This window comes from Muscardinus avellanarius (genome assembly GCF_963383645.1).
Source record: "Muscardinus avellanarius genome assembly, chromosome: 12".
In the NCBI taxonomy this organism is placed as follows: Eukaryota; Metazoa; Chordata; class Mammalia; order Rodentia; family Gliridae; genus Muscardinus; species Muscardinus avellanarius.
In genome coordinates, this window is record NC_137798.1 from 57357848 (window position 1) to 57502026 (window position 144179).

General features: G+C 43.4%; 2 protein-coding genes across 2 annotated transcripts; one reads left to right on the forward strand and one right to left on the reverse strand.

Annotated features, from left to right (window-relative positions):
* The first annotated feature begins 12072 nt into the window (after positions 1–12072).
* Positions 12073–29983, forward strand: RTRAF (RNA transcription, translation and transport factor). Its single transcript, XM_080706962.1, has 8 exons — positions 12073–12205; positions 13857–13981; positions 16385–16484; positions 22815–22901; positions 24257–24345; positions 26727–26795; positions 29513–29561; positions 29668–29983. Exons 1-8 carry the CDS (start codon positions 12145–12147, stop codon positions 29820–29822), a joined length of 735 nt encoding a protein of 244 aa, XP_080563088.1. The 5' UTR covers positions 12073–12144; the 3' UTR covers positions 29823–29983.
* Positions 29984–30741: 758 nt separating this feature from the next.
* Positions 30742–105148, reverse strand: NID2 (nidogen 2; the record flags this gene model as incomplete). The annotated part of the gene is given in 22 exon segments (XM_080707149.1): positions 30742–30765; positions 30922–30957; positions 30959–31073; positions 32150–32273; positions 33630–33787; positions 35639–35810; positions 37271–37400; positions 39958–40127; positions 40703–40924; positions 44579–44812; positions 45530–45649; positions 52859–53002; positions 54399–54527; positions 59109–59252; positions 69381–69611; positions 71422–71622; positions 73221–73466; positions 73854–74003; positions 86134–86846; positions 91586–91818; positions 103875–104183; positions 104709–105148. Coding segments are annotated over 22 exon segments (4242 nt in total). The 5' UTR covers positions 104946–105148.
* Positions 105149–144179: the final 39031 nt, after the last annotated feature.

A 144179-nucleotide genomic window follows, 5' to 3' on the forward strand; every position in this document is an offset into this window, starting at 1 on the left:
CACACCGCCCAGTTAGCCCCTACCCAATCCCCACCCCATTCCCTCCCCATCCCTCCTTCCCATGCTTGGCTTAGCTTTGTTCTTTTTTGAGATCGTTTTGGGTATCTAGAGTCCATATTACATATTAGGATAGATTTTTTCCTGAAAAATAAATATATAAATATACGATAGTTTCACCAAAAAAAAAAGAAGAAAAAAATATTCTCTGGTAAGAAAGAAAGCAAAAAGAAATATTAAAATGTTATCTTTAAGTTATCAAAAGCTTGGTATTAGACAAATGAAACTGTTATGTGAGATTATCATTTTTAATTTTGGATAAATTGCTATAATACTAGATGTCAACCACTAAGCCAAGCATGGGAAGGAGGGATGGGGAGGGAATGGGGTGGGGATTGGGTAGGGGCTAACTGGGCGGTGTGTGCATGTATGTCTACAAAAGTTTTTTGTATCCCACTATGATGTATGAATACAGTGCACCAATTATATATATATATATATATATATATATATAGAGAGAGAGAGAGAGAGAGGGGGGGGGGGGAATTTTATAGCATTATAGTTAAAGTGAGATGAAGTAGGAGGTATCTTAAAATTATTTGGGGTAATTTGTTCATGTGATACAATTCATTGCTTCATCCACCACTTCACTGACCCAGAGGAAACTCAGCACCTCATAGAACAACTCATTTTTCCTCCTCTTTTTTTTAAACTTCCTACGCTGACCTGTATCTGTAACTTAGTTTTTCACCTAGTTTAACTGCAGAGTCACTTTGCTAGTCTGGTTATTTCCTCACTTATATCCCTTCCATCTTTTATATATAACCTTCTAAAACCAGCTTTCTCTTAAGTCATTGGTTTCTTTCAATCTTTCAGCTATTTTCTTTTAATTGAGGAGGTTGCTATTCACTAGAATTTTGTTTCTAAAACATGTCATTACTCCAGTCGTGGTGGCGCACGCTTGTAATCCCCGCGCTTGGGAGGCGGAGACAGGAGGATCGCGAAGGTTCAGTCAGGCACTGGCTTAAGAGACCCTGTTTCTAAATAAAAGATATAAAAATAGGTCTGCAAGTATAGCCTGGAGGTAGAAGGGCTTCCAGGAACCCCAGTACCACCAAAATAAATAAATAAATAAATAATAAATAAATAAATAAATAAGAATTCCACTCCAGCTTTAAAGAAGGAATAGCAGCCAGGAAGCTGTGGCTTCCATGGTAGAGAAGAAGGGCTTTCACTAAGAAAGTGGCTTTGTAGCTGGGCACAGTTGTGCACACCTGTAGTCCCAGTATCTGGGAGGCTGAAACAAGAAGATCACAGATTTGAAGATAGTCCCAGAAATTTAGCAGTACCCTGTTAAAAATTAAATAAAAATAAGCCGGGCGTGGTGGCGCACGCTTGTAATCCCCGTGCTTGGGAGGCGGAGACAGGAGGATCGCGGAGGATCGCCAGCCTCGCTGGCTTAAGAGACCCTGTTTCCACATGAAAAAGTAAAAAAAAAAAAAAAAAAAAAATAGGTCTGGGAGTGTAGCCCGTGGGAATGTATCCCGGAGGTAGAAGGGCTTCCAGGAACCCCAGTACCACCAAACAATAAATAAATAAATAAATAAATAAATAAATAAATAAGCTGGAGGAGTGGCAGAATGCCTTGGGTTTAATCTCCAGTACCACAAAAAGAGAAAGGAAGAGAAAGAGAAGGAGGGGGAGGAGGAGGAGGAGGAGGAGGAGGAGGAGGAGGAGGAGGAGGAGGAGGAGAAGAAGGAGGAGGGAAAGAGGTTTTGTGGACAGAGAAGAGTAGTTGTGGATGGAGAAGGGTTACCCTGACTTGATGACCACTGATTGTGGAGAGGAGAAACAGAAAAGAATTACTAGTCCAGTGGTGACTTGATTGGGTTAAATCAGCTAGATGGGAAATGCAGGAGGACGGATGAGTGGGTTTCTCATGAGTGAATGGAAGGTGGACCTCAATGACAGGTAGAGGAAACAGCTTAAGCAAAGGCATGAGGGTGATTTGTTCCTTAGATGTCCATAGAGAGTGATATGTTTCTTTGATGTGCAAAACAGAGCTCCTCTGAGAGGTGGGGTTTGAACAACAGGTGGGTTTTGGCTTCACCAGAAAGTAGGAAACAGAGGTCATGGAACTGCTGAAATCACCCAACAAGAGAGTGGGAATCATGAGCAGAGCTACATACAGCCGGGAGGAAATCGTGAGAGCTGGTCAGCCATGCCAATGGTTAGGCAAAGCTGGCCAGCTTAACAGTGCCTACGTCTCTCCCTCCAGGGACAGAGGTTCCCATCAGAGAAGCCAGAACCATATCTTGGGATGTGTACCTGTATCGACACCCAGGGCTTGGTGCCACCCACCCAGTAGAAGGGGACATGGATGGTGTGAAGAAATGTGTTCTGCAAAAGAATTCCCCCACCTCGTAGGGCAGAACCAAGGAGGACGCGGGAGGTAATTAGTTTTTGTGGAACAGAGGATTTGGCCCATTTTTTACTCTGATTTAATCAACTCAATGCCTGAAAGGTTGGGAAACAATAGAAGTGGCAAAGAAGAAATTGTTATAAATGAAGTCTGGCTCTCTGGGGACCCAGCTGTGCAAGCTGCAGGAAAGCAGGTGTGCACCTGGACTTGGGCTCAGAGCTCAGCTGCTGAACAAGAATGAATGGCCCCGGAGGGTGGCCTAGACGCCAGAATGGTCCTGACTGGGAACTCCTGCGCAGGAGGTCAGCTCACAGAAGCCCAAACAGTTCTCTGTGAGCTGTTCTCAGTCACACTGAGAAATGTATGACTGTTTTACTTTTTTCTTTTTTAGTAAAGCAAAAAAAAAATTCAACTTAGCAACTGTCAGTTGAAAACTTAACAACAGACAAGACAGTGTATGGATGTCACATTAAGGTGCTCATATTCAAGAAGTAGAATATCAGGTGAGGGTGTGAGGGCGTGGTGATGAAAGGATGGAATGATCCTAACAGAAAGGCAGGAGGTGAGGCCAATCTGTGTCGCACAGGGACTGAGCAGGTAGCAAAGGTCAGGAGAGAAGCCTCCTCAGCAGCGGCATTTGAAAGGGCCTTGAAGGATCAGGAGGTCTTCCGTAAATGCACATGATACTGAGGGTGGGAGGGGAGGGAAGGTGGACCGCAATGACGGGTAGAGGAAGCAGCTTAAGGAAAGGCGTGAAATAGAGAAGCCTGGGAGGCACTTAGGAACATGCTTAGGACACTGATCCCCAATGAGATCAGTGCAGAAATTGAAGCCCTTAAAAAATAAAAAACCATACAGCTGTCTGGTGGAGTCATTTTATTTCTGTCAAGACTAATAATTAAAAAAAAATGTGAGCTTCTGTTTGGTCTATGTTTTATTTCATTTACTCAGTGTTACATTTTTATTGTACAGTCATAACCCTCTTCTCTGCAAACCTCATTCTGCAGTTTGAGCCACCCGGTTAACCATGGTCTGTAAATATTCAATGGAAAATTTCAGAAATAATTCATAAATTTTAAATTGGGTGCTGTTCTGAGTAGTGTGACGACATCTCATGCTGTCCGGCTCTGCCCCCCCACAGGATGTGATTCAGTCCTTTGTCCAGGGTATCCATACTGGTACCAGCCCATTAGTCACGTTATAGCTGTAACAGCCATTACATCAACTATTTGGTATCACGGGGCTTGTGTTCAAGCAACACTTACTTTATTTAATAATGGTCCCAATGTGCAAGAGGAGTGATGCAAAAGTGGCACGAGAACGGATTAACACTGGGACTGTGTGGCAGTACTGCAGGGCATGTAGAAATATAGGACTCAGTACGATCCTTGGTTTCAGCAATCCCTAGTGGATTATAAACAGCAAAGACACTTGTGGGGCCATTAAGGCGTTCCCCTAAATTAATGTTTCTGACTCAGCTGACTGTCCTTCACCCAGAGTCAACAAGGTTTGGGGTCATGGAAAGTTCAAAGTAAAAGGTCTGGGAGAAGATCAGATGGTGATGGCATGAGGGTACTGATTAGCCTGTCTGTAAAATATGTGCTTTGGATTGGTCTCTATTGTATTCTGGTGGTGGTAGCATGAGGATGTTGATTGACCTGTAACTGTATAAATACGTCTGGAAAAACAAACCCAGCATCGGCGCAATAGAGAATACTGACCCAGGAGTAGTCATCGACCAGTAGAAAATATTGACCCAGGAATAGGGGTTGGCCAGTAGAGATAGTGGGCTGGCGGTCCCGTCATATTAGAATAAATTGAATATTCTGAGAATCAAATTCTTAAATTCTTCATCCTCATGCCTCTTCTCAGAACCCGTACTTTTGCCGGCTGGCTCCGGCAGACACTCACACATGAAACATATCCTCCATGAATACAGGGGGATCATTTTACAAAAGATGCGAGAAACTGGAAATTTTTAAAGTGGTCTTTCATCACATATAACCCCAGGATTCAGGGGTTGTCAAGTGTCTTGCTCCATGCAGTGCAGACTGTGAAGCAGTCCTAGAACAAGGCAGCTGGGAGTGGTAGATTGAGACACACTGTGCGGGGAATGGTTTTTTAAGATTATGTAAGTGATATAATCCTATTATGGGCTCAGCGAAATCTCAGGAAAGGATGAGAAGAAGCCAGAATATGTAAAACCCTCTGCATTATAAACATGGATTATATTTTTCATACACTTTCATCAGTACTTGTTTGATCTGTACTTAGCTTAAGGGCAAAATGCGGGCCACCATTTGCAATCTTTGACCACTTGGCCACATTTTCACACTGTTTGCAATCTTGGTAAGTCGGCCTGAGCCTGTTCATTTCACAGACCACGCCATACCAGAGGACCCATGTCCCCTTGGGCCCCAGTGGCCACGGGAATAGAATCCCTGCCTCCGGGGTGGTGCAGGAGCTGTGGCATGTTCCTGGCTGACCAAGAGCAGTGTGAGGAAGGCACAGCAGCAACCTTTGCCCCGACACGCAAGGACCACATGGAGGTGAGCTCATCCCAGGGAAGGCCGGCGAGGGCTGGGGAGCACACCCAACTGGCCCACTCCATGCTCCGTGGCATTTCAGAAGTTCCCCCAAATGTAGATGCAACCCCTGAATAAAGAGATCATGACCGACTCATCGCAAAGTAATGGTGATTTAGTGCCTACCTTCACCCAGGTGTGGAAAGGAAGCTCAAAGCAGGAATTGGGTTCACACTGATAGACTGGTTTGTACCACATTCTCCAGCAATGTCTGGAATGGATGGGCTGGGGTCTTCTTAATTCTCCAGGGGCACTATTGAAAATGGCCTATTAACAGAAGTTCTATACTGTTTTGAAAAACAAGTTCCAAATGTCCCTCAGCTGTGAGGACAGCGTGTGAGAATGGCTACAGCTGAAGAAACATGCAAAAGCTGGGCGTGGTGGCGCAAGCTCATAATCCCAGCATTTTGGAGGCTGAGACCGGAGCATCGCGGTTCGCGGACAGCCTCAGCTACATAGTGAGGTGAGGCCCTCCGCAACTTAGTGAGACCCGGTTTCAAAATACAGAATAAAAAAATAGGGCAGGGGGTGTAGCTCAGAGGTCAAATGCCCCTGGGTTCTATCCCTAGACCCCCCCACACACACACAAAGAAACATGCTCCATTGAGATCTAAGGTCTAAGGTTGCTAGGAAATTGGGCTCACTAGGAAAATAACTCAAACCTTCATTAGCAACCTAAATTATTTATGCCTGCACAGTCATCAGTGGGACCAATGAGGTCAGATCTCAAGTTCTACCAATGCCATCAGGTAAAGGCTGGTATGATTACAGCAGAGAGGAAAAAGATAAGAGAGACTGCTTTTCTCTAGTGTTTGTTAGTACTCGTGAGTGGCATCCAATATTAGGTACCAAACACTGAACTCCCAGGAGGCTGCTACTCTTAATTGCTAAAGCTGACCTAGCAAACAAGAAGAGAAACAAGTGTTCAGGGGGTTGTGAGTATAAAGAGCAGAATTTGTCCCCTTTACTATGAAATCCCAATACAATACAATAGCTTTTTGAGAGTAAAAGAAGATGCAGAGGTAAACCATGCTTTTTTTTTTTTTAAATCCAAGGAGAGGAATTGGGGCCAACATCTTACTGGAAAATAGAAAACTCTGAATTAGGAGTCACTACAGCAGAGCTCAACTGAAAGCAGTGATACTTCTCCCTTTCCTCCTAATGTGCCCTTTCTGCATTAGAACTTCTTTTTGTATCATTAAAAAATTATCCAAATCGCTATGCAACTCTTCTAGCACCTGCTAAGTAGTCAATGAGAAGTATGAAGGGGAGCAGTTCACACAGATGACTCTTGATTGCCCACAATCACAGCTGAAAAGTACCAAAGAGCAGTCTGCAAAAGATAACTGCCCAAACATTATGTTATTCTAAACATTGCATGTAGCTTCCAACATTTCCTGCTGTTTCTCACCTAAACAGCCTCCCAAGCTGGCCATCCACTTTTTATACTCTACCAGCTATATCCTGTTCTCCACATAGTAACAACCAGAAGAATCTTACAACCAAAGTTAAAGTTTGTCACCCCATCTGAAGTGAAACCTTCAGTGGTTTTCTGTTGCACAAAGAATAAAGCTATTGGTGTCCAAAGCCCTGACCTGCCTTTTCACTACAGGTCAGGCATTCCCTCTACCCCCTGCCCCAGAAAAAACAGATGATGCCACCGGTGGAAAATCTACACCTGACCTCATTTGGCAGGTTGCAGAAAAACTGCAGGTGCACTACAATGTAAATACATTACAGAAAATTTCCCTCAGGGTATAAGGGTATATATGAGGCATAAATGAATTTCATGCTTGGGTTTGGTGTGTGTGTGTGTGTGTGTGTGTGTGTGTGTGTGTGTGTGTATTTCAAAATTCAAGGATATCTGACACTTGAAACACTTCTGTTCCCAAGCACTTCAAATAAAGATGCTCAGCCTGTGCCTCTCCCTCCTCACAGAACACCAACACATCCAGCACCTTGCTCACTCTCCTCCTCCCACCCAGGTCGTCCTTGAGTCGCACAGTCTCTCAACCCTTGCTAACAGAAGGCTTTTTTCCTCATCTTGCTTTCTCTGCTCTTTCCTAATTCAGAAACTCAGGAACAGCTCCTATTTTATGACTCAGATGTTGCCTCCTCCGTGGGGCCTTCTATGACCACACTCTCTAAAGGAGGTCCCTCCTTGTGAAGCTCTGTCTCCTTTGCTCATTATTTCCTTTCTCCCTGGTAAGCTGTAAACTCTGTGAAGGCGAGGCTCCTGGCGGTCTTTGTCATCAGATCTAGCCTGGTCCATAACAGATGCTCAATAAATCTCTGCGGAATGAATGGATGGGTGGATGGGTGGATGGTCTCCAACCTCGCTCTTTACCCAGGTCTGATGTGCTCTTTTGGCCTGACATGAGCTACCTGGGGCTTCATATGTCATGAGCTTAGAGTAGCTATGTGAGACTTTGATGCAAAGGTGGACTATCTTCTGTGCTCCATTGAAAAATAATTTTACTTAAAACATACACAGGTCTGAGAGCCAGGGTGAGCTCAGGGCAACTCTAGAGGAGTTCTCTATTCCCTTGCAGGCTTGCAAGGAAGCCTGGCCTGAAAGTGAAGCCTGCATCTGTGGCCTAGCTGTCAGGATAACACCTTTCACAAAATGGCCAAAGTTCCTTTAAGCACTAAAAGCATTCCCAGCAGTAGCAGCTCCTGCTGAATTCCTAGCATCATGAAGAAAGATCAGTTCTCAAGAACTGAAAACAAAGGGAAGCCAGGTGTGGTGCACATACCTGAAACCAGTACTTGGAGGCTGAGATAGGAGGATCACTGGTTTGAAGCCAGTCTCAACAACTTATGAAGGTTCTTGGCCACTCAGTGAAACTCTGCTCCCAAATAAAAAAATAAAAACAGCCTGGAGGTGTAACTAGGAGGTAGAATGTTCCTGGTTCGATTCCTAGCACCACAATAAAATAAAATGAAAAAACAAAGGGAAATAAATAGTCAAGCCTTTGTGGACATCTCAGAGTTAGCAAATCTGCCTGAGGGTTCACTAGAGAGATGGTGCAAGGGAAGAAAGAACAGGAATGTACACAGGAGATCAGCAAAGCAGAGATCTAAAGCCGTGTTTGGTCACTATCAGCCAATGTCCTAATCTCTGCCTTATTCATTACCTGTTTTCCAGTATTCAGAGGTGGCTTTTCTATGATATTCTGGAGAAATTTTCATGGAGATTTCTTGCTGAAAGGCTGATCTCCATGACTTTGCCCCTAATCCTTTCTCTCTCTGCCCACTCCTCACTGCTATTTAGGACACTATATATTTCTTGCTCTATTTGTACTTCAGTCACTTCTTCTGGACCTCATGGCTCTCCCTCCTTCTCCCACTGGAGTGTGAATACTGGTTTCTCCTAAGATTCAGCCTCAGCCCTCTTTTCTTCTGTTTTCTCAGGGAGCTCGTCTGCGTGGTTTGACCACAGCTTTATGTTGGTGGCTCAGGAGACTTCTCTAGTTAACTCACACTCATTCCTAAAAACTCAGGAGTGATGATCAGCTATGTATAGCATCACCTCAAACTCAACAGGTCCCAGACTTGACTCCAGCTCCCCCAGACTGGCTCCCTTCTACTAGTACTCCCATCTGTATGCAGAGACTCACTCTTGGTCATTCATGTCTCTGCTGCATGACCTTCTAGAGGTCAAGCACAGGCTATCTATTCCCCATCACAGTTGGAGTCCCACAATTCTGTGGGTCGCTTCTTAATCTCTCTGGAATCTGTCCTCACATTAGGACTATTTCAGTTGTAAGTGGCAAAATCTCAACCCAGCCTGGCTCACTCATAAAAGGAATTTATTAGCCCAGCGTGGTGGCGCACACTTGTAATCTCAGCATTCAGGAGGCTGAGAGCGGAGGATCATGGTTTGCGGGCAGCCTCAGCTACTTACTGAGGCCCTTTGCAACTCAGTAAGACCTGAGTTCAAAATAAAGAATAAAAAATGGGCTGGGGGTGTAGCTCGATCTATGGAGGATGATTTTTGTGTGTGATGGTACTGAGGAATGAACCCAGAAGCATTCTACTTACAAGTTATGCCCCTGACCGATTTTATTTCTTATTTGGAAACAGGGTCTTGCTAAATTGCTGAGGCTGGCTTAGAACCTGTGATCTTGTGATCCTCCTGTCTCAACCTCCCAAGTACTTGGGATTATGAGCCTGTGCCACCATGCCTGGATGAATGCTATATGCTCCTTATGCACAAAGGGACCGGTCTTCGGAATTGGTCTAAGGTTCACCTCTGTTAGATGCTTCATTCAGGTTAGGCCAAAGGACTCCTTCAAATATAGAAAGAAAAAAGAAGACAAAATGAGATTTTTAATTTAAAAAATCAGCTATTTTAATTTGCTCTACTTCTTTCCCATAAATAATCCTTTACTCAAATCTAGCACATCTCTTCAACATTAAATGTCTGGACATTCCAACTTCCCCACCTCTGGGGGTGATGAGGGCTGATGATCAAGAGAGCCGCAAGTCACTGACAACCTGGGACCTTGAAATGAAAGACTTTAAACCAGGAGCCAACAGTTTAGTTTTCTGCACTAAAGCGTCAATTTCAGAGAACAAATTGTAAGACCTGCCCCTCACCTTTTAAGAAATGCGTTATCTGCAACAGCATGCCAATATTCCTTCATTATTTTTCTTCCTTTATGAGTTCTTTATTTGTTTGTTATTTTGGCTGGTATGTCATTAATTATAAACTAGGTGCATTATAGTATGTAATTATAGCTGTATCTTTAGTCAAACTTTGGTGGAAGCAAAACACTTGTAAATTGGCTTTCTTGATTCACTCTTTAAGTAACTCAACTGAAAAATATACATTGCCTCACAGTGGCCCCTTTAAAGCTCTAGTCTGGCCTTAAGAGTACATTTTGTACGTCTCATAATTCATTTATTATTTTCTAACTCTAGGTTATTAGTATTTATTTACACATCAATATTTGTTATTATACTTAAACTTCCCCAAAACAGAGACTACATTATAAAGTGGCAACGCAGGGAATGAGACAAGCAGGCCAAGTAAAAGCAAGAGGTGCTTTATTCTGCATTCCCCAGGGAGGTTCACAGATCCAAAGATGGGGCCAGGGAAGCGTGCACCCAGGACCTGCAGGTTGAAACATTTTATGGGACTGTTTTTTGAGGGCAGGGAGAGCGGGGAGTTGGGGGCTTCTCAGACAGGTAGGTTGTTGTTTCTTAAGCAGTGGTACAGATGTTCTTGGGAGCTGGGTGACACCTGTATCGGGAACCAGGTAATGCGTGTTTGCGGTTGTACGCATCAGCCAGGACGGTTAGGCCATTGTTGTTTAACTGCAGTTACATGCACTAGGCAACTGGAACTTTCAGGGGTGGGGGGCTGCCAATGTCCCTGCTCCAACCTAACATACATCTTACTCATATGCCCCACAGATGCTAACAGTGTTTAATTACCCTCTGTTCAAATAAAATAAAATATATATAGTTGACTTGCCCCAGGAGCTTCATTGACCCTTTAGCTATCCACCAAAGGCCTTTCTTGATCAGGCCCCTGCCTTTCTCATCCTCTCCCATCTTTTATCCCCCCTAAGCTCTATCCTCTCTGGGACATGTCTTGCCTTTGTACATCCTCTTCATTCAAAATAAGTTACCATTTTCCCTGCACAGTGAAGTCTGCACCACCTTCAAGCCTTAGTTCAGTGCTTATCTTTTCTCATTTGTTTCCCTCTTTCACATTTTCAACTCCATGAAAATAAGCCCGTGGTCAGTCTTGGTCATTGTTGCTCTCCAGTGTCTGAAAGCAGGTGGGGATTGAATCAGGACGAGTCTTAAAAACAAAGACAAGTCTTGATGACCTCTAGAAGGCAACAGAGAGCTACTAAGAGATACCAAACAGAAAAGTTAGAGACAGGCATTTATTTTAGAAATGTCATCGCAGTGTAGGGGAATGGATTCCAGAAGACAAGACTGGCCCTAAGAAGTAATTTAGATAATTAGGAAACGTGATGAGGGCCTGATCTGAGGTAGTATTGGTGGGGTCAGAAAGGAAGTAAGGGATTTGAGAAATAGGAATGGCAGAAGGGTAGGAACTGGTAGCCTGCTCCATGCCTTGAGGGGTCGGGGAAGGAAAAGATGATTGCAGTTTCTAATTTCACTCGGTGGCTGGTGGTAGCTGGAACAACTATTAAATAGTTGTATGCTAGCCACGGATCACTCCCAACCAGTCTGAAGTATCTCACTGCAGGGATGTTGCATTTTCAGTCTTTGTACTAGCAGTGTTTACGTGGTGGTGCACGCCCGTATTACCAGTACTTGGGAGGCTGAGAGAGGAGGATCTCAGGTTCCAGGCCAGGCTCAGCAACTTAGCAAGACCCTGTTTAAAAATAGAAAATAAAGGCCTGGGATGTAGTTCGGCGGTAGAATGATCCAGGGTGCAATCCCCAATGCAAAAAAAAAAAAAAAAAAAAAAAAAAAAAAAAAAAAGGAAAGGAAAGGAAATTAAAAAGAAAAGAAGCCGGGTGTGGTGGCACACTTGTATCCCAGTACTTGGGAGGCTGAGACAGGAGGATGGCACACGTTAGAAGCCAGCCTCCGCTACTTGGTGAGTCTCTCAGCAGCTTAGTGAGACCCTGTTTCCAAATAAGATACCCGGAAGTAGAAAAGCCCCTGTGTTTCACAACCCCAGTACCACAAAAATAAATAAATTTTTAAAAAGGAAAGAAAGAAAACGCATCTATTTATGTAGAGGAGCAATAAATAAATGAGTACATCCGAAATACTAAGCAGTAGTTCTGTGACCCAATGAGATAGAACCCACAGCAGAAAGCCTACAGATGCTACTCTGCGTGCTGCGCTAATTCGCTTCCCACCAGCTTTCTGCTTATATTGTACAAGTAGGAAGCTGACAATAAAGTTTATTTGAGCGTCGACGTGCCCCGACGTAGCCCCGCCTCCCCAGCCCGAGCCGCGATTGGTGGACTTCTGCCGGTGGCCGGAGGCCTTCCGCTGCGATTGGCCGAGGCCGCTGTCGTTCTGCAGCGTCCCGGCGCCGGCCCGCTCTCTCGCCGCGTCGCCGGTGCCTGCGCCGCGCGCTCCACCTCGCTTCTCTGCTCCCGGCGGAGGCCCGGGGGACCGGAGCGAGAAGCCGGGACCATGTTCCGACGCAAGCTCACGGCTCTCGACTACCACAACCCTGCCGGCTTCAACTGCAAAGGTGAGGCGGCGGCCCGGCGCGGGCGGCTTCCCTCCCTGCGCGCCCCGCCGGCCTCCCGACCCGACCCGCGGCGGCCCGGTCTCCGCCCGGGACTTGGGGACCCTCCCCCGGGCCGCCGGCTCCTCTGCCCGCGGCCTCGGGGCGAGGCCGGAGCCCTCCCGCGCCCGCCGGCACCGCCACTCCTGTGCTTGCTAACTCCAGGCACCCCGCCGCGCCGCACACAAAAGGGAGCGCGCTCGCCTGCTCACCTTGCAGCCCCACGGGTCGCGGGGAAGTCGGGCGCTCCCTGGAGCACCTGCTGTGGGCCAGCAGTGCGGGGATCCGAGGAAGGTGCAGAGTAACTTGAGGACTAGTTCATCGCCCGCCAGAGCCAAGGGGTTGGGGCGGGAGACGTCGGAACTAAGGAAGCAGATCCAGAGAGCAAGTAGCGAAATCCAGCACCCCAGTGGAAGGAGAAGGCTGCCTAGGAAGGGATTCGTGAAGTTGGATAAGTCGAGCAAAAAAAGCTCTAAGTACAAAGGCATTGGTTTTTTTTTTTAAATAAGTTTATTAGAAAGATAGAAATACAGAAAATAGAGTGGCATGGAGGGGTGACTGAATGAATACACCTCGGCATTGGGGTTTTACAGCGTGAAAGTTTTTAAAAGTAATGACGCTGCTGCTTACCAATGCTCAGCTACGACCCATCTCTGCCCATTTCCTTCCATAGATCTTGGCCTGAGGTAGGCTAGGAAGTTGGAAAGGGATCATCAAGTTCAACTTGTGATGAGTACAAAAACACCGTTTTGTAAGACTCTCAAGTTGGAAATCGTTTCTAAGCAGGATAACAGTGGTTCTTTGATCGCCTATAGAAGCGTGTCAAATAATAACGTTTTCTTTTGTACTTTTTGACTAAGAGAAAAAGGAAAAAAATCGTTTCTAAGCAGGATAACTGGTTCTTTGATCACCTATAGAAGCGTGTCAAATAATAACGTTTTTCTTTTGTACTTTTTGACCAAGAGAAAAAGAAAAAAAATCAATGGCACTACATCTTCCATCTCTGGATTTGAATCTTTTGAGTCTCCGTTTTTCTATCTGCAAAGTGGTGATATTACATACCTCAAAAGGGTAGAGTGCAGTTAACACTGCGTGACACTAGTAGTGTCTCTGTCTTACTGATTTTTTATCCTTTAAACCTTGTGCTTTAGCTTTTTATTAATTACCAGTTTATTGTGTGTTTTTACTTTACATCTGCCCAGTTTCCTCCCAAAGGACTGGAACATTAATAGCTAAAACTTAAATAGAAAAACTGTGTGCTATGCAGTGTTTTATCCATATTCCCTTTAATCTTCAAAACTTGAAATTATTTCTTTTAATCCTATTAGGTAAATCCTGTTTTTATCCCCATTTTGAAACTAAAGAGTCTGAGGCACAGAAAATATAGGTGATCAGCTTATGTTCACACAGCCAGTAAGTGGCTGGACCCAGAATTTGAATTCAGGTCAGGATTTGAATAGATCATTGTTAAACTGCAGCTCCAGAGTCTGAACTTTCAACTCCTGATCTTGGTGGCTCAATGAATTTAGCATTGTGGGTTTAAGAAAATTCTACATCATTTGTGAAGAAGGAGGCATTATATCTAGTGCTACCAGTAACATAATTTTTATTGCAGATGAGACAGAATTTAGAAACTTTATTGTTTGGCTTGAAGACCAGAAAATCAGACACTACAAGATTGAAGATAGAGGTAATTTAAGAAACATACACAGCAGTGACTGGCCCAAGTTTTTTGAAAAGGTAAGGAATTAAGGTAAAAATAGTACCTTAATTTGAAGACAAGCTTAAAATTACTTTGTTTTCTTAAGATATAATAATAAGCAGTATTAGAAAAGCTGATTTCAAGGATTTTGTTGGTTTTTTTCTTAGGCTTTTGATTTTAGAGCAAATTATCTCTTCCTACCAAGAGTTCAGTGTGAGGTAGAAATTTTCTTAAGAAACATTGTAAAGTTTCTTAATTTTATATATGTTCTATAAATGGTAAGTACATTCATTTCGTAGCCAAAATCAGTATTTTTACATTAGATCAAAAATGCAATGATATACTTTGAGTACTATATTAAAAGACTTTATTGACAGTCTTGAAAAGTAAGACCATGTCATGTTTGTTTTTTTTTTCTTTTTCTTTTTCATTTGTGGTGCTAGGGATTGAACCCAGGAGCATTTTACCTCTGAGCTATACCACCAACCATATTTTATTTTTTCTTTGGATACAGAGTCTCCATAAGTTGCTGAAATTGGCTTCAAACTTGCATTCTTGTCTCAGCCTCAGAACTATGGCATAACAGGCATGTGCCACCATACCTGGCATGGTTTTTTTTTCTTTCTTTCTTTTTTTTTTTTTTTTTTTTTTTTGGTGGCACTAGGGATTTAACCCAGGGACATTCTACCTCTGAGCTACACTTCCAGCCCTATTTTATTTTTCATTTTGAAAAACAGTCCTGCTAAAGTTGCTGAGGGCCTCACTAACCTGTCATCCTCCTGTCTGAGCCTCCCAAGTATTGGGATTACAGGCATGCACCACTATGCCCAGTAGGCATGTTTATTCTTATAGTTAATGTGCACAGATATCCCTGTGCATGCTAGAAATAGTCTTAAAAATTTCTGTGTGTATATTATATTTTTGTCACTAGAACAAGTTTTTCATTAATTTTGTTCAATTTTAGTAATACTTTTATAGAAAATTATTTTCAACTTGGATAAAAATCACATTTTGCAATGTCATTACTTAAATTAGACATTTTCATTGGCTCTCTTACTTCAATGAATAGGAAAGAACAATATTACTTACCTAACGTTCTCTTTGGAATCGGGATTTTAACAAGTAGGGAATTCTATAAGTTATACACTAGTGCTATTACCTTGGGTGAGTTTCATAACCTTTCAGTCTTAATTTTCTTATCGCTAACAGGAACTAGAATAGGGCTTATCTCATAGGGATGGCTATGTTGTTAGTGAGGGATGTCCCTATATACCTGTTCACAGAAGTACCTGGCCCGTAGTAAGTGCTGTATGCTTATTGTTGTCACCGCCTCTTATGTATTTTTTTTTTTTGCCCTTAAAACATACTTTCAAAAAGTATGTTAAGACTTTGAAATTTATTGTTCAGATTTTGTATTTGTTTATTTTACCTATGGCTCATTCACATGTGTAAGACAATAAGTATGTAGAAGAGTATTTGAAGAATAAAATATTTTCTGCTATGAAACACCCAGAATTGACAATAAAGTATGAGAACTTAAATATGTCAAAACTTAACCAAAGAAATAATATCAAGTAGGTCTTTTGAAAAGGTGTGTCATTCCTTAAAGTAAATACCACTTTTATAATTAATTTTAGGCCATAGGTTACATCTTTCAAATATTTTTAGTATTGACAATCACTTTTGGGATCATGACCAAATCTTATGAATGAGGTGATTTAAAAAAAAATAAGGGAATAATATTTTTGGTTAGAAAATGAATTATGATTAAAAGTACCAACTCAATGATTCCTGAAAGGATTTCCAAAAGGGCAGATGTTTTAGCTAATTATCATTGTTGCTGGAACATCAGCCCTGTGTATCCACATGAGTGTCCTTTAAATCAGTCTCTTAGAATCACCTCCTAAGAGATTGATTTAAAGGAGACCGTGTGGATACAGAGGTTCAGATGTAACTGAAGTACTTGGTTACAGCCTGCATGCATGTTACCTGGGTTATTTAGTGGAATTGACATGGAGGTTAAGTTTTAGATAATAACTGATTTGTGTCTCATTTTGAATGTCCTTTTGATTTAATTGCCCTTTGTGTGTTGAGTCCTGGAATAGGAAAGTTTGAAATCTAGTCCCAGATCTAAGTTGTATAACCAGTTGGCAAGTCTCTTTAGGACTCTATTTTCTTTTGTGTAAAATGAGGTGATCCTAAGTGATCTATGAACTGTGAAGGAAAAAATTTTATAAAAGCATTTTAGAAATATTGCACTTTTTTCCTTAAAGTAGTATGCTTAAGCATTTCTCTTTTTGTGTTATATAATTGTATCAAATATAATAGAAATGTTATCAGAAACTAGATATCCAAATTAAGGTCCCTTTTGACTCTGTCATTCTCTTATTTTTGTAACCTCATGATAATATAATGAAATCAGATTTTTTTTTTCCTCACAGTATCTCAAAGATGTTAACTGTCCTTTCAAGATTCAGGATCGACAAGAAGCAATTGACTGGCTTCTTGGTTTAGCTGTTAGACTTGAATATGGAGATAATGGTATGTTTAATGGGGAATGTGTGTTTAGAAAGAGAAGAAAGATGGGAGAGGAGGAGTGAAAATGGGTGGAACTTATCAGTTTGTTTCTATTTTATATTGTTTTACCTTTAGTTTCTTGTTTTGTTTTGGGTTTTTGCAGTACTAGGGGTTGAAACTGGGTCATTCAGCTGCTATAATCCCAGCCCTTTAAAAAAATATTTCTTTTTCCAGGGTAAAGGGGGTCACCAAGTACTCTGTGCATGTATGTCACTGTCAACATGATTTACATTATGATGTAAGACTATAATGCACCAATAAAGGCATGTACAAATTTTATTTGGAGACAGTGTCTTGTCATGTTGCTGAGCCTAGGCTTAAACTTGTGGTCCTCCTGACTCAGCCACCCACATAGCTGGGATTGCAGATGTGTGCCACCAAGCCTCACATCTTTGGTTCATTTCTATCACAAGTTAAATGTACTTTCTTGAAAGCTGGGTGTGGTAACATACACTTGTAATCCCAGCATTTGGGAAGCTGAGACAGGAGGATTGCAGTTTTCGGACGGCCTCAGCTACTTAGTGAGGCCCTTTGCAACTCAGTGAGACCTGTTTCCAAATAAAAAATAGGGCAGGGGGATGTAGCTCAGAGGAAGAATGCCCCTGGGTTCCATCCCCAGTACCACAAAAAGCCCATATTTTTATTATTGGAAGCTTTTGACTACTAGTACCTAGAGTAAGAACAATTCTTTTATGAACTTGTTTCCTCAGTAAACTTGGATTTTTGAAAGGCCTGCCAAAATCTTAAATGTGAGATCTGATCATCTTACCTACCACATACCACCATCTTTTGTTTTTTGGTTTTGGGGTTTTTTGTTTTTGTTTTTGGTTTTTTTTTTACTATTGTGATGCTGTTGGTCACAGTCTCCTAGTCATTTGCTTTTAATGCCTCTTTGGTATCTTTGGATTCTTCCTTTTCCTCCTGGTCCTGCTGCTATTGATCTTTTTTTTTTTTTTTTTGTCTGCTATATCTTTTCCATTCCCACCACTGTCATCCTATTTCAGCCTCTGCTGAGAATATTATAATATCTTTAAACTTGTCTCCTGTGACTGTCATGCCCCATTCTCAGCTAAATGGGCTGGCACCAAATTTTCTGAAGTGAATCTGTTTTAGAATACTACTTGTTTCTAAACAGCTCCAGTTATATATTTAAAAACATCATTGGTATCTCATTTCTACCGAAGGAACTTCAGGCTCCTTAGCCTGGTATTTCAGTCTTTCTCAATACATATAAATTCTACCCAACCTTTTAAAATCCAGCTCAAATGCCACCTTAGGAGTAATATTACCCTCAACACTTTTATAGCTTTTAACTTTATACTTTTTAAGTCATTTGCCGCTTTCCATTTTGCTTCTTTGTCTTTTTTGCCCCAGTAAATTGTGAGCTTTGGGCTGCCCCTGGTGGCGCAAGCCTGCAATCAGTACTTGGGAGGCTGAAACAGGAGGATTGCAGGTTTGCAGCCAGCCTCAGCAACTTATGGTGAGGCCCTCTGCAACTTAGTGAGACCCTGTTTCCAAATAAAAAATAAAATAGGGATGGGGGCGTAGCTCAGAGGTTGAATGTCCCAGGGTTCAATCCCAGTATAACACACACACACACACACACACACACACACACACACACACACACTCTCTCTCTCTCTCTCTCTCTCTCTCTCTCTCTCTCTCTAAGCTTCCTTTCCTACCTGGTACCTCTCTCAAGTTAGGTGTTGCTACTGTAATAAATTACCACAAACTTAGCAACTTAAAACACAATTTATAATCTCATTGTGAATGAAGTCTAACATCAGTCCTATCAGCCTAAAATCAAGTTGTCAGCGGAGCTGGTTCCTTTTTCTAAAGGATGCCTGTCTTCCTTGGCTGGATCCTTCCTCCATCTTCAAATCCAGCAGCATAGTATCTTCCAGTCTCTTTCTGCCTCTCTTCCTGCCTGCCTCTCATCTTTTTCTAATTGGCCCTTCAGCCTCCATCTGTAAGGACATTGGTTACATGTGCCCACTTGGGTAGTAGTCCAGGATTCTTGGCCCCATGCCACTGTCCTTAATTTAAATTTAATCACAAGCTACACAAGTCTCTTGCCATATAAGGTAACATAAACAGAAGTTCCACGCATTGGGGCGTGGGTATCTGGGAGCTGGATATCTTGCTGTTACTGTCTGCCACAGTACTTGACCGTTTCTTGCATATAACAGGTTAACAGGTCCTTATCAACTTCACTAATTGTTTGATGAATAAAGAATCTGTAAAATTTGAGAGAATCAGCCAGTTGGTTTTTGCTGGTGCCTCAGATGTAAATTTCAGGAGCCTGATGGCAAAACTGTTAGAGAAAGCTCTAATTTGAGATTTTTTTTAACTTTAAAATATTAATGTTGTTTTTCTTTAGAAAGTAAATATATACCTTGTGGCCTTGGTGTATTTATTGATTTTTAGTAACTTTAAAGAGGTCTTCTTAACTGTCCTTTAACTATGGGTTGGTAGGACTATATGTGAGCTAATCTGCAATAAAATATTCTTAACATTATCAAAAATATTTTTCAGCTATTTTCAGATATCTTAAGTTTATAGTCACATATTTGTGTTTTGTTTACCTTTGTTTTTTCTATTTATTTTGTTTTTATAATCCCTCATCCTTCAGTGGTAGGTATTGTGTGATTGTATATCATAACTCTAACTAGATAAATTTATTTTTCATTTGTAGTGTGATCTTTGTTTAATGAATAAAAGAAACATTTAAAACAGCACTTTCTGACATTAAAAAACAGTTGAAAGGCAAAGGGTATCAAAAGTGTATTTAACATCTAAACTAGGAAACCCAGGCATGGGGGTGCACTCTTACAATCCCAGTACTTAAGAGGCTGAGACAGGAGGATCGCAAGTTTGAGGACAGCCTCAGCTCCTTAAGCCCTGTGCAACCTAGTGAGACTCTGTTTCAAAATAAAGAATAAAAATTGGGCTGAGCTTGTAGCTCAGAGGTAGAATGCCCCTGGATTCAATCCCTAGTGCTGCAAAATAAAATCTTAAAATTAAGAATTGCAACTAACAGACTGCTTTGGAACGTGCTTAAATGCTGTCCCTTATCAGCAGGAGGTGCTGATGTTCTTTTGAGGTTTTACAGTGATACGTTGCCACCTTCTTTTAGTTTACTTTTAATTTGCTGAAACCATTGTGACATTTTTATTATATGTGCCTTACCAGTATTTAAAGCCTTTTGTTAGCTTGTTGATTAAAGTAAATGAAATCTGACTTAATTTTCTTTAATTTTTAAAATAATAATAATAATACATAAGATTTGTATATCCCCAATTCTGCAAACTTAACGTTTTATTTCATTTGCTTTTTCCTCCTCTGTACATGCTCACTTATTTTTTTCTATTTTTTGTAGAACTGGGGATTGAACCTAGGAGCATTCTACCTCCAAGCTACACCCCCGGCCCTATTTTTTATTCTTTATTTTGAAACGGTCTAAGTTGTAATGACTCCACTAATTACTGAGGCTGCCCACAAGCCTTCGATCCTCCTGTCTCAGCCTCCCAAGTACTGGGATTACAGGCATGCACCACCATACCCAGCTTTGCTTAATTTTTTTCTTAACTGTTTGATAATAAATTACAGATAATTCCTTTTTACCTTTAAATACTTTAATGTGCATTTTCTAAAAGTCACCGTATCTTACATTAACACAGTATAATAATTAAAATCAGGAAGTTAACTTTGATACTACCATTATATATAATGATACTCATATTTACAAGCTATCTCAATAATGTTCTTTGTTGATAAATCTTCAAAAAATAATAAAACCCGCCAGGTACCATGACGCATGCTTATAATCCCAGCATTCTGGAGGCTGACTGGAGGATCGCAGTTCATGGATAGCCTCAGCTACTTAGGCCCTCCACAACTTAGTGAGACCCTGTTTCATAATAAAGAATTAAAAAAAAATAGGGCAGGGGGAGTAGCTCGGAGGTTGAATACCCCTGGGTTCCATCCCCAGACCCACACACACAAAAAAAAATGATGATATAACCCAAAGCAATCCTAGAGTGTGCATTGCTTTAAGTGTTTTTTTATTTTTTTATTTTTTTTATTTTTGTGGTGCTGGGGATGGAACCCAGGGGCATTCTACCTCCAAGCTATACCCCCAGCCCTATTTTTTAGTCTTTATTTTAAAACAAGGTCTCACTGAGTTGAAAAGGGTCTCACTAAGTAGCTGAGGCTGGCTGCGAACCGTGATCCTCCTTTCTCAGCCTCCCAAATGCTGGGATTACAAGCATGCGCCACCATGCCCAGCTTGCATTAAGTGTTTTTGTTTTTGTTTTTTGTGGTACTGGGAATGGAACCCAGGGCCATTCTACCACTGAGCTACACTTTCAGACCTATATATATGTTCTTTTTTATGTGTCAGGGGGTACTGGGGATGGAACCTAGGGGCTTTTTACCTCCAGGCTACACCCCCAGACCTATTTTATATTTTATTTGGAAACAGGGTCTCACTCAGATGCTGAGAGCCTCACTAAGTAGCTGAGGCTGGCTTCGAACTTAACGTGATCCTCCTGTCTCAGCCTCCCAAGCACTGAGGTTACAACTGTGTGCCACCACACCTGGCTCTGCATTAAGTTTTAGATCTCTTGTATTCTGTAATCTGGAACAATTCTTCAGTCTATACTTGTGCTTTAACTTTCCCCCAAAAAAGCCAGGCGTGGTGGCGCACACTTGTAATCCCCGCACTTGGGAGACAGAGACAGGAAGATCACGCAGGTTCGGAGCCAGCCTTGCTGACTTAAGAGACTCTGTTTCCAAATAAAATATAAAAAAATAGGTCTGGGAGTGTAAACCAGAGGTAGAAGGGTTCCATCCCCAGTACCACCAAAATCAATCAATCAATCAATATTTTCCTCAAGAGACATTTTGTTGAATGTTGCTTTTTTATGTGATGTTTTTTCAAGATTACATTCAGAGTGCTATATTAGTTAGAAATAACACAAGTGATATATTTTTTAAAGTGCATCACATCTGGAGATCTATGACAGTGCTGTGTCCTATTACATGTTCCAAGTCATGTTAACTTTGATCACTTGGTTAAGGTTTGTCCACCATTAAGACAGTGTTTTTCTCTTTGTACTAAATAACTATTTCAGTATGCTTTTGCACCTTACATTTCCTTAGTTCTTTTTGTAATTGGTGCATTGTAGTCATACATACACTTCCACAGTTTTAGCATCCGTTGGATAATTCTTGACTGAATCAGTAATTATGTTGGTTGTTACCAAAAGATGTTTTCCCAATTTCATCTTTCCTTTGGCCCTTATTTGTTGCCTTTCTACTATAAGGAGGAGCTTTCCTTTCTCTTCAGTTTTTTTACTTTAAGTCGGTATAGATAAATGAATTCTAATTTACTCAAAGGATAATCCTGTTTATGTTTGTACTATTCCAGATTGGTTAGTTGGAATCATGTTAGGCTAACTCCTTTTTGACTTAAATTTTAAAGCTGTTATTTTTTCCTCTTGTTTCATGAACAATTCATGTAAGCACTTTAACCTAAGATTTCATTTGGGGCATTAAGTTCATTCATGAATTCTTTTAAAAATTCATTATTTTAAAAACGAAAGTAAGTCTGCCTTTGGAATTCTGAATTTCACATTAGCATGAAATAAGTATTAGATTTGAATATGATATATTTGATGTGAAGATATTTCAGCAAAGTTTTCAGATTCCATATGCCACATTCAGAGCAAGATTTAGGAAAAACAACTTACTTTTTAGTGAGTTTACTCTTAATCTCATGTAACCTATACTTAGCTCCTTCCCAGTCTTTCCCAACTTTTACAGGGAGCAATAATATAAAAGCAGACTTTTTCTCTTCTAAAATTTGAAATAATTGCCATTAATGAAAATATATTTGTGTCAAGTAGTCCAATAAGCATGTGTGTTGGGGGGGGTACTGGGACTTGAAACCAGGGGTATTCTACCTCTGAGCCACACCCCTAGTCCTATTTTTTAATTTTTTGTTTTGAAACAGGGTCTTACTAAGTTTTGGCAGGCCTCACTAAGTAGGTGAGGCTGGCTGCAAACCTGAGATCCTCCTGTCTCAGCCTCCTGAATATTGGTATTACAAGTATGCACTACCACACCCGGCAAACATTTTAGCTTAATCAGAAAACTACAAATTGTCTTCTGTTAGATTTTTTTATGGCAAATATTGGATGAAAATATCATATGGTAGTAATCAATAAATAAGCTGTATTTTATCTTAAGTTGGAATTCTACAAATTATATTTTTGCATATTTTTATAGCTGAAAAATACAAGGACTTAGTACCTGATAATGCAAAAAACACTGACAATACAACTAAAAATGCAGAGCCATTGATCAATTTGGATGGTGAGTATATAATACATAGATTGATAAACTTTTTGGTTCTTAAATGTTTTTTCTTAGAAGTCCAAGTTTAACTTGGTTTTTAGTAAATTAAGACTGAGTAATGTCGATAGCATTTATGTTTGTATTTTATTCTCTATGTTTTTTGTTGTTAGTATTCTTTCTTTCTCCCCTTACTGTTGAATATTTAAATGTCAAAATGCTGTTTAAATTGCTGCAAGTAATTTGGGGTTTTGATTTTTTTTTTTTTTTTTTTTTTTTTTTTTTTTTTTTGGTGGTACTGGGGTACCTGGAAGCCCTTCTACCTCCGGGCTGCACTCCCAGACCTATTTTTACATTTTTTAAATTTGGAAACGGTCTCCTAAGCCAGCGCGCGCGGCTGGCTTCGACCCTGTGCGATCCTCCTGTCTCTGCCTCCCAAGCACGGGGATTACAAGCGTGCGCCACCACGCCCAGCCGGGGGGTTTTGATTTATATTTAATCCGTGCAAATCATTGTTTACCTACCTAGATGTATAATTATTTTTAATCCAGTGACTGAGGCAAGTGGTAAATTTTTTCATTAGTTAAGTCCCACATGTCTTTTAGTAGTTCTTTACTCTTTTTAAACGTATAAGGATTCTAATTATCTAGATTATGCTACATTGAATATGCCTTTGCTGGCTGATTCAGTGCAGTGTGACCTATAATTTATGAATTTATCCTTATGAATGAATAAGCTTCTTGGACATCCCAGTACTGCTGCTTAGAGAAAAGGTTTGGGTAAAACTGTCCATTGGTAGGATCTGTGTATTAAAATTAATAGCTTTGGGAAGAAATATAAATTAAAAGTGCCACATAAATGGGCCTTGTAGATAATTACAGGACAAATCTAATGTGAGTTAAATTAATCTTGTATCAGGTTATTCAGTGTAGCTAGTGAAATACATTAATAGGAAAACCATTTGTCTCACCCATTTACCAAATTGTGGCTTTTTTTTTTTTTTTTTATCTTGGTGGCACTAGGGATTGAACCCAGGGTTGTTCTACCTCCTAGCTACACCCCTAGCCCTTTTTTATTTTTTTGTTTTGAAATAGAGTCTCACTAGATTGTTGAATCTTGCTATCTATACATAACTGAGGCTCTCCATGAACCTGCAATCCTCCTGTTTTAGCTTCCCATGTACTGGGCTTGTGCCACTACCCCTGGTCTAGGTAATGGTTGGTACTCTACACTCTTTTTTTTTTTCATTAGTAGCAAAAATATTGAAAGTTCTTAATAAATAATTAAAAATGTGTTTTGTAAGGTTGTACATTCACAAATATGTCTAATTATATGTCTGCAGAACTATAATTTTGTTTGCTTTTAATCTTTCATAGTAAATAATCCTGATTTTAAGGCTGGTGTAATGGCTTTGGCTAACCTTCTTCAGATTCAACGTCATGATGATTACCTTGTAATGCTAAAGGTGAGCTTATTTTTGATTCTTGGCAAAAACTGTATTGTATATGGGAAAATTTCACTTTTCTAATTACTGTTTACTGATGTTTAAATTTGATTGAATGGTTAAAATACAGTAGAGGACTGGGACACATAAAGCAGAGTTTATGTTTTAGATTTTGTTAGTAACTAATATGAAAGAGTTTTAACTATGTGCCTATTACTACTTTGCTAAATCTTTGCAAAGCTAATCTTATTCAGTCTTCCCAATAATTAGAGATAAATATCTTCTTTTAAAAATGTATATGAAAAACTAATAAGGATAAGTAATATCCAAGAAGACACAGAAAGTTCATCCTTTTTTCTATAGTACTTTGTAAGTATTCATGACCTGTATTCATTATGATAACAGAAAATGCCACGTTAGTAATGGTGACTATGCCCCAAAATATATACACCACGGTCTCTTTGAAAAGTAAATATTATGTTTTCTCTGTCCACCCTCTGAGAAAAACCATTGAGTTCAAACCTCTGCATCAGGGAGCACAGTAATCTGAAAGCACTCTCTCATTTCCGAGAGAAAAAAAAATACTCCAGAAAATTTATTTCTAGTAACTGAATGTACAGTGGGGTGGAACAGGGGAATGGTACTTAAGGTACCGGACTTGGAATTACTAATTTTACAAGAGATTAAAGAGTGCTTTACCAGACATTGTATGTGAATATTAAACTATATTATAATAAGTTGGGTAATTAAATTTCATCCTACCCAGAAGAGATTAAATCATAATTTAATGATTTTAGAATTGTATGTATTAGAGGGCGGTTTTAACAAGGGAAATACTCTTCTATTCTTAGCTTAGTTCTCTACACTAAATCTGAATGTTAACTTGGATTTTTCTCAGCCCAGACTGGATGCCAAAAGATAAAAAGCTTTTAGTGAAATTTAGCTGCTTCAAAAGCCTGTTCTTAAATAAGACAATTATATAAGTTTCCTTGAAGTAGTTCTACAGGACTTATATCAGCTTTAGTCATAAACTCAGTGAGGAGAAAGAGATAGTACATAGCATATTTGGGGTGCTTTTGTTAGGCTTCCAAAACCCAGTAAATCAGAAAAAGTATAAATCAGCTATAACAAAAAGCTTTATAAAGTTCTGGTCGTAGTCAGGCGTGATGGCACATGCTTGTAATCCCAGTCCTTGGGATGCTGCTACGGGAGGATTGCAGGTTCACAGCCAGCCTCAGCAACTTGTGAGGCCCTCCACAACTTAGTGAGATTTTGTTTCAAAATAAAGAATAAAAATTAGGACCTGGGGGTATAGGTCAGAGGTAGAATCCCCTGGGTTCAATCCCCAGTACCACAATCAATCAATCAATTCAAAATATAGCCAGGTGTGGTAGTACATGCCTGAAATCCTAGTACTGGGGAGGCTGAGACAGGAAGATTACAAGTTCAAGGACAGCTTCAGCAATGTGGCCAGACTCAGCAACCTAACAAGACCCTGTTTCAAAACAAAAAATAACAAGAATTGGGTGGGTGTGACTCGGAGGTAGAATATTCCTGGGCTCAATCCCTGTACTACACACATACAAACAAAAAAAGTCAAAATATTAACCATTTGGCTACCAATCACTGTTAAAGGTATTTTAATCTTTTTCAAGTATAGCATTTGATTTTCATTAAAAACAAGTTTTCTAGTTTTTACTTATTTTTGAAATTGTAATTGTTTTCTTTTTGAGTGACTGTACATGTATGCATATATTCTCCAATAATTAAGTTTTTGTTGATTAAAAATAAAACTTTTAACCCAGGCTTTGTGGTGCACGCTTGTGATCCCAGCGCTTGGGAGGCTGAGATAGGAGAATCGCACAGGTTCAAAGCCAGCCTCAGCTCCTTAGTGAGGCTCTCAGCAACTTAGTGAGACCCTGTTTCCAAATAAAGTATAAAATAGGTCTGAGAGTTTAGCCCAGAGATATAAATGCCCCTGGGTTCCACCCCCAGTATCACACACACACACACACACACACACACACACACAAAGAACTTTTGAAATGTCTGAAAATTTTATTGAAATGAAAAAAGTAAGTAAGGCATAAGATAGTATGTATGATATGCTATCCTTTTGGGCAAAGATTCTGTGTTCATGGATGCATAAGCTTATTTGTAATTGAAGAGTCTTTGTAAGGATACATGAAATCTGGTAACAGTACTGACTTCTGGAGGGATTGCTAGGCCGAGGGGTAGAAATGGATATCTAATTTTTACCATATGTATTAAGAATTTTTTTTACCATGTATACATATAACTACTATTCAAAAGTGCATTAAATAATTGTGAGCATCCTTATTCTCTATGCTTAGAGAAAGAAGGGCAAGTTATAAACAGTATATATTTTTGGGTTTCTTAAGGCAATTCGCATTTTGGTTCAGGAGCGTCTGACACAGGATGCAGTTGCTAAAGCAAACCAAACAAAAGAGGTGCGTATGCTTCATAACTCTTAAGTCGGTTATTAGTAAATGTTTCTGGTATTACCTTGAGTTAAAGCTTTGTGTCTGCTTAAGATACCTATTCTGAAGCCAGGCGTGGTGGTGCGCACTTGTGATCCCCTGTGATCTCACCTTGGGAGGCTGAGATAGGAGGATCACAGGTTCGCGGCCTCAGCTACTTAGACTCACCACAACTTAGTGAGACTATTTCAAAATAAAGAATAAGATTTCCCTTCCATTATCTGGAGTCCCTCTGGTATCCCCAATGCTCCCTAGTTTGGGCATATTAGAGAAAACATATGTCCCTTCTCTTTCTATGCTTGACTGATCTCACTTTACGGAGGAAACGGGATGGGGGGAGAGGACACCAAGCACAATTTAAATGTATACCATTTTCAATAAAAAAATAAAATGAAATGAAAAAAAAAAAAGAATAAGAAATCGGTTGGGTGTGTGGCTCAGGAATGCCCCTGGATTAAGTCCCCAGTACCACCAAAAAAAGAAAGATACCTATTCTGTGTTAGAACAGACCAGAAAAGGGATAGCTTACTTCATGTGATTGAATTTGGTTTGGTTCTTAAGCATCTTAAATGTATTTAGTTGCTGGGGATCAGTTGAGTGAGAAATAAACTTTTTGTTTATCTTATTTTCATACCACAGTTTATAATGTGCTGCATAGGCTATGAGTTACTGCGTGTGCTCAGTGGAGGTTTATTTAAAAGGATTTTCCCCTGTTAAATTTATTGGGTCATTTTGATTCATAGTGGAAACAAGAAAAACAGGTCTTTGTTACAACAGTTTTCTCTTCTGACCTAAATCCTGTCCTTGCATCTCATTTGGTTCAATATACCATAACTACCTTCACCTTAAATAATACATTTGGGATATTTTTAGGTTAACTATAGCAGAAATCCCTGAAGCCTCAGTAATCATGAGACACTGCAGAGCATGTCCTCTGAGTAGCAGGAGGAGCTGTCGGGGTCTGTGATAGTTTCCTCTTGCTGTATAGGTGTTGGCGGTGAATGCCTTGGGCGCCACCACCGTTCTGAACTCAGGTCTCTGTCTCCCAAGTCCTCCAGTGTCTTTTCCTTTGACCCCTTCTGTTTTCCTCAGCCAGGCCTTTAAGGGTTGCATGGCCAAGGCAGTGTCCCCTCTGAAAGATACTTGGTTTTCTTCTCTAGGTTCTTATTCACTTTTTAATTATGTTATGAACTGGGCCACAAAAAAATTGGGTTGAAGATCAGCTTATTTCATTCACTATAGAACAGAAAGTAAATTGTTCTGGCATAATATAATCATTCAAAAAATTATCTCTTTAGTTTCAAAGGCAGCACAAATAAGGACTTAGCCAGATCTCTTTGCTCTTGTTTGCAAGTAAAATTTATTTTTAATTTCAGTGCTCCAAATCTTGAGTGACATCATAAAAGATAATCAGCTTATAATAATGTGTAGAGGTCTTACACTTTAGTGTTGTTTATAACTATTTGTAATTAATATTTGAGGCATGTAGTAATTTTTCGGGATAGCTATTCCTTGGTGGTTTATTGTCAGACAAGGGCAAAACTCAGCCTCTGGGACCAGCCTGCTGTATAGAGCCCCTCGGCATAAGTATACTTTTTGTTTTGCTTACTGTACTTTCATACCATCTGTTTGATCACGTACTATGACTTACTAGCTATTTTAAAGCAGATCAGGCCTAGATACATTAATTGGTTCGGCAAGAATTGAGCAGTGCTAAAGCATATGCATATTTAATAATAGCTTATAACATTAAAAATAGGTAGTGTTCTTGTTACTGCTAATGATTGTACAATAATTTGTATACTAACCCCATTTTAATATGATACTTATTGAGAAGTCTGTACATTTAGCTAGAAAAAAATAGATGTGTGTACTTAGGTATACTTTGTAAAGACAAATTAAACTGGGTGTGATGGTATAATCCCAGGACTTGGGAATCTTGAGTTCAGGAACTTAAGACCAGCTCGCTATTCTTTTTGGGGGGCGGAATGAGGATTTGTGTGTGTGTGGCACCTGGGGATTGAACTCAGAGGCATTCTACTTCCAAGTTATATCACCAGCCCTATTTCTTATTTGAAAACAAGATCTTGCTAAATTACCTAGGCTACTTTTGAACCTAGGATCATCCTGTCTCAGCCTCCAAGTACTGGGATTATAAGCATGCATCACCATGCCTGGTTTACAGTGAGGATTTACTTTCATTCATTCACTCATTCATTCATTTTGTGGTGCTGGGAGTGGAATCCAGGGTCTTGTGCATGCTTGGTAAGCACTCTACTACTGGGCTATATCCTAGCCTAGGATTTATTTGTAGGCCTGATCTAAAATACCAGATGGGCTGTTGAGTTTCTAGTACATTTAAAAGCCAGGCATGGTGGTGCACCCCTATAATCCCTCTACTTGGGAGGCTGAGATGGGAGGATCTCGGGTTCCAGCACAGTCTCAGCAACTTAGCAAGATTCTCAGCAAACTAACAAGGGCTGGGTTGTAGCTGAGGTAGAATGACCCTAGGTTCAATCTCCAGTACCATACACACACACAAAGCCACTTTGCTAGCCTCTTGTAATAGGAAGTAACTTGCTCATCACATGGCAGATTTAAACAAAAAATTCTTAGGTCTCTGACGCCTGGAGTTAAGAGTTATTCTTAACTATAAATAGTTTTATTTTGTCTTTTTTTTTTTTAAGGGCCTGCCTGTTGCTTTAGACAAACATATTCTTGGTTTTGATACGGGAGGTAAGTGATTTTGTTTAATTCAAAGTATTTTGAGCTATTTGGGAAAGGAGTGAATGGTATTAAATCCAACAATTATGTATTAATGTATTCTTTTCTTACAACACAGATGCAGTTCTTAATGAAGCTGCTCAAATTCTTCGATTGTTGCATATAGAAGAGCTCAGAGAGCTGCAGACAAAAATTAATGAAGCCATAGTAGCTGTTCAGGCAATTATTGCTGATCCAAAGACAGACCACAGACTGGGCAAAGTTGGGAGATGAACACTTTAGGATCTTAGCTTCTTCCTACTTAGCACACTTGGGAACCATGTATACTTCCGGCATGTTTGGAAATCAAATGTCACATTTTCAAGGGAGGAATCCCAAATTGACTGTTCTAGAGATTTACCACCATTGCTTTTTTCTTTAATAAAGCTTGGGAAAGTGGAGTGTTTTGCTATTTTTTAAACTATTTGTATATTAATGTGCTTCCTCCTTTGAGGTTAAGATGTGTCAATCCCCACCTTTGTCTTAGAGACAGTATAGATTCTTAAGTCATAGGAAAACATATTTTATTGGAGTATGCTAGAAAATTATAGAACTGCTACATCTTTGGTATTTACAAATGTACTTTCAGTGGGCACATCTATAGAGGCACTTAAGGGATCAGAAAATACAAACTCAATCATACTATAGCACCTTTTAATATAAATAGAAATGCACTGATGCAGAGGTAAAATAAAGTCTTAGAACTTTTGTTGGGGACTATGAATACGTTGGTTTTTTTCCCATCAATTCTGCATAATCTATAACTATGTCCATGTTGATGCTCTGTAGAATTGTATTTTTATACTGATCACTTGTGCTTTAATTTCTTGGCCAGAAAGATTCCATAGCAAAAAATCAGATTTAGAGTCTTAAACTCTAATAGTTCTTAATTGAATGAATTTGACCTTTTAAATACGATATGAATGTTTGTAAAAAGTTGCTTTAATAAGCAACAGTTGCAATAACTTTTGTTTTAAAAAATACAGTAGTAAAAATTGAGGTATAAACATTTCACAAAATATACTTAGTCTTTTGTAATAAAAATGTTCAGCTTGTATGTCCTGGAACTTCTAATGGCCAATTCCTTTTTCGGTTGTTTTTTCAGTAAATGTTCCTTAGGGTCAAGGTTCTGATTGTAAACTTCAATCCTGCTTTACATTTCATTTTCATTTTCTTCCTGTGAGGGAAGAGGGCAGTGGTGAGTCTTTTGTAGCCAAGTGATGACAGTAAATCTTTTTCACCCTATGCATAGTTTAGCTAGGTAGACTTAGGATGGTAAAGATGGCAGTGGTGGCAGCAGATGTAATCAGGTACTGTAGGTTTCCCTGCATACCCTGCTACTCAAAGGAGCATTCGAAGCATGTTCATTTACCTGCTGGGCAGTAGGGGTAGACCACAGTTATCCCGTAGAGGTGAGATCGCTGCTCTGGGATATACTCATCAGTAAACTGGCCACTATTTTTATTTAGTGATATAACACCATCCCTGGTAACAGAAAGGAAGAGTGAATTCATGGAGATTTTGTCAGATTTTAAAAGAAGTTTGATTTTTTTTTAAGTTTTAGTAGAAATCTCTGCTAGCCTTCTAGAAGTGTGTGTGTGTGTGTGTGTGTGTGTGTGTGTGTGTGTGTGTGTGTGTGTGTGTGTTCACTGGGGATTAAAACCAAAGGCATTCTACCTCCAAGCTTTACCCCTAGCCCTTTCTTATATTTTTCTTATATTTTTGTTTTGAAACAGTATCACAAAGTTGCCAAGGCTGACTGGGAACCTGTGATCCTCCTGTCTCAGCCTCCCAAGTACTGGAATGACAAGTGTGTACTGCCATGCTCACCTAGAATACATTTTTTTAAAAATCAGTTGAACCAAATGAGTTTTGACTCATGGAAGGTTTGTTTAATACCAATGGTTCTCAAAGTCCCCCAACCAACGTCACCTGGGAACTTACAGAAAATGCAAATCCCTGGGCCTCCCTAGTGAGTCAGTGTGTCTTAACAAGCCTTGGGGTAGTGATGATGCCATGCTGAAGTCTGCAAGCCCCTGGTCTAAATTGGTTGTTCTCAGTCCTCCCGCATTTAGGATCACATACAGATCTATTAGTATATTCAAGTCTGGGCCTCATGCCAGACCAGTTAAATCAGAATTGTAGGGGATGAGGGGAAGGACTTAGACTTACTTTGTTTTATTTTAAAAATGTTCCCCAAATTCTTACTTGAGAACTAAAGAGTATTTTTCAGTCTCCCAGCTAGATAGTACATCCACAATATTATTATTTTTTTAAATCAACTTGAACTTTATACCTAATAATCTACCGTATGGTACAAATAGATTTATATAAACATGTTTTCTTTTGAGAGAGAGTATTGCTAAATAAGCCTTGCCACTTTTAACAGACCCATGAACAACAGCATTAAATTTCTGGGTTAAGTAAAAGCATGATTTCAAAAGCAGTAACCTTTGGAGAGTATTTACTAATAAGATAATGAGATGAAAACCTCAGTAGAGGCCTTTATTTACCTTCCTGACTTCATACACAGTGGCTTGTAAAGAACGAGCTAGGCTCACCTCCTCCAGTCCGTGTAGTAGAAGTGATCCGCGTAGCCCACGAGGCTGAAGGGGTAGTTGAGGTTGTTCTTAATGACACGCCGTCCAGAACCATCGGGTAGTGTGCACTCCACTTTTTTGGTTCCTTTTAAAACAGAGAAAATGTGATCCTTACCTTGGAGGAGGACAAAAAACTGTTTTGCCAAAAATGATGGTGGCAGACAGACTCCTCAGGGGAAACAAAGGATGGGAAATGAGACATTTTCATTGCCGTCATGCAAATTAGCAGCTATGTAATATGACATTCTGTTGCTAATCGCCAGTTTGTTCAGTAGCATTGTAGCTTTTAATGGAAATTCAAACCTAAATTTTTTTGGAAGAGAGGATAGTATCTGCTGAAATTTGGCTATTCCAAAAACGCAGATAAGCACTTTTTAATTTTAACCTTTAGCTTACAATTATTATTGTAAACATAACATCTAATATAATAGCCAAGGCAATCTGAATGAAAATCTATAAATATTTTTAAAGAATATTTTTCCTAGGTACAAGAAAGAAAAGCAACAAAAATGGTAAAGGAAGCAAATCTTTACCATTTTTACAAGTTTTTGAAATAGCTAAGTAATTCAAGAATTTCCAAATTTCACATTTCTCATGGAGAAATTTAAATTTCAAGTGCTTTAAAAAAAAAAAACATATTGGACAACTTGTAAAAGTGACCCATCTGCATTAGAGTTCCTTTTATTAGATTATAAATTCAAGGACAATATTTTTCATAATTCTTTGTAGAACTATAGATGCATAGCATTTTTCAGTTACTCTAATGATGAGAAACACAATAGAAACAAACCTCAGTAGTAAATATCATCCTGCCACATCACTTTTCAAAGAACATCCTCAGCATATTAGTGAAGTTACAACCCAGGCCGTGCGTGGTGGCGCGCGCTTGTAATCCCCACACACTTGGGAGGTGGAGACAGGAAGATCGCACAAGTTCAAAGCCAGCCTCAGCTACTTAGTGAGGCTCTCAGAAAAGAAACGTAGTGAGACCTTGTTTCCCAATAAAACATAAAATTGGTCTGAAAGTATAGCCCACAGGTAGAAAAGCCCCTGGGTTCCACTCTCAGTACCAAGAAAAAAAAAGAAGTTACAATACTGGCCACAAAGACAGAATAATATCATTTATCTAAGCTTGCTAATTTCAACATTGATAGTATTTCTTTTAACTTAAAAAGTGCCAAGTGCTCATATTGGGGTCAGATGAGCACTACAAACTTAGTGCCCAATTCAGCCTACTGTTATCCAGACCCCAGAAGGCTCATTACAAGAGCCATTAAGATGCTGTAAAAGTTGACAGACCAAGCAAATCGATCGTGTGTTGTACTGTTACAAATTTCAACCAAAAGATCTGAGTGATGGGATTTAGGTTTTGTAGTAAAGTCTGTCATAGTGTTCATATCCACTGTGATAAAGGGTTGTAAATTTACATTCTGAATATTACCTGCATCTGCCCAGCAGAGCAGTTTAGAGACGGTGTCAAAGGTTAAACCATTGGGTAATCCAATTTCTTTATGGACCAGAATTCTTCTGCCTTCTCCATCTAAAGAAGATGTTTCAATTTTAGGAGCTTCTCTATTCCAGTCTGTCCAGTACAAGTTGCTGTAGGTAAATTTAAAAGATCAAAATTGTAAAAGAACATTCGTGCAGGGGCTAGTGAGCAATGGTACTTCCCTAACATGCATAGTCCCAGCACTGCAAAAAGGGGGCGGGGGGCACTGTGCCGCTCATCCTTGGCAGCATCCAACATAGCCACCAATGGTCTCTTCCCCTATGATGCACAGCCTTAAGCACTCCCTTAGATTTGGGGCTAGGTGTAACATCTTGCTTCTAACAGTATGGCAGATGTGATAGGACGAAACTTCCAATATTGGGTTTCAAATAAACTGGCTTCTATCTTGGATGCCTCTTGCTCCCTCTAAGGAAAGCTAGGTGTTGTGCTCCAAGCTACCCTATAAAGAGAGCTTACCTATCTGCCACGGAACTTACGTCTCTGCCCACAGCCAGCAAGGACAGCTGGCTTGCCCACAGCCCACGTGGGTGTGCTTAGCAATGAACCTCCTCACTGCTGAGCCTCTGGGTCCCAGCAGCTAGGTCAGCCCCTTGACTATAGCCTGGAAGACTGCCAGAGACACTCAGTTAAGCTGCACCAGATTCCTGACTCAGAAACTGAAGTCATAAATGTCTGCCTTAAGCTGCCAAGGACTGGGGCAATTTGTTAACACAGCAATAGGTAATTAATGCCATATTGTACTTTCACCTGCATTACAAGGTTTTCTGACAGCTGCAACTGCGTAGAAGAGGTAATTATTGTCATAAGTCCCTACGAGAGTCCTTACTTCTTAGACCTCCCCTTGACTCAACTACTTGGAAACTCCTAATCTGTTGGAATCATGAATTGGATCTAGAATCCAAAAAAATATAATTGTTGGGAAGGGTTTATCTATAGGAACTATGGAACTTGTATACTAGAGGGGATTTGAAAAGGAAATCTTTCAGGGAAAGTACTCTGTGGCCCTCGCTGAAGGGAATCTCAGTTGTCCCATGGCCCTCAGGGATGGAAACACTTTAAGTGAAGCACTTTACCTTTTAAATTCCATGTTTAATATCTAAAATATTCATTAAACATATCTAGAAAGTATCTTGTTCATTGGAAATAGATGTAAAGCAACAGGGTAATAGAAGTAAGGATGAAAGCACCTATGAATTACTGTGTTGTAGATGCTTTGAGTCAGTTGAACTACAGAGAATCCCAGTGAGAGGAAAGAGGAAGGAAGAGGGAACATTTTTTTTATTGATGTTCAAATGTCCAGTGTCTGAGCTTTGGTTATGGAGGAAAAACCTGCTGTGCTTTTAACACTATAGTTCCTAAATGTGCTGCTGAAGGGACCCACTTTTAGTATCATCCTGAAGTCATCTGATCATCTGATCCAGCTGCCCCCGGTCCCTCTCACAATTCCAAATTCTCCACACTTCACATCGTAGCCTGGTACTTACTGCTCACTGGCCAATCTCCTCCTAATAGAATGTAAGCTCTGATACAGAAGACACCTTATCTTTGCCTCAAACAGTGCCTAGTACAGAGTAATTGGTCCTCAGTAAACACATATTTGAGCTTGTACTCTCTTGTTCTGACCCTCCCTGCACTATTTAAAACCCAGGGGCTAAGCCAGGTGTTGTGTTACACACATGTAATCCCAGTACTTGGTAGGCTAAGACAAGAGGATCCCAGGTTCAAGGCCAGCCTCAGCTACTTAGTGAAGCCCTCGTGAGAACCCGTTTCAAAATAAAGAAAAAAAAAAAAATAGGCCTGGGGGTGTATATAGCTCGGAGGTAGATTGCCCCTGGGTTCCATCCCCACGAGCACCAAAAATAAAATAAAATAAATAAATAAACCCAGGGGCTTCAAGTCAGTATCTACAGGTAAAAGGAGAATTGGGGAAGCCCGCTGACCCTCGGATTGGATCCACCACGATGGCGCGGGGATTCACCAGGTCGGTGTAGAAGAGGACCTTGCGCTCGGAGCCATCCAGCTTGGCTTTCTCTATCCTGTCAAGGCCACTGTCCGTCCAGTACATTGTTCTACGGAAGTGGTCGATGGTAAGTCCTTCAGGGCCTATCAGACCTGGAAATAAAGCAGAGGCAGGGCTAGAACACATGCGGGTATGAAGGGTGAAGCGAAGCACAGAGATCTGCAGTATTTGAACAGCTTACCAAAAACAAGACAGAGACAAAAAAGACCTGAGAGTACGGCAGCAGAACCAGGTTAATATGAGAACCAACCCTTTGGGTTCCTTTTTGACCTCTAGCTTCTTCCATACGAACACAGACCAACCACCCTGATGGCACCAGGCATCTGCGGGGTGCTGCAGGGCGGGCAGTATAAACTCGTCAGGCCTGAATTTGTACCAGGAGCCCTTTATTTTGAGAAGAACTCATCCTAAGGGTCACCTTTCCATGTCTTACATGTGAACCTGTTTCTTTACAGAGGGGCCCATCTTTTTTTTTTTTTAATTAATTTATTTTTTAAATTGGTGCATTGTAGTCATATATCAATCACATTGGAGTACAAGACTTGAGAGGATATACAAGCACACATCATCCAATTAGCCCTCCTCCAGCCCCCCCCCCGTCCCATTCCCTCCCCCTCCCTCCATCCCACACTTCTTTGGTGATTTACTTTGATACATTTGTTTATGTACCTCCTGCATTTTAAAGAGGCTCCGTCCTCCAGTATTACATACCCTCTGATTGGTCACATTAGTTGCTTCACTATAGGGCCCTTTCTATAGCTCAACCTCTTCCTGTTGCCCTTTTCCTCCTAGTTATTGCTGATTAAGAGAAGCGTCTGATTTATATTTTCTGCGATATTTCTCTGTGCATGCTGCGTTGCAAGTACCAATCCCACTCTTGATGGTCCCAGTAGTGGCCTGGCTACTCAGTGGACTGATCCAGACCTCGCTGGCTCACGCAGCGGCCTTGCCTCATGGGAGGACCCAGTTCTGGTCTCGCTGGCCCCTGAACCGGTCAAACCCCTAAGCTGGCTTTGGTCCCGACCTTGGAGGCCGCAGGAGTGAACTTGCCTCACGCCAGGCTCCGATGCTGGCCATTGGCCCCTGCACCGGTCTAACCCCTTGGCAGGATTCCAATCCCGGCCTCGGAGGCCCCAACACTGGTAATGCCTCACGGCAGGCTCCGATGCCAGCCTCACTGGCCCCAGCACCGGCCTAACCCCTTGACAGGCTCTTATCCTGGCCTCAGAGGCCCCAGTACCGGCCTTGCCTCACGGCAGGCTCCGATGCCGGCCTCGCTGGCCCCAGCACCGGCCTAACCCCTCGGCAGGCTCTTATCCTGGCCTCGGAGGCCCCAGTACCGGCCTTGCCTCACGGCAGGCTCCGATGCCGGCCTCGCTGGCCCCAGCACCGGCCTAACCCAGAGGGGCCCATCTTGTACAGCTTGGTAAGGGACTTGCACAGAAGAACTTAACCTCCCTGTTAGATGAAAACAGAGGGAGATTTTGGCATAAAACAGGCAGGTGACTTAGTTAAATGAGATGCCACGTGTCCGCTAAGTGAAGCTGCTGACCTGAGTTAATGATGGTCTCCGGCTCTGCTCCTGGTTCTAGGCTGACACGGCTGATTGTCCGTCCAGCAACATCTGTCCAGTAGACCATCCTTTCCCGGCAGTCATAGTCAATCCCCACGATGATGGAGCCCTGCGTGAGCCAAATCAAAAGCAGAAGAATGAGGATTCTCTGAGCACCGTCTCTCCGCCCAGGCGCGTGCTCCCGCGTGGTGCAGTAAGCAGCCCTGCCCTGTGGTCTGGCAGTGCAGCAGGCCTCCCTGGGGCCAAAGCCAAGCCTCAGCCCCTCTAGCTGTGTGACTCTGGGTGCTTAACCTCTCTAAGCCTCCATTTCCTCCTTACTTCACATGGCTGCTATAAATATTAATGCTATAAGTTCTTACAAAGTGTCATAAGCAGTAAACAGTATACAGTAAGCCTCTTAAGAAGTGCTGTCACCATTGGTGGTAAAAATAAAAGTAAGGAAAATCAGCCCTTTTAGTGATTAGAGACATCTCAGTATGGTAAGTTTTTAATATTTAATGGGACAAATCTGAATACTTTCAAATGGTATCAGTACTTTTCTTCTTTATACTGGGGATTTAACCCAGGGACATTCTACCTACAAGCTACACCCCAACACTATCTTATTTTTATTTATTCATTTATATTTTACTTTATTTTTATTTCTATTTATTATTTATTGTAGTGTTAGGGTTAGATCCCAGAGGCATTCTACCTTTGAGCTATAACCCCAGCCCTATTTTTTTATTCTTTAATTTGAAACAAGGTCTCACTGAGTTGCAAGGGGCCTAAGTAGTAGCTAAGGCTGTCCACAAACTGTGATCCTCCTGTCTCAGCCTCCCAAATGCTGAGATTACAAGCATGTGCCACCACACCTGGCTTATTTTTTTGTTTTATTTATTTTATTTTTTTTGCAGTACTGGAGATTGAACACAGGAGCATTCTACCTCAAGCCACATTTCCAGCCCTATTTTTTTATTCTTTACTTTGAAAATAGGGTCTTATTAAGTTGCAGAGAGCCTAAGTAGCTGAGGCTGGCCACCAACCTGTGAGCTTCCTGTCTCAGCCTCCCAAGTGCTGGGATTACAAGTGTGTGCCACCACGCCTGGCTCTCCCCTTCCCTTTCAATAGGCTGAGATCTTTCCCCTCTCTGGGTTGCAATCACCCTAATTAAGCCCTTAAACCCTAGATTAAGGAACTGGGAAATTGATGGTCACTCAGCCTTCGGCCAGCGAGGTCTCCTCTCAGCCCTTATTGCTAAATAATGACAGTCTCTTTTCAAACTGTCAAGTCTATGACATCCCTTCTCACAACTCCACATAGGACTTGACTTTAGTTTCCAACCCAGACTCCTACTCCAGGAAGCCCAGCAGATGTGCAGAGCAATGTCCGGAGGCCACGTGGCCGTCCCCGAGGTCACACCAGTTCCCGCCTTGCCCGAGGAAGCCTCCCGGGGCTTGGCTCAGCCTGTGCCTCTGAGACAGTAGTCGCCGTAAGGGAGCTCCTGTGCAGAAGTAGGCAGTTTATATGGGGGACTTACGGTCAGTGATACTTCTCCTTGAAAATTAAAATAAAAAAGCCGTCTGCAACGGGCAAGTGTGCACATGCCTACAGACGTCCACCAGCCCAGAGGACCACGGGATTCATGAACCAAAGGTTCAAGAAAAAGTCTCAGTTTTTCTCTAAGTTGTATGTATAGCCACGTCCCATTTCAATTTCGGTTCCACAGCCCCTCTGCCAAGGTGGGGCACGTTCAGAAATGCAGTCAAGCCATCGGATGTGGTGTGGGTAGACTAAAAACCAGTTAGCTTGAGACAAGGGAAACGTCTTAGTTTGTATCTCTTCTAAGGAGATTTACAAAATAGTTTGTTGAGGGGGAAAGCCCTCAAATCTTAAAAAAAAAAAAGAAAAAAAAACTTTTCTAAACACTGACTTTTTTTTAGCTTCTTTGGAACCAGATAAGTAGTTCATTAATAGAACATAACCGTGAACACTATACTGTTGTTTCTCATGGGTGAGCAAGTGCCCTCCATGTGAAGTGGAGAAACAGGCAAGTTTCCACTGTACGTGTGGATGACTTTTGGGTAGATCCTTTCCCTTTCCCATTTAAAAAAAGAATCCTTCCAAATCGAGGTGTCTTGACAATAGGGAAACTGCTGGTCTGAGAAGTGGCAGGCATTCCCTGGGGGAGCTCAGTGCTCCTTTCCCAGCATCAGATGCTCCCCAAATCTTCACTCTGAAGGTGTCAGAGAGGCTAGGGAAGGGGTGAGTCAAAGTAACACAATCAGCCTCAGCGGATTGCCACTTGGGGCTCTCAAATGACCAGACGCTGCCCCGTAGCTACCACCTCCTGTCCCGGTGACTCCCAAGATCTCTGTGGAGAGATCTGTGACCTGCAGAGAACCCTGGGGACTTAAGTTATGATCCTGTCCACCTTCCCTGTGGTCCCCAGACAGCCCGTACCTCCTGGCAGCTCTGAAATTCATTACCATCTACTTAAAACCCACGAACCCACAGGAGAGCAAAGCTGGGGTCAGCCGCGACTCCCAGCAACACTGAGAGCCACTTCTGTGGTAGTGTTGCCAGACCCATAAAACCCCCCAGGATTCCCTGCCCCGAGGCTTGATCCATGCAGCCCCCCCCCCCAAAAGCCACAGAGCCCACCCCGCCAGAGATCTCCACTTTACATGCAGTGACAGCAGGGTCTTGGCCTGGTCCTTCCGAAGCCTAGTGCCATTGAGGGGCAAGGAGGTGATCTGCTGGCCCTGCGTATACAGCAGGAAGGTGCCCACAGATGGCGGGGTCACATCAGGCCGGGGCAGGGGCTGGACTGTGGGTGGAGCGACCGTGGGGATACCTGCTCACAGGAGAGAGAAGAGGGAAGAGGGTGGGGAAGGGAGAGGAGTGGAAACAGGCGGGTGGGGAAAGGAGAAGAAAAGTTACATTTCACATACAGGGCCTCCAAAAATATCAAAACTTCTTCACCCTAGACAGATGTGCTCCAGATGTTCTTCAAAAGAAATTCTAATTCCTAGGGTTTCTTTTCAAGGATCAATTATGTAAATCACTGCCAATTACTAGGGAGTAAGACAACAAAATACTTCCCTCAGAACAAAGCAGAGGGGGTTTTGTTGTTTTTGAAAGGGTCAAACCTCTTTGGATCCCCAGGGTGACACTGCCCTTTCACCCTGGGCTGAGGAGGGGGAGTCCTCGCTTGCTGAACTGAGTTCCAGCTGTTATAACTATAGGAACTGCTGGTAACAAAACCAGCATTAAATCCAAATTAGGGTGTTCAGGATCCAGATTATAAACCAGCACAGCATACTGAGGAAGTGGCTTCTTCCATCAGCCCTGGTGACCCCTGCCCCCCACCACCCCCACAGTGGGCAGCATCCTCCCGGCCTGGGTGAGTTGGGCGGTCCCGGTGCTTACACGCAGGAGTGATGCCCGGCTGTGAGCGCGAGCCCTGCACCTCTCGGCCGTCCTTGTCCACACACCAGCAGAAGTCGCTCTTCCCGTGGCACTGCAGGGGGATGAAGTGGCCGAGGTCATCACACTGGGGCACATACTGGTCATCCCTGGGCGTGCCACCATAGTGCTCCAGCAGGTTTTCCTTCCAGCGCTCACAGACAGTCCGAGGCCGCTGGGTGGGCTCTGAGCAGATATGAGAACAAAGAAACCTTTGATTGCCAGCCAAGGACAGAGTGTGGCAGGTACCTTGAGATCCCCACACATGGGCTCCAGTACCGAGGACTCAGCCAAGCACCTGGACAGTGGGCCAGGGAAGCCAATGTGTTCTAAGAAATTCTCTGTGGGGATCAGAAGTCAGGAGAACCTGCCATCAAAACCAGACCACATCAGGAAAGAACAAGAGGAGGGAAGATCCTCAGGACAGAGCGCACTCGGCTCCGGGCGGGGAACAAGCTCCCTCAGGCCCACGGAGGCCACACGGATGGATGCCTGCCTGGACTCGACGCGCCTCCATTGAGCACATGTGCAAACTCTGTGTGGGGGTTGACTGGCCTCTTCAAGCTAATTGTTATTCTTTGCACCTTGCTTCAAACTCCAAGTCCTGATGCCGAGAGAGCCATACTGAGCCTCGCCAGTGTCCTAGAAAGTATTGCTAATGGCTAGACTATGTCAGTGACCCTCACTAGCTAGTCACTGAAAAACTACATTGCGTAAAAGTAAAACTATGCAATTAGTGTGCAGGGTGTGCCAGAGGGGACAAGCAACTTAAAAGGTGACTTTTTTTCCTTTTTTTTAGGTACTGGGGATGGAACCCAGGGGCATTCTACCTTGGAGCTACATCCCCAGCCTTATTTTTTAGTCTTTTTATTTTTGAAACAGGGTCTCCCTGAGTTGTGAAAGGCCTCGCTGAGTAACTGAGGCTGTCTGCACACCATGCTCCTCTGGTCTCAGCCTCCCGAATGCTGGGATTCCAAGCGTGCACCCCAGCCTCCAAAGTTCTTTAGCCCCCTACTCCAGGGATCCTCAGAGCTGAGGCATTTCCTGCAGGCTCTGGCTTTGTCACATTCTTGTCCTGCTCTTTTCTCCGTATCTTGCCCTGCAGTCACCTTCCTCACAGATTACACCCTGCTCAGAGTCCTGCGGGCTCCTGTCGCAGAGCAGTCAGTCCCCTCCCAGGCTCCTGCCACAGGGCTATGGAGGCTCTGACCCAAACATGGGTGGTTTTGTCTGAAAAGATTCTGCCAATTGTTGAAGCAATGTTTTCATTTATCAGATTACCTAAAGCAACTTAAGAGGGAGTATGTCTCCTTCCTTAATTCCTGCAACTTGAAGCCCATGGTCTGCAAAATCATACAGCCAAGCACCTGCTTGCCAAAAATCACTGGAATGTGTGAGAGAATTTTGGGTGGAAATTTAACAAAAGCTGGGCTCCAGCTTTCCCATCAAATCTGCTCCTCTCTAGTTTTTTCAAAATCAGTAAAGAGCATCTTGGTTCTATCATTTCTCAGACAAAAACATCCTTGTCAGTTCTACCATCCTCTTGTCAGTTGCTCTTGTCAGTTTTACCATCAAAACACATTCAAAATATCCTTACTTGTCACCACTCCTGCCCCGTCAAAGCCCCCTCATCTGCCAGTCATGCAGCCAAGGCCCCATCATCTCACAGGGGGACCACTGCCACAACTTCACTGGCTTTCCTGTTCCATGCTCCTGTGCCCACCAAACCAGCATAAACACCACCAGCAGCCAGAATGACCCATTTAAAACACAAAGGCATTTCAAGCTACTCCCTTGCTCAAAGCCCTTCAGTGACTTCTTTGAAAAACAAAGAACCATTAAAATAGTGCTGCTGGACCTCAGACAAAGTTCCTCTGAGGAGGCAAGAAGGCAGTGAATCAAACCCAAGGAGCTCAGACTCTACTAGGTGGCTACAAGCCTTGCCGGGTTTGGGGGAAGAGGGGCCACAGGTTTGGGCGAAGAGGGGCCACTGCAGCTCTAGGCACAAGGGAAACAAAGGTGTCTGAGACCTCGTGGAGAAAGCAGGAGTCTGACTTCCTCACCCAAGTGAGGCTCAAGGAGCCAGCAAAGGGGAATCTGCTTCCTCAAACACCTGCCATCAGCTTCAAGGTGGGACGCCCTAGGGAATTCCCAACACCGCCCCATTCCACATTCTAACTCGAGGACCTGTTCTTGCTTTAAGGAACCACCCAACAAGGCTCATCTCGTGGTCTGGAATGCAGACACACAGCACAGTTGATTTCTGGGAAATTGATGGGTCTCAAATCACTCATCCACAAGCTTCCCTCTCATTCCTGTTTGAAGCTATTTCTCAACTCAGCCATGGATTCTGACTTTTCTCCTGGTTGGCAGGGGTGTAAATATTCTGAAATCATGGGCACAGAGCAGCCTCACTTCCCTGGAGCTGACCCCATTATGCAGATAAAACCAGTCAGAAATGGCAGCCACGGCCAAATCAGTGCCAGGAGAGAAGTTGTAAGCCATGAGAAAGTCTGCTCAGAAGAATGTATTCCTATTTTAGTCACTAAACTTCTCAGCCTGAACCACTGTCCTCAACACATGCTTGTCTTAATAAATTTCACAGAATTCTGTATCATTCCCCTAGGCACCTCCCAACCATCTGACTTTTTTCAAATTCTAGCTGGAATAGAACCCAGACTTTTTATAAAGGGAAGCCATAAGTGAACTGAACTTCTCTGTACTCTTTTTGGACCTGTAGAATCTTTTCTTTAAAAATAGGGACAGAAAGGGACTAGGCATTTCACTGTGATCAAACCAGTGTAAGTTTTTACCTGTAAAAATCTCAGAACCATTGAACTCTTTGCCATAATAATTGAGAATGTTATAAAACCAAAATTGTTGGTAATTCTCCAGTTCTGTGTACTCTTAACGTGTTAAAAGCCATGACTAGTACTTTTGGGACCCTCCTCAATAACAAAAGTAGATCTTTGAATAGCAAGCACATGGATACAGGAATCATTTTAGCAAAAGAAGAAAGAAAGGAAGGAAGGAAGGAAGGAAGAAAGAAAAACAAGAAGGAGGAGAAGGAGCAGGAGGCCAAAAAATGTATCAAACCAATCCTATGATCTTCACAACAGAGCTCTTCCATTGAAAATAAACACATACATACATATACATTAATACAAGTTCTACCTATCTCTGACAGTTCACAAGGAGCAGAGAGCAGCTTTGGCTGCCTGCTGTCAGCAAGTGCGAGCCCTCACAAACCACCCCCGTCCCAATGGGGAGAGCTCGGATGCTGAGGGGCTCGATCAGCAGCAGCCTCTCAGGTCATGTGAACACAAAACAGACTCACGTGGCTCTTCAATGAAGGTGCTGAGGTTAGAGGGATTCCCCCTCCACATGTGGAGTAGACTGCAGACGGGATTATATTTTAGAGAAAACCGGCTACTCCCCACCCACAAGTTTCAGACTTAAGTTTTCCTAACCATATCCACATACACTGCAAATGGGAGGGGACAGGAAGGCAGTTTTCTTTCCGGACAAAATGCTGGTCTGGCAAGGTCCTCTCACTCTGTAAGATCTCTCCCTGCCTGACCTAGATAACCTTAACTACTGACCTGGCACTTACGCAGCAGGAGTCCAGTGTGTAACACACGTATATCATATGCATAAATCCACATGCCCCCATAACATCAACATGCACATGGGGTGCAATGTCATCGAAGCGGAGGAAAAAGGCTTTCCAAGGATGAACAGGGCTTTCCCTGCATGAACAGGGCTCAAAATCTACTGGGCCATCTGCACCACTTCGTCCTGAGCCCCGGGCCCTGCTGGCACTCGACCTGGTGAGCTCACCTGATGGTGGTCCACAAGGAGGTGGGTTGGAGCCCGGCGGGGTCTGGGTGCCCGGGATTTCTTGGCCATGAGGGTCCACACACCAGCAGAAGCCAGTGCTGCCATGACACTGCAGCGGCAGGAAGTTGCCCTGCTGGTCACACTGGGGGATGTGGATCCGGGACCCGGGGGAGGCATGCTGTGCCTGGGCGTAGCGCTGCTGGTATTCACAGGGTTTCAGTCCTGAGGCGGGATCTTCCAGAACCAGGGCAGAGGGAGACACAAAGGAGAAACAAATGGTATAGTTGCCCATCTACTTTAACCAGCCAACATCAAAATCTCCTGTGCATTTTTTTTTCTCTACAAATGGAAGACACAACATGAGAACAGCAGCAAGACACTGGGACTCTGGAGTCCCAGCTGCTTAGTTTAGCTGTGTTACTGTCTACCCAGCTCATCTCCAGATTTCTCGGTTCACCTGGTCAGTCCCTAGATGACAAAGCGTAAAGCCCTGGTAGCTGTCCAGACATCCCCAGAGATCACACTCCGCCCATCCCTGGACCCCGAGTTGGAGTGTAAGGAGCCCCAGGCCAGTGACAGTCCCCCTGCATGTGTTCCCTGAACACAGCTGCCATGGGTGTCACTCCTGGCTCTCTAGTGAACCTGGCTTCTCCTTGGTAGTCAGCCAAATACACTCAAGAAGGGAAAGTAGACCACTGGGCAGCTCACCAGAGCTGCTGCTAGAAGGTCTTGGGGATGGGACAAACTCCAGGCCTCCACGTGTGGCAATCACCAGTGAACTATATCGGTAAAGCCGGAGCAGGAAGCAACTGAGGGAAACATCTGAGCCTGAAAACCCCACCCACCGAGGCCCCAGACCAGGCTAAATGAACAATGAGCTGAGTGTCCAAGAAAAACATCCTTGAAAAGGCTGGGAGGTTCCCGTGACTAATCTGGCCCTCCAAACCTTACCAGGTGTGCACTGAAATCCATCCCCATGATAGCCGGGTTGGCAACGGCAGGAGAAGGAGCCAGGGGTATTGTAGCAGGTAGCTGCGGAGTGACACCTGTTTTCTGTACATTCATCGACATCTGCAGAGGTCAGGAACGGACAGACAGAGAGGGAGGAAGGGACGAACATGAGTTTTCTGCACACAACCCGTGTGACTACATGGTCTTGGTGCATGTAGATCAACAAACTGTCAGCTTCAGAAGATCTTTGGACATGAATGGAAAAATGCTAACACCTAGAGGTTAAGCTTAATTGAAAAAAAAATTAGAGAAGCGTGTGTTAACATGTGAAGCTAAATGTTCAGTGTAGAAATCAAATGTTTTGTCACTCAGATAAAAACATCCTGTAGCATATTTCTAGAGCATCTTTCATCTACAGTGAATTCCAGGAAGTTTTACCTTTGAACTAACCTTTACACTATAAATCATTAATTTCCTCTCAGTAACACTACAATAAAGATAAATATAGGTAACAATAGTTTTTTTCCTTCCATTGTTGGCATCGGCTACCCCATAATATTCATGTACAGATGCAAAGGAGCCAGATGAAGCTCCAAATACTTTTTCTTTTTTTTTTTTTTTTTTTTTTTTTTGGTGGTACTGGGGTTCCTGGAAGCCCTTCTACCTCCGGGCTACACTCCCAGACCTATTTTATATTTTTGAAACAGGGTCTCTTACGCCAGCGGCTGGCCTCGAACCTGCGCGATCCTCCTGTCTCCGCCTCCCAAGCGCGGGGATTACAAGCGTGCGCCACCACGCCCGGCTCCAAATACTTTTTCAACTATGTTAGAGGCACAGGGAGTCTGTCTTATCAGAGGCCACTATTTAGAACCTTCAATGAACCAGAAATCTCTTTTATTCACTTTCACAGGTGAGGAAAAAGAAAAAACCAACAAATAGTTTTAAAACTATATATATATATATATATATATATATATATATATATACATGCACACACATATATACATATACACATATATATACATATGTATACATATACATATATGTGTGTGTATATATGTATATGGAGAGAGCGACTTATCAGGCATATCAGTATAAATACTTCAGGCCCCTATTCTCTCCACATGGTAGAGGAATTTCATAATCATATTTTTCAGAACTGCAAAATCCTGACACTTTGAATAAAAGCCACTTTATACTTCCATTTTTTTTAATTTACTAAAATTCGAACATGATGACAATAACAAGTTGCCCATCTGACCTCCTCCCCAAGTTAAACACTGAAGGTGGAATTGGGTTTGTTGTTTGTTTGTGGGGATGTTCATTTTTTTAATTCAAGGGCATTTTACCTCTAAGCTATAACCCCAAGCTCAGCCTACTTTTTAAATTTCTTTTTTGAAATAGGGTCTTGCTAAATTGCTGAGAGTCTTGCTAAGTTACTGAGGATGGTTTTGAGCTTACAATCTTCCAAATCTAGGATTACAGGCATGTCCCACCATCCCTGGTTCTGAGGACAGAATTGCTCAACCTAATGTCCATTGGATGAGATAAGCTCTCTTAATCGGGCAAGAAGTAGCCAGGCGTGGTGGTGCACGCTTCTAATCCCAGTTTTTGGGAGGCTGAGACAGGAAAATCCAGTTCACAGCCAGCCTCAGCTACGTAGTGAGGCCCTCTGCAACTTAGTGAGACCCTGTTTCAAAATAAAAAATAAAAAATAGGACTGGGGATGTAACTCAGAGCTAGAAAACCCCTGGGTTCAATCCTTAGTACTGAAAAAAAAAAAAAGGCAGGAAGTCTTCCAGAGTAAGAGGATAAATAAAGGGTTCAGTCCTATCCAGGTTTGACTGAAAATAAAACATGCGTCACATCCACAATACCACTAGAAAACTTTTATATGCATCAACGGGGGTGGGGGGGTGGGGGAAGCATGATTGGGATATCAGCGTGAGCCTAGACGCTGTGAATAAATACATCCACTTTGTACAGCCCAGGGCCAACACACATCAGCCTGGGAACCAGAGATTTACAACCCGGTGTCTACATGAGTGGGCTGGGAACAGAAGCATCTCTATACTAAGCCACTCGAGATCCAGAGGAACTCTCTTCCAGGATCATCCTGCCACCTTGCTCTGACCGCGCTCTCAGTCACCTTCCCTAGCTAAGTGGACACACTAGATATCAAACACAGACATTCTGTTTGCTGGAGAGGAATCTCTTAGTAACGAGAATATCGGCATTCTGCTTATCCTCATCTCTGGAGAGTCTAGTCAACATCTATCATTTCTAAGTCCAAAAGCACCTCTCTGAACACTCAACACAAGACCAGCCAGAGAGGCTGTCCTCAAGCAAGCAGTCAGCTTCCCCATTAACTTTCATTTCACGTACAGGAAAGTAGCTCATCTACAAGTTAGAAGTAAATAAGGTATCCAGGTGTGGTGTGCACACCTGTAATCCCACTACTTGGGACTTTGAGACAGGAGGATCACGGGTTCAATGTCAGCCTCAGCAACATAGTGAGACTATCAGGAACCTAGTGAGACCCTGTTTCCAAATAAAAAAATAAAGAGGGCAATGTAGCTTGGAGGTGAAATGCCCCTGAATTTAATCCCCAGGACCACAAAAAATAATAATTTAAAAATAAAGAAAGAAAGAGGAAGGAAGGAAGGAAAAAAATAAAGGTACTCTGGTTAGCTCTCCTTGTCGCTCAAGAATAAGTTAATATTGCCATATTTAACTATCCTGGGGTTGGCTCTCTTGTTTCTTCCAAAGGACAGCTCAAGTGCCCAACTGGGTCCAGTCCCTTGGCCTGGAAGTGGCTGTGAAACTGGAGGCACAACCAAATCTGTAAAAATTAATGCCCAGCCAGAGCAGGAAATTGAAGCTGTTGACAATCCACATGCTAAAAGTACTTCTAAGGGTAACAGGAACCCCAAGCAATGACAGGAAGCAGGAATTCCTGAGACACAGGACCTATTTCTGGAGCCCAAGGTGCAGTTTCTTACAGTTTATTTTTCAACTAAACGAGAGGGGATTCCCCAGAGCCACCAAGCCACCAGCATGATGAAAGGCCAAGGCCCAGAGGCTCTGACCTCATCAGAAAGACCAGCCTTCCTTTACAGGCACCATGGCTGTTATGACAGATACCGCAGTCACAGGTAGACAGAAATCATTGCAAATGACCAATGAGAGTGATAAAGTCCCTGAAGGGTCTGAAGGCATCACACAAGAGCAACCCCTGACCCCAACGGAAATGGAGGCAGCTAAGGCTCCCCGAGTCACTGTCCCTGACCCCACTATGGAGGCCTCACATCAGAAAACTTGGAGCCATCACTCAGAGCTGGCTGTGTCCTCTCCTCAGGAGGGCAAGCATGAAAGGGGTTTTCCAGAGCTTCTATAGAAAGGAGATCTCTTCCCCATGTCATAGGATGACATCAAGTGTCAAGAGGGAAAGCAAGGAAGACCTCTGATCCCTGGTGAGGCAGGAGCATCCCTCATCGTATCTCACGGAAGGATAGATGCCAATTATACTTCATCAGTGGCAAGATCTCCAGCGAATGATGGAGACAAGACTGGTCCCCTCAAGGGTATTCTCCAAACAGAACTCCTTCACCACACAGAGGATGGAAGCCCGCTCAGCTCCAGCCCGGTCCACTTCTCTGCCATCTATAAAGCTCCCAAAGAACCTGATGGGAACTGTGTGAAACACCCTCCATTCTGAACTCACACTTCGGTGCTCCAACATCCTTCCTGGCCCCAATTCTAGACAAAGCCAGTTGGAACCCCTTGATAACAACATAAGCACTAAACCCTACTTCCCACGCGCTCACTTTCCAACCCAAGGTAACTCCCTAGCACCAGTGAACCTGATCCCACCCAGGAACACAGTTCACACTTTGGCCCATGGGTTCCCCCCCCTCTCTCCCTCCCTCTCCCTCCCTCTCTCTCTCGCTCTCGCTCTCCTCCCATCTGGCGTGTCAAGTGGGTTGTAGCTGTGTGGCACATGGTGACACCCTTGGGGATCTGTGAGTTAAATAAACAACTCTTCAAGCCTTGTCCTCGCCTCCTCCCTTGGACCACACTGACTGTAGCCATGACTTGCCCAACATCAACATTAGGGCACAGAAAAGCTGAGAGAGTAATGTCAGCCACCCCCAGACCCCTCCTGAGCGATGAGGGTTCAAGGCAACAGGCCGGCCGACTGTGACCCGGCTTCCTGGATTCACACTGGCTCCTCCCTGAGAAAGTTCCAGCTCCAGACAATCTGCTGGTGTGTGCACTGGCAAAGGCACCCAGATCCGTATGCTCAAACACTCCTGAGAAATATCCAGCTCACACCAATGCAGGGGGGAATAACACCAGATGGAAGGAAACTGGAGAAGACTCAACTCTGGATAAAAACCTCCAGCTAGTGACAGCCCAGACCCAGAACCCAAATCCAAGTGCAGCCTCTCCAGGGAGCCTGGTTTTTTAACAAACTGTTGAGAAAAACGAACACACCCACACCCCTGTTACTTTGATGCAGTAAAAATGTGTGCACTCCAAGAACACACACCTCCTGCAAAAGAGAGCCTCCATCAGAGATCCTCTGGTCCTGAGACACAAGCAGGCTGTGGAAATCTTTACATACAAACACGCAGCCCGGTGCCGTGGTGCATGCCTGTAATCCCAATACTTGAGTAACTGAAACAGGACAATCACAGGTTCCAGAATAGTCTCCACAACTTAGGGAGACTATGTTTCAAAATAAAAAATAAAAAAGGCTGGGGTGGAGCTTGGAGGTAAAATGCCTCTGGGTTCAAGCCCAGTACCAAAGAAGTATGAACACACATACACTTTACACTAACCTATACCAATAAATTTATTCTGCAAGTTACTATCATGCTTAGCCCAGCCTAATTTATGCAGGACCCTTAGGAAAATAACTATTCATTCTGTACTACCCAACAGTCTGAAAGCTTAAAGGGCTACCATCCAGTACTGGCTCTAGAAGGGAACCTTAAAGATGGCCCCAATGATCCTTGCCAACTGGTAGGCAGGATCTCCTATAATCCCCTCCCCTTGCTTGTAACCACAACAATAATGCACCACTGAGGGGATGCTATCTTTAAAACGATGACTGCCATTCTGCTAGCGCGCTTTGCCTCAGTGCCTTCAACAAAATGAGCTGTCACACTGGATGGACGTGCATGGCAAGAAACTGAAGGTCTGCAATAGCCGGCAAGGAGCGGAGGCTCTCAGCCCACCAGGACCCCTCCAGCAAAGCCTGCATGTGAGAAATCCTTATGCAGGGCGGCGGCTGAACCTGCCTGCTCCCTGAGCCACGGGTGACAAAGTGTGTCTCGGGCTGCTTCACTTTGGAGTTATCTATTCTACAGTAATTGAAATATACTGGAGAACCATTGAGGGGGTTGGCACACTTTTGTGTTTGTGGTTTCAAAAAAAAAAAAAAAAAGGTCCAGAGGTAAAATAAGAACTACTACAAATGACAGAAAAAAGAAAGAAGGCAATAATAACCCCAAGCAGCAATACTTTAAAACTCCAAACACAGAAAAGAAAACTAATATGATCCTGGAAGGTAACTTGCAGAACAGGTGGAAGCCAAAGAAGGGAGAGAAAATAATTCTAGAAGAGATTAAAGCAAGAAGCATCAAACCTAAATTAACATTCTGGCTGGGCGTGGTGGCGCACGCTTGTAATCCCCGCGCTTGGGAGGCGGAGACAGGAGGATCACGCAGGTTTGAAGCTAGCCGTGCTGGTTTAAGAGACCCTGTTCCCAAATAAAAAAGTATAAAAATAGGTCTGGGAGTGTAGCCTGGAGGTAGAAGGGTTTCCAGGAACCCCAGTACTACCAAAAAAATATAAAATAAATAAATAAATTAATTAATTAATTAACATTCTGATGATTGATGCTCATTGCAGGTAGGCTGCAATGATTTTCAATTCCTTTGCTTTAATCTGAAGAGCTAAGGTATTCTTAAAAGCACCAGCTTCCAGGCTGAGCAGACATGTTTAAATATGAATTTCTACAAACAAGATCCTTATTCTCTATGCATTCTTATTGCTTATAGCTGGTAGTGGGTTAAGTGAAACTGAGTAAAGTTACATGGTGGGGGGGAGCATTAGTCCCACTGTCAGGTTTGTGTACCTCCCTCTGACCCCCACACCCATGAAAAGTCCCCTCCATATATAAAGAGTATAGCTACTACAGGTGCGGGGGGGGGGAGATAGAGAAAAGAAACTCCACAGATATAAAAGGATATTAATACAAATCTTATTCCTCAAAATTTTTCTCTTAGAAATCTTATCTTTTAAGACTTTACAGTATTTCAAAAAACCACTAAATTAGAAAACAGGGTTAATCATTAAATTTTCAAATTTTTTGAAAATAACAAGCAGTTGCTATTTAAAGACTAGGTATAGCTCTTTCAGTGTAAATGTTCATAAAGCAGATCAGGAGCATTTAAATACAGAGGTTATTCACTAAAATGGCATCGATTTTAGAGGTTCTGTAAATCTCCCCAGTGATATATGTGATTATTCTGAAACTCAGCTTCATGTCAGTAACTTGCACAGTTACAGTACAATGAGACAGTGGGAAGGCAAGTGTAGTGGCCAAATTTGGGTGGGTAATGGGCCTGTTTTGAGAATGGAATCCTAAAAGGCAGGTCCCACCCACCCACCCCACCCACCCCCGCCTTTGAATTGCCTGTGTATCTGCTGCCACACACCTGGGCTGCTGAGCTAAGAACAGCCCTGCACCCGCTGGGAGCTTGACAGTGGATCTAAACAGCAGGGGCTTCTTCTTCTTCCCCAGATGTTTGTTGAGGGTGGGAGGGGAGAGGGAAAAATTAGAGAGAAGGGATGTATATGTGAGTCCCTGTGGCCTACACTAGCTCTGAGGAGCAAAAGTCACAAGCTGGCAGTGGCTCAACATCCCTCTAGGGATGTTTCCTCCAAAGACAGCCATGAGTCTCATCCCAGGGACACCACCCTGGCCTCCCTTTCTGATTACAGCTGCCTTTTCTCTTGGCAATTCCAAGGCTATTTGATCAAAACAGGAGAGAGGTCTGTTTTTCCTCCCCAGTACAAGGAATCGAACCCAGATGTATACAATCTCTGAGCTACATTCCCAGCCCTTTTTATTTTGAAACATAGTCTCGCTAAGTTGCTGAGGCTGACCTTGAACCTATCATCTCCTGTCTCCACCACCCCAAGGACTGAGATTACAGGTGGGAACCACCACCGTGCCCAGAATAGGGAGAGGTCTCTGTGGGGCTGTGCATCTGAGGTGACCATCCAGAGTCCCCAGGCTGACCTGTAGGTACTCACCGAAACACTGGTGCCCATCGCCGGTGTACCCTGCTAGGCAGGCGCAGGTGAATGTGCTGCCTCCGTGGTGAATACACCGGGCCTGCCCAGCAGGAGCACAGGTGTGACTGCCATCCTCACAGGGGTTGGCAGGTGGAGCGATCACTGGAAAGAGAAGACAAAGATGCTCAGAGCTCAGGCTGTGCATGGAGGCCTGACACCTCCACAGAGAAACAGCAATGGCACCGCTGCGGCTTGTAAAGGATGCAGGTTCTCAGGCCGGCCCCAGACCCAGAATCTCCATACTGGCATCATCCCTAGATGACTAATATACACATCAAAATTTGAGAAGTTCTGGCATGGCTTTGTGGTTTAAATGACAGTTCTTGAAAGAAGAGTCATCCAAAGAGACCTGGATTCAAGTTTATGACTCTCCAGAGCAATTGCTACACACACACACACACACACACACACACACAGAGTTTATACTATCAGTGCTACTCTGTCATCCCATTGGATTAAAGTGTGTGTTTTCTGTAATTTGAAATTCTAGCTCTTTTGGATCCATTTTTAGGTCCAAAGTATCCTTCCTTACTCCTTCCATCCATCTTTCTTTCTTTCTTTCTTTCTTTCTTTCTTTCTTTCTTTCTTTCCTTCCTTCCTTCCTTCCTTCACTTTCTTTTTCTCTTTCTATCTTTATTCCTGTCCTTCCTTTTTATATTTTTGTACTAGCGATTGAACCCAAGGGTATTCTATCTCTGAGTACACCCAACCCTTTTTATTTTTTATTTTGAAACAGGCCCTTGCTGAATTCCTGAGGTTTCCACTAAGTTGAAGAAGCTGGCCTTGAACCTGCAGTCCTCCTGTCTCAGCCTCCCAAGTACTGGGAACATAAGGTGTGTGCCACCATTCCTGGCCAGAGAAGAATTTCAAGCCCTAGAAAGGATGTATTTACTATAGATGGGGCTCTTGGACACCTCATGTGGGCCAAGTGCCTTTGAATTACAAATGTACCTTGTTCTAAGTTGAAGACTACATAAGCTCTATCTAGAACTAAGAGATTTAAGGTCTTATTACAGGCTGGGCCAGGAATTCCAACTGAAGAGGACATCCTCCAGTAACTCAATGCCAGAAATAGCTAGTTAAGGGGAAACCATTACAACAAACAAACAGCTGAACTGAACTGTAGCCTTGGGTTTCTTCAATGTGCATGTGTTTTCAAGAAAACCACATGGCAAGCCAGGCATGGCGCTGCACCTTGTAATCCCAGTACTTGGGAGGCTGAGACAGAAGGATTGCAGGTTCAAGGGCAGCCTCGGCTACTTAGTAAGGCTCTCCACAACTTAGTGAGACCCTGTTTCCAAATAAAGAATAAAAAAATTAGAGCTGGGGGTGTAGCTCAGAGGTAAAATGCCCCTGGGTTCAATCCCCAGGACTGCAAAACAAAACAAACAAACACATGGCAAGAGCTCCTAGACTGAAAAAGTGGAATCACTTAGAGAACTAAAAAGCCAGGTTCAGAACCATTTTGGCTCCAACGAGAAATAATTGTGGTACTCACAGATACACGTGTGATGGTCATCCGCAAATTGATAGCCACTGCGGCATTCACACCTGTAGTTTCCCAGCAAGTTGATACACATAGAATTGGGACCGCAGCGATGGAAACCAGTGGCACACTCATTTATATCTAAGAAAAAAATGAGAACAGAAAAGTGCTGCTGAAATCCAGTCCCAGAGGTGGGAGGGCTGAAGATAGTTTTCTGATCCATAGTCCCACTGATGATGTTTCAATGGGACTAATGGTTGGTAGACTAAATAAGTCAAAACAGGATTTCTAAGTATCATGTATAAATGCAAGTTGCAGAGTATGAGTAATAATAAAAATTTATTTTAAGTCCTTCCAGGATAAGCCACAAGGATTTTTTTTGTTGTTGTTATTGTTGTTTGTTTTTATGGTACTGGGGACTGAACTCAAGGGAATTCTACCTCTGAGCTACACCCCAGCCCTTTTTTGGTTTTCATTTTGAAAGAGGGTCTTACTAGGTTGCTGAGGGCCTTGCTAAGTTGCTGAAGCTGGCTATGAACTTGTGATCCTCCTGTCTCAGCCTCTCAAGTACTGGGATTACAGGTATGAGCCACCACGCTCAGCCACAAGGAGGTAAGTTTTGAATGACTATTGTAAGAATTCTTTAAGTTTTGAACTATAACAAATATTTAGAAGAAAAAAATATTGTAGCATTTTTTTAAATATGAAGAAATTTCTATAGCTGCTTTTGGTGATATAATAGGTGAAGGAACACATTTTCTAAAATTTAATGAGAAGATGGCGACTGAGAAAAGCGGGGCTTAAGAGCCCCGCTAACAACCAATCTCCATTACCACAAAATCAGCGCCTTTCATAGCCAGAAAACACCATCACCAGTGAAACAAAAAAATCACCAGGCTCCAGAGAGAAAGCGGACTGAGAACAGAGCTCAGAGCCACAGAGGAGATAGACCAGCCTCACGCCCAAGGACACGGCAGCAGCGCCATACTGCCGGCGGCAGCGGCGAGTTCATCGGACGGCTACAGCAAGCCTAGGTGAGCCGCTGCGGAACAGCCAGGCGGGATCTTTCGGCGCAGGGAGCATCTAAAGCTCCCAGTGGCTGAGCTCAGCACACGCTGCAGGGACTCAAAGTGGAAATCAAAACCAGAGAAGAAAAAATATGCCAGCCTCACGGCCGAGGGCGTAGCAGCGGCACCATATTGCCACCGGCGGCAGCAGCAGTGAATTCACCGAGTCCCATACAGCTACATCTGTGAACTCAAAAACAGTGAGTCAAATTGCGGGCCACAGAGGAGAAATCCCAGTACTGTACTCACTGGGACTTGACCCAGTGGAGGAGGGGCGGTGGCAGAGATATCACACCATAGGAGAACTCCCAACCTGGCACCCCCCATAGTCTAAAGCAGCCTCTATTGACTCCCTGGGTCGGAGACTCTGTGATACAACCCAGTAAAGGAGTAGTGGGGTCAGAGATACTACAGACTCGAGATCCAGAGCACCTTAAGCGAAGTCATAGTGACCCAAGGGAAGAACCCAGAGAAGGCACAAACTTCTGAAATCATGGGAAAGAGGAATAACACCAGAGCAATGAATGCCCACAATGCCACAACATCAGAACCTGATAAAAAAGAAAATCAGAGATTTCTAGAAGATCAAATCAGGAAAATAACTTTAGAAATAATAGAGGTGTTTCGAAAAGAATTCAGAGAGAGCCAAAAAGAGATAAAGGATGCAATTAATGAAGTAAAGGCCTCAATTCAAAGTACAAACAACCGATTAGACCACATGGAGAATAGAATCTCGCTCTTAGAAGATGAGCAATCCAAAAATGAACGCATAGTTTCTAATCTAGAAAAAAATATTCGACAGCAGGAATCTGACATTGAAGAAATATGGGCCCATTTTAAGAGATCTAACCTAAGAATAATTGGAATAGAGGAGGGAAAAGAAGGTGAAACCAAAGGGATTAACAATCTCTTCAAGGAAGTAATAGCAGAAAAATTTCCAAACATAGAGCAAGAGGTTGATACACAGATCCAGGAAACTTATAGAACTCCCTTTAGACAGGATCGGAGAAGAGGATCCCCACGCCACATAATTGTCAAAATGACCAATGTGGAAGCCAAGCAGAGAATCTTAAAGGCAACAAAAACAAAGGGCCAAGTGACATTCAGAGGCAAACCAATTAGAATCACTCCAGACTTCCCAAACCAAGTCATGAGAGCCAGAAGGGCTTGGAGTAACATATTCCAAACTCTGAAAGAAAACAACTTCCAGCCAAAAATTTCCTACCCAGCAAAACTTTCTATCAAATTAGATGGAGAAATAAGAAGCTTCCATGACAAACAGAAACTGGAGGAATTTATGTCTTCAAAACCAGCGCTAGAGAAAATACTCAAAGAGATTAACTACAAAGAAGAAATAGGTAACACACACCAGAACCAGAGAAACAAGATTTTCCATCCAACAAACAACTAAGATTGGTTATCTGTGGAGATTCATTATTTATGTTAGTCTTTTACCTATCTCTAAATTGTATTGTTTGCCTTTATTGTTGTTAATTTTTAGGATTTCTAGTTGGAATATTAATATACCTTCAGATATAGCATTTGGAAATATTTTATCCAATTCTATTAGTAACTTTTAACTCTGTTTACATTGTCTTTGGATATACAATATTATTTTATTTTTAGGGAGTTTATATACTCTTCTGTTGCCTGTGCCATTGAAATCATATCCAAGAAATCACTGCCAATTTCAATGTTGTGAGGTTTTATGACCCAGATTTTCTTCTAAAAGTTTATAGTCTTAAGATTTATATTTAGGTCTTTTATCTATTTTGAGTTAATACTTGTATATGGGATTAGGTAAGGGTCCAATTTTATTCTTTTCCATGTAATTATTATTTTTCAACAATATTTAGTTAAAAGATTATTATTTCCTCCACCAAATGTTCGTGGAAACCTTGTCAAAAATAACTTGACAATATAGGGAAGAATTTAGCTCTAGGCTTGTATTTAACTCCAATGGTTTATATATCTGCCTTTAGAACAGTACTACACTGTTTCAATTATTGTAGCTTTATATGGTTTGAAATCAGAAAATATATGTCTTCTAGCTTTGTTCTTTTTCAAGATCGTTTTGGGTATCTAGAATCCATATTCCATATTAGGATAGATTTTTTTCTGAAAAATAAATATATAAATATATGATAGTTTCACCAAAAAAAAATAGAAAAAAAATATTCTCTGGTAAGAAAGAAAGCAAAAAGAAATATTGAAATGTTATCTTTAAGTCATCAAAAGCTTGGTATCAAACAAATGAAACTGTTCTGTGAGATTATCATTGTTAATTTTGGATAAATTGCTATAATACTAGATGTCAACCACTAAGCCAAGCATGGGAAGGAAGGATGGGGAGAGAATGGGGTGGGGATCGGGTGGGGGCTGACTGGGTGATGTGTGCATGTATGTCTACAAAAGTTTGTATCCCACTATGATTTATGAATACAGTGCACCAATAAAAAATAAAAAATAAAAAAATTTATAAAAAAAATAAATAAAATAAAATAAAATTTAATGAAAGCCAGCTAGGTATGATGTAGCATGCCTGTAATCTCAGTGTTTGGGAGACTAAGACAGGAGGATCACAGTTCAAGATCAGCACATAGTAACATAGTGAGATCCTGTATCAAAATAGGAAGGGCTGAAGGTGTGGATCGGTGGTAGACTCCCCCCAACCCCAGGTTTAATTCCTTGTAACAAATATAAGAAAAAGAAAAATGTAAAAAAAAAAAAAAAAAAAAAAAAGGGCAGAAGCCGGGCCTGGTGTCGCACGCTTGTAATCCCTGCGCTTGGGAGGTGGAGACAGGAGGATCCCGCAAGTTTGAAGCCAGCCTCGCTAGTTTAAGAGACCAAATAAAATATAAAATAGGTCTGGGAGTGTAGCCCGGAGGTAGAAGAGTTCCATCCCCAATACCACCAAAAAAAAAAAAAAAGGCAGAAAATTGTTTTTTGTGTGTGTGTGTGAGTCTAATAGGTACTTTCTATCTTTCTATTGAATTCAAAATTACAAATTTTAAAATATTCAAAAATTTAGCTGGGCATGGTGGCGCATGCTTGTAATCCCCGTGCTTGGGAGGTGAAGACAGGAGGATCGCGCTGGTTTGAAGCCAGCCATGCTGGCTTAAGAGACCCTGTTTCCTAATTTAAAAAATATAAAAATAGGTCTGGGATTGTAGCCCGGAGGTAGAAGGGCTTCCAGGAACCCCAGTACCACCAAAAAATAAAAAATAAAAAAAGATTTAAAAAAATTAAATGTTCAAGAATTGCAAAAGATACTTTCTTTTTATAGCCTCAGCCCCAAATGCCCACCTTTCAATTGTCTTTTCAAACCTAACCAGACTATGCTTTAGGTTTTTGTTTTTGTTTTTTTGGTGGTACTGGGGTTCCTGGAAACCCTTCTACCTCCGGGCTACACTCCCAGACCTATTTTATATTTTTATTTTGAGACAGGGTCTCCTAAGCCAGAGCAGCTGGCTAAAACCTGTGCGACCCAGCCTATGCTTCAATTTTTTATACCTACATCTATACTCACAGCTGCTAAATGCATTGATCAGTGGAGATGACAAAGACCACAGACACCTGTCTTCCATAGACATGATGCTAGAGAGGCCAAAGAAAAGACAAGAACTGTGCGGCAGAAAGAGAACATGGCTCTTACCTGTGCAACTCCGTCCATCTCCCTGGTACCCAGGCGCACACTCGCAGGTGTAGTCCACACCTGTCCCCGGGTGGCACCGTGCTGTTCTGTCGCATGTGTGACTCCCATCATAGCAAGGGTTCACTGGAGCAGGGTCTGAAGCTGCTGGGGGGAGGAGGGGAGGAAACAACTGTGATCGGCCATGGTAGAAAACAGCAGGGAAGGAAGAGAAGAGGCCTTGGAATTTCCTGCGCACATCTACATCTCATGGCGCGCGTAGAGAATTTAGGAAATTATTAATTTCCAAAGCAAGAGTAAACTATCTTTACCTCCATTTTAAATTCCAGAATGCCTTTCTTTTGCCTGCCCTGTAACAGGTTTTCCTGTTTTCAATGGGTTTCTGTTTAGGGAATAAAAATAGCCAACATATCCATTCATCCATTCTTCCATCCACTGTCTGTCTGTCTGTCTGTCTGTCTGTCTGTCTGTCTGTCTATTTAGAAGGTTGAAACCATGGGCCTTCTACCTCTGAGCTACACCCCCAGCCCTGGTTAGTTTTTATTTTGGAACAGGATCTAAGTTGCTGAGGCTGGCCGGGAACCTGCCATCTTCCAGTCTCAGCCTTCCAAGTATTGGTATTACAGGCGTGTACATGGCACGTGGCAGCATCCTTTTGTTTAACAGTGCTTTTGCTGTATCGTATCCTGTGATTCTTTGTTCTGGGCTGCTATCTCCAACATGGTTAGTCTCACAAATAATAAAAGTGAGCGAAAGACACAGGAACGGTGACCCGAACCCATGGTCAGGAAGTAGTTTTGTGAGGACTCAATTTCCAAATTTTGGTAATCTCACTAAAATCCAGTTTGTATAAATAAGATCCAATAAATTAAAAAATCATGCTTTTAAAGATTCCTAAAACCATATAAATAGAAATAACTTTCCCAGCTTTACTCTTCGGGATTAACCTTGCCATGGATCTATCCATCCATGTTAACATCTGAAGTCTCCCCTACAGAACTTGATTTCTAGATATCATGTAGTACTTAGTGCTCACTGAACATTGTGCCAGGCACTGTCCTACATCCCGTGTAGTACCATCCCATTAAACCTTCATATTTACGAAGAGAGAAAGGCATTATCATTGCTTCATTTTTCTTCCCTTCTGCGGTGCTGGGGATTTATTCCAGAGGTGCTCTAATACTGAAGTACATTTCCCAGACCTTTTTATTTTGTTTTATGACACAGGGTCTTGCCAAGTCCCCTGGGGGTGTCCTCAAATTGTGATCCTCCTGCTTCAGCTCCCAAGTTGCTGGGATTACAGGCATCACCATCACATCTGGATCATCTCATTTTTACTTTAACAGCGAGAGGCCAAGTAACCTTAGTGAGAGCCTCACTAAGTAGGCTTACAGGGTGAGAAGAAGTGAGGGTGGGGTAGAGTAAGAAGCACAGGCGGACTCCTCCAGGGCACATTCTTTCTGCCCCTTTGCTCTGACCATCACCATCAACAAAGGACTTTTGTAAAGTTGTCCGGCCTAAGCCAGCAGCACAAGGGCAGTGTTAGAGGAAGCCCTGGATGCCCAGACTAGGAACCCATTATATTGGGTATGTAGAACACAGATAATAATATTTCCATCTGCCAGACTTGTTTTATTTTACTTTTATTTTCTGGTACTGAGGATTGAAGCCAGGGGAATTCTACCTCCAAACTACGCCCCCCACCCTATTTTTTATTCTTTATTTTGAAAGAGAATTTCACTAAGTTGTGGAGGGCCTAAGCAGCAAAGTCTGGCCACAAACCTAGAATCCTCCTGTCAGCCTTCCAAGTACTGGAATTAGAATTGTGTGCTACCACGGCCAGCTACAGAATTGCTTAAAAACAACACAGTGTATTTAAAAGACAATCCCCAGCTGGGCGTGGTGGCACACACTTGTAATCCCAGTAATTGGGAGGCTGAGACAGGAGGATTGCAGGTTTGCAGCCAGCCTCAGCTACTTATTGAGGCCTCCGCAACTTAGTGAGACCCTGTTTCAAAATTAAGAATAAAAGATAGGGATGGGGTGTAGCTCAGAGGTAGAATGTCCCTGGGTTCAACCCCCATTTTTGTAAAATAAATAAATAAATAAGTAAATAAACAAGCTGGGCATGGTGGCACATGCTTGTAATCCCAGCATTTGGGAGGCTGAGACAGGAGGATTGCAGTTCGCAGACAGCCTCAGCTAATACTTAGCGAGGCCTTTTGCAACTCAGTGAGACCCTATTTCAAAATAAATAATAAAAAATAGGGCTGGGGCTATAGCTCAAAGGTAGAATGCCTGGGTTCCATCCCCAGTACCACAACAAACAAACAAACAAACAAACAAACAAACAAATAAATGGTGATCCCCTCACTGTCAGGTAGGGCCCCTGTTTATTCTCATTTAAGGTTTTATCTTTATCTCAGTCCCTAGAACTAATTCTAAGATTCAGAAGACTTCAACAGCTCCATGCCTGTCAGGATCTACACTAAGCCACCTCTGCTACTAAGAGTGCTTCATCTAAGTCGTAACTTCTCCCTCTGCGCCTGAGTTCCTGGCTTGATGGGCAGCTTGGCAAGCTCTAAGTCTATCTTGTTTGTGACAGTTTTCACTACCCTGAAACCATCATGGTGGCAGCTATAGACACATTTTGGCAGAACCACCTGCCTTAACACCTAAGACAATCTCCTAGCTTCTTTATTGTTTCTACCTCACCCACCTACCTCTTGTAGGTAAAACTTGCCCAAAGTAGCTCCTGCTCTATTCCCCAGGTACCTGCTGCCAAAGACTGGTCTTCAGGACATCTGGCCATCTCCCCAGGACCAGCTTCTCCCTACTGCCCACATAACAACCCTTCCAGCTTTCCGTATTCATCTGCCATAAACTGAGGAGACTTGGCTGGAACACTCTCACTTTCTGGTAAATGCCTATCATCTGCTTCATAAGAAATACCACAGTGTTCCCATAGCAGAATACCTCCATATTGTCAGTTCCCACATTACTGCCTGCAAACAGAGGGCTGTGGGTTTATCCTCAGTTCACCTCAATGATGTTGGCTGGAGTAACAGAAACTTTGCCAAAACAAAAGGCCAGAAGATGGCTCCAACACTTTTTAAACCTCATGAACTTATGTTAGCATAAGCTGAGCTCCCAAGGCAGCCTTGGAAGACCTTCTCTCTGAACCTCTCAGTGGACAGGAATATGGCACAGCACTGGGGCTGTGGTCCTGAGTGCGTCCCCAGCTCATGTAGTCACTGAGAGCAACAGGGTCATGTCCTCACCACCAGCCCAACGTGCGACGAGACCCTTCTCTCGTTCACGATCACGTCTCTATTTTAGGAAAAGACTCTGAGCAACATGCCTGTCATACTTAACCTAAGGGGAAAGTAATCTTTAAAATGTTTTAATTTATAAATATTAATGCTGAGCCTTCTTATTCCATACTTTCCGGCATCAAATTTTCACCATGGTACATTCCAACAGAGATTAGTGAGTTCACATGACGTCAAGAGCTTACCTACTCTGAAAGGCATTAAGAGAGAAAAAAAAATTTTTAAAGGCAGATCAAACATGCTTGCAAACGTGGACAGGATACACTATTTTACTTGAAAATGAGAAGAATATATTCGTAATTCTATGATACCGATTTAAAACGAACCTCGTGATCAGGACCAGTTATGTAATTTACAGGGTCCAGTGCAAAATGCAAACACAGAGCCCCCCTGTTAAAAATAATAATCTCAGTGAAAGCAAAGCAGTACACCAAGCATGCAGCCTATAATGTGTCCCCCACACCTTCCTTTCTTTCTCTCTTCCTTCCTTTCTTTCTCTCTCTTTCTTTCTTTCTTTCTCTCTTTCTTTCTTTCTCTCTTTCCTTTTTTCAGTGCTGGTGATCAAACTTAGGGCCTCTGACATTACAGCAAGTATTCTATTCCTAAGCTATTCACCCTGTCCCCCACATACCTCAAGAATAAATTTTAAAAACATTTCACTATTAATTTGGGGGGGGGATATTAGGTATTTAACTTAGGGGCATTCTACCTCTGAGCTCCATCCCCAGACCTAAGTTGCTGAGGGCCTCACTAAGTTGCTGAGGCTGGCTGTACACCTGTGATCCTCCTGTCTCACCCTCCTGAGAACTGAGATTATAGGTATGCACCACCACATCCAGCTACTATTCATTTTTTATGGCTAGCTTATTCCCTCTCATAGTAAGTAGAGAACAGCAGCATCCTTTCTAAACCTTTTCATATTTCACCTTCACCCTTTAAACTGCTGGACTCTGGCAGAGGATCTGGAACTAATTGACTCACTTAATCAAGAGGGGAATAGTGGTTTCCTTAAAGAACCCTTCATTCAGCTTCACTGTCTGACCTCTGCCCAAGGTGTCTTCGATTCACTAGAGAGACCCTGGAGAGGAAGGACAGGCAGCATTCCTGGGTCCTGTGCTATAATACCACAAACAACAGTCAACCCCACTTGAAACTCATATAACTGCAGGAAACCAACTGGTGGTGGGGAAGACAGCAAGGGCTGCAGGCTCCAATTCCTCACTGGGAAAGATGTGATAATTCTGCATCTGAGCCCTAGGAAGCCTCTCAACTGAACCCACATCAGGTTCAAGCAGCGGTGTCGCCCTATGTGCATTCCAGCCAGGTGATAGCTTTCTTGGGGAAAAGGGAAGGACTTACAAAGATACTACTCTGTGCTGAGAAGGGAAAGAGAAAAGGTTTATTTATATTGTTTTTCTTAGCATTTATTACATTTTCGTACCTATTCATGAAGAATGAATGTCACTGCTGTGGGTGGATGAAGTACGGCTCAAACACAAGAATTTAAGAGCACACGTTGCATCTTTTAAACTCAGTCTAAGCTATGAAGCAAAGTCAACAGGGCCCATGTGGGGCAAGGGGCCCTGGGAGGTAGGAGGGGACCCTGCGCCCACGTGAATCCCAGATCACCGCCTACCAGGCGGTTAACCACTCCACCTCTGCATCTCAGTTTCTTCATCTATAAAATGGGATAGTAACAATAACAACCACCTATTGGGTAAAGGTTATTGTGGATATCCAATTTTTCAATTCATGCAAGGCACTTACAACAGTGCCTGACACTGTCTTCTTTTTCTTTGTTTTTTCTTTTCTTCTTTTTCTTTCTTTCCTCCTCCTCCTCCTCCTCCTCCTCTTCCTCCTCCTCCTCCTCTTCTTTTTTTTTAACCAGGGATTGAACTGAGGGGTATTCTATCTCTAAGCTATACCCCCAGACCTTAATTTATTTACTTATTTATTATTCATGGTAGTAGGGTTTGAACTCAGGGGCATGGGTTTGAACTCGGGGGCATTCTACCTCTGAACTATTTTGAAACAGAGTCTTGCTAAGTTTCAGAAGCTGGCCTCCAACCTGAGACCCTCCTCTCGGCCTCCCAAGCACTAGGATTACAGGTGTGCACCACATCACCATGCCCTGCCTTTGCAATTAGTTACTGTTATTCTGACTTGGGTGGAAGGGAAAAATCATAAAACTCTAATCACAAATTAGCAACTTAGTACCTGTCAGCTTGCTGGCTTTCTCAGACCTTTTAATATTCCCATATGATATATCTCTAGGAAAAAATAGACATGTGTCTTTTCCCTAAAATACTTCAGAAACTGGACAGTCCCATGGCCTTGGGAGGGTCTTTCACTAATGGCTGTTTTTATAGATCTGATACCTGTACTAGTGAAAGTCAGAACTGGGCATCTAAGGTAGAGGATGTTTCCCCCACAAGTTTCTCTCTCTCTCTCTCCTTGAGAAATCTGCAATAACAACCTTTTCCTTTTTGATTTTTCCTGTTCCTCTGAAATCAACTGATGGCTTCACATATTAGCCAACTACCTTAGAATCCCATCTTTGGAGACCCAACAGCTTCCAATGCAGTTTCCCACAAACAAGGCCAACAACCTCAGGATTCACATTCCAGGTCCCTTCTTCCTCCAAGAGCCCAGTCCTCTTGCCTTTGTCATTTGAAAGCACATTGCTGAAGTGACGCTGCATTTGGAGCCCGCAGGGACATAGAGTAAGAAGGCACAGAATCACTTCATTAAGTCACCTCCTGGAGGCTCTGATTCCCGACGCACAGGATCAACAGAGAGAACGAACAAAGGCATAATTCTCCTTCTCTTCTCATTCCTCCTGGGTTCCAGGGAAACATAACCTATTGGTTTCAGAATTGCAGTGTCCCTTTGATTTCCTGTCTATAGGGTTCCCCACACTTCACAGATTCATCCTGTAGTTTGCCTAACACATTTTCTTAAAATAGACATTTTGAAAGAACAGTTTTAGGCATATAGAAAATGTGACCAGGAAGTACAATTTTCATATTTTCCCACCCCTCCCCACCAGTCACACAGCTCCCTCTTAATAACATCGTTCATTGGTGTGGCACACTTGACACACACACACACACACACACACACACACACACACACACGACACCTTCATTGTATGTTGCGTTTTAGACTACCAGGTACCTTTCTATGCCCTTCACTAGAGGTATTGGGGGGGGGGCATGGGAGATTAAACCCAAGGGCATTCTCCAGCCCGATTTTATATTTTGAAACAGGGTCTCACTGAGTTGCAGAGGCACCTCACCAAATAGCTGAGGCTGGCCATGAACCACGATCCTCCTGTCTCAGCCTCCCAAATGCTGGGACCACAAGCACGTGCCACTGTGCCCGGCCACAACTTTCAAGTTTTGTTTCCACAACTGTTCAACAGAGATATAACTCACTGCCATATAATTCATCCGCTCAAAGTGGACAACTAAATGTCTTAGTATATTCACAGTTGTACAACCATCACTGCTATCAACTATTAGAACATTTTTATCGCCCCTAAAACAAACTTTGTACCTTTTAGCTGTTAACTTCCTTTCTGTTATCCACAAACCATCCCTGGGCAACCCTTCATCTACTTTCTGCCTGTGAATTTGGCTGTTCTGGACATTCTGTGTAAATGGAATGAGGCAATCTGCTGTGCTTTGTGACTGACTTCCTTTTCTTAGCATGATGTGCTCATGGTCCATCCATGTTATAACTTGAATTGGCTCTTGATTTCTTTTTGTGGCTGAATAATATTCCAATATGTGGATATAAGGTTGTATTTTGTATGTGTTCATCAGTTGATGGGCATTAAGACTGTATCTTCTTTGGGGCTATTATGAATAATGATATAATGAATATTTCTGGACAAGTTTTCATGAGGACATAGTTCTCACTTCTCTTGGGCATATAACTAGGAGGATTGCTCTGTCAAAAGGTAACTGTGTTCAACTACTTGAGAATCGGCTCTTCTGTTTTTCACAGAAGCCACACCATTTCACACGCACATCAGCAGTGAATGAGGGTTTCGATTTCTCCACAGCCTCACCAGCACTTCCTTTTTGAAGCCATCCATGTGATGTAAAGTAACACCTCACTGGGGTGTTCAATCGCAGTTCCTTGATGGCTGATGTCATCCAATATCTTTTCATGTGTTCACTGGATATTTGTATGCCCAAGACAAATATCTAGAAAATGACTTTCCAGATCCTTTGCCCACCTTTTTTTTTTTGTACACCTTTTAATTAGATGATTTTTAGTAGTGAGTTGCAACGGTATTTCATATATTCTAGAATAAGCTTTTTTTTAATTAAATATGATTTGAAGAAGATTTTTTTTATGGTACTAGGGGTTGAACCCAGAGTTTAAAATATTTTATCCCATACTATGGGTTGTACTTTCACTTTGTTGGTAATAGCCTTTGAAGCACAAAATTTGTAAATTTTTATAACAACCAGTTGGGGTTTTTTGTTGTTGTTGTTGTTACTTATGCTATTAGTTTCATATCTCAGAAACCATTGCCAAATTTAACATCATCAAAATCTGCCCCTATATTTTCTCCTTAAAGTTCCTTTTAGCTCTTACATTTAGGTCTTTGACCCATTTTGCACTGAGTCTTATACATGCTCTGAGGTAGGGCCCCAACTTAATTCTTTTGCATGTGAATAATCAGTTGTTCAACCACCATCTGTTAGACTTATTTCTCTATTGTTTTGACACCCTTGTCAAGAAAAGTAATTGACTAAAAATGTGAGCATTTATATTTGTATTCTCACTTCTGTTTCATTGAGCTAGATGTCTATCCATATGCTAGGACCGCACTGTTCCTGATTAAGTTTTGAAACTGAGAAGTATGAATCCTCCAACTTTTGTGTGTGTGTGTGGTACTGGAGATTGAAGTCAAGCCAGGAGCATTCTACCTCCAAGTTATATCCCCAGCCTGATTTTTTATTCTTTATTTTGAAACAGGGTCTCACTAAATTGCAGAGGGCCCTCACTAAGTAGCTGAGGCTGGCTGTGAACCTGCGATCCTCCTGTCTCTGCCTCCCAAGTACTGGGATTACAAGTATGCACCACCACACCAGGCAACCCTCAACTTTTTGCTTCATGATTATTTTGGCTACTCTGGGTTCCTTGAATATATATGAATTTTGGAATTGGGCTTGTCAATTTCTGCAAAGAAGCCAGTGGAAACAGGGACTGGGTTTAATCAACAGAACAATTTGGGAAGTAATGCCATATTTATAATAGTAAGTTTTCCAATTAATGAACATAGAACACATTCTTGCTTATCTGTGTCTTCCATTTATTCCTTTTTTTTTCCAGAAAAGCTATATTTCAATGAACAAGTATTACATTCCTTTTTAAAAAGTTATTCCTAACCAGATGTGGTGGTGCACGCTTGTAATCCCAGTACTTAAGAGGCTGAGAAAGGAGGACTGCAGGTTTGCAGCCAGCCTCAGCAATTTAGTGAGGGCCCTCTGCAACTTAGTGAGACCCTGCTTCAAAACAAAAAATAAAATAGGTCTGGGGATGTAGCTCAGAGATAGAATGCCCCTGGGTTCAAAATTTATTCCTAAGTACTTTATTATTTTTGAAATGAAAAATTTTGTATTTTCAATGTGCTCATTGTTATTCTAGAGATATGCACATTTTGTATATTGATCTTATACATTGCAACATTGCTGAATTTGCTTTTTAGTTGTACTAGTTTAATGAACTTAGGTTTTCTACGTAAGATATCCCATTGTCAGGTGGCTAGTTAGAGTTTAGCAGACAGGGTAGGCCAGGGTGGGGCGTCCTGAAGCAGAGATGGCAGAGGCTAAACCTCCTGCTGAGCCGCACTTAGACCCCCTGAGAGTGGCAGGAGCAGAGACAACGCAGTCTGCACCTAAGGTGCCAGTGGAGAAGACAACTGATTACCCCAAATAAAATACGCACAAGGAAGGAGGCGTCCAGAGGGAATATAAGACTGGCCAAGAAACTCCTCACCATTTTCAACCCCAGAAAGCGCACGCCCATCCCAGACACTTTCTTCTGGAGGGCGAGTTCTCCTTCCTTTTCCTTTTTATCACAACCTTACAAGGTGCCATCAAATCCACTTTTTATATTCCCCCGTCACTGATTTTTTTTTTTTTTTTGCATGAACTCTTTCTAAGCAACAGAACAAGGACTAAGGTACTGCCGCATTCTACTTATACTGAGGAGAAATCATCACCTGGTTAACACTAACATGTGAGAATAGAGATGATTTTATTTCTACCTTTCCAATTTAGTCCTGGCTAGAACTTGCAGTTCTGAAGGGAAGAAACAAGAGCCGACTTCCTGGCTTTGTCTTTGATCTTACAGGAAAAATGTCCAGTCTTTCACAATGAAATAGAATGTTGCTATGTGGGCGTAGAATTTCCTGCATGAAATTCTGTCATTTTCCTAGGCACTGACTCCTTGTCTCACTTGGCTTTGGCAAAGTCCTTCTCTTCCTTTAAGCTTTCTCTAGAAGGCCACGTCCTAGGGGCCGTCTTCCCTGCACCCCCTGATCAGGCTCATAGCCCTCCACTAGCACCGTCCTGACAGTAATCACCAGCATCACTTCCTCCTCCCGCCCCCGCCCCAGCCACGGCTCTGCCGTGTTCACAGGTGTGTCCCTGATAGGCACATATGATGGGGTGTTGCTAAAAAACCAGGCTCAGGCACTGTGCCCTATTTCCTGACCTTGGCAGGGGCATTGTTCTAGAAGCTCCATTTCTGCCTGTCTGCACCTCAAGGACAGGGACCCTGATTTATTCGTCCTGGCACCCAGCACCTAACAGAGCCTGGCACTCACCAACCCTTACTACCCCAGAATGGCTGACGCTTCTCAAAAAAGAATATAATTTATGTAATAAGTCCCAATGGCAACAATAAAAAAAACCCTTACCTTCTACAGGGCCGATCTGATTGCTCACGGCAAATCTAAGCACATCTTCGTCTTCACTGTACAGGGCAAAAGCTCGGTCCACAGTCAGCTGCTGGGTGGTGGGGATGGCCCGGTGTCTGGGGGCATGCCTGCACGCCTCGTAGGTGAAGTTCTGCTGGACACGGTAAGACCACGTCTGGTTGACAGCACCGAAAGTGAGAGAGTACTCCTTGGAACTTGTGGAGGTCATGGCTGCAACAGATAGTTAATAGCCAAATGGATAAGTTACTTTTGTTTGTTTTCTTTTCTTTTTTTGTGTGGTACTTGGGATTGAACCCAGGGGTGTTTTACCTCTGACCTATACCCCCAGCCCTTTTTTTTTTTTTTTTTTTTTGGTACTGGGGTTCCTGGAAGCCCTTCTACCTCCAGGCTACACTCCCAGACACTCTCTCTCTATATATACATATATATGTTTTTTATTTGGAAACAGGGTCTCTTAAGCCAGCACAGCTGGCTTTGAACCTGCGTGATCCTCCTGTCTCCGCCTCCCAAGCGTGGGGATTACAAGCATGTGCCACCACACCCGGCCCTCGGCCCTTCTTCTAATTTTTTTTTTTTTGAAACAAGGTCTAAGTTGCTGAGGCTGTGAACCTTTCATCCTTCTGTCTCAGCCTCCCAAGTTTTTTTTTTTAAATATTAACTACAAAGATTTTTGAGGGTGGGTAGATTTTTCTACACAGTTCATCTAATACCTGGAACATATTCCCTTGGGAACCCCTGAGTGTATATGGGAAACTTGAGAGGAAAGGAGGAAAGCCCAAGAACCTGGGTGGGTACAAAGTCACGATGCTGAGAGCAGGGAGCTATCACAATCATTACTGTCACTAGAGCAAGGAACAGGCATCACCGTGTACCAGCCATGCCTAGTTCATTCCTCATACAGCCCAGAAAAGTGGGAACTGTAGCTATGCAAGTAGAGACTTGCAGAGGTTAAGGAAACAGCCCAAGATGCGGGGCAGCAGCTGGAATGGATCTCAAGCCCATCACTCTCTGCACCCTGCCTTCTGAGCCAGCCCATCATGTACACTGCGCAGAGATGAGGGTGTCCAAAGCCTTGTGCCTCAGTAAGTCTGCAGGACTCCAGGGCAGAGCCTGGGAGTCAAGCTCAGGCCAGTTATCTGGCCCTTGACTGTTCTGAACACAGCCCAGGTCTCTGCTTCCCATTCTCTTCCCTACCTCTCCTGACTGACTTCCAACTCTCGTAGCCCAGGAGAAGCCAGGGTCAGGAGCAGCTCACGCCACACTGCCCTCCTGCAGAGGCAGCCAAGGCTGTAGCTGTTTCTTGCATGCAGGTAGCAATTTATAGTACACATGGCACCCAAACATTTTAACAATGGTGTCAGCTAGAGAGAAAAGATATTTTTACTCTGATGCTAAAGATGAGAAGATAGGGCTGGGCACGTGGTTTAATGGTAGAACACTTGCCTAGCATGGGTAAGGCCTCGGGTTCAATCTCCCACACAGCAAAATAAAATAAAACCTAACACAAAACTATATTTGAGCCTGTATTTTCTTGCTTAAGTGATCTTTCCCATGGATTTTAAATGGCAAGTCGAGGATGTGACATCATATCTTATTGCTCCAAATCTCATGTTCATTCTATATAACGCTGCAGAGCATCTTTCTGTGACGTTTAAAGCAGGCTAAGATCAGCTAGAACAAGGTGTTGGGACAAATTCTAATTAAAATATTATCCCATGTCCCAAAGAATATAAACTGCATATAATTATGCCACCCCTACCTACCCCCAGGGACACAGCTGCCATTGATTAAATCATTACTATCTGAAAGTCTGATACCGTGTATAGTGGCCAGCACTCCGCTCACTTACACTACTTCCTAATAAGGATAACAGAGATAAAAATGATACTGAGCTCATCCGACGTGCCACGCACTGTTCCAAGTCATCCCATGCAGTTATTCATTCAGTTCTCGTAACCATCTTGTGAGATGAGCGCCACGCCCATTTTGTATATGAGCTGTGAGCGCTGGCTGCACGCACCTGAGTCTGAGTAATGGTAAAGCTCTTTGTAGGGAGTGATGTGGACCGCGGAGTGTGCTGGGACGTAGGGCACCTGGCCCTGGATGTCGGTCTTGATGCTCATATAGTTCTCTGGGTCGAGTCCCTCGGCAGTTTGAGTGATCCGAACTTTCTCTCCTCTTGGGTAGAATGTGACTTCCATGTCATGGATAAAGGTAGCACCTGACGAGGGGGAAAAAAAAATCAGTACAGGATTAAAAGAGGCCTTGCTTAAATAATTATCCATACTGGCCAGGGCTGGGCTCAGTGCAACAGCTCTGTCTTAGCATGCACGAGGTCCTGGGTTTTATCCTTAGCACCATAATAAGTAGATAGTGACAAATTAGCTAAAATAAACAACTAGGTTATGTAATACATTTCCTTACAAATACATTTTGTAAAAGTAAATTGCCAGTATGTACTTCCTCCTCCCACTTTCTACGACTGTTGAAGATGAGGCCTAAAAAAATCATACTTTATGTGATAGCCAGACTAAGCCCTACCAGCTGCTGATGCCCTAAGGTTGCATCATGCCATGCCTTACTTCATCCTGTTTCTCTGATAGCAGCTTATATTTTGTGAGAAATAAACTCTTGGGAACATCCTTGACTTTTCTCTAATATTGCCAAAATTAGCAAAAACAAGTAAAACACACACACACACACACACACACACACACACACACACACCAGATACAGTTAAATTTGAATTTCAGATAAACAATGGATATAATTTTTCATATATCCCCATGTAATATTAGGAACATACTCAAGATTTCAAAAAAAATCATTACTTACCTGAAATTCAAACTTAATTTGGTGTTCTATATTTTATCTAGCTACATTTGACCCAAAGTCACTCAAATCTTGATTAAAAGCAGTATCTTATTAACTATGGAGCTCTGCAGCTAGAAATAGAAGAAAAGCTTTTCTCACAGCACTTTATAAGGAAACCAGCTTTTTCAGGTGAGAAGCCAAAGGGTGTTTCCCCATACTCTTGCTGTCAAAAGGAGGCCCTTAGACCAGCAGCACTGGCATCGCCCACAGAAGCCGGAGGCGCAGGCGCCTCCCCAGGCCTTCTGATCAGAATCGGTGTCCCACAAACCAGCCAGGTGATTGACCTGCAGGTCAGAGCTGGAAAGCACTGGCCGGTAGCGCTACACCTCACGCACATGGGGGTGCGAGAAAAGCAAAGGCTCCCGCTCCAAAGGAAAAACATCTGCATGTGCCCTGTAGGTACACTGGGCACCCCCAACTTGACAAATCTACACTTGGTAATTCCAACAGAATCGGCAAATATGCTCCATAAAATTGGGGTAGGAGGATACTGCTCCAAATAGAATCTTCCTGTTTTTCTGAACAGCTGCCAAGAGCATTTAAATGCACTGTCTTTTGAAAAATCAGTGGCTAGGCCCAGTTGTGAATGTCTATAATCCCAGCTCCTCAAGAGGCTCAGACAGGAAAGTTGCCTGGACTACTTAGCAAGACCCTGCCTCAAAACAAAAAATAAAAAGGTCTGGGAGTATAGCTCAGTGGTAGAGAGTCTCTTGGTTCAATCTCCAGGACCAACACTGAAAAATATATATATATATATATATATATATATATATATATATATATCCATTGTGTAAAGGCAAATCAGACCCAACTCACTCTGGAGAGAAGACTTAACAGATGTGAACTCATGAATGAGCTAGTCCTCTTTCCCTGCACAAAAGCTCAAGGCAGCCCCAGGAGTCACAACGCCAAGCCACGCTCTCAGCCCTCCCAGGCTCTACTCACCTGCGACGCTGAAGCCATTCTCAGAGCCTGGTTTTTCCAAAGCAAAGAGCCAGCCAAACAGGCCTCCGATGGATATGAGTGGGAGAAGGGCCTGCGCCGCAGGCTGTGGGATGTGGCTGATGGCCGTGTAGGCTCTGCCGTCATTGACCACGACGTAAGCATGCAGGTCCACGTCGGCGAAGTGCACAGGCGTGGAGCCCACCTGGAGGTTGCCACTCACCTTCCCATTGACTCGGTAAGGTGCCCCTAGGAGACAGCAAATCCATCACCCAGGCTGGGCATGGCTGTACAACAATAACTCCACCCACAAATTCCACCAACAATTCCAAACTCACTCTTAAGCAGGTCATTTTAATGATTCCCTAACCCACCAATAATCCATCTATGAACCTCTTCTACCATCCTCCCTCACTCGGTCCCCTCCCTTTTGGCTCTAAAAGTCTGGATAATCTTCAAGTCAGAAAATCAGCCCAAACATGTTTACTCCTCAAACATTTATCAAGCATCTGCAAGTTGTGAGCACTTTGATTTTGAGTAGAGAAGGGAAGGTCCACACGGAAGAGCTCACAGGGGGAGTGGGAAACAAGGGGGCAGTAGGAATTCCCAAAGAACAGCCCCCGCCCCACCAGTCACCTTCTGGCAGACAGTGCTTTCCATTTCCGTAAAACCTGGACTGGCAGTGGCAGCAAAAGCCGGCAGCGTAGTCCGTGCAGAAGGCGTGCTGCGAGCACTGTCCGTGGTTGCGTTCACAGGTCTCCTTGTCGGCAGCACCGTCTGTGGAGACTGCAAAGCAAAACAGACGCGCGTTAGGACGGCAAAGTGATTCCAGCATCGCTGCTGCCAAGCTTCGTCACGGCCACAGCATCTGCTCCATAAATCACTTTGGATTATAATAAATAGGTTTTTGATGTTGAAGAGACAGGAATAACATTTGACCCAGGGGAACTCGCTTGCTTTTTCTTCTGGTGAGAAGTACAGCATACTGCTCCCATTTGGGTCTTGGTGAGCGAAGACGAGGCTGTGCCGTGGTCTGAGCGTGGTAAGATGAAGGCTAACTGGTAAGTGCACGTTAGGATGCACTCTATGAAACCACCATGTTTTGTGGTTCAAAAATGGCCAAATGTCAAAGATTGTGTGTGGTTCAACTGAACAGTGACAGCCTGCTGAGAGGAAGAGAAAGAAGGGAGGCTAGCAATTGTGGTCTACATCTATCCAACCATTCTTTTTTTTCCCCCTTTGGTACTGGAGATGAATCTTGGAATAGTCTACCCCCAAGCTACACCCCCAGCCCTTCTTATTTTTTGTTTTGAAATGGTCTTGCTAGGTTCCCGAGAGTCTTGCTACATCGCTGAAGCTGGCCTTGAACCTGAGGTCCTCCTGTCTCAGCCTCCCAAATAGTGGGATTAAAGGCATGTACCACCACACCCGGTGGTTTGTCTCTTCTTTTTGTCTCTTCTTTTAGGTAACCCTGGACTGGAAAGTAACCTCTAGCTGGTCTCACCGCCAAGAAATTTATTTTCTGAGAAGGAAGGGCCTTTAAAAATGTATACACAGCTACCTTAAAGATAAGTGTAGGGAGAAGGGGGTGAAGAAGAGAGAAAGAAACCGAAAATAAAGCTGTTAGAATGTCTCATATCCCTGCCGGGCGTGGTGGCGCATGCTTGTAATCTCCGCGCTTGGGAGGCGGAGACAGGAGGATCGCGCAGGTTCGAAGCCAGATACTGGCTTAAGAGACCCTGTTTTCAAATAAAAAGTATAAAATAGGTCTGGGAGTGTAGCCCGGAAGTAGAAGGGTTTCCAGAAACCCCAGTACCACCAAAAAGAAAAGAAAAGAAAAGAAAAAAAAAAAGAATGTCTCACATCCCTGCAGGACCTGTTGAGAAGGGTACAGCGCACAAATGATTTCCATGCAACAGTAGAGAACATGAGCTATGGTCACAGACCTTCTAGAAAGCCACAATGACCAGAGTAAGCTGATGCTCCATTGCCCCCATCTTCCACTTATTCTACCCATTATAAAAGGAAAACGAGGTCTATTTGTGCTACAGTGAGATGGAGAATTGGAGCCAATGCCATTGTATATAGAAAATGGTTAAGGTAATGGGGTGTGGCTGGAGGGGACCTGGGGGGTTGCAGGTAAACACAAGGCGCCTTCTCACAGGGCACTGGGGAGTAGGCCAATCCCAAATATGGCCACCAGGAGGCAGAGCGGCTGTGTGTGCTGCTTCTGCCTGGTCCCCAGGATAGTGGGAGTGGGCTAGAGACCCAGCACACAGATAAGGCAGGATGGCACAGAGGTATGGCGGGAGACACAGGTGCTGGCGTGCAGTGCACGTGGGGCCGTGACCTACTAGGTCATGACTGTGTTCCGGGCCTAGGTCTGAAAAGGAGGAAACAGGAGAGGAAGGAAGACATCCAAAGATCAATATTCACCTCGTCAGACAAGAAAAGAAAACAGACTGATGGAAGCAGATACTGCATCTTATACATAACAATCCCGCCAGTAAAAGACTTGTATTAGCAAATAAAAATACAGCAATTAAAGTTAACATTTAAATAGTGCTTAAAAGATGCCAGACACATTTCCACAAGCTTTAACTTAAAATTAATTTTCACGAGAGCTGCAGGTACTGTTTTTGTTTTTTGTTTTTGTTTTTGTTTTTGTTTTTGTTTTGTGGTACTGAGGGTGGAACCCAGGGGCTTTCTACCTCCGGGCTATACTCCCAGACCTATTTTATATTTTACTTGGAAACAGGGTTTAACTAAGTTGCTGAAAGCCTCACTAAGTAGCTGAGGCTGACTTCAAACCTGTGTGATCCTCCTGTCTCAGCCTCCCAAGCGCGGGGATTACAAGTGTGTGCCACCACGCCCAGCACAGGCACTGTTTTTAATCCCTGGATTTCAAATAATGAGGCAAAGAGGATTAATATAACTCACCTAAAGTCACACAGGCAGTGCACAGTAAAGGTGGATCCGAACCTAGTATTCTTTGTTTTCATACTGGGTATTGAACCCAGCAGCATTCTGCCTCTGAGCTATACCCTCAGTCCCTTCAGGGTCTTGCTAAGTTGCTCAGGTTGGCCTGGAACCTGAAGTTCTCCTATCTCAGCCTCCTAAACACTGGGATTAACAGCGTGTATCACCACACCCAGCTTTGAAACCAGAATCATAACCACTTTACTACCCTCCAGTGGGACTGCAGTACATACATCGTATGTACATCGTATGGGCACTGTGATCAGGGGTTTGTGGCTGAGTCCCCAGCAGGTAAGTTTTGAGACAGGAGAATTGCAGGTTCGTGGCCAGCCTCAAGACCTTTTTTTTTTTTTTTTTTTTTTTTTTTTTTTGCAGGTCTGGGGATGGAACTCAGGGGCATTCTATCTCCGAACTACACCCCCTGCCCTATTTTTTATTCTTTATTTTGGAACAGGGTCTCACTAAGTTGCAGAGGGCCTAAGTAGCTGAGGCTGTCCGCAAACTGCGATCCTCCAGTCTCAGCCTCCCAAATGCTGGGATTACAAGTGTGCGCCACCACGCCCGGCTGTGAGTCAGACTTTTTAAACCACGCTTAATGACAAGAGAAGGCAGAGAAGATCATTCAGGTGACTATCACAGCATGCTGAGAAAAAGTACAGGTAAGTACAGTCAGAGGAGCAGTAGCACTGATTTTGAGACAGTATGCGAGAGCTATTTATGTAAATTTTTACAAAGCAGCCATCTAAGCCAGGCGAGGTGATGCACAGTTGTATTCCCAGGCCTTGGGAGGCTGAGACAGGAGGATGGCAGGTTTGTGGCCAGCCTCACCTACTCAGTGAGGCCTGCTGCAACTTAGTCAGACCCTGTTTCAAAATAAAAAATAAAAATAGGACTGGGGTGCAGCTTGGTGGCAGAATGCCTCTGGGTTCAACTCCCAGTACCACAATAAATAAATAAATAAATAAATAAATAAATAAATAAATAAATAAAGGCTGGGGGTATAACTCACAAATAGGATGCCCCTGGGTTCAAACTAAGAACACACACACACACACACACACACACACACACACACACAGCATTAAACTGAGGGGCTGAAGGTCAAACAGATAATCTTGATTCAAGTGGATTATCTGATTAACAATATACAGAATAAAGATTTGATGCAGGCTTGGATGAGAAACTGAAGTTTGATAAAAATAGAAAATTAGGCATAATTCCACTTTTTAATAGGAGAAAGACAGGATTAACTTTTTTAAAAAAAAAAAGCAAGAAAGTGACAGAATTCAGGGCAGGAAAAAATAGAATGGATTATGATAAAAATATTATTGAGGTTGCCATAGAGAAAATTATCACTGTCTATCGCTGGTTTAAGAAAAGTGTGTATGTGGGTGGGGGGAATACCACTCTGAGTAAAAAGAAATGAATGTAACTGAAGTGTGTCGAAATCTCAGGTTTCTCCATCTGGAAAAGTCACAACTAAGTGTGAAATAGCATTAGTGTACTCCTGGCAAAAGTCCAAGAGGGAGGAGGAGCTGCAGGAGGTCTCGGGTCTCAGAGGGAGCTTGGGTGTCTTCAGGTGGCTCTGCAGAGAGGAGACTGTGGATATGCACCATCTCCACCCCCTTGTCTTTAAAATCATCCCTATCTCACACCTGCATCGCCAGGAATCAGAGTGTTTTACTCACCCTACCTCTAAGCACCAAGGCCTAAAGGTGATCGGCTGCAAGTCTACAGGACAGTCATGTTCAGAAGATTCAGTACAAATCAAACCAACTTGTACACACTGTTCTGCTTGGAAATGAAGAAAGTGGTAGAACTCTACTGCATTCCCTTTTATTCCATTGTTTTGTGAAGATTCATTCTTTGGCCCTGTTCCTTCTCTAAGACTGGACTAGGAAACAGGGAGAGGTAGATGGAGGAGAGACGAGACGTTCTGAGTCGGGCTAACTGAACTAAATCACGAGGCGAGGTCATAGCTTTTATACAGGTGAAAAGAGACACAGCCACACGGCTAGGAACATACACAGGCAATGATGACTTTTCAGTTTTAAGAACTTGGCCTCACAGGTTTTATGTGCATTGGAAACCAGACAATCTGTTTCTACAACAGCACACTGAGTGTTCTACAAAAGCCTACTATCAGGTGCGTACTATACTTATGATGATTAACTAGTTATTGATAAACTCACCTGAGTCTTCTCAGATGGCTTTTCAGTGGAAAACTGTATTTTTAGAATGGAACTCACTTAGCTGAGCACACACTTGCCTTGCAGCCCGTAGCAGCCACAAAAGAGAAAGGAGTGAGTTTGCTCCTTTATAATACCTCCTCCCCACCTGACCTCGCGCCCAGGGGTGTACCGGTATTGGAAACGGCCTAGGAAGATTTGGGAAAGCTCTGATTATTAATATATTTCAAAAGAAAATAATTGATATATTTCAAAATAGTTGTGTCAAAATGGCGGCAGACATGGGTAAAGAAAGGACTTGATTTCTGCCCTTAAACAGACAGCTATTCCAATGTAAATTAACCTAGCTCAAAGCAATTAACCAGTCAATAGGAGAGGAGAACTAGGCCTATCTCTATCTAAAGACAGATCTACATGATTGGATAAGCCAGCTAAGATGGTAGGAGGGGTCGACTTCATGATAGAAGACACCTTGCTGGGGGAGGTACCTTACAGGGGCGTTCACTACATTAGAGTCACGCAAACAAGATTGAGGTTATGGGTATAAAAGGCCGAGTCCACGTGTAAGCCCGTTGGAGTATTCATTTCGAGTCACCCCCCCATGCCATTTTGGCATGGGGCTATATTTCTATTTTCTGTATTTCTATCTTTCTAATAAACTTCTTTAAATCTTCAGCAACTGTCCAAGCTATGCATATTTATTCTTAGCTTAGGACAAGAATCCATGGTTTTTCTTCTGTTTGGAGTCGTTTTGGATTTTGTTATGGGTTGGGGGAAAGTGTGTCCGGGACCCTCGCAGGGGTTCCCAGGAAACAGTTTCCACAAACCATATTCTCCCAATCCGTAACAAGGGGCACACACAGATTTACACACTTAACACTTAAAATGGCAGCTTGTTAGGTGAAAGGCAAAGGCCTCTTGCAGTTTTCCTTCATTTATTCAATAACTGGATGAATGTTAACTTAGCACGTCTTCTAGCCTTGGCGCTGGCTCAGAGATCAGGGATAGAGCTGGGACCAAAAAGAGACAAAAATTCCTGTTCTGAAGCCTACATTCTCGTGGGCAGCGGTCCTTGAACAAGTAAAGTATTCAGTACTCATGGATGTGTGAAGAGAAATTCAGCAGGGCTAGAGGGGGCAGGTGCCGGCCCTTCCTTCCTTCCATTCTATGTGGTACTAGGAATTCAACCCAGGGGCATTCTACCACTGAGGGACATCCTCAGTCCTATTTCATTTTTTTATTTTGAAACAGGGTCTCCCTAAGTTATGGCACACTAGCCCGGAATCTGCCATCCTCCTATCTCAGCCTCCCAAGTTCTGGGATTAGAGGTGTGGGCCACCGCAATGGTTCCTCTTGTTCTTTTAAACTGCATGGACCTTGAGAGAATATGAGTTTGGGGCAGAAATGTGAGACAAGGGAATAAGCCTCATGGGCAGGTGGGAGCAGGCACTCGCTCTGAAACAGGAAGGTGCAGAAGTTGGCCTGGGCCATTCACACGGGGTCTCGGGAAGGATTTGGGCTTTAGTCTGAGTGAGATGGGAAGATGCTGAAGAGTTCTAAGTAGAAAAGTGGCCAGAATGGACTTAAGCCAGGAAGGAAGCAGGGCGTGTGGCGCAGTTATAATCCCAGTACTTGGGAGGCTGAGATAGGAGGAGCACAGGTTCAAAGCCAGCCTCAACAATTTAGGGAGGCCCTGTTTCAAAAAATAAAAGAATAAAATAGGGGTGAGGGTATATCTCAGAGGTAGAATGCCCCTGGCTTCCATCCCCAGTACCACAAAGAGAAAAGTCAGGAAGAAGTGATGCCTTGGTAGTAAAAAGTGCTAGCAGTAACACACACGAGAGGGCAACAGATCTGGGGTACTTTGAGCAGGTCCAAAATGGTTGGCTGATGGATCAGAAGTGGGGTGTGAGACAAAAAGAGAGGGAAGTCCAGGGTGGCACTGGAGTCTTGGCCCGGGGCACTGGAAGGTAGCATTGCGCTTCCAATGGAGGGCAGGTTCGGGGATGGAGCTCTGGCCACTGGTGAGGACGTCGGAAAATCCTCCCAGCCTTACCTGCAACTGACCCTCAGCGCAGTGCCCCTCAAGGCCCCACAGGAAAGCTGCGTCCCTCTCCTCTCCTGCGGAGTCGCGGCCACTACATCAGGGTCACCTGAGATGCTTGTTCCAGATGCAAATAGTGAGGCCTGCCTTGAGCCTGCCAATTCCAGCCCTCTGGGTGGGGGTGGGGACTCCTGCACCTCAGCCCTTCCAAAGGAGTCTATTGGCAACTGATGGCAACCCCCAAGGATGTTCACAAGCCTCCTGTTTCTCAGCCAGAGCTTCCTCGTTAACTCGGCTAATGAGTTTAATCTGACCCTTAGCAGCGGCCGGGGCAGGTGGGACATCAGGGGTGCTCTTGTATTCATTCCTGGCCATCTCTCTGAAAAGGAGAGCACGGTGCTCGTGACCCCGTTGGACATCAAGCCACGAGGATGTAACGTGAAGATTCTTTGTGGTGGGAAGAGAAGCACAGGGCCAGGCCCTTCCCTGATAAAGTGGGAGAAACGGAACTAGAGATGCGATACCACGCATGCCTAGCTAGCCAGCACAGGAAAATCCAGACTTCCTGCCAACATGGTGTCTCAAGTTTCTGCGAGAATTTTTATTAGAGTCGAAGATGCTGCACGGTTTGAGGTCTGGGAATCAAGGCCTGGGTACCAGGGGATGAGATGTTCAGTAAGCATTTCCAAACAGCAAGGGGCCATTTGTATCCTCTTTACATCACTGTTTGGATGTATTACCACCACACCTTTTTCCTATTCTGGTAAGAGACATTAGCTCCATTTTACAGATGAGAAAACAGAGGCCAACCTTCTGGCTCTAAATCCCACACTCTTTCCAGGACACAGTGAGCATCAGAATCGCCTACGCAATGTTGATTCTGGTTTAGAAGGTAGAAGAAAGAGAGGAAATCAGTGTTCTTAACCAGGGCCCGGGTGCCTTTGGACAGTGGACTAGAGCCCATACTTTTGAGAAATGTCACTTGTTTTATTTTGGGAGATGGGAAGAAGAATTTGTACTGGGATTGAACTCAGGAGCGTTCTACTTCTGAGCTACACCTCCAGCACTTTTTTCTTTTGAACAGGCTCTCACTAAGTTGCTGAGTCTGGCCAGAAGCCTGCAATCCTCTGCCTCAGCCTCCCAAGTACTAGGATTATAGGCACGTACCATCAGGCCAGGCAATAAATACGTCTTCCTTCCATAGCTTCCTCTTCTGACCTGAGCCCCATGGGAAGGCTGTTGCCAGACCCTCTGGGCTCCACACTGCGAGGGAGCTCCAGTCCCGGAGCCAAAATGGTACAGAGTGGAATCTGCCTGCATTTCTGCACACAGCCACAGGCTGAGGCTGCCAGGCAGGAATGAGCTCAATTGGTCACAGATTTAACAGAGGTTTGATAATTGCTAAAGAAATCTTAACATGAAAAAATATTTAAATCTCACTTCTATTTTTCATTTAATGCTTTTTTTTTAATCTTCTCACTTCCTTTAAAAGAAAGAAAAATGGGGTGAGGCAAAGGCGTGGCCAAAGTACTTGAGGCTTGTCCTAATTGGGAGTTTAAATGGAAATGGAAAATTCTCCTCCGCTGCACTGTTCTGACCCATCCTTCAATCTTCATTTTCCCAGAAACACATAAGCCCTCATCTTCAGCCCTTGGCCGGCCTGCCCTTCTCCATGAGGGCTCTGGTCCAGCCTGTTCCAGGGTATGGAACAAGTTCATCATCATGGGGTCATGGAGGGCATCCTGCACGGACTGCCCCGTGGTGGCGAGGTCCTGCTTTTTAGCAACTTTGATTGCTACTTCAGGAAAAAGAGCCAACCCTTTACTGGAGGACTGTTTTTTGCCTATGGCCTATGGTTCCCCACCTCCTAGATTGACAGACTGGAGAGAAAACTATACCCCCTTTGTAATAAAAAGCAGCGGTGTGCTCTCCCTCACCCCTGTTTGCATGGCTGTTCATGTTTGATGTGTGTATGGTGTGCAGTGATGAGGACCTTCGGGGTGACGATTTACATAATTTGTCCAGACGCCAGCAGGCTCTCTCCACTTCTGGAGAAGGAACAGAGCCCTACCAAGGTATCTCCCATGCAGGCGTCATCCCAGATCTGGGGCTTCCATTTTCTCGCAGGCCTCAGCAACCCAGTGATGCGTGGAGAGCATGGGGCCCGAGGGCTGGACCGGCACGGCACCTGCAGGAGCTCATCCCAGGGTGGACTCCCAGTGAACAGCCGCTCCTGCAGCCCCCCACGAGGCCTGAGCGAGCGTGGAGCCATGGGAACCCCGCTCAAGCCGGGCCCTCCCAGCACCCTGCCACCCAAGTGGAGAGAAGAGGATCCCAAGGGCTGTCACTCTCACATTCTAGTTCATCAAATGGACCAAGATTAAATTCATCTTTGTATAGTAGCTCCTCAGCAGGCTTGAGATCATCTGACTCCGTACTTAAGTCAACCCGCTTCCTGGCTGCTCACACCCAGGTGCCAAAGCCCCCTCTGGCAACCCCTCTCATTCCTCCCTTCTCTTCCCTCCTTTCTTTTCTCTGCTCTCTCTCTTACTTCAGACCCCCAAGGCCCAGCCAAGCCTTTCCTCCTTCCTCCGAGGTTTCCCTGGCTGCAGGACAGGCAGCTGCTGCCTTCGCCGGGACCTCACCGCTTCCTCTCGTTCTTGCATGTCTTTGGCAGTCTTGGGCTACCTCTCAGATGTAGAGCAAGTTACCCTATCTCTCCCGCCTTTAGCTTCTGCCTCTACTACACGGGAAGGACAACAGGCTCTACCTTGGCGGCAATTCTGAGTAATACGACCATCTAGTCCAAAGCAAAGTCCCTGCTTGGAGGATCAGTGGGCCCTTCATAAGTACTCGTGAAAACTGCCAGTAGTGCCTAGTTCAGAGAAAAGTGCACTGTAGTGGGTACCAGGGTAGCTTTTGGGGTTCACAAAAAGCTGCTGGAGCTCTGTGCAGAAACAAGACACCTCAGAGAAAGGAGGCTCACACGTCTACCAAGTTGCTGGTTCTGTGGTCTATGAGAACCAAACAAAGCAAATAAGCATGCTGGGGGCCAGACCGGAGTGCATCTGGGGCAGTATTGCCTGGTGTAGGCATAATCTGAAAAAAAAATCTAGCTTTCTGAAATTTAAAAGTCTATAAAAAAAATCCCTTTGATGAAAAATATTAAAAAGATAATTTTTTTTTCTGGGCCTTTAAACCTTAATTTCTTGGTTTGGCAAGATAAGTACTATAAGCTAAAAGGGGAAGCTAAAATGTAGTGGATGTGGTGCTTCGCATGCCCAGTTTTAATTTTCATAACTATGTAATGAGATCTGTGATATCTCCAGCTTATAGTAGAGGAAAACAGGGGTCAGCAGAGTACATGTCTTGCCTAAAACCACAAAGCAGGGTGTGGGATCAAGGCCAAGTCCACCAAGCACCAAAACCCAGGCTCTTGGAAAAGGCCGAGTTGATGTTGGTCCATAGAAGTGATGTTCTCTGTGGGTCTTTGCTACTTCAAGCCATCAGCATCCCAGAGTGAGCCCACCACCCCCTGTGCACCTCTGGGGTACCAAAGTTTTATTTGAGGGAAAAAAAATCCACTGCTGGCCAAAAACAATAACAAAAAAGGTATTTAACAACTGCATATTTCTATACTTCACACATCTTCCTAACATTCCTTTTATTTAAAAAAGGCTATTTCTTTTCTCCTCCAAGACTTAAAAACTTCTAATTAATTTTTCCCCTCAAATGTCTCCATGTATTCCTCAGATTTTTCATATATATTTTGCCATTTCCAGCTGTCAGTCATGGGCTACATTCAGCTGTTGATAACTATCACAACTCGTGCCTGCAAGGGATGAGGCCGCTGCCTTCAGTTCTCCACGGCAAACGCCCCACGCTGTCACGCAGTGAGCTCAGCCCCTCACAGCTCAAAGCAGGGCGTGCAGCTTCTCTTTAGGTCTTCACTAAGATGACGTGATAGAGCTGCTTTTTAATATTCCCAAGCTCTTCCCAGGCCAGGAAATCACCAACCATACATGAAAGACCATCAAGGAATGTATCTTTATCTCAAAATCCCTTTGTGAAAAGCTTTGATACTTGGCTTTAAAAATCTCTTTAGATACAGAGAACTCATACTGAACATTCTGGAGATTGTTAAAAGGACATGAAGGTTCAGCAGCCTTCCAATAAAACCCTCATCGTCAGCCATAAAACCCTGGCCCCTTAGACACAAATTAAGGCAAAACTATTAAATAAGCACTTTCTTCATTCTCTACCCATCCTCTACCCCATTCCCATTGTTTTAAATCTTCTAAAACTAGTAACAGTAGCTCTTATTTATTTACTTATTTATTTGGTGGTACTGGAGGTGGAACCCAGGGGCTTTCTATCTCTGGGCTATACTCCCTGACCTATTTTATACTTTATTTGGAAACAGGGTCTCACTGAGTTGCTGAGAGCCTCACTAAGTAGCTGAGGCTGGCTTTGAACCTGTGCGATCCTTCTGTCTCAGCCTCCCAAGTGCTGGGATTACAAGCGTGAGCCACCATGTCCAGCTCCTATTTATTTTTTAGAGCCTATCAGTGTGGCCACTAAGTATTCCTCATTTAATACACCTAATAAACTCATGAGAAAACAGAGGCTTGGGGGTTATACAAGCCGCCTTGAGGCAGCCAGGATTCAAATTCAAATCTGACACCAACGCTTTTCCTCTAATTATTACACAATGCCACATTAGTCACAAAATATTTTCTTCCCTCTTGAAATAAGTCCTTTCCCAAGAGAAATCCTACAGATCAATGCCACAGCAGAATAGAAGGCCTTCTTTGCTAAGTCAGCAGGTTTTCTGACCCAAAAGGGACAGAAAAACAGAAAAGATTAAAAAAAAGAAAAAGAAAAGAAAATTCAGAAGAAAACTTCTGCCTCTGAGCTCTTCCCTCCTGGTAGAGGTCAGATGTGCAGTCCCTGGAACAAGCGCAATACATCTGTAGTCAGTTTCCCATCTGAGTCTCTACATCCCTGGTGGGGGACAAGAAGCCGCCAGGACAAGTCTCCAGTAGGAAGAGAAGGCCACAGGGGCTCCTTCCTCTCCTCACATTTCCCCTCTTGCCTCCTGCTCCGCTCAGTGAGTCATGAAATAAGGACAAGTCTCCAAGGAGACCCAGCTGCATAGCCATGAACCAGAAATGACAGCAGACACAGGTGGGCCTCCATCTCCTTTCCCCAGAGCCTCTTTCGCCCACACACCACACATGTGTCCAACCCAGGGCAGCGGAAGGGCTGTCCCACAGGCTGCTGTGACTCTGGCCTGCTCTGGGGAGCCAACCCCATTCATGACTCCAAGCCCAAGCACCCGCCGGGCCCTCCGCCCACCGAACTGTGCACGAGGCTACAGAATGTTTCACCTTTGCTGAACTCTCAAGCTGAAATATTTCATTACACTTGAGAGCGTAGCTGGCACCGGCAGCCCAGCTCTTCCCCTCTCATTGCATGAGGCCTCTTTTTTTTAAAACACATTATTAATGGTCAAGAGACTCCAACCAGAACCTCCTGCCAAGATTTATTTGGCAAAGAGAATTTATCTCCTGCAGCACAGGGAGTAAAAATCAGTTTCCAATCTTCTAGCTAAACTTTTCGCCTACTCGCTTGAGAGAAAAAGTATGACTCTACCAGTGTTTTTCAGATGCAATCTTAGCGCCTGTTTTTCTGATGCACTCACCTGGGATGTTGGAACCGGTGCCGTCCTCCACTCCTACCCGGTACCTCCCTGGACTCAGGTCTGGAGTATGACCTTGCACAACTTCCCCTTCAGGATGGGTTACAGAGGCATCTGGTTTTGAAGGCGTGGTCCCTCCATCTGGGTAGGGCTGGATGCTTCTGTTTCCAGGGTAGGGCGGTGGGCCTTCCTGGGAAGGAACTAGGGGGGCTCCATCAACCTCTGGTGGACCTGAGGTTCGAATCTCTGTCTGGTCCACAGGCTCCCCTTGGCCTTCTAAATCCGGGGCCTCTCCCTCCCCTAGAGACACTCCTTCTCTGGTGTGAGGGTCCAAGGTAGCAGATTCTGTTTCAGGATGGGATGGCCAGTCACTGGGCACTGGGTGAGGGAGAGGGGAAGCCAGACCAGCGTCCGGAGGAGAGATGCCACCTCCTAAGAGATCCCGGTCGGCTTTTGACTGGAAGGACACGTTGACCCTGCTGTGGTCATCCAGGGCCTCCTCTGGTTCACCTGGGGGGTACTCGATTTCTTCCTCGTTCTCATCATAATAATCCAAATCATCGTCAGCAAAGTCACTTTCTAAGGCTGCAGCTTTGCCTAAGGAAGCACGGGCAGTGGGAAGGTCCCCATCAACCGCTGCAGGCCTGATGTTGTCCAGGGGGAACCTGCTGCCGATATGAAATGCCCACACTCCAGGAATCCCCAGGTTGCTTAGTCTAGATAGAAAGGAAACAGTTCACCGTTACAAAAATGTCCATTCACACTCCTTCCTGCAAAAGCAGGCGATTTGTTTCAAAACTGAGAGACTATTAAGATCAGACTCAGGATTTCCCCTGGTGTTTAACACCAAATAAAACCCTATTTGCAAGGTAGCTAAAAGGAATATACTGGAATTTTGATATAAATTACCTTTTATTTAACATTATGTTTTGAATAGCAGACCATCATGTTATAAATCTGCTCTACAACTCAAATGTTCATCTAAAATTTGGCTATTTGAAAACAAATAGGGGGATATGGGAATAATGTATCTCTCCTCTACTTGTCTAAAAACTTGTAACAGGGTTCAGAAAACTTATTCTTAAAACCCTTCACCAAACACTTAAGCAATAATGACCTCTATATGCTTTGGTTATGTATCTGCTCCTGTGCCAAGTACTTAATATTCTGCACTATACTGCAATGGAGGGCCAGGGACCATGCCTAATTTTACTGGGGGAGAAATGGGTTTTGAGAGGTTGGCTAATCTTAAGATCACGTAACTAATCATTGGTAAAGCCTGGACTTGATTTCAGTGATAACACCGAAGCCCTTCCTCTAGACTTAGACATTTTATTAGGTCGGAAAGCAAAAACACAGATGCCAGTCAGCATCTGGATTATCAATATCACTCTTTGGAAAGCTGAAGACATTTCATTATTTTTTCACATGGACCAATTGTATTTGCAACTAATCCATCAAGAACAATGAATCCGTTTTTAAAAATTCAAAAAAAATGTAAATGTCCAAGTCTAAAAGATTTCAATCAAATGCAAAACTAAGTGAAGGACAAAATAAGAATGTAGCTTAGTCAAAACAAAAGACATCCTCGATGAGAAGTATTTGCAGAAATATCTGAACACCAATCGCCCATTTTCTTCACTAGAGAGAAACATCAATTCCATGTATCCTAATATCCTGATATTAGGATATCTTCCAAATATCCTAATAAGTCACTATTTTAGAGTCAGTGATACACTCTGAAGAGAACAAGTACAAGTATGATTGCTATAGATAAGAGAAAGCTTGAGCTTATAGTAAGGATCTGGCTAGCTTAAATATACCAGCTCTTTTAATCAGCAGGTGTTTGTATAAAATACATCCTCAAATTCTCTCATGTAATAAAATTTCTTCAGTAGTCAGAAATTAAGAATAAGAGTACATAATTAATAAAATAATAAAATGTACTGAATTGTATAAGAACAAGAGATCTTTGCTCTTTTGAATAATTCATCATGTTCCCCTCAATTTCTAGAGTAATAATATTTTTAAATGGCCTTTAAAATTCTCTCTCAGATTTTTTGTTTTGTTTTGTTCTGGGGACCAAGGCCAGGTGTATTCTACCACTGAGCTACACCCTCAGCCTATTTATTTATTTACTTACTTATTTATCTAACAGAGTCTTGCTATATTGCTGAGCCTGGTCTCCAACCTGCAATCCTTTCTGTCTCAGCCTCCCCTGTACTATGAATAAAGACGTGTGCCACCATGCCCCGCTTTGTATGTGTATTTGTGAGTGTACAAATACACAGCTGCTGCTGCTCTTGTAGTTAATTCGGGGGAAAAGTAAAAAAGAGCAAAACTGCAATCTTTTTGCAATATGCTATGTACAGAGAGTATGTTCATAAGAAACAATGTTAGTGTTTTTCAGCAAACAAATAAGGGAAACCACAGAAAACATGAGAAGCCAGGTGTGGTTGCGCACACCTGTAATTCCAGTCCTTGGGAAGCTAAAACAAAGGATTGCAAGTGTGAGGCCAGCTTCAGTAACTTAACAAGACTTGTTTCAAAATAAAAAATAAAATAGGGCTGAGGGTGTAGTTAGGAGGTAGAATGCCTCTGAGTTTAACTCCAAAACCAAAAAGAAAAAGCAAGCAAGCAAGCAAGAAAGAAAGAAAATAAGAAAATCCTAGAGGTCTAGGATATTGACTTTATTACCACATTAGAAATGCTACAGCTATGAAATTTCCTCTTGAACTTAGAAACAAAACTATAAATGCTTCAAAGGTAGGAATATACAAGTAGTAGCAGATAAAAGCTACATAAAATTGCCTTCTAATGAAATACAAATCACTATCCTGGTTTTTGTCATTGTACATTATGATAAAGCAGCCAGTTTGAGTTTATTGTGAGATGGAACTTAATTTATTTCCCAGAAAGGAAAAGCAGGCTACAAAATGAGATAATGCCTTCGCGCCTGGATTATTAGGAAGATTAAGTATAGAAAACCACATAAAATGCCTGTCCTGGGTCCTGTGCACAAGACCTACTTAGTACTACTGGCTTTTAAAAGTTCTGATATATACCTAAAATTCTGGAAAAATTGATAACACTAGTTAACACCTGAAGTAGTGCTTTGGGTGAGGTTTACTCTCATTTCACTCTATTCTGCAATGGCTGTACATTATTTTTTTTATGTTAAACATGGATTACACCAAAAACATCCCTCTATGAGTCTCTTTGGCCCCATATCTTATTCTTCTCTCCTCAGGCAACTCAGAGATTTCTGGTAAGAATCAAAGATAAAAACAAAGCCCAGCATGATGGCACATATCTGTAATCCCAGTACTTGGCAGGCCGAGACAAGAGGATCACAGGTTTGCAGCCAGCCTCAGCAACTTAGCAAGGTCCTCCACGATTTAGTAGGATCCTGTTTCAAAATTTAAAAAATTAAATAAAGTAGGGATGGGGCTGTAGCTCAAAGGTAGAATAACCCTGGGTTCAATCTCCGGTAAGGAAGAAAGGAAGGAAGGAAGGAAGGAAGGAAGGATGCATCTGTAAGCTCCTGAGTAGAAGAGGAGTTTGGAGAGGAGGGAGATCAAGCCAGGAACAGGATTTGCTCCAGAGAATAGACAGACTGGCAGCCTAGATGGAGACCTAAAAATGCCCAAGGTGGGTCACAGAATGGGAAAGAAGACAAGGACTCAGCATAAAATAGAGTAAGTGGTTCAGCACTCCAGGCCTGTGCTGGGGTTGTGGCTTGACCACTCAACTCAGATCATAGTAACTGACAACTTCCTCAAGCTTCTTCATAAAATTGAGAAAACAGGGGTACTGGTTTCCTGTGATCTTGGTGAGTTTTAATCAAGATAACATCTGGAAAATATTTAGCAGAATACTTAGCAAATAATAAGCTCTCAATAAATGTCAGCTCTGAAAAACCTTATGTGGTTATAATGCCTACTCTCTGGTAGCTGAGCAGAGCACATGTCACGCACAAGAGTAAGATGTGTCTGTACCCAGGAATGGTTTAACAAAACCTAGACACAGCCGGACGCAGTGGAGCACACCTGTAATACCAGCACTTGAGATGCTGAGACAGAAAGATTCCAAGTTTGAGGCAGCAGGACGTGATAACTTTGCATGACCCTATTTCAAAATAAAAAAATAAAACAGGGCCGGGGGTGTAGCTCAAAGGTTAAAAGCCCCTGGTTTCAATCCCTAGTACCACAAAAGAAAAAAATAAAGTAAAAGCCCTGAGAAGCAGTTAAGAGAGGAAAGGAAGTAACAAATGTGTTCTGTCTGGTTTCTGGACCAGTATTCCGGAAAGGGATAAAAGCAAAAACAAAAAAACAAACAAAGCCTAAAACACCAGGGTTAATAAAATTCACACTGGCCCTAACTGGGTGGACAAAAGGCGCCTATGTTTAATATTGCTGTAGTGGAGTAAGCCTCGGATGGGACAAAAGAATGGGCTCAGCTCTGGGAACCCCATGGAAAAGCAACCACTATGGTTTCAGGTAACAAAACCATAAAGAAATCTTGAGACTTCTAAAAATCTACCAATCCAGTCAGGCACAGTGTTGCATTGCCTGTAACTCTGGTACTTGAGAGGCTAAAATAGAAAGATTGAAGTTTCAAGGCCAGCCTCAGCAATGTATCTAGACTCTCAGCAACCTAGCAAGACCCTGTTTCAAAACAAAAAACGGGGGTGGGGGATTAGGGTGTAGCTTGAAGGTAGAGCATCCTAGTTTTCAATCCAAAATACCCAAAAAATCTACAATCTGATTTTTAAAAATAGTATTCTTATTATAGTGTGTGTGTGTGTGTGTGTGTGTGTGTGTGTGCGCGCGCGCGCACGCACACATGCATGTGATACTGGGGATTAAACCCAAGGGAATTCTACCTCTGAGCTACAATCCCATTCTTTTTTATTTTTGTTTTGAAACAGAGTCTCACTAGGTTGTTGAGAGTCTCACTAAGTTGCTAAGGCTGATCTTGAACCTGTTTTCCTCTTGTCTCAAGCCTCCCAAGTACTGGGATCACAGAAGTGCACCACCACACCCAGCTTTAATTTAATTTTTAACAGTAAATGTCCAAGAGACTAAATCCTCCTGTGAAATGATTAACCTAAAAAGACTCCCATCTAGGCAGTATATTACTGGATATTTTTATGTGGTTCCAAGATAATGTTTTTCAAAGTAAGCCTCAGTGGTTCCGCAAATATACAAACACACACACACTGCTCTGTTTCTGGTATTTATACCCAACAGGGCAAGGAAAATAAAGGACCTTTTATATCTTAGAGAATTTAAGCCTCCCAGGGTCCAATCCAGGGTCCTGGTTTCGACTCGGGGCCTTTCTTAGAAGCCACCAAGCTATTATTTAATGGTCTGCGGCCTCTCAAGTTTGGCTCCTTCCTAAATGTCCTTATGTTGAAACAGCCAAGACCTTCATTCAGCTCCATGCTACTTACTGGTAGAGATTTTTCACAGACTGCTCATTGCTCGTCACGCTGAAATACGGTCCTTCTTGCTTCAGGTCATCGGTCTCACCGCGGCAGAAACCCACGCGAGCCGGGAGCTGGAGCTGGGCATTGTAAGACTCTTTGGGGCGGGTTCCGTAGAAACGAAGGCCATTGGCAGGATAGAGAAAGAGGGCGTAGGTATCAGACTGGTCATATGCCAACACTGCCTGGAAAGTGTTCAGCTGTGAAAAAAAGTCATTGAAACATCCTTAAAACAACAAGCAAACACAAGAAAAAAGGAATAGAAAGCAGCTCAGCATCCTGCAGAAAGGACTGCCCTCCATCTCAGGATTTCCCCAAATTGGTTTTAAACATAATCTTGGAACCCGGTGCAGTGATGCACACTTGTAATCCCAGCATTCGAGAGGCTGAGACTGGAGGATCACGGTTCGCAGATAGCTTCAGCTACTTAGGGAGGCCCTCTGCAACTCAGTGAGACCCTGTTTCAAAATAAAGAATAAAATACAGGTCAGGGGGTATAGTTCGGAGGTCGAATGCCTCTGGGTTCCATTCCCAGACACCCCCCCCACACACAAAACTCATAATCTTCTTTAGGATTTCCTCTTCAAATCATAAATATAACTTTATAAATGATATTACTTATTATTAGCACCTTCTAGTACCTAACTCATTCGATCATTCATTAATTTTTGTGTGTGTGTATGGTGCTTGGGATTGAACCCAGGGGCATTCTACCTTCTAGCTACATCCCCAGCCCGATTTTTTATTCTTTATTTTGAAACAAGGTCTCACTAAGTTCTGGAGAGCCTCACTAAATAGCTGAGGCTGGCTACGAATCTGCAATCCTCCTGTCTCAGCCCCCCAAGTACTAGGATTACAAGCCCAGTGTGCCTCCATGCTGACCCATTCATTAATTAATTTTATGTGTGTGTAGCACCGGGGATGGAACCCAGGGGCATTCTACCTCCAGGCTACACCCCCAGCCCTATTTTATTATTTTTGAAACAGGGTCTCACTAAGTTGCAGAGGGCCTCCCTAAGTTGCTGAGGTTGGTTTTGAACTTGCAATCCTCCTCTCAGCCTCTCAAGTACTGGGACTACAGGCATATGCCACCACGCCTGGCTCAACTGGCACAGGTTGAACAAACAAAATCACTTAATAAACTGCTAAAGCCGAGCGCGGTGGCGCACGCTTGTAATCCCAGTATTCGGGAGGCTGAGTCCAGAGGATCGTGGTTCACAGACAGCCTCAGCTACTTAGTGAGGCCCTCCGCAACTTAGTGAGACCTTGTTTCAAAATAAAAAATAAAAAATAGGGCAGGGGGTGTAGCTCGGAGGTCAAATGTCCCTGGGTTCTTTCCCCAGACCCGCAAAAATAAAATAAAATAAAAAATAAATTGCTAAAAATTTCAAACTTTCCTCATTGAAACCTCTTTCAGAGTAAAAAGCACGTAGCGAAATTCAATGGTCCATTCCCACAGGCACTGCCGTAGTTTATAATCCTGGTATTTAGCATCTCTCTGGAACATTTGCTCATGTTTTTCATTCACTTATTGGTTTATGAACTATCCACTAAAGCGAGGCACTGTGCTAGACACTGGATGACTGAAAGGCCTCCTGCCTGCTCTCAGCCTCACCCTCTTCTCTTCTATCTGGTCTTCCCGCCCAGCACCAGGGTTATCCTCATGTCACAGATGAGGAAAGAGAGACGGGGCAAGCAGGTATGCCTGAGGTCAGGGGGCAAGTACTAGGGCAGCCGGCCAGCCCCGGAGCCCACGCCTGCCCCTTCAGCCCACCCCCTGCCTCTCAGTGTGCTAAACAGGGGACCTACAATCTGAGCCCAACGCCTCTCCTACACAGTTCTGCTGCGTTTTTATTATATTGTTAAGTCACCATTTGTATCGTGTTTTTTGTTTGTTAACTGGTTGTTTTTCTCTATTGTTTTTGTTGTTGTTGTTGTTTATGGGTTGGCTTGTTTGTTTGCTTTAGTACTGGGGATTGAACCCAGGGACAGACTACCTCTGAGCTACATCCTCAGCCCTTTTTTTGTTCCTTATTTTGAAACAGGGTCTTGCCAAGTGGCTGAGGCTGGCCTTGAACCTGTGATCCTATTGCTCAGCCTCCCAAGTGCTGGGATTATAGGCGTGTGTCACTACACCCAACTATACCATGTATTTCAGTGCTATCTTTTGTTCTTGTTTCTCTTAACCTTTGATGCTGCCCTCAGAGGTGTTCTGTGATTCCCTGTGGAATTCTGTTCTCGAGCCTTCCATAATGCCTTTGTGGATGCTTCTAGATAACATTCACTGCATCTTGCTTGGTGGGCTGGGTTTGCTTGGTTTGTAAGCTCCATTTATTTATTCATTTGTACATGAATTCATATAGCCAAGTGTCTACTAAGCAGCAGACATTATTCTTGGTGCTAAAAATGTAAGGTCAGAGAGAATGAGTGAGGAGTGGACTTTAAGAGAGTTAGTTACCGGGAAGGTGGTAGAGACCACAGCGGAGGGTGTGTGTCTCAGTGAGGAGCCGGGAGGCATCTCAGCGCTGCCTGTGGATGTTAATAAACAGCGCAGGAGCCAAACCAGACCAGAAAGAGGGAGAGGCCAGGAGCCTGAATTAGCCACAACCTCGACGCACTGGCAATTATAGAATCATCTTTGACATTCAATTTACTTTCATATTTTGAATAAGGCATTTTTTTTACCTCTGCCTTTATCCAGCTATCTACCTACCACCCTTCCAAAAGATAATGGTGTTTGATTATCTTAAAAAGATACTACACTTAGGACTTGCACTATCTCTCTCACTAGACTAAACTTGTTTTATAATTTACTAGAGAACTTCAGAGGTGTTTTTAGAATACTACTTCATAAGCAACATTATATGCCGGCACACATCATGACCTCTTCATTTTGCTAGGCAGATAAAATTAGGCCTAGAGAAGAGCATCACATTTAACTAAACACAACAGCAAAGAAGGAATGAGTCCTGGCTTTTGGTCTGTCCTGGGTTCTTCCCCATGTCATTCTAGCTCTTTTCAAATTTTCATTTCTTCCTTTCAATGTTTAATTTTAAAGTATAGTTTTGAGTTTTGCCGATAGGACAAAGAAATACCAAGTGGTAACATACTTTTCAAGAAAAAAAAAAAATGCTCAGCCAGAGCGGTGGCAAGCATCTCTAATCTCAGCTACTGAGGCAGCAGGATCACAAGTTTGAAGTTGGCCTGAGAAACTCTGTGAGACTTTGTCTCAATATAAATTGGAAAAATGACCAGAGACGTAACTCAGTGCAAGAGTGCTGGCCTACCATCCTTGAGGTCCTGGGTTCAATACCCAGTACCAGCAATCAAAACAAACAATATTATGAAAGTTTTGTTTTAGTTCTCTAACAGAAAATGTCCTCTTGCTCGCTCTTTTCTTTCTTTCTTTTGTCCCTCAGTCCACAAACTAATAGACAAGGACCTGGCAGATCTGCTGTTGTTGTGGTTATTGATTGTTTCATCAGCAAAGCTTGACTTCTCCAAAAACAAAAGGCAAGGAAGTTTTCTAGAATCTCTCACAGCTAGGAAACCTTAACTTCTGCCAAATGTAAACAAAGGCTTTCTGCCTCGTGTCTGTGCACAACAAACACTTCATCATCAGTTAATGTGGATTCACCATTTCAGAGTTTTAGTTCAGTCAGAATAAATGAAGTTCAATGAGGGAAGGAAAAGTCATCAGGAAAGAGAAAGAATCCCATTTTAAAGAGCTAAGCTTTGAAAGCTCCTGGCATGGACTGCCCACAGTCAAGGTATAAGAGAATATCCTGGTTCTAAGTTGAGAGAAAGTCTGCAAGATAAGGCGGTTGTATAGATTGTGAAGAATTGAAGATGGGGAGAAAGAATGGGGAGAAATAAACAATGCCATACAGGGGACACTCTGGCTTTTTACTGTGGGCTCTGAGTATTTAGTACTTTATTTTATTAATTATTTTCATCATTCACCCAACAGACTCCTTTTGATGAAAACTTTCTCATACTTTATCCTTGAGACAAACACACCTTAGAGGTAGCAACTGTTTAATTCTGTTGTCTCCACGATATCAGCAAATATCAGAGGACGCAAGCTTCCCTTTAATAGAATTTATGATTTTAAGTACACTCCCAAAGAGTTCGGCTGTTTAAAAACCACCCACACAGCAAATGCTCACTTGTAAAAAGTTCCCTGTCCATTCTACAAAATTTTACAGCTAATTGCTAACGAGCCCATCGCATGCAGTCCTGAAGGGCTCCTCCTCCAGCACTTCTTGACAGACTTCCAAACCGGAAAGGTCCTCCAATTCCCAGACACCAGCCTTTGCAAGAGCCCCACATGTGCGGGCTCTGAAGGGAATCCCTCAGATGGGCTGCCAAACCCTACACAAAGGTCACTCGTTCCCAGCTTCCCCGGGATCCCACAGAGGGGCCTCTGGGGGAAGGAGCAACAGAGAGAGGACCAGGCCAGCGGCGTATCAAGGTTCCTGCCATCCTCTTATCAGAGAGAAAGGCCAGAGCTCTGAGCAGAAACCAGGCAGGAGTCTGCCTCTCTGTCCCCAGGTACAGGACGCTACCACTCAGCGTTGATTTGACACATGGCAGAGCTAGGCTGATGGATAGAAAATATGCCCCTCTAAGGGTTTCTAATTTTTCAATCCATTTAATTGACTACAGCCATCTGGGGGAAAAAATGTCAGAATAGTGCTGTCTCTCTCCCCAAAGGGTTTGCCTATAGAGGCTTACCAAAACAAAAATGAAAATTGAGTAGGATGACTCCTTCAAGGGTCACAGAGTTCTACTGCATGTGATCCTAGAGACGAAGCCCTCTAGAATTGTAGGATGGTTGACTTTTGGCCTTTGATGTTTGATGTAAACACCAACTTCTATTCCTTACTGTAATTAATTCTTCATTCTGCAGGATGAAGGATTTTCCCCCATTCATTTTTCAGCACTAGATCTTACAGAATGTGCACCAATTCAAAGACAAATGCTCAATATGTCATCACATTCTTAATATTATATCTTCCCTAATACTTAGTCTTGGGCAAATCTTCAGCATTTGTTAAAGAGTTTCTATCTATGTCTCTACACTCTATGTCATTACTGCTATATCTCACCAGACTCAGGTTAAACTCTCTCGAATAAGCCATAGACCTCTCTCTTCTGACACTTATCTCCAGAAGTCAAAAAGCTACAACAAAATCTAAATTGTCTCGTCAATAACTATCACCCTTTGTCTCCCATCAGCATGTCCCAGAACCTGCATTGAGATCTCTGCTTGGGTAACTTTCCACCCATATTTTATACCACTGCCCCAGGACTCCCGCATCCATTTTCTCCAGCTGGGTTCTCCCTGTCTTCTGCCAGGATATACCCTAACTCAGAACAATTTCTCCCTCTGCTTCATTCTTGATACCCTTTTTTTTTTTCCAGTTCTTCTAACTCAACTCAAACTCCAGGTCAACAAAAACATTCTACATACTACAAAGATCTGTGTAACCCAGTCTGCTATATACCCATCCCCCAAATGCCACTGCTACCACAAACTCCTTTCCTTCAAACACACAAAAATGCGCAAAACATGCAGGTAAAATAAACTGTGTCTCCATGCCTGCTGTCCAAAGTTCTTAGAAGGTCAACACCATGATGTCTTTGCTCTGTGAATAGCATATGACAGGTCCAGAAATCTCAGATTAACTGAACTGATAAACACTATTTGTTTACATTGTTTTCAGTACAATTATACCATGACATTCCTGCAATATCAGGTACAACATCCTGTCACACCCAAGGTGAACATCCACGGAGAAAAAGGAACTGGGACTGTTTAAAATGGTAACAATGCCATTCCTCTGATATCTTCCCCTTTGCAACACATGGTCAGTATGCCAAGATTTAAGAGAGCCATGGAAGATTCACACCACCCTCCAAGCAAAGTAGATTAATGTTGGCCAAAATCTAGCTCCAAAAAATGGGTAAAGAATTCAAGACCCAAGGCTAAAGTATTAAGAGCCTTCAACAAGGGTAATTGAAAAAACATTCTCTGTCCAAACAGAATTCTCATCTCTTCCCTAAACAAAACAAATTTTAAAGCCAACTTATAATATGAGAATATGGCCAAGTCTGAAAATGATTTTGATTAGAAAAGTCAAAAAAAAGATGGAATCAGCCAAATATGGTAGTGCACATCCCTTGGGAGGCTGAGACAGGAGGATCGCAGGTTCAAGGACAGCCTCAGTAAGGAGACTCTCATCAACCTAGTGAAACCCTGTTTCAAAACAAAAAATATTGCCGGGAGTGGTGGCGCACGCTTGTAATCCCCGCACTTGGGAGGCAGAGACAGGAGCCATGCTGGTGGAAGAGACCCTGTTTCCAAATAAAAAATATAAAAATAGGTCTGGAAGTATAGCCCGGAGGTAGAAGGGTTTCCAGGAACCCCAGTACCACCCAAAACAAACAAACAAACAAACAAACAATAAAAAAGCGCTGGAGGTGTAGCTCAGAAGTAGAGAGAGAGAATGAATTTACAAATCTTTCCCTAGCCTGATTAAACTCCCAAAACAAACAAATAAAAAAGAAGACTAGAAAACAGTTGTCATTTAGAAAACCCTCTATTTACAGAAGGTTTATACAAAGGACTTCTGTCACCGTGTCTTTACAAGCCAAGAAACAAAAGAATTAGAGTCAGAGGTTTTTATCAAGCCAATATAGGGTAACACAGATTGGCTGAACATCTCTCCATACTAGGCCTAAGGGACTACAACAGCTACTTAAAACTGTCACCCCAGTTAACCATCACAATGATCCTTTATGGTAAGCATTACTGCCCCATCATATACACTAGGAAACCAGGGCTGAGCCTGGGTCACTACTTTCAACGTAACTGGACAACCTTTGAAACCATCTTTTCCCCAAATGTCTTTATCTTGTCCTCGACTTCACCACCACCCTGAAGTTTGGCAAGAAAACCATTATACCCATGCTGCAGATGCAACTGAGAAAAGTAATTACCAAAGTCATCTCATTTGTATTGTAATTGTGTGTGTGTGTGTGTGTGTGTTTTACTGAACTACACCCCTAACCCTATTTTATTTTATATTTTATTTTGAAACAGGGTCTTACTAAGTTTCTGAGAGCCTGGCTAAGTTGCTGAGGCTAGCTTTGAACCTATGATCCTCCTGGCTCAGCCTCCCAAGTATGGAATTACAGGTCTGCTCTACAACACCCAGCTATATTATAACTTTTATTTGAAAGAACTCTGCTAAAATTATGATCTGAAAGCACTCTCATTGTTTCATGACTCCAGAGCCCTTCTTTCTAATTCATCTAACTCAACTTTATCTTTCTTTCCTCTTTTGTAAAAGCAGGACGCATGCAGCACCTACACATGAACTCTTCTGAGCACTGGAATACTCATTTGGAAGTGATGTTGGCATCAAAAGCATCCTTTGCAGCAGATTTCATTCCAAGTTCATGATTCCTTTGCAAAGAATATGGTTCCAAGGTCTCTCCTGGTGCTAAAATCATATCATGAAAATAAAGCTCAATGTTTATTAACTGAAAGTATTTGGAGAAGGCACAGCTATTGTATTTACTTGTATCACTTATGACAAGGAAAGAGGTCTTGCATGAAATGGCTAGGTATAAAAAAAAAAGCAATTGAGAAATCTGTATTCTAAACCTGCCCTTGCCTCGCTAAAAGCAGAATTCTGGACAGTCTTTTTATTTTCTCTTTCCCATTATCTTTGAAATGCAAACATATCCTATTCTTGTTCTTATCTTGTAGGATTGTGATGGGAAGGTGGTATCATAAAATACTGTTTCTTAGTGCAACCACTTTGGAAAACAGTATGGAGAATCCTCAGAAGAATGGGAACAAATCTACCATTTGATCCAGCAATACCACTTCTGGGTATTTACCCAAAAGACAGGAAACCAAACTATCAAACTAATGCATGTGTATCTATGTTCATAGCTGCACAGTTCACCATAGCCAAACTATGGAACCAGCCAAGATGTCCATCAACAGATGAATGGATTACAAACTGTGGGATATGTACACAATGGAATTCTACTCAGCCATTTAAAAAAAAAACTCAATTACACCATTTTCAGGGAAATGGATGGAACTGGAGGACATTATGCTAAGTGAAATTAGTCAGTCACAGAAAATGAGAAATCAGATGCTTTCCCTAATATGTGAGAGTTAGGGAGAAATGGGTCATAGGAGGAACTCTTGAAAGAGGAAATCCTATAGTGGAGCAAACAAGGCAACCTAAAGGAGGAGAAAGGAGGGGGAACGAGGAAAATCTCTAAAACACATAATGTACTTAAACATATCGAAGTCAACCACTAAGCCAAGCAAGAGAAGGAGGGACGGGGAGGGAATGGGGTGGGAATTAGGTAGGGGTTAAATCAGTGATGAGTATATGTCTGTACACACAAGTTTTTTACCCTAATATGATGTATGAATATAATGCACCAATAAAAAATAAAAAAGTGGAGACACAGAAAAAAAAAATGAAACTCTAAAAAATAAATAAATAAAATAAAATACTGTTTCAATAACTTAACAAGAGAACTTGAATAAACAATATATTTAATAACTCTCTCAGCTGTCAGTCTGTTCTTTGTGCCTTCATCTTCTTAATACTGTCAAGAATAGCTCTCTTTAAAAAATAAAACTGAGCTGGGCGTGGTGGCACACACTTGTAATCCTAGTACTTGTGAGGCTGAAAAAGGAGGATCTCAGTTTGTGGCCAGCCTCAGCTACTTAGTGAGGCCCTCTGCAACACAGTGAGACCCTGTTTCAAAAAAAAAGAATAAAAAATAGGACTGGGGTGTAGCTTGGAAGTAGAATACCCTGGGGTTTGATCCCCAGTACCGCAAACATAATAATAATAATAATAATAATAATAATAATAATAATAATGAGCTGGGTATTGTGGGAAAAATATGCACATGCCTATAATCCCAATACTTGGCACTTGACACAGGAGAATTGCAGGTTCAACGCCAGCCTCAACAACTTGGCAGGACCTTCAGCAACTTAGCAAGACCCTGTTTAAAAAGAAAAATAAAATAGGGCTGGAGGTGTAGTCCAGAGGTAAAACGCCCCTGTGTTCAATCCCAAGTACTAAAACAAAAGTATATCAACCTCCTACTTAAAACCTTTCAAAGGCTGCCCACTACTCTAAAACCAAATCTAAACTCCTCACTGAGTGCAACCTGCCTCTGTATCACCTGTCCAGACTCAAGTCTCCATGCCCTTCCTCTTAAGTGATAAGGTTAGATCTGTAACACTGCCAACATGCCACACTTAACAGCACGTAGACAACGCTGCTGCCCTGGGTGATCTACTCTACCCAACCCAGACTCAAAGCTTCTTTCCCACTGAGACCTTCCCAGGGGGAGCCCCCTACACAGGAAGTATTGGGTTAGTACTTAAGTAAACACCACATACTTATCATGCTGAAACATAACCAAAGTCCCAAGAAACTGAGGTCCTTCCTGATACGACTATGTCCTTCCACACGGTATATCCCAGTACTAACATAACAGTTAAGCACACAGAAATTATTTGTTGAATGATTAAATGTCAACCACATTAAAGTATAAATTATTTATATACAGACATATATAAATATGTCACATACAAGCTATGTTTTCTAGAAAGACTCTAAGAAAATATAAAGTAGAGCATGGTAACTCACACCTGTACTTCCCAGAGGCTGAGACAGGAGGATTACAGATTGGAGACCAGCTTCAGCAACTTAGTGAGGTCCTCAGCAACTTAGTGAGAACTTGTTTCAAAATAAAATAGGGCCAGGGGTGTAATTCAGAGATAGGACACCCCTGAATTCCATCATCAGTGCTAAAAGAAAGAAAGAAAGGGAGAAAGAAAGAAAGAAAGAAAGAGTACAATAAAATATGAATTGGTGACTTCCAGTTAGTAGAATTATAAATAATGCTATGTTCCTATTTCCTATATTTCTAACTTTTTTATTACCAGCATTTGATAATTTAATTTTAAATAATTTTTAAACTTATTAACAAAAATGAATGAATGAAAGCCGGGCGTGGTGGTGCATGCTTGCAATCCTAGCATTCGGGAGGCTTAGACAGGAGGATCTGGGTTCAAGGACAGCCTCAGCTACTTAGTGAGGCCCTTTGCAACTCAGTGAGACTCTTGTTTCAGAATAAAGAATAAAAAATAGGGCTGGGGGTGTGGCTCGGAGGTCGAATGCCTCTGATGGGTTCCATCCCCAGTACCACAAAAACAAACAAACAAAAGAATGAATGAGTGTATAAAACATAATAGTTGAGAGCCTTGGTTTATTTGTCCTTTTTTTGGTGGTACTGGGGGGTGGAACCCAGAGGCTTTCTACTTCTAGGCTATACTCCCAGACCTTTTTTTTAATATATTTTTTTATTTGAAAACAGGGTCTTACACTAAGTTGCTGAGAGCCTCACTAAGTAGCTGAGGCTGGCTTCGAAACCATGCGATCCTCCTGTCTCAGCCTTCCAAGTGTGGGGATTACAAGCGTGCGCCACCACGCCTGGCTTGTCCTTTTTTGTGTATGTGGTTCTGGGAGTTGAATCCAGGGGCATTCTACCTCTGAGCTATACCCCCAGCGCTTTTAATTTTTTTATTTTTAAATAGGGTCTCACTAAATTGTTGAGGTAAGCCTTGAACACCAGTCCTTCTGTCTCAGCCACCCAAATACTGGTACTTCAGGCGTGTGCCATCATGTTTGGTCTTAGTTGTCTTAAGATCTTTTCCAACCCTCTACCTGGTCCTGTACAAAAAAGTTGCTAAATATGTGTGGTTGAATTGAAGGTATCCTGTTGACTTAAAATTGAGATTTTAAACCTCTGCATTTAAAAAGCTATCCAATAAATAAAACTAGATTCTGCTTGGCAATAAATAAATAAATAAATAAATAAATAAATAAATAAATAAATTGCAAGCCAGGCATGGTGACACATGCTTGTAATCCCAGCAATTGGGAGGCTAAGACAGGAGGATGACAGGTTCGAAGCCAGCACCACCAATTTAGTGATGCTTTCAGCAACTTAGTGAGACCCTGTTTCCAAATAAAATATAGAATACGTCTAGGGGTGTAGCCTGGAGGGAGAAGGACCCTAAGTCCCATCCCTAGTACTACAAAAAAAAAACAAAAAACAAAAAAACAGAATTGTAAAATAAATCCTGTAATTTCAAATCATTTTGATTTCTAGATCTTCTTTGCTTAGCACAGGTTTTAGAAAACAGCTCTCTTTTCTACAAACACAGAACAAGAAGATGCCACCATTCTGAACTAATCAGTGGCCGTGGGCAAGCTTCTCAGCCTCATGGGAAGGTGAGTGCTATCTTTCCATAAGTTTCCATAGCTAAGAAGCATTTTTATAAGTTAAAATAAATAACAGAGTTTTGCCCTTGGAGTATGACATTTTATATTTAGGCCTAATTTAGTAGAAGGAAATCCTTATCAACTCCCAGAAATGAGGCAATTTGCCATTTACCAAAATATGCTGGCCCTACTTAAGGCCCATTTGAAGTACCACAAATGCTCATGAAACCAAAGACTGGAGGCTGGGTGTTTTGTTTTCTACACGTAGAGACTGTAAAACATATGTGGACAGTCTCTTCTGTAAGCTAAGGAACCTGAAAAGTGGTACCTGGAGGGCAATTTGGCAAAAGCTATTAAGTACTTTATAAAAAGTACATCCTTTCTCCTTTATCAGTTGCACTTCCTCGATGTCATCTAAGGAGTTGTGCAAAGATTTAACTGTGTGTGTGTGTGTGTGTGTGTGTGTGTGTGTGTGTGTGTGTGTGTGTGTGTCCCCAAGTGCACATTACTGGGGATTGAACCCAAGGACACGCTACCTCTGAGCTATACTCTGAACCCTTTTTATTTACTTTTGTTTGTTTGTTTGTTTGTTTGTTTGGAAACAGTATCGCTTAGGTTGCTGAGAGTCTTTATACATTCCTAAGGCTGTTCTCCAACCTGCCATCCTCCTATCTCAGCCTCCCAGGTACTAGGATTACAGGTGCACACCACCACACCCGGCTAAGATTTAACTTTTAATAAGGGTTTCGTGGTATTATTTATAATAATAAAAACATGCAAATAACCTTACCACTGGAAACACTGGTTGAATAAATACTCTGGATGGAATATGACAGTCACTAGGTAAGAAGTTACAGAGGTACGGAAACTGGCATTGAAACATATTCCGGGAAAACCCCGTTACTTACCTCTCCAGTGGGCTGATCTCCAGGTGAAACCTTCTCGTAGGCGCCCACCTGCTCCCAGGTGGCCAGGAAGGCGTGGGTGGGAGTGAAGCGGGCGGCCGAGCGCGGGAAGCCCTTGCGCACATAGCGCGCAGCCAGGCCCAGCACCGCGGGCGAGCGGTCCTCGCGGAACAGGACCCGGCCCCTTCCGTGGCTGGTGTCGATGTCAGCCAGGAAGGGGGCGATGGCAGGGAAGTCTGTGGGCAGGTCATAGTCCACGTATTGGGTCTCCATGGGGAAGTCCTGCGTGGAGATGAGGCCGTTTGTGCCCACCTGGGAGATGAAAAGGGACAAAAAGTTGTCAGGGTCGCTGGAGCCCCAGAGTGGCCGCGTCTCCCGTGGTGCGCGCTCACCGAGCCCCGCCGAGAAGGACGAGAGAGAAGCATCTCCTTCCTCCGGGGCAGGGAGTTCAGCGAGGACCCTGCCTCCACCCACACGTGGTGCCATAGGTCTGGGTGTCCCGGGACACGTTCCCCGGAGCTCCGCGTCCCGGGGGAGAAAGCCCGAGGTGGAGGAGGGAACGCCCAGCCCTGCAGATGTGCGCGGCCTCCGCGGACCTCACTTGGGGGCGCCTCAGCTCCCCCACCTTCCTCCCTGCGGGGACACCGACTCCCACGCTGCCCCTGGGGGCGGCTTCCTCCCCCACGGCGGGGCCGGCAGCGCGTGGCTGCAGAGCCTGCGTCCCCGGGAGCACAGGGAGCGCGGACACTGTGTCCACCCTTCGGCCTCGGTGGACAGGACACTCTTCTGACCCCTAGGAAAAGCGCCCAGTCGCACCCCGGAGCCGGCTGCACTTACGAAGAGGCTGCTGAACTGGACGTCGTAGAAGCGCAGAGGCGTCGCCAGCTTCACCGCGCCGGAGCTTTCATCGTCGCCCTTCTGCAGGAGCTGGTCTCCCCTGGACTCCCCGTAGGGGAAGAGCTCCCCGGGGCGCAGCGCCGCGGCGCGGGGCACCAGCAGCAGCAGCAGGAGCAGCAGCAGCAGCGGGGATGGCAGCGGAGGCCGCCCGGCCGCGCGGGGCCCCGGCATGGGCATGCTCGATCGGCCCGTGCGCTGCCCGCCGCAGAGCGCGTCCGGCCGGCCCGCCCGCCAGCCCACTAGCAGCCAGCCTCGAACCTGGATCCCCGAGGGGGCCCGGCGGGGCGGGGCTGCGGGCCCGCCCAGCGCGCCGATTGGCTGAGACCCTCGGCCCGGGCCCAATCGCCGGCTCTGAGAAAGTTCGGCCGCTGCCACCACATCTGGTTCTCGTTAAATCTTCTAAGGCACGGGCACGGGAGCGCGGGGCTGGCGAGGTGAGAGCCCCCGGGCCGGGGCCGGCCCTGGTCCCCCTCCCGGGTCACCCCGCCCTCCCGGCCAGGCTTCCCCGCGGGACCAAATGGCCGGCGAAGACCCAGGGCCGCGGCGCTGCAGGAGATGGATGGCCTCAGCGCCAAGGAGGGACCCCGCGGCGTGCAGCTGCGGGCGGTGCGGGGTCCGCGGCGGGTGGCCGGCTCGCGCCCAGAGGTGCGCGCCCTGCCCTGGGGTCGCGGGCGCCCACGCCGCGGAGGCCAGACCCTCGGAAAAAGAAGCCAAAGGACTTTGTCGCCACCTCCTCGGTCCCGTGGCCCCACCCAGAGCCGCTCTGCAGAGAAGCGCGCCTTTGTGCAGTCCAGAGGGCCGACTCCACGTCCCCCTCGGCCTCACCCCACAGGGCGCGCCGCTGGCTGGGGAGGACCCCGCCACGCTCTGAAGTGCCTGCGGGGACCGTCGGTGCAGTTCCCCTTCCCTGGAGGAAAGGCGCACCAGGGAAGACCACGAGCCCGACTGGGTGTGATCCAGTCCTTCTGGGGCGTGGGATGAGGCATCTCGCTTGGGCACCACGCTGAAATGGGTGCGGCGCCGGGGCGGGGAACCTGGTCTTTGGCCCGCCGTCTGCGGCCCTGGGAGTTGTGCTCCGCTCGCCCGCGGCCGCTGGGCCGGTAACTCGAGCTGCTTGGCGGGACTGGACCCAACCGCACAACCTGAAAAGCAGCTGCGCTGCTCGGAGCAACCCCATGCACCATAAACATTCACTTGCGAAGCCTCAGGAACCGGACGAGATTTTATTACCATTTTTATTATCAAGAGCTTGACATTTCCCAGACAGTCTGTTTTCTCTCTCAGACCCCTCCATGGGATCTTTAGAAGCAAAGGTATTTTAATAAGAAGAAGCAAACACTTAGAAGGGCCTTAAGGGATTCTCGAAAGACAGGGATCTCTTTGTAGGTGTTTATTCCAGCTATGTGAACTCTTATTGGCCGGCTGGGCCTAATACCCCAAACCTGAAGACATCACACTGAGACTCACAGAGTTCACTCCAAAGGGGGAAATCAACCCAAAGCAGGGTGCCTTCTCAAACTATAAAATGTTTGTTGCTTTCTCAAAAGCGGGTTTATAGATTTTCTCCTATTTCCCAGGGTCAGGTATTTTCCTTTTACTGAAAACAAAATGAAGGTTCAAAGCCTGTTCATCTCTTGCCCAAGGTCACCTTAAATTACTCCTTGATATAAATCCTTCCACTGGTCCCCTGTGGTTTCCCCTAACCTCTCAACGCTGCATAATGATAACGATAATAGCTAACATGGATGGGTGGCACCAGACTATAAGCTGGTGGCGCAGGCCAGACTCCCAGAGGGTCTCCCCAGGACCCCAGTTTCCTGGAGTTCCCTCCCCTCAATAAGCCCTGCCCTGGGAGTGCGGGCTGACCCAACAGAGCGTGGCCACAAGGACGAGGAGTCACTTTAATAATTAGGCCACAGGAGAGTGTTTCTTCTGTTTTGCTAGCAGAGTCCCTCTCATTGACCTTTGTGTGTTGGTGGTGGGTAGAGGGAGGGTACTAGGATTAAACCCAGTGGCGGTCTACCTCTGAGATACACTCTCAGCCCAATTTTATTTTAAAACAGAGTCTCGCTACGTTGCTAAGAGTGTCACAAAGTTGCTGAGGCTGGCCTTGAACCCATGATTCTCCTGTCTCAGCCTCCCAAGTATCATAGACCGGTTGCTATGCTGGGGAGGTCCACATAGAAAGGAACGGAAGGCAAACCCTGGCTACCAGTCGGCAGGGAACCAATTTTGCCAACAATAGCTCCTTTCCCAAGGAAGTCTTGAAATGACACCTCAGTTCTGATTGGTTCTTTGGTTATAATTACCTTTTGAGAAATCTTGAGGCAGAGGACGCAACTAAGCTGAGCCCAGATATATTTGGGGGTCATTTGTTATATAGTGAGTGATAACTGAAACAGCTAGACACTGTAATAGGGAAGCTAAGAGGCTAAGCAAAAGAAAACAAAAACAAAAATCAGTTATTGTTACATGGCTCATATATTCCAGAGCTGAAATTTGAACCCATTTCTGTCTAAGCTTCTACCCTTAAACACTAAATTATAGTACTGCAATGCCCACTGCAAAGTAGCGCTAGCCTACCTCCCTAAATTCATCTCGTCACACCCTTCAGCTTGAAATGCAGCATTTTGTTTTATGATATAGAATATCCTCACAGCCAGGCATGTCCCAGTACTTGGGAGGCTGAGACAGGAGGGTTGCAGGTTTGTGGCCAACCTCAGCAACGTAGTGAGATCCTGTTTCCAAATAAATAAAAAGTAAAATAGAGCTGGGGTGTAGCTTAGAGGTAGAATGCCCCTGGATTCAATCCCCAGCAACACGCACGCACGCACGCACGCACGCACACACGCCCTTGCGCGCACACACAAAAGAATATCCTTGAATACTAACTGGTCCTCTTTACCTGCTGTGAGATTTTCTAGTCATTCTCACCTATTCTTAGAGACTTGAATGAAAACTCTCCTCCTTCAGGAAACTTTCCTGGAAACTTGGGTCAGATTTAGAAGCCCCTCTAGCTTCCATGTGTCCCGTGCTTACCAGGATCACATCTCCTATCACATGTGTCTCCCATAATCCTTAATCTCCACGTGCCCCCTCCTTACCTCTACCAGTGCACCCTGGGGGCAGGGATTTTATCTTACTCAGTACCTGCCTCAATCCTGCCTGACTCTTCAGAAGTTTAGAATTATGCTGAATGCAGAAAGGCCAGCAAGCCAGCCTGGGACTGGGACCCATGTTTCCTGGCTCAAAACACAACATTCTTTCCCCTCCACCACCTTCCCTGCTAATCTGACCTGACTCTTGTAATCCTCTTTACCAGGCTGCCTAGCAACTCACCTACCACGGCTCTCCAGTTTACATCATGCCTTCATTCATTCGTCCATTCAACAACTATTTCCTGCAAGTTTGCCTTAATAAGCACAATTCTGCAAAAAAAATAAAAGGGTGGGAGACCAGGCCATTGACCTTAAAGAGCTCAGGATCTGGTTGGGAAATCAGCATAAACATAAAAAAAAGCAAGTCTCCAATGTAGCATGCATTTAACAGCTGAACAGGCCTTTGAACAAAATAGATGTCACTAGTCTTGAATCTGATGCTGTCTGCATATAAAGAAGGGGAGCTGGTAGAGAAGAAGCTGAAATGAGCAGTCTTCTTTCCCTCTCTGCCTAAAGTGGCTTAATTATCCTTGAAATATGAGGATTCAGATAGCTATACTTAACCGGACATTCCTTTGAGCTTTTTATTCTAATATTATTTTTAAGCCACTTAATGGCACCAAAAGAATGATTTCTCCTTTAAAGTGTCACTTTGTGTCTTGTGGAAAGGAAAAAAAAAACTGTCAAGCTATTTCGTTGGTCAAAGTAAATACTGAAAAAAAAAAAATACTCTTGTATCCACAGCTCCCTTTTGCAAGAGTAGAATTTCTATGACTTCCCAGACTAGCTAAAGAGGCAGGGGCCCTTTGCAGGCTGGAGATTATAGAGGACTTCTATAGAAATGTTTAGCCTTCTTGGGTTGGGTTCTCACAGTAGACAGAGCACTGTTTGAGAAGCAAGATTATTTCCATGTAGGACTTTCCATCTCAGCCCTGGGATGGTACCAGCTGCCTTGTTAATGGACCTCAGACGAGGCTCCACAGTTATTTATGTATATGTGGTTACATTTCTTTTATAAATACCAAGACTTCAAGAATGATGATACTTCCTGTTATTTTAACCAAGAGACTAAAAGCACATTTGCTTCACAGTGTGGCAAATAGATGTAGGTATTCAAGAGCAAGTTCTATGTATAGCACTGACCGGTGTGTGTGTGTGTGTGTGTGTGTGTGTGTGTGTGTGTGTGTGTATGTTTGTATTGGAGGTGGGCTTAGCAGAAAATGTCCCAGTTCCTATTGCACACAGAGATTCTTTGCATAACTTTACTATCCATTAAATTCCAGGGTGGGTGTGCTGTGTGGAAAAAGAAAATCGACCAAATTAGCATGTCTGCAGACTCAGGCTTAATTGAATTTATTCAGGCCTAAGAAAAACCATAGAGTAAGAAAGTATTTGAATTAAAATTTACAATATGAAAAGACTCTGAACCTTCTGATCTTTTGATATGATTCACTGAAGATGTAATTTTGCTCTGACATTTTTAAGTATAAAGAGGGTTAATGGAGCAGGCACTACTGGATATTTTTCCAGTAGCTGTCCTCTTCTATTCCCTGGTTTCAGGAACTCCATATTGTTCAGGTAAAGAGTGCAATAATCCCAAGAAGAGTGGGCTCTTCCCTCAGTCCTTGCAGCTGAGCTAAGATTGGTCAAAGCCGATCATGATTAAGTAGTCCCCACTTATGTGCAGGATACATTCCTAGGATGCCTGAAACATGGGTGGCATGGAGATATATATATATATATATATATATATATATATATATATATATATATACCACAATTTTTCCTGTGCATACCTATGATAAGTTTAATTTAGAAGTTAGGCACAGTAAGAGATTAACAACAATAAAATAGAATAATTGTAATAATAGGCTTTAATAATAGTTATTTAAAACCTATGAATTATTGATTTCTATAAATTTTCCACTTTAGTACTTTTGGATAATGTTATTTTGGATCAAAAGTAGCTTAAACCATGGATAAGGAAGGGCTCCGTATGCCTTTCCCCTTTACAGCAATGCAGTCTCCTTTATCTTCAACCTTTCTCTCTCTATTGACCATTTCCTTTCTGTACGCATATCCCAGTCTTACCCATGAAAAACAAAATTAACTTTCCTTACATTCTTATCCCCATAATTTTATTTCTCTAGCTTTTAAGAACTACACTGAAAATACATTTATATTTAATGCCACCCTGCTTCACTCTATTGAAAGAAAAAAAAAAAACTTTGTACATCAATCAACAGACTGCCCAGGCCAAGACCAATAGTGAAATCATATGACTAAACCCTGTAGGCACTTTTTAGTTCTTATCTTATTGGACTCTTTTTGGTATTTCAGACCCTATGGAGTACTCATTACTGCCTTCACTTCTCTGGCCATTTCTTTGGAAAGTTCCCTGTGAGTTTCTTATCCTCTGCCTCCATTGTCCCAGACCATGGCCTGTGACTCCTCCCGCTTCTTGCTGTTCTAAAGTGTCATGATGCCTGGCGTGGGCGTGGTGGCGCACGCTTGTACTCCCCGCGCTTGGGAGGCAGAGACAGGAGGATCACACGGGTTCGAAGCCAGTCGCGCGCGCTGGTTTAGGAGACCCTGTTTCCAAATAAAAAAATGTAAAAATAGGTCTGGGAGTGTAGCCTGGAGGTAGAAGGGATTCCAGGAACCCCAGTACCACCAAAACAAAAAAAAATAAAAAATAAAAAAAATAAAGTGTCATGACACTCCTAAGGGCCATGCCTTCCACTTACATTCTAATGTTCCTTGTATTTGTTAGTTCTTTTGTTGCTGTGACCAAAATACCTGACAAGTACAACTTAGAGAAGGAATGGTTTAGTTTCAAAAGTTCCATCCATTGCTGGCCTGCTCCAAGGTAGAAGCAGTATGGTAGTGGGGCATGGCAGAAAGAAGTTGCTCAGGGTAGGCAGGAAGCAAAGAGTTAGAAAGGAAGGGGCCAGGGACAGTTGTAGTCCCCAAAGCCACATCCCCAGTAAGTGACATTGCCGGGGTCCAGCCCTAGCAGAGTCGAGGTTCGTGTGAAGGTGAGGGGACACCGAGGTCGATGAGAGAAGAAGACCACGCGAATTCAGATTCAAACTTCTCTGTTTTATTCAGGATTTGTTACAACTTTTATACTTTTTTTGTTGGCAGAAAAGCAAGTGCATAGTCATGCAAGCAGGATCTTCAAGGACAGGAAATGTTATTATTTACATACATCAGGGCGGGTGTCAGACATTTAATTAGTCATAGTGTGCTTTGTCTCACTTCACGAAGCTGACTCAAACCTAATCTGGTACAGTGGCTCAAACCAAGGCCAGTTTGAACTTAATGTTTGGCCCAATATCTTTATCCTTGGGAAGATATCTTTGCTGCCTGAGTCTCTCACAAGCCGCTGCCCATCAGTTTGAGTTATAATGTTTATACATAAAATTTCAATTATACATATTAATCCAAATAATCTTAAAATAATTTTATGAAGAAAGGAAGGCTAGACATACTTCATGGGGGATCTATGCCGTTGCAGATCCCCTTATCGAGCTTTCTCAAGATCTGCATGCTATGCGGTAGCTATCCTCCAGCTACACCCTATGATTTACAGTTACCACCCAGTAAGTTCATTCAATTTTTTTGGTCAGTCCTGAAGATTAAACCCAGAGGCATTTTGAAACAGGGTCTCACTAAGTTGCAGAGGGCCTCACTAAGTAGTTGAGGATGGCAGCAAACCCACAACCCTCCTGTCTCAGCCTCCCAAATACTGGGATTACAAGTGTGTGCCATCATGCCCTTCTCATTCAAATTATTAATCATCTATGGATTTACCCACTGATGGGATTAAAGCCCTGATGTAATTATTTAACCTCTGGACATTTCTATCTTGCCAACACATAAATTTTTCGGGGCGGGAGGCACTCCATATCTAAACCCTAGCAGTTCTTACGTACAGGCCTGATCATTTCCTTGAGTTTTGAACTTACATTCAACTCCTTGCCAAGCATCCCTCAAAAATTACACCTGACACTCACATCTAGGAGAGCTAGATCCACTACTCAGAATTTCTGAATTTTCGGTTTCTGCAAATGTCGATGAGAGCCACTCCTTCTCGTAACCACTGTGTCCTGTCTCAGGTCCTCATTATCGCTCACCTGCTAGCTTTTATGGCAGAAATGACAGGTTAGTTTACCCGTTGCTTATTTCCAGCCTTCTCTGCCTTGGCCCACATCTCTTTTAGAATTGAGAGTATTGCTTTCTTAGCTTCTCTTGTAGCCAAAAGTGGCCGTCTTTGGTCATATAGTCCTGACTGAACAAACCACCAGAAATCTGCTGAATGTCTATTGGTTTCTGGAAGGGCCTTGACATCAGTGATAAAGGGAATGGTTGGATCTTTCCCCATTCTTGCTGCCTTAAACACAGACCCAATGGCTTGAGCTTAGCCAGCCAGCTTCTGACCATGAAATGATAACTATGCAGAAAAGCAAGGAAAAGCAGAAACACAGAAAGGAGATGAGTATCTGAGCCAATCAGTGATGGCAGTCTCCATACCTTTTGTTCTTGGAGAAAACAAACCCATTTGCTTAAGCCACTCCTGCAGGCAGCAGTTCTTGATCTTTTCTGATAACAGTATCCCCTGAATCCTTCCTCTACATGCAGCTAAAAATATACATGATCATCACAAGGCCCTGCCTTAAATACTTTGGTAGAGCTTTTTCACCTCCAGGGTAAGCTAAGACTGTCCATCAGGTCTGAGAAGGGCCTCTGCAGCTTGGCTTCTATCTGTCATCTCCAGCCTTACATCTTCAGAAGGCTCAACTGTTTCTAGTTCCCCATCCACAAAGTGCCCAGGCCATGGTGTGCTTCTGTGAATGCTGCTCCTTGCCTGGCATACCCTTCCTTCTGCTGAATTCTCCCTCCAGGAGGCCTCAGAACACACAGCCTCCCTCAACCCCAGCTTCCCCCAGCAACCTCCATCCATGCAGGCCCAACACTTGGGCATCCCTGCCTCCTCTCATCTGCAATGCTGAGACAGTCTAGTTCTATCATCTGTTACTTTAACTAGGAAAAGGGCCTCAGGGTAGTTTTCATGTAATGGTATACCTTTGTCGTCGTCTTCTTCTTCTTCTTCTTCTTCTTCTTCTTCTTCTTCTTCTTCTTCTCTGTGTCCTCTTACCTACTCAGTATCTCCATTTCAGATTTTTTTCATGAGCATAGGAAAGAAAAGCCTTAGAAATATATGCCTCAATTGTCTCACATGGCCACTAGAGTGTGAACCAACCACTGGGGCAGGACTATATCTTCCGCATTCCACTATCCCTAGATATTGCGTGTCTGGCACAGTATCTGCTCAGTAGGCCAGGACTGAAAAGAGAATGCTGTCAAGAAGTCTTTTCTAACTCCTACACTTTTTTTCTGGATTATCCACTCCTCATTTTCAGCATATTTATTACATTCTGAATTGTTGCTGGAAAAATTGGGATGGAAAGGTTTGGCTTTTATATGAGCAGATGAAATACTGTCACTGCTAATTGCATTGAAGATGTTATTGCTAAGGGCAATATCCTCCTTCGGAGAGCATAAGGCAGAAAGGCTAATACTGCTCTGTTTACTCTTGTGACTTCTATTAAGAAAATAGGCTGAACCACAGAAGTTAACAACTATATAAACCTCAATATCTCTTTGCTAGCTCTAAGTTCCTCAAAGGTTCTATTTTCTACTTCCTTTTCAGCTTCTACAGCTACCTAACACAAAGTAAAGTAAGAGCTGGTTGGCTTCTGATGAGTGGGTTGGCTGTCTGGCAGTGGCATCACCATGAATCGTCTCCATTGGGTAGCGGCACAGCCTTGTTTCCAGAAGCTGTCGTCCTTGGCTTCATCTGGGCTTCTTCCCTAGATACCCTATACTTCTTCCCCATTCGACTCATTTCATTTCCACTGCATGTACCCTGCTGGCCACTGTCACTTCCTCTAGAAGCTGGTGTATGAGTTGAAACAATGCCAATGAAGCCAATAATAATAATAGCAAGGTTTCACGGAACGTTTAGAATGTACTGGGCTCCGGCAAAGAGCCATATATTTATTATCTTATTCTTCAATGAACATGCCCGGTTTTTATATAAGGAAATGGGGTGGAAAGAGATTAAGTAACTTGACCAAGAATTCAACTAGCAAGAGTTGAAACCAGAATTTTAACCCAGACAATTTGACTTCAGGCTTCATGCTTTTAACCACCATAGAGAGTGCAGCTGATTCTGTGGTAGACCAGTAGCCTAGTTTAGTAACTTGATCAAAGAGTAAAACTATTATTCTGCCAACCAAATGAAAGACTGTTCTTATATTTTGTATCATTAGTAAAGGTAGAGTTGTATTATCTTCATTGAACATCATCTTTAAATGCTTCAAGAATTATAAATATCTGAACTCTGTAGAGGAAATAGAACACACCATATAACTGCAGTCTAAGCCAGGTGCAGTGACTCATGCCTGTAATCCCTGTACTTGGGTGGGGTGGGGAGTGACAGGAGGATAACAGGTTTGAAGTCAGCATGCAGGAATTGAGAGACCCTATTTCAAAACAAAAAAAGTGTTGAGAGGTAGCTTAGAGAGAGCATGCTCTTGGGTTCAATCCCCAGTACCACACACACAAAAAATGTTTGCAATCTACATTTGTTGATAATAATAGCTATAATTTATTGAGTTCTTTCTTTCTTTCTTTCTTTCTTTCTTTCTTTCTTTCTTTCTTTCTTTCTTTCTTTCTTTCTTTCTTTTCATTCTTGCGTGGTACTGGAGATTGAGCCCAGGACATTCTACCTCTGAGCTACACCCCAGCCTTTTTCAATTTTTGTTTTGAAACAGGGTGTCACTAGGTTTCTGAGATCTTTGTTAAGTTGCTGAGGATGGCCTCAAACCTTGTGATCCTCCTGTTTCAGTCTTCTAAGTATTGGGATTACAGGCATGCACCACTATGCCCAGCCTTTGAATATTTCTTATGCAATATGAGTACTGCATATATTTGCAATCTTTACCACAATCTACTAGATGAGGAAAATGAGATTCTGAGAACTTAAGTGACTTTCTGAGTCTACAGTGGCTAATAGAAGCTGAACTAGGATTAGAACAGCCCCAAGGAGCCACATCATACATAAACACAGTTACACGTCATTATAATCTGGTGGTAGGAATCTGTTGCCATTCAGAATGACTGCAAAGTCCAGAGCCCTTTGTGGTGGTTCACACTTGTAACCCCAGCATTTGGGAGGTTGAGACAGGAGGATTGCAGTTTGAAGCCAGCCTCAGCTACATAGCAAGGCCCTTTGCAACGCAGTGAGACCCTGTTTTAAAATAAAGAATAAAAAATAGGGATGGGGGTGTAGTTTGGAGGTAGAATGATCCTGGGTTCCATCACCAGTACCACACCAAAAAAAAAAAAAAAAAAAAAAGACTGCAAAGTTCAAAATAAACCAGAATTTCTCTGAGCATGAACATCAGACATAACAAAAATTATAAAAAAAATAAATGAGGAAAAGAGCAATATTAAGATGCCCAAAACTCTTCAGTCTTTGATTTCACTGACAGCAGTAGATTCCCAAAGAATGGGAAGTCCATGTCAGACACTAGTCAGACTTCTTCCTACTGAAATGCTATTGTCAACGTTAACCTGGCACAATCAGGCTTTCACATCCTAAGTGGTGGGAAGGAGGCTGAGGCCCAAGGCTGCTCTTTGTCTTTTTTTTTTTATTGTGGACATGCAACCTGAGGAAAATGCTCCAGGAGTTGCAGAGGATGCGCTTCCCCCCGCCAAATAAAAGGCCACGGTGCTGGTGGCCTGGCTTTACTGCTAGGAAGTTGGAGCAGATCTCAGAAACAGCTGCACGCCCAATGACAGCTGCATTTCAGAGTCATGGGGACACTTTCTAAACTTCCAAGGCCCAGATCACACCCCAGATTGGTTACATCAGAATCTCTGGGTTCAAACTCAAGGATTAGTAGTTTTCCCGATGGTTCCAAGTGTAGCCAAAATGGAGAATCACTCTTCTACAGATATCTGATAAGCAGATTTTGCTTTGGTTAAAGTACTAATTAAACATACTTTAAATATTTGTTTCAAGATAAAACGGTCCATTTCATAGCTTATGTTGCAAAACAGTAAAGAGTCATACAAATTTTGAGCAGATTCAATATACTTTTGTTGGGGAAAAATATGTTACCATCTCTGTGGGTTTTTTTTTTTTGTTTTGTTTTGTTTTGTTTTGAAACAGGGTCTTGCTAAGTTGCTGAGGGCCTCACTAAGTTGCTGAAGCTGGCCTCGAACCTGGGATCATCTTGTCTCAGCCTCCTAAGTACTGAGTTTACAGGCATGCACCACCACACCCCGCTTGTGCCTTTCCCATTCTCGCTACTATTTTCCAGGCACCAGTTCTTGCCACAATCTGACACAGTTCCAGTCTACCCCCTCAGTCCTCATGTTCAGGCTATCAGAGTTCTATGGCTGCCCATTAAGCTTTCTAAAATTTCTCAGGCCACCCCTTCCTTGCTCAAGGGTACCCCCCTGGACCTAGCAGTCAAGATGAGTGTTTGATATTATTCTTATGTCTGCTTCCAATAATAACTACACAGCACACGAGAAAAATGGGATCAGAGGCTAGACCATGATGGCTAAGAAGGAAGCGTGGAGGAAGGGTCAGCACGGGGACAATGGCCTGAGCGTCTCTCAGGTTGTGGGAAAGAGAGGAGGTTACACACATGAAAGCAGGTTAAAAACGGCAAAGCACTGCAGACGGAGACGTTTGTCAGTAATAGATGTTCATGAAGATAATCCCGAGGCATTACAGTTTTTAAAAAGCCAAAGTATTTCATTATGTCAGAGAAACAGCTGCCTCGTTTTAGAAAGACTTGCACTATAGGCTCTGGTTCACCGTCCTCCTAGCTCATACCGATCCTTACATTTACGGAGGACCGTGTGGCTGATGACGCCTCTCCTCGCTGGCTTTCCATCTCATGGAAGCCATGTCAGCATTCTTGAGAGAGGAGCTTCCCTCGCCTCGTGGGTGACGGGCTCACAGTCATCCGGCCAGTTGAGGACTTGACGTCATTCGCACTATGGAATTGTGTTTGCTTGTGGGCACTTTCTATACCTGTATCTTTTCTTGAACTAAATTCTAGATTTAGACGCTAACTCTGATGCTCTAGTCACTCCGCCACAGCTGTCCCTCAGTCACTCCACTGCCACAGGGTGTCATCTGCGGTTTTGGAGTGATTACCACTGGACACTCTCTGTAGTAACAGTCATAGTAATATATAATATTTATCAAATGTGTCATGATCCAGGCACACATGCATTTCATTTAATTCTCCTGGCAACTCTTTGAAGCAAATAATATTGCTATTCCTTTTTTTTTTTTTTTTTTCAGTACTGGGGATGGAACCCAGGGGCATTCTACCTCTGAGCTATACCCCAGCCTGATTTTTTTATTCTTTATTTTGAAACAGGGTCTCACTGAGTTGCAGAGGGCCTCAGTAAGTAGCTGAGGCTGTCCACGAACTGTGATCCTCCAGTCTCCACCTCCTGAATGCTGGGATTACAAGCGTGCGCCACCACGTCTGGCTGCTATTCCCTTTTATATCTATACACTGAGGATCACTGGAGAAACTTGCCTAGGTTACACAGCTGCTAAGAGGTGAGGCTGAGGTTTGAACCTGAAGAGGCTGACTCGAAAGTTTGAGCACTAAACATCATTATATAACATGCATTAAAACCTTAGAAACATCTGTTTCTTGGGAGAGGCCATTTCTATTAGCTTTATCCCTGGGCATGCCTTGTGTGAAACCGGTGATGACTGCATTAAGGATTCCTGGTATGGCCAGGCACAGTGGCTCACCTGTAATCCCAGTACTTGGGGAAGTTGAGACAGGAGGATCATAGGTTCAAGCACAGCCTCAGCAAATTACTGAGGCCTGTTACAAACTTTTTAAAAATAGCCAAGAGTGGTGGTGCATGCTTATAATCCCAGCATTTGGGAGGCTGAGACAGGAGGATCGCAGTTTGTGGACAGCCTCAGCTACATAGTATGGCCCTTTGCAACTGAGTGAGACCCTGTTACAAAATAAAGAATTAAAAAATAGAACTGGGCGTGTAGCTCAGAGGTAGAATGCCCCTGGGTTCCATCCCCAGTACCACACACACACACACAAAGAAAGAAATTTAAAAAATAGAAATATAATGCCACTGGGTTCAATCTCTAGTACCACACACACAAAAAGAACAGAACATCTGGTACACCATAACCATTGCTTTGGCTGCCATTTTAAAGACTTATTTATAGAGAGGAAAATATCTTGTCTTCTATTAACAAACCCAAATTTGTCAGTCTAAATCATTAACAAACCTTGTGACTAGGGCAGGCATTCTTTTAGGCTGATATGGAAAAATGGATGAAAGACAAATTCAAGCTTCAGGCCTTAGGCCTAGCAGATTCTGTTGAGCTATTATTATTATTTTGTTTGTGTGTGGGGGGGTGGTCTGGGGATGGAACCCAGGGACATTCTACCTACAAGCTACACCCCCAGCCCTATTTTTTATTCTGTGTGTGTGTGTGTGTGTGTGTGTGTGTGTGTGTTACTGGGGATAAAGCCCAGGGGCTTTCTACCTCCAGGATATACTCCCAGACCTATTTTATATTTTATTTGGAAATAGTGTCTCATTAAGTTACTGAGAGCCTCACTAAGCTGCTAAGGCTGGCTTTGAACCTCCATGATCCTCCAGTCTCAGCCTCCCAAGTACTAGGATTACAGGTATGCCCCACCACTCCTGGCCTATATTTATTTTTGGCACTGGGGATGGAACCCAGGGGCACTCTACCTCTGAGCGACACCCTCGGCCCTATTTTTTGTTCTTTATTTTGAAACAGGGTCTCACTAAATAGCTGAGGCTGCCTGTGAACCGAGATCCTCCCGTCTCAGCCTCCCAAATGCTGGGATTACAAATGTGCACCGCCACACCCAGCTTGAGCTATTGTTTTTTGTTATTTTTCTTCTCTCCCTCCTCTTTCTCCTCTTGTGTTTGTTTCGGTTTTATTGCTCTTCTCTGCTACACACAAACTTAAAAGAAATACATACTTGGAAGCAGTGCTTTTATTTTGCCAAATACTATGCTAATTGTTCCAGGGGTTATTCTCACTCAGCCCATCAAGTTGAGGTAATAAAATAAACAGGTAGAAAGGAGACACAAAGAGAGCACAAGAGGACTATAGCTTCAATATGAAAGCCCTGTGCTAGAGTCCCTCATACCCTCCCTCATTGAGCCAGCTCCTTCTCCCGGGCGGATCATTCCCAAATTCCTGGGAAATCTGAAAATCTTAACATTAACCAGAAACTATAATTACCCTAAAGAGCTGCTAACCTTCCCAAACAGGAGTTCAAGCAAGGCAGATACGGCATCTTGAAAAACCTGTCACAGGAGACTTTCCAGCATCGCCTTTGGATCATCAGCAGAGACCACAAGAAGAGCCAGAAGTCGACCAGGCCACCAGAAGCCGCCTGGCCAGCCCAAGCTGTTATCCTCACACACCTAAATCTGCCATTGAGCAGGGCGTGGTGGCGCACGCTTGTAATCCCCGCTCTTGGGAGGCGGAGACAGGAGGATTGTGCAGGTTCGAAGCCAGCCGCGCTGGCGTAAGAGACCCTGTTTCAAAAATATAAAAAAAATATAGGTCTGGGAGTGTAGCCCGGAGGTAGAAGGGCTACCAGGAACCCCAGTGCCACCATAAAGAAAGAAAAAAAGAAAGAAAAGGAAAGAAAGAAAGAAAAGAAAGGAAGGAAGGAAGAAAATCTGTCATTGACCAAGCCCCCTACAAAGCCAGAGCTCTGCACTCCTGAACACCAGTCTCTCTGGAGATGGCCTCCTTCTCCCTAGTGTGTGTTCTTTGCTTTCCCCAAAGGTGTCTCTCTCTTGAGCTAGCCTGCATCTCCCTTAAACGTGTATTTCTTGCTTTCCTCAATAAATCTCTGTGTAAGGCTCTGATTGGCACATGCGGAAGTTCTTCTCCATCCCGTAAGCCAAAGACCCTGCTGGTCCTGATGAGGCTCCCTCTCTCTGGGAACTCGTCAGATTTTCTCCGGATCATCTCTTCTCTGGTGACAAGGTTACCCTTTGGAGCCCACGCAGGTATACACAGGTCCAGAAAACTGTCAGAGAAGAGGGAACCTTGCTCCAGCCTGAAAGTGCCTTTTCACTCATCGTTTTAATAGAAGAGAGGAGGTTGAGAACTTTAAAACAAACATGATCAAATAATTTGGTTAGCCTCTAATCGGTGGGTAGGACAAGGTAACCTTCAGCATGAAAAAGTAGCTGCCTGGTGTTCAGGGATCGTCATCCATACTCTGTGGAGTTCATTCACAAATAACTAGTGCTGATTGCCATTTCAATCAGTTGTGTGAGTGTGTGTGTGTGTGTGTGTGTGTGTGTGTGTGTGTGTGTGTTGGGATCGAACTCACGGACATTCTACCTCCAAGATACACCCGCAGTCTTTTTTAGTTTTTGGTTTTTGAAACAGGGTCTCACCAAGTTGCTGAGAATCTGGATATATTGCTGAAGCCATCCTTGAACCTGCGATCCTCCTGCTGCTCCCACGTTCTGGGATTGTAGGCATGGACCACCGTGCCCAGCTCAGTTCCCATCTATTTAGAGCTTTCAAGCTATAGCTTTTAATCTTTCCTCAAGTAGCAAGAATATCAAAGTTAATTTATACTTGGCAACCACCTTTGTCAATTTAAAAGCTAGTTCTCTTAAGTCTACTCGGAAAATTTACAGGATGAATGATTTGTGCAGAGATTGTCTAAATAAATAGAGCAGGCATGGTGGCACACACCTGTAATCCCAGTATTTGGTATGGAGACAGGAGGATGGTAGTTTCAAGCCCCAGCAGCTTAGCAAGACTCTTAGCACCCTAGCAAGACCCTTTTTCAAAATAAAAATAAATAATCTGGACATGGTAGCACATGCCTGTAATCCCAGTACTTAAGAGGCTGAAACAGGAGGATTGCAAGTTTGAAGCCAGCCCCAGCAACTTAGACCCTCAGCAAATTAGCAAGACCTATTGCAAAATTAAAAGGGGTTAGGAGTATAGCTCTGAATGTAGAATGCTCCCGGGTTCAATCTCTAGTACAAAAAAATGTTTAAATAAAAACAATTTATTTATTTATTTCTGTTTTGAAATAAATGAAAACAGGGCAGGGGTGTAGCATGGAAGTAGAACGCCCCAGGGTTCAATCCTCAGTTTTGCAGAAAAAAGGGGGGGGGGGGCTAGGATGTGACTTGGAGGTAAAATGTCCTTGGGTTCAATCCTTAGTACCAAAAGGAAAAAATATTTTTTTCTGAGTGGTTATACTATGTTACACTTCTACCAGCAATAATTAAATGATCTGGTTTCTCTGAATCCACTGAAAATTTTGATGTTGTCATTTCTTATCATTATTATTATTATTATTTTTATTATTTCCTTAACAATAATAATAGATGTATAATGGTATTACTTTGTAGTTTTATTTTATATTTTTCTAATTTCAATAATTAATTATTAAGCAATGTTGGACAGTTTTTCATATGATTATCTGCTATTTCTATATACAGATGTTTAGTCTATTTTACTTCACACATGATACATGCTTATTATTAAATTAATATATTATAGAAATGTATCATATAGTACATATGTTTCCTATGAAAATCAGTTTCTAGTAATATCAACTGTTAACAGATCAGCATATCTTCCTCCACATTTTGCATTCTGACATATATTATTTATATTTTTTGTAAAAATGGTGGCATTCAGCCAGGTGTGGTGGCGCACGTTTGTAATCCCAGCATTCGGGAGGCTGAGACTGGAGGATCGTGGTTTGCGGACAGCCTCAGCTACTTAGTAAGGCCCTCTGCAACTCAGTGAGACCCAATTTCAAAATAAAGAATAAAAAATAGGGCAGGGGGTGTAGCTTGGAGGTCGAATGCCCCTGGATTCCATCCCCAGACCCGCAAAAAAAAAAAAAAAAAAAGCTTTACTCAATTGTCTTTTAAATAATATATATTTTTTGGTGGTACTGGGGTTCCTGGAAACCCACTCCCAGACCTATTTTTATACTTTTTTATTTGGAAACAGGGTCTCTTAATCCAGCGCGGCTGGCTTCGAACCTGCGCGATTCTCCTGTCTCTGCCTCCCAAGCATGGGGATTACAAGCGTGCGCCACCATGCCCGGCTAAATAATATTTTCTAGGGAAACATAAATTTATTATTTTTGAGTAAAAAAGTCACATTTTGACAATTCTATCTCCTCTAACACAATAGCAATTGCGTTGTTAGTATATTCTCTTAAATTTTTAGGTTGTGTAAACTTCATTTTGAAATTATATATTGCACATTTCCCAGCTTTGAACTGAAAGTTATGCTGTAGTAATAAGGACTACTTTAGAAAGACATGACCAATTGAACTATGTAGAAATCAGAAATAAATCCAGTTAATTGCATGCTGATGCCCTAGGGAACTTGGAAGTGGGTAGTTGTGGTATCATAAGGAATAGCAAGGCTCCCCGGGACTTTCCATACTTAAAAAAGAAAAACTGATTCTGGTATGTATTTTCTTTTTTTTCTTTTTTCTTCTTTTTTTTTTGTGGTACTGGGGGTGCTTTCTACCTCCAGGCTATATTCCTAGATCTATTTTATACTACACTTGGAAACAGGATCACTAAGTTGCTGAGAGCCTCACTAAGTAGCTGAGGCTGGATTCGAACCTCTGTGATCCTCCTGTCTCAGCCTCCCAAGCACTGGGATTACAAGCGTGCGCCACCACGCCCAGCTAGTCTGTATTTTCAAATACTTCACTTAAAGCCACATCCTTTCTGCATCAATCACTCTATGAACTCATAATAGTCTTATGGGAAGTCAAGTCCCATTGGTGTCCTCTTTTTTATTTATTTCTAGTGACTTAAACAGATACCCTTATGTCTGCTTAAATTTAGAGAGATAAAGGGATGATACGACAATATGTTCTTTCTTAAGAGGAAGATTCTTACAGTATTTTTAGCCATAGATGTTTAATCCTAGAAGGCTGAACAGAAGTAGGGAAGAAAAAGGAAATTTCAGAGACCTTAGTGGGTATTTCCTCTCTCTCCTCTCTTTAAGAGTATTTAATCTTTTGGTTTTCTAAGCAAATATCTTGCAGCTGCTTAGTTTTCCGTTCGTGCCAAGGACCCTTTGTTTATACTAACTGCACCCAAAGAATTCTTCTTACACAAGTTGTACTACTTAAGCTCTTTTGCAAGTCTCAGGCTTTATCACATCCATGGGGAAACAGAACCAGACTTTGCTTTCTCAACATTCCTTCTGGTCAAAGGGAGAATGTAGAGGATTTAATTTCTTAAACATTAAGTTTTAACCTAACACTGCTTGTGAGTTCCATGTATCTATGTATAAAAAACTTTTCTAAAGCCTGTGGTTAGATGGGCCTACCACTCCCAAGCAAAGTGAATTCAGGTGACAACCCTAAGAAGGGAGGGGGGCATGACTTAGTGCATCTGGACTCAGGTTGTCCCCAGACTTAGAAGCAGCAGGAACTGAAGAGTCTAAGAAACAGATAAAACAAGGAGATCGGGGTCTGCTGCAGAAGAATGGCCCCCGATACACATCTGTAAGTTCACAACTTCTCAGTTCCATGGAACACAATGATTTGGGACATATTTTTGTAAAGCCTTTAAAGATTTTTTTAAAAATTGAGTACTCTATAAATCATCAAATCCCAGTTTTTAAAAAAATGAGTTTTGGAGATGAAAAAGAGCTGCAAGGAGTGACAGGACACATCCAGATGGATTAGTTATCCGAGGCTGATGGTGGACTCGAATCCACTCTTTGTTCCCCATCTTTGTTTCCACTGAAACACAACTGCCTTTCCCGGAACATCTATGCCGTCAGCACAGCCACTCACCGTGATGCTTGCTATCACCCACAAGAGGAAACCAGTGGGCATCATGCAGATAAAAGTTCATCTACGCCCAGCTGATTTTTCCCCACTTCCTCCTGAAAAGTCATCTACCGGGTTTATAGACTCAGGTGTAGACTTAGCCTAGCCACCTCACACACCTGTGTGCACGTGTGACCTTCGCAAACCCTTCAATTCTGTGGAAAACAGTAGCCATCTCCTCGAAGGGGCTACAGGGAAAAGCAAATGAGAAACACACTTGCAAAGCCTTTAGGGCAGGGCCTGGCTGTAATGCTAGGAAGTTTTGGTCTGGGGAGCCATGTTGCAGGAATGGGGCAGGTGTGGTAAAGAGTATAGGGACTGTGGACTTTGAACAAAATAGTGGATGATACAAGTTTGCTCCAGCCCCAGAAGATATCTGAGGGCAACATAACATACAAGGTGAGCTGTGGTGGGCAGGAGGCAGCTCAAACCAGTGAGAGGCAATTTTGTGCATTTCTGCCCAACTGCGTTCAGTCGAGTTAGTAGCTTGAGATCAACCAAAGTGGGACTATTTCCACCCCGGGAAGCCGGTAAATACTCTAAAACAGACCTCCTTTCCCTACCAGAGACCTGGTTGTTAAATTTTCAGCAGCATATCACTGATAGAAACCAGGCTTGAGGTTGAACGAATCTAGGGTTTGCACCCAGGTTCCAACACTTACTGCCCTATGCCAACTCCTTCACCATCTGAGCCTCCAGCGTCTCACATCTAAAACAGGAAGAATTAGAATTAGGATAAAAGATTATTAAAGCCGGGCGTGGTGGAGCACGCTTGTAATCCCAGCATTCAGGAGGCTGAGACCTGGAGGATGGCGGTTCGCGGACAGCCTCAGCTACTTAGTGAGGCCCTCTGCAACTCAGTGAGACCCGGTTTCAAAATAAAGAATAAAAAATAGGGCAGGGGGTGTATGTTGGAGGTCAAATGCCCCTGGGTTCCATCCTCAGACCCACAAAAAAAAATATTATGAAAAAGATGAAGCGAAATAAGATATGTAAAACACTCAAGGCCTTAGCAAACAGTAACATCAAGTACAGTGATAGTGACTATGCCCGTTATTAAGTCTGGAGATTTAAATTTCAGCTGCGTCCTATATATTTCACTTCTCTTGCGTCACACTTAATGATGATATGAATATGAGGTTACAGTGAATTTGTCAGCCTAGGTTAGGAAAGAATTTGCTTTGTGTGGGGAGAGAAAGTTTATTCATGTTCTTTTACTGTTTTATTTGCGAAAATACTTAAACAAATTTGTACATCTAAACAAAGATAGTCTTAAAGCCAAAAATGTAAGTGCTCCGAGTCTCCTCTGAGCATTTTTGAACAACTTTGGGCCAAAGCCAGAACACGCTACAAATGTTTCGGACTCACCCCGCCTGCCTCAGCGCGGCCCTCCCCCAGAGAAAAGAATTTGATTCCAGGCCAGCAAGAGAATCTTTCTTCTGAGAATATCTTAAGGTTTTCATCCTTTCCTTTTTTTTTTTTTAAGTAGTTAAAACCTTACAATATAAGACCTCAAAATATTTTTTTTAAAAAAAATACAGAACCAGAGGGGAAAAAATAGGGAAATATAAAACTCTGCAGTTCAGAGGCCTGAGGTCCCCCTTGCCATGTGGGGGGAAGCGCCCAGAAGACCACGGGGCTGGATTCCTTGTCTAGTCCCAGTGTCCCTGGAGCTTGGGCACCATTACGGGAGCAGCCCTTCACTTCCTCGCTGGCCCCTGCACCCCAGCAGCAGCTCAGAGCAATCCAACTGGGCCGGGGAAGGGCCGTCCACTCTATGACCCAGCTGACTTCTTCCAGAGGCCCTGGCAGGAGAGTGCAGACATGATTTAAAGGCACGGTGAACCCCAGAAGCCATATCTCATGGGCTGGGGAAAGAAGGATGCAGGAAGAATGGCTGTTGGAAGGCTCTCCAGTTATGGGGAAGTTCTAGAACTTTCTTTCTCTCTCTCTCTTTATTCTTATTTTTAAAATCTTAATTAATTAATTAATTAATTTGGTGCTGGCGATTGAACCCAGAGGCACTCTACCTCCAACCTACGTCCCCAGCCCTAATTTTAAGTTTCGAAAAAGGGTCTCACTAAGTTGCTGAGGCTGGCCTCAAACCTGCAATTCTCCTGACTCAGCCTCCCAAGTACAGAGATTACAGGTGTGCACCACCACACAGAGCTAGAACTTTCTCTTCATCATTGCCATCTGCCTCCTCCTTCTGCTGGAGGGACAACCAGGAGCATACGTTGCCTCGGGCACCCCCAGAGCAGGGTAAAAGTCCAAGAAAGAGGATGTCTCTAGCTGTGAACAGCTGCCTCTTCTCTCTTATGTAGAATTTCCCTGGCATACACATGGCCCAAGCTATACCACCACCATCCCATCACTGTGACGCTTAGAGACAAACAGGAACTTGGAGATTCTCTGGGTTCCAAGAAGTGAAGTCCTTGTTCTGAGGTCACACAACTTACTGTGTGTCTAGAACTCGGAATGTTGTTGTTGTTGTTGTTGTTGTTAGTTTTTTTGTTTTTGCAGTACTGGGGATGGAACCCGGGGACATTCTACCTTCAAGCTACACCCCAGCCCTGTTTTTCATTCTTTTATTTTTGAAACAGGTTCTCACTGAATTGCAAAGGGTCTCGCTAAGTAGGTGAGGCTGGCTACAAACTGCAATCCTCCTAGCTCAGCCTCCCAAATGCTGGGATTTACAAGTCTGCACCACCACTCCCGGTGTTTGTTTTTTTTTTTTTAACTTCTTTCCAAGTACATTTTTTTTTTTAACCCCAGTCCATACAGTGACTGAAACTTTTCACTTCCAAATTCTAAAACTTTAACTTTCCATCTCTGAATTTGCTTTGTGAACTCCACATCTCGGGCTAACCCGGAACCAAACGTTCCCATGGCAACAGCCTCCCCTTCTCTCTGCATCAGCACCAAGCTCATCTACTCACAGGTGAAGCACACCCTCTCTTTGCAAAGGGTACCGTTGTGCTGCAATGTACTAGGAATGTCTTTAGAAACTATGAGTCCTGCTGATAGATTTTTATAAGAAAGAATGGCGCAAGAATGAACCTTCATGAAAAATCATCATCTTTGGCATATGTTTTCAATATGCGATCAAATTATATCTATCATTTTGCATGGCAGATGTGGTTATTTTCCCCTTTTTTCTGGGTTGCAGAATCCTGGTTTGGCTCAGTGGCCAGCTCCACCCCAGCAGTTCTGTGTCACATCCTGAATGGCCCATCCTGTCATGGTCTTCCCGTTCGTCTTGCCAGTTCATCTGAGCATGGACATGTCATTCCTCTGGTCAGTGACATATGAAGGAGGGGACCAAAGGACTTTGGAGAAAAGATTAAACCTAACTTTAGGCATGGTGGTTCACACCAGGCATGGTGGTATACACTTGTAATCTCAATACTTGGAAGGCTGAGACTGGAGGATCACAGGTTCAAGACCAACCTCTGTAATTTAGAAAGGTCCTCAGCAACGTAGTGAGATCCTGTTTCAAAAATGAAAGGTAAACAAAAATGAATAACTATTTTATTGCCACTGGATACTGTTGAGTGACAATGGATGCTTGGGACTTCTGCAACCATCATTTGGCTAGAAGGAGAGCCATCCTAAAGATAAGGCTAGTACCCTAATAAAACATGGTGGAAAGCCAGAAAGACCTGGATTCTTGTGTGTGTGTGTGTGTGTGTGTGTGTGTGTGTGTGTGTGTGTGTTACTGGGTACTGAACCTAGGGGTATTCTACCTCTGAGATATATCCCCAACCATGTTTTTATTCTTTATTTTGAAATAATTTTGTTATTTTAGTGACTAAAAGACATCATCAAGAATCCAACTGCCAGGTGTGGTGGCGCACACTTGTAATCCCAGTACTTGGGATTCTGAGACAGGAGGATCACAGGTTCACAGTCAGCCTCGGCTACTTAGTGAGGCCCTCTGCAACTTAGTGAGACCCTGTTTCAAAATAAAATATAAAAAAAATCAGGCTAGGGGAGTGGTTCAGAGATAGAATGCCCCTGGGTTCCATCTCTAGCAGCACAAAATTATGATTAATAATAATAATAATAATAATAATAATAATAATAGAAGAAGAAGGAGAAGGAGAAGGAGAAGAAGAAGAAGAAGAAGAAGAAGAAGAAGAAGAAGAAGAAGAAGATGGAGGAGGAGGAGGAGGAGGCTTGGAAGTAAAATGCCTCTGGTTTCTATACCCAAGACCATAAAATAAAATTAAAGAAAAGAAAAGGAAAGGAAAGGAAAGAAATAAAAAAAAAAAGTTGGGAATGTAGCTCAGTAGCAGAGCACCCCTCGATTCAATTCCCAGTTCCACAAAATAAGTAAGTAAATAAAACAAACAATTAAATGTTCCAACCTAAAAAGACTAGTTTACTGTGCCACAGAACTCTAAAATCATAGTCTTGACGGCCCGCGCGTCTGTCAGTTAATGGAGACCCAGGAGTGTTTCCTCTCGAGGACTTTGATGCTGCCGGGAGAGACAGCTTTCCTGCCCGGCTACCGAGCTTCAGTAAGAGGCCCATCCTCTTGCTCTTGGCTCCGCCGGCTGCCAACACATTCAGATCTGACTTTAATTACAAACCCAGATGTCTGCTCCAAGGTTTTGCTCAGTGTTCCAGCTTCAACTCTCTCGAGTCCACAACTGACCCGAAGCTCAGCTGTGAGAACAGAGCTGACCCTCCGTTCTACAGGGGATCACACACTCGGGCCTTGGCTCCAGTCAACTGTCTTGCAACAGAGCTGTAATACCAGGCCTTCTGCTCCTCCCAAGCCATCCTTCAGCAAGGCTGTACTTTTTTTTTTTTTTTCGGGCCTGGGGATGGAGCCCACCCCCTGCCTAATTTTTATTCTTTATTTTGAAACCGGATCTCACTGAGTTGCAGAGGGCCTCACTAAGTAGCTGAGGCTGTCAGTGAACCGCGATCCTCTGGTCTCAGTCTCCCAAATGCTGGGATTACAAGCGTGCGCCACCACGCCTGGCTCAGTAAGGCTGTACTTTCGATTGAAGGTTATTAAAGAAACAGCCATCTAAATTCTTTTTCAGAAGGTAACCCTACTGACGCAATGGCTCAGAACCTGAATGGAGTTCTGGTCAGAGGAACATGGTCCAGCAATCGAAAAGCAATTTTAAAATAATGCAGACTCTAAACTTGTGTTTCATAAACACACCAAAGGTAATATACACTTCACAGCCATCCCTCGGGCAATTAACTTATAAAGAGAAAAGGTTTATTTTGACCTTCTCTGTTTTCTTTTGGTGCTGGGGATTGAACCCATGCTAAATGCACGCTCTATCACTGAGCCCAACCCCTAAGGACTACAGCAACAGTTTTTAAAATCTCAGCCGGGCGCGGTGGCCCACACTTGTAATTCAGTAGTCGGGAGGCTGAAATAGGAGGACTGCAGGTTCCGGGATAGCATCAACAACTTAGTGAGATCCTCAGAAACGTAGCAAGACCATTTCCATCAAAAAATAAAATAGGGCTGGAGGTCAAGCTCAGAGGTAGAATGCCCCAGAGTTCAATATCCAGTACCCAAAACAACAACCTCGTCTGTAAATTCATTATCTTGGCTAGAGTGATAGTTTCATGGATGTTCACATATATCAAAACTTATCCAAAAGTACACTTTAAATATGTGTAGTTCACTCCGGTGTGGTGGTACATGCCTGTAATCTCAGAACTTGAGAGGCTGAGACAAGGAAGATCAAAAGTTTAAGGCCAGGGCCTGGCGTGGTGGCGCACGCTTGTAATCCCCGCACTTGGGAGGCGGAGACAGGAGGATCGTGCAGGTTCGAAGCCAGCCACGCTGGCTAAAGGGACCCTGTTTCCAAATAAAAAGCATAAAATAGGTCTGGGAGTGTAGCCTGGAAGTAGAAGGGCTTCCGGGAACCCCAGTAACACCAAAAAAAAAAAAAAAAGAAAGAAAAGAAAAAGTTTGAGGCCAGCCTCAGCAACTTAGCGAGGCCCTCAGCAACTCGGAAAGACTTTATTTCAAAATAAAGAATAAAAAGGGCTGGGGATGTAGCTCAGAGGTAGAATGTTCTTGGGTTCAATCTCTAGTACCTAAATAAATAAATAAATAAAGTTAATTGTGTGTCAACTATTCCCTAGTAAAGTAAAAAGTGATAAATAAAACTGCTAGAAAAAAATTCCAGTCCCTCAATTTCTAAACCTCTAGGAAAATTCCTGACCTTTCCCAGCATGCATACCTATTCTCCTTCACCACCTGTAGTAGTCAGGGGTTTCCAGAGAAACAATGTCAACAGGATATATGAAGACATTCATTGCAGCCGGGCGTAGTGGCACACACTTGTAATCCCAGCATTTGGGAGGCTGAGACAGGAGGATCATAGTTCTCGGACAGCCTCAGCTACTTAGTGAGGCCCTTTGCAACTCAGTGAGACCCTGTTTCAAAATAAAGAATAAGACATCAGGCTAGGGGTATAGCTTGGAGATAGAATGCTCCTGGGTTTCATCCCCAGTACAGCAAAAAAAAAAAAAAAAAAAAAAAAAAAAAAAAAAAAGAAAAGAAAAAGAAAAAGAAAAAGAAAAAAGAAGACACTCATCGTGAGAATTGGTTCACATGTCTCCAAATGCTGAGGACCCCATCTGCTGTCTACCAGCTGGAGAACCAAGAAGGCTGGTGGTGCGTTCAGTCCAAGTCCGAAGGTCTGAGAAGCAGGAATGCTGAGGTAAAAGGTCTGGAGAAGATAGATGTTCCAGCTCAAACAGAGAGAGCAAATCCACCTTTCCTTTGTCTTTTTGTTCTGGTCTGGCCTCCCTGGATTAAAGGTACCTGCCTACCCTGCTGAGGACAACTTCTTTACTCAGGTTACTGATTTAAATGCTAATCACTTCTAAAAAACACCCTCACAGACATTCCCAGAAACAATGCTCTACCAGCTATCTGGGTATTCTGTAGCCTGCTCAGGTTGACTCATAAAATTAACAATTCTACCCATCCCCTTTTCTATTAATTCTTTATCATGAAACCTCAGAAGAGCTAGTCTACCAGCTACAGAACCCTGCTTAGCATACAAGGGAAGTGGAAAAACTAATCAACCGGAGAAATCCCGACCTTCTTTGGGGGGCAGGGAGGAGACGAGGAACACTCACCCTTTTTTTTTTTTTTTTTTGTAGTCCTCACAAAGAATTATTTTATAATTAGAAAAACTTCCTATAATTAAATGTGCCACTGGGACAATCCCAACCATAACAGAATGTGAGTCTGGCACATACTTATCCTTGAAGCTTTCTTAAGAAGCTGGTCAGCTGGGCGTGGTGGCGCACGCTGGTAATCCCAGCATTTGGGAGGCTGAGACAATGGGATGGTGGTTCAGGAACAACCTCAGCTACTTAGTGAGGCCCTTTGCAACTTAGTGAGACCCTGTTTCAAAATAAAGAATTAAAAATAGGGCTGGGGGTGTAGCTCGGAGGTAGAAGCCCCTGGGTTCCATCCCCAGCACTGAAAAAAAAAAAAAAAATAAGAAGCTGGTCAACCATATATACACTAATATGGAAACTATATTAAGCAGCTTTCTGTCCCTATAATAAAATACCTTAAGTGATTAGCTTGTGAAGAGACAAGGCTCATGATTATGGAGGTTCCAGTCCACAACCCATGCTCAAGTGGCCCCGTTTCCTCCCGACTCTGGCGAGACGTAACCTCAGTGTCCTGGCAGGCACATGGCAAAGTGAATCACGTGCTTCAAACACCCATAAGCAAAGCCGGAGGAGAAGGCAGAAGGGGCCAGGGCCCCACAGTCCCCTCACGGGCATGCCTATAGTGACCTAAGGACCTCCTGCAAGGCCCCACCTCCTGGAAACAGCACCTCCCAAGAGCAGCACCCCGGGAACCGAGCCTCTGACTCATGACCTTCTGAAGGACAGTCATCCGAGCTATACCAGAAAACAACGTCAACCTGGCCAGTTCGTGGGAGTTCTCAGTTAGTTTGGTTTTGCTTCTAATGAAACAGTCTCTACTTAATGTGTTATATTTCTTAGCTTGCAACTCCCAGCAGATCAAGTCTAAAGTTTGATGGGATCATTTTCCCAAGTTTCAAGACCAGCTGTGCTCCTGGATCCTGGACTAAGAATCAGAGGGAAGCTGTGCTCTCTGTTCGATCTGCAAGCTGGAGTCTAGCACACAGCTAGACCCTGAGACCGGGGTCCCCTCTCCAGCCGGCAGCTCCTTCCCAGCTCCAGGACCATGACTGCATCCTCCAGTCTCAGAGGGTGTCTACACCCAGGGAAAAACCCAAAGAGCAGTTCAGATTTCAAAACAAAGCAATCTCTGAGCGCTCAAACCCTATGAAAGAGACACAGAATCAACAAGGCTTATTTTGTGTGTGTGTGTGTGTGTGTGTGTGTTACTGGAGATTGAACCCAGGGGCATTCTACCTCTGGGTTATACCCCCAGCTCTTTTTATTTTTATGCTTTTATTTTGAAACAGCTAAGTTGCTGAATGCCTTGCTAAATTGCAGAGGCTGGCCTCAAATCTGTGATCCTTCTGTCTCAGACTCCCAAGTACTAGAATTACAGCCGTGCATCACCACACCCAGCTAGTAGTGTTTCTTAAAGTCCATCTGGTCCTCTTGTAATTTTTTTTATACTTCATGGCTCCTCCAAGCCAACTTTTCCAAAAACTCCTTAAAGGGCCTCTCTCCCAACCTCTGTTCACACATATCTTGGCTTCCCATTTCTCTCTCTTTTCTCCCAATTAGTCATTAAAAAAAAAAACAAAAAAAAACCCTCTAAATCCAAAAAAGAAAAATCTGCAAAGACAGAAGTGGCTGTGAGTGGTGGCAGTGAAGAAAAAAATTGAGTGAGCAAAGCCAAAAAGAACTTAAGAAATATGGGGGGAGATGGCAACATTCATATGTTAACAAATCTTCTCCATCACAAATCCCTGTAGGCAGGAGACTCCTACTGAACAGCAGATTCACTTTGACGGAATCTGGGACTCCCCGATGGTGGAGCCTTTGTGCCTCTGCGGGTCCTCAAGGAGGCCGGAGCCAAATCCACACCAGAACTCTAGTAACGCGCAGTTTATTATCAAAAGTATGCAGCCCTGAGTGCTAGGATCACATCTGGATTTGATATTTCCTGTGCTTATTTTCCTAGTCTACTAATTCCCTCATCAAAGTCTTTATCATTTTATTGATGGTTTCAGAGCCAAGAATGAGGTAGTGTATTGAATGAATGCATGCATGGATGGATGGATGGATGGATGGATGGATGGATGGATGGATAGATGGGTGGATGGATGGATGGATGGGTGGATGGGTGGATGGATGGGTGGATGAATGGATGGGTGGATGGGTGGGTGGATGGGTGGATGGATGGGTGGGTGGATGAATGGATGGGTGGGTGGATGGGTGGATGGATGGGTGGATGGGTGGGTGGATGGGTGGATGGATGGATGGATGGATGGATGGATGGATGGATGAATGGATGGGTGGATGGGTGGGTGGATGGGTGGATGGATGGGTGGGTGGATGGGTGGATGGATGGAAGGATGGATGGGTGGGTAGATGGATGGATGGATGGATGGATGAATGGATGGGTGGGTGGATGGGTGGATGGATGGATGGATGGATGGATGGATGGATGGATGAATGGATGGGTGGATGGATGAGTGGGTGGATGAATGGATGGATGGGTGGGTGGGTGGATGGATGGGTAGATGGGTGGATGGGTGGATGGGTGGATGGATGGATGGATGAATGGATGGGTGGATGGATGGATGGGTGGATGGGTGGGTGGATGGGTGGATGGATGGGTGGATGGATGGGTGGGTGGGTGGATGGATGGATGGATGGGTGGATGGATGGATGGATGGATGGATGGATGGATGGATGGATGGGTAGGTGGATGGGTGGGTGGATGGGTGGGTGGATGAATGGATGGATGGGTGGACGGGTGGATGGATGAGTGGATGGATGGGTGGGTGGGTGGGTGGAAACATGGTGGTAGCGTCCCTCTGTTTCCTGGGTTATAAGGTCATCCCTGCCTCGCTCCCTCCACTTTTCTACTTCAGCTCCACCAGGCTACATCCCAGTCTTTGTCCAGGGCTCCTCTTGTCTCCCAGTGACCTGGGCCTGGATGCCAGAAGTCGCCTGTGGCTTCTCCTGCTCCTCAGGCAGCCGCCCGGCCCTGCCCGCCCGCTCCCTCGGCGCTGCACATCTGCTTCTTCCTTTCCATTCTCAACACCAGCGTCTGGTTCAAGGCCTCATCGCCTCATGCCTAGACCATTAGCAATGTTTTCCTAACTAATTTCCGTGGCTGCAGACTTCAAATTCCAAATTATCAGATACTGCATCATTATTCACAAAGCACCACCAATACATACAAGCTTTATTTTCTTTCCTAAAAACTAAAAACTTAAGACCAAAAATACAAGGTGTGTGTGTGTGTGTGTGTGTGTGTGTGTGTGTGTGTGTGTGTGTATTGGGGGGAGTTCTGAGGATCAAAATAAGGGGCACTCTACCTCTGAGCTATACCCCAAGTCCTATTTTTATTTTTATTTTTATTTTTTGTGGTACTGGGGAAGAAACCCAGGGGCATTCTGCCTCCAAGCTATACCCCAGCCCTATTTTTTATCCTTTATTTTGAAACAGGATCTCACTGAGTTGCAAAGAGCCTCACTAAGTAGCTGAGGCTGTCCTCAACTCAGCCTCCCAAATGCTGGAATTACAAGGGTGTGAAACCATACCTGGATTCCTATTTTATTTATTTTGAAATAAATAAGTTTGATGAGGGCATTGCTAAATTGCTGAGGCTGGCCTCAGACTTGCAATCCTCCTGTCTCAGCCTCCCAAGTACTGTGATTAAGGTGTGCACCACTGCACTAGCTATAGACCTTTCTTTCTTTCTTTCTTTCTTTCTTTCTTTCTTTCTTTCTTTCTTTCATCTTTCTTTTTTCTTTCCTTCTTTTTTTTTGTGGTACAGGGGCATTTTACCTCCAAGCTACACCCCCAGCCCTCTTTTATTCTTTTTATTTTGAAACAGGGTCTCACTAAGTGTGGAGGGCCTCACTAAGTTGCTGAGTCTGTCCTTAAACCTGCAATCCTCCTGTCTTAGCCTCCCAAGTACTGGGATTACAAACGTATGCCACCAAGCCTGGCTTCTTAAGTTACATATTTCACATCTAAACTCTTAGACTATTTTTTGGGCTTCCCAGGTGGTCTTTTTGTATGAGAGAGAGAGAGAGAGAGAGAGAGAGAGAGAGAGAGAGAGAGAGAGAGAGAGAGAGAGAGAATGAATATGTGTGTGTATGTTATGCTACTGGGGATGGAACCCAGGGAAATTCTACCTCCGAGCTACACCCTTTAACCCTATTTTATTTTTTTCTTTAAGGCAGATAACTCCCTAGTTGAGGGTCTCTCTGTTGCTGAGGCTGTCCTTAAGCCTGCAATCTTCCTGCCTCATCCTCCCAGGTACCGAGATTATAGGCATGAACCACTACATCTGGCTAACTAAAAAGATTTATTCCTTTACCTTATTAGAAAATACTAAAATAATAACATGTATTTATGTTCCCCATATTTTAATTAGTTCTATCAACTATGGAAATGACTGAATTAAGTATGATCACCTGCTTTGGGGGTCCAGACATCCAATAAAGTATTTCTATTCTAAAACACAAACTAACTTCTGCATCTAAAATTTCAAACTACACCAAACTCTTCTCATGGTTGATGCAGGAAAGTAGTACGAATTTTAGAAGTCATTACTAAAAACTGGGAGAATTGCGGTTCACAGCCAGCCTCAATTACTTAGTGAGGCCCTCTGCAACTCAGTGAGACCCCGTTTCAAAATAAAAAGAATAAAAAATAGGGCTGGGGTGTAGCTCAGAGGTAGAATGCCGCTGCGGTTCAATCCCCACTACAGCAACCACAAAACAAACAAACAAACAAACACCTAGGACTTTTTCACAGGCCCATCGCCTACCGTACTGTCATTCCTCCTGACCCCCACCTAATGCTCACTGCCCTGTTTATCTGCCGCAGCCGGTCCAACGAGATCCAACGCTTGTGGGCCGGCAGGCTGCCACCTATAAGACTCCTACATCACTGCTCCCTACTCCCTGGTTAAATGCTACTCTGATCTAAACCCAGGGGGGAGGCCCTCCTTCCCCTGCCCGACACAGACAACGCGCCTCATCCCCAGGATCTGCTCTGCTCAGCTCTGACTGGCATGTGACACTGATGATTCCCTAGTATGATATTATTTAGTGTTTGCTCACATTTTTAAAATAATCAGGGTATGGCAGCACACACCTGTAATCCCAGTACTTGGGAGGCTGAGGCAGGAAAATCACAGGTCTGAGGTCAACATGAGGTAACTTAGTGAGACCCTGTCTCAAAATAAAAGATAAATAGTGCTGGGGGTGTGGCTTGGTGGTAGAATGCCCCTGGGTTCATTCCCAAGAGATTCAATAGGTGACCAAATCTTGTCTTTTCTACAATAATCATAATTAAGGGACAAATTGAATATTTTTTAAAAAGCTCACTTTACAAGTTAAAATAGTTATTTATTATTTATTTATTTATTTATTTATTTATTGCGGGTCTGGAGATGGAACTCAGGGGCATCCAACCTCCGAGCTACACCCCCAGCCCTATTTTTTATTCTTTGTTTTGAAACAGGGTCTCACTGAGTTGCAAAGGGCCTCCCTAAGTAGCTGAGGCTGCCCGTGAACTGCGATCCTTTAGTCTCAGCCTTCCGAATGCTGGGATTACAAGCGTGAGCCACCACGCCCGGCAACAAGTTAAAATATTTAAAGAAATATTTGAGGAAATGTTATGGCCATATCATTCTTGAAGCTTTAAGCACATACAATGACCTAATGGCATTTTATAATCAAAACCGTCCCATTTTTCCATTTTAACAGGATCTGTCCGAAGCCCCTCTAAATTCTCATTGCATAAAATTATTATACAAAACCCTCTAATATTCCTCCTCTGACAGCTCCCACTTAGAACATTCTGGTCCTGTCAGATAGGATCAGGTAGACATGTGGTCCTAAGTCCAACAGATGTGAGCTGCCATTCCAAAAGGCATGTGGCTGCAGCCACCACGTGATGTGGATTTGGAAGACCACATATGGGCAAACAGAACCTGTTGAAAGTCAGCCTTGAATTTCCACTAAAAAGGGTCACCTCAGGTGCTCTTAACCACAAGTACTGTCCAGCCATTCCAAGTCATTTGTCACAGGCATGTGCTTTCCAGCAAACGGACTTGGGACCCTCAATCTGGACTCTGCAATCTGCTTTACGGCACATCTGACCCAAAGGTTCAACACAAAAATTTGTCCTCACTGTACCAAAACACGATTTATTCTTTGGATATGGTAATCTAGTTTTTACAAGTATTCAAAGCCAGTTTTTCTTCCCTTCTCATCCTTGTCCTCGTCCTCCTTCTTTTTCTTGTTTTGTACTGTGGATTGAACCTAAGGGCATTCTACCTTTGAACTATATCTCCAGCCCTATTTTACTTTTTATTTTAAAATAAACAAACGTCCATAAGCAGACAACTTCTAGGCCTCAGCTTCCTCCCCACTCCTCTGTGCATGGAAAAGAACATCAGGTACAGACAGTCTCAATACCTTTTGTATCAGCATCTATGGCTGGGTAACAAGGCTTATCATTGGACTTAAGTTTGATTCCTCTTATTTACTTCTTTCATTTTGAATTAATCCTTTTTGCTTTTTTTTTTAAACAGCTTCCTTGCCTATCAAATCCTCTGAACTGAATTTATCTTTCTTGAAGAATGGCAGGAACTATCAATCTTTCTAGATATTAATTTTGCTTTCCAGCTTCAAAAAATCACTAACACATATAATAGCATCGACACAGCCATATGCTTTCATGGGATCACAGGCCTCACCAATTAGCTGCTGTGACTGGCATTTCTCAAAACCTCAAAGGAATCCAAGGGTGTCAGAAAACAAAGGGACTTGCAACTAATCATGCAACTAATTTTGCAAACGATGGTCCAATGAGTCTCTCATAGGCTATGTGGAAACCTTTGCATGATTTTTTAAAATTCTCCCAAGGATTTCTTTCTCCAAAATTACACCAATTAAGATCAGGTTGTTATTAATGCCTTTTCACAGTAAATGGCACCTCTGTGGATATGCCCAGTTCTTTTCATTGAATAAAGACACAACTTTCCTGCTCTTACCGTACAAACGGTGATTCTTTGGATATGGTAATCTACTTTTTACAAGTATTCAAAACCACTTTTTCTTTCTTCTTCCTCTCTTGTTTTTGTACTTGGGATTGAACCCAGGGGCACTCTACCTCTGAACTTCATCCCCAGCCTTTTACTTTTTATTTTGAAATAGGGATCTCACTACGTCGTTGAGGGTCTTGCTAAGTTGCTAATCTGCTCATGTTTCATTGAGAGCTTAATATAACTTACCAATAATGGCCTAATACAGTGTCTTTTATTGGTTTATGCGAAGATTCCTAAACTATTAAGGATGATGAGTAATTTATCTCTGACAAGGACCCAAGTATTTAAAAATCCCTCAAACTTGAGTATAAGGTTAGTGACTAAAATAGTCCTAGATAAGAAAATTTCCCTAGACTATTTACAAGTCAGCCAAAATGGAGTCTGATAATATTTAGTGCATTTTATCATACCCAAGTAAATATATTAAAATGATCCATTAATAAAGGAGATAAAAGTCACTTACTTGATTAAAACTGAATTCAGGGCCATTCTCCATCCAAGTACACCCCCAGCCCTATTTTTTATTTTGAAACAGGGTCTCACTAAGTTGCTGAGGGTCTCATGAGGTTGCTGAGCCTGGCCTTGACCATCCTGTCTCAGCATCCCAAGTACTGGGATTTACAGGTGTGCATCACCATGCCCCGCTTCCAATGTTTTTTGATATTTGTAATCGTCCTCATATGTGTGTGCTTTTTTCTGCTTTTTGTGGATGACACTGTGAAAAGAAACTGCAGCCCTTGTGGTCAACTCTGCTTCTTCAGGATTTTGATGGGACAGAGACCCGTGTGCTGGTTCCTGCTTCCCTCTCCCATTAGAAATGTAAGATCCATGAGAAAAGGGACTTGGTCTTATTCACCACCATGCCTCCAGGCAGCCTAGTTGTTGTTATTTGCTGTCTGGCACAATACATACGTAAGAATTTGTTCAAGAAATAAGTTTCCATCTCTTGCATAGACAGAGCACGGTGTGGCGGTGTTCTCAGCACATGGAGGGTACCGTGCAGCTGGCCTCTTGGTGATGGCCACGCGTGTCTATGACAGCGGCCACACAGGACGGGCACTGCTTCACAATCAGACCAGAAACACCGCTTGGCTTTCAGGACCAGGAGCTCAGAACCCTGGCCTTGGTACTCAGTGTTTCTTCAAGACTAGGGCCAGGAGTGGTGGCACATGCCTGTAATCTCAGTACTTGGGATGCTGAGATAGGAGGGTCACTTAGCAACTTTGTGAGATAGGAGGTCCCTTAGCAACTTTGTGAGACCCTGTATTAAAATAAAAAATAGAATAGGACTGAGGGTATAGTTTGTATGTAGAATAACTTTGGATTCAATCTCCAGTACCATAAAAAAAAAAAAAACTGGGTCTTAGTCACAAGTGTGCCTCTCTGGGAACTCCAAGATCTACTTAGGGAGAGACTTCAGAGGAGCCTGGCCTTAGTATTGTCAACTGATGGCAAGGCCTGGATATGTGTGTTAATGGGCCAGAGTTGTATTTACCAAGTTTGGACGCTGGGATTACACTTAGAGTGTCCATTTTGAATACGTATATAGGCTTCTCTGACTTAGTCATAACCTTCTGCAGGGCAGGCACTTGGTATGTATGGGGGGAAGAGTTATTTGGCTGATGACGGGGGAGGGGGGCACAACTCAGAGAGATCTAAACACAGCAAATAGAAAACAATTAAGATGGTCAAGGTCTGCTTGTCATACCTCACATTCTACTCATGAGGCTCCTGAAAATAATTTTTAATTAAAAACATTTTAAATTTAATTGAAACGTAATAATTGTTTTAAACTATGTGATATTAGAAAATATGCCAGCCAGGAAGCTGACTGCATTAATAAACTGAACATGTAATGTGATCTGGTGTTGGTATCTACTTGTCCATCTTTCAGAATAGCCAGAAACAAGCCACGTTTTTTCCCAGTCGTTAATCAGTCATTGGCCCCCCCCCCCAAAGAATCTGACCGTCTCAGGTTCTTTGGGGAAAACCTCAGGTAGCTACTGATTTAACTTCTTTCCAACTGTATTCCTTCACTGTTAAACAGGGGACATATTTGTTCATGTTTCACAGAACCGATAGAGGGGCTAGTAAAAAATTATATAATACAGAAGGGTATTAGTAAGTGTTTGAGTTGGGCGCAATGGCGCACACCCGCAATCCCAGTACTTGGGAATCGGAGACAGGAGGATCACAGGTTCAAAGCCAGCCTCAGAAACTTAGTGAGACCTTGTTTCAAAATAAAAAGCCAGGCGTGGTGGCGCACGCTTGTAATCACAGCGCTTGGGAGGCTGAGACAGGAGGATGGCACAGGTTTGAAGCCAGGCTCAGCTACTCAGTGAGGCTCTCAGCAACTTAGTGAGACCCTGTTTCCAAATAAAATATAAAATGGGTCTGGGAGTAGAGTCCAGAGGTAGAAAGCCTCTGGGTGCCACCCCCAGTACCACCAGTAAATAAATAAATAAATATGAAAAGAAAAATAAAAAATAAAAGGGACGGGAGGTGTAGCTCGAGGGTAAATTGCCCTTGTGTTCAACACCCAATACCCCCTTCCCCCAAAATGTTTGAGGTCAGGGATATAGCTCAGTGGTAAGGTGCTTGCCTAAGTAGCATGTATGACACCTTAGACTTGACCCCCAATATTACAAAGAAAAAAAAAGTGTTTGAGTAGCCCCATCAGTCAACTGTATGCATCATAAACTAGGTTGTGGAACATTCGCTGTCACTGAAAACCCCACAAGGTCTCCCATGGTTCAAGGTCGTGCATTAAAAAGGCCTTTGCTTTGCAGAAATCTGTTGAGGGCAGAGCCCCCGCACAAAGTATCTGCAAGGGAAGCCATCATTTGAGCTAGAGATGTTCGACTGCCATCTCCACCCCATTTGCAAAAGGAGAAGGGAAGTCAGCTTGCCGGGACCACTGAAAGTTGCCTGGGGCTCAAGCCAAGAGCTGATGCTTCACCTCAAGCCCTGTCCTCACGGCACAGCCGCGTGGCTCCCTGCAGACTGTGGCGGGAGGAGGGCGAAGGGGCCTCCGCGGGAAGCCGTCCTCACGAAGAGGCTGAGCGGCAGCATCAGTCAAGCGTCAGGGAAACTGCGTGAATGCAATCCATGTGTGAGACATAGACGTTTAAAAATGTCCCAAAAAGGTTAAACGTTTTGTCTGTTTTTCTTATTTACAATTACCATTCCGTCAGAAAGGCAGTGTAGTTTGATACTTGATGAATGGAAATTTATATAAGCAAGAGAAATGGAAGCCACTTAGAAGGCTCTGGCTGTGCCTTTTGTTTTCTTTTTTCCTTTTTTTTTCTCTTTTTCCCCCCTTTTTTTCTTTTACTTTTTGTGGTGTTGGGGATTGAACACAAATTTATGGCCGAGGTAGACCAGCCTCGTTTTATTTTTTATTTAGAAACAGGATCTCACTAAGTTGCTAAGGCTGGCTTCAAACCTGCAGTCCTCTTGTTTCAGTCTCCCAGCTACTGGCGGTACAGGTGCACACCACCACGCCCGGCTTATGTACTTTAATTTCAGGGTAAATGGCAGAAAGCAGAGAACTGGAAGGAGAATCAGATATACATTTCGATGGTAGACTTGGAGGTTTTCCATTTTCCTTAAGAGATTTTGCAAAACGGATTTGACTCCCAATATTACAAAAAAAAAAGTTTGACCCATCAGTGGTCTCATTCTGGCCAGTGGTCTCATGTTTGACTCAGCACAGGAACTTTCTCTGCCTGGCTGCCCTCTTTGCGGCAAGCTCAGCCATACATTCCATTTTCTCAGAGAACGTGGGAAGCAACTATATAGCATTTGCCTGTTAATTTCCATTGAAATACATAATACTACTGCATAATTATATATGAGTATGCAAAACCTAGACAGCACCTTCGTGAGAATGAGGAAAGACACTTCCTCTGCCTGCTCATCCTGGCAAGCAGAAGGTCTTCCAGTATGAGAAAGGGCAAGGCTGAGGGTGCGTCCCCCTGAACTGGGCCTGAGCCAGAGCAGCTGGGCCAGGCCCCACTGGCCTCCTTGTCTGGGAACCCACAACTGTGTGGGATAATTCCTCAGTACTACGCAATTGTCACAACTGGGCTTTGCAGCAGAACAGTGCCTGACATCTGCATGACGCCGTAGCATCTACAAAACCCTTTCAACATTATCTCATTTGATCCCTCAGTACGAAATCTCCGTTTCACAGATAAGGAAGCACCAGAGGCTCACGCACACAGGCATGGGAAAGCGAGCCTTCTGCTTCACGGCAAGTTCTTGCTCCCATCATCCAGCTGCTCTTGCTTTGTTCCCCAGTTTAAACACACCGGCTCATTTGGTCATTTTTCATACATCTGCTTCTCCCCACTCACCATCATCTTTGTAGAAGCCTAGGTTTTAGCCACAGTCAGACGGCATTCGTCAGAATGTCGACAACGCACATACTCTCCGGCTTTCCTCGGTTTGCACCGGTCCACTCCGACTTCATCTTTTATTGCATTCATTTCCAATTCCTTTCCTGACGCTCCATTACAACTTCCTCTTTGTCTTGCCTGATTTAGCAGCATCTATGTATTTAATCAACAGAAGCTCCATACTTGATTTCAAGTCATGGCGATGTCTGTCTCTTGTACCTTCCATTCTTGATAGAAGAATGTTACATCTTGTAAGACCATGCCTCTGCAAGGTCTTGGTGATGTGTGCCTATAATCTCGGTACTTTGGAGGCTAAGAAGGAGGATCACAGGTTCAAAATCAGTCCCAACAACTTACTGAGACCCTGTTTCAACATAAAGAATTTTAAAAGGGCTGGAGGATGTAACCCTGAGGTAGAATGTCCCCAGGTTCAATTTCCAGTACCAAAAAAAAAAAAAAAAAGGACTAAATGCATGAGAGTTGGTATGAGCAAAGTTTTTTCTTGTAGGGGCCAGAAAGGAAATAAGGGTTTTGCAGAACATAGTGTCTCTGTTGTAACTACTCAGCTCTAACTTTACAGTAAACAAACAGCCCTAGACAATACCTAGCAAACAGGCATGCCTGGGTTCTAGTACAACTTGATTTAGGGACATTAAAATTTGAGTTTCATATCATTTTAATGGCATGAAATAATATTTTCTATTTTAAATTGTTATCTAATAGCCATTAAGCATCTAACAATCATTTTGTACTGTGTGTAGAGGCTGGCATTTGGCTAAGTTTGCTAATGTGGATACAGGGGTCAATACCTACACTAACACCTTGTATGCTAGAGATGACTGGAGCTTTCATCCATGTCCTTATGGTATGCCAGGCAGTAAAATCACTAGTTCCAGATCCAGAAGCCCAGAGGTGGAAACTGATAAAAATGGCTTGAGTGAAGTCAAGTTCATATCCAATCTAGAAACAACCGCTCCCTTCAAGTGTGATTACAGATCACTGTGGCTAAGTATGCCTCATGTATTCATGAGAGGGTTCAGATTTTCATATTTCCCTTCTCCCTTCAAACTTTGGCTTCATGAAATGTTCACAGGAAAAAACATTTGAAAAGAGTTTTTACTCCACGTTAATAATAAATAGCTCTGGGCAGTGAGCACGGCCCGCCTTGTGTCGCCCTTGGCTCCGGAGCTGACCTGGCCAGGTTGCCTTCTCTTTCCTGCCTTGGGTGATTTTAATTCTAGGCCTGCAGTCCAGGTCTGTGGGGCGGTGTCTAAGTTGGTCACAGGCTTCTGTGTGTCGAAGAAATGATTGGGATCCAGGACAGGGTTCTGGACAAGTCCTTTTCCAAGAGTAATCTCACGCCAATGGGATGGATTGGGGGGAAAGCTGATAGAGAAATAGAGAGATCGACTGTGGCAGAACATTAAAAGTAGCCTCCAGACTTTGGGCTTCATTTGGACGCTGGACTTGAAAACACTAAGTACTAAAAAATGAAAAAATCTCTATCCTTCGGATTTCGCTATTTGAGGCTCTAGCCCTGAGGTCTGAAGCACAGAAAGCCGTCTCGCCCTGTTGGCTTCTCCCGCAGCCTCTGCTCTTCGCCC

Bases quoted from the DNA above. Each gene is read 5' to 3' on its own strand.
- RTRAF (XM_080706962.1), top strand. From the start codon at position 12,145: ATGTTCCGACGCAAGCTCACGGCTCTCGACTACCACAACCCTGCCGGC. The intron at 22,902-24,256 runs GTGAGTATATAA...AATCTTTCATAG, and splicing joins GCCATTGATCAATTTGGATG to TAAATAATCCTGATTTTAAG. The intron at 26,796-29,512 runs GTGCGTATGCTT...TTTTTTTTTAAG, and splicing joins AAGCAAACCAAACAAAAGAG to GGCCTGCCTGTTGCTTTAGA.